Here is a 138411-nt window from a genome sequence, read left to right on the forward strand (position 1 = left end):
ATTGAACACAAACACAACAATGAGAACAAAAGAAACATTGTTTTATCAGACAATTAACTTTTTTGTTTATCAAACGACCTATAAGATGCATGAGTGATTTTTGAAGGCTATTTTATAGTTCATTCAGGTTCATTCAAGAATTTCCTTAGAATATAGCTTTTAAATTTGATTTGAAATACCCTTTGAATTCGGATTTTTTCCACTACTCTACACCTCAAATCAAAACCTTGCTTTTGAAGATCACTTTTCATTGAAATTATACCACCCCTTCGAAAATGTGGCGTTTTAAATCGACTTTTAAGAGTTTGCAAATTTTTTTCCACTTTAGAAATGTTTGATCTTTTTCCATGTCGCGATCAAAAGACCTCGTAATAGTTTATACCGAAAAGATAATTAAATATACTCAACATGATTTTTACGAGAAATTCTTTTGAAAAAGATAACGACAAGATTTTTTTAAAGACGCATCATTCGAAAAAATTAATTGGATTTTTTTTTGGTATTTTTCGTAATTATTTTTTTACAAATCGCCCGTAAATGATACTTGAGTTTGAATTACTTTTCATAACTTTGTTAATGATTTGATTAATGTATTGATTGATTATTGATTTCTATCGATTGGTTTATTTAATTTTTAGGTTTAATTATAAGAAAACGATGGGTATAACCAGCTAATAATTACATAACATCATTGAAAAGCTTCAAGAGGTAATAATAAATTTTGATCTGATCCGAATTTCGCTGCTGCTTTCACTGGCATCATTTGCTTGAAGTTAATTGGAGTCATGAGATCTTGGGATTTTTTGCCATTATATATGGTATTTAGTCTGTTTTTCAAGGGAGCCACAAAATTGATGTTAATTTTTACTGCCAGTTTTTCTTGAAGAGCTTTTTGCCGAATTACTTTAAAACTCATCTGAAAAAGATGCTTTTCACAAGGTTGACTATTAAACTTGACCTCACATAAACTTTCTTTCGTTTCCTTTTGTCTTTCAGTTTGAAGCTTCAAAAGCCTACATTTTGAATTGTTTCTCAGTTTCGTTTTCGTACGAATAGACATGAAAATGAGATTGTGTCAAGATGTCCTTTCACAATTATTCATTTTATTGGTTTTGGTTGAAAGCATCTTGTTAATACCAATTGGTAAGCTTTCATAAAAAATTTCATTTAATCACAAATTCATCTTTTCAACTGAAGTTTTACAACCTGTTTATCGTTTGGAAGAGTCTTTGGAAATGAATAAATTACCCTTTAGCCAATCCCTCCAAGACATTTCTTCTCCTATGTGTTTCATGTGAATAGATGCCTCAATAGTGTGATAAGTGGGAAAATTTCAAAACTTCGGAAAAATCACTGAAATGAAATTTGTTTAGAATTTTCTTTCACATCAAACATGGAAACATTGAAATGATTTAAATCTCGCTAGAAAGCTTGGACAATTTCTTTCTTTTCTACGCAGAAAACCATCACCATCACTCGCATCACCACCACCACCATAGAGACCGACGAACGTTACACCGCCACAAACGAACCACCAAACGTGACAATGTTGTCTTGTTTGGCAAAACCTGTGGAATATGATAACACATTGCCAAGTAAGATGACATTCTTCTAATTTTTGTTCGGGAGATTGTGAATTTATCGTTGAAATACAAGTTTTTGTAACTTCATCATTAGTATCAGCCGTAATCCGTCTTTCAAACATCCATTTTTATCATTTTAAAGATAATTAAATAATTCTTAAGATAACTCGTTTAACGATCCTAACTTTTACTTTTCTTTATAGATCCTGAGCGTTATATCTCCAACAGTTACTACCGTTCTGCTGTCCCTGAAAACACGGGACAACCGGAGAGCTTAGGAGCTTCAGGAAATAGCATTCAACCTGTGGTTCCTATCATACAACAGTATGCAGGCCCCCAGGGACCAACAGCAATGCCTCCTACTTCGCGTCCACCAACCTCGCGTCCACCAACCACTGGTCCTCAAGGTACCACAAGACGTCAAACAACAATGCGAAGAACTACCAGAGCACCTACTACAATGGCTCCATCTGGCCCAACGCCGCCAACCGGTACAGGAGCGCCACAGGGTACCACTGTTCCTCCTGAAGTGAATATAGACAATGAGATGATTTTCGGACGTTTAGCTCCGAACAACAGAACAAGTAGTCGAAATATGACTGGGGAACAAAGCCTAGCATACGTTCCAAATAGTAGTACATCTGAGCAAACCAACCCAGCAACTACTGCTAAACCATTCTGGGATAATGTAGCGGCCAGCCAAGAATACAACCCTTACCTACCAACAGAATCACCGACTTCAAATGCGTCACAACCAACAGAGGTTGCAACGACTGCAGCACCTGACGTACAAACGACTCCAGAGTTCAATCCTTATCTACCAGTAGAGCAACCACAAACATTAAACGCTACAGCTCCACCACTGCAGGAACCAACCCTCTTATACAGTAACCAATCAAATCCAGAACCAGAACCTTACAACCCATACCTTCCACCAGCGGAGCCGCAAAATACAACAGAGGAAGTTCTTCCTCCTTATATTCCTCCACCCGTGTACCAGCCAGACGGCCAACAGCCGGCCACCAACCAACACAATGTTTCTTTGGATAACAAACTTAACACCATTTATAACCAAGTTACATTACCAGCAGAAAAAATCCAACAAAATACAGCTTTCCCAGCTCCTACAGAAGAGTTCCAACAAAATTCAACATTATCACTACCTACAGACTATTATCGAGTCAATGAAACTTCATCACAACCGACAATAATGCCCAATACAGAACCAGCTTCACCAGAACCTCTGGAGATCATCAAATTAAATGAGACAATGCCAATAACTCCTTATGGTATGTTTAATGCTTCAGCTACGACCCCAACAATTGCTCCTGCACCTGCTTCAATGGCTTCTCCGATGTCAAACAATAGCGGTCCGTCACTTGTGATGGTCGGAAGAATTAAACAACAAAACATTCAAGTTTCGGTTGCAGACAAAGCTGTTAATCCTGAGAACTTGGAACAGGAATTCAACAATGGTAACTTTACACCAGACAACACAATGGAGTACAATAAACAACAGAAATTCACATCCATTCAAGGTATGAACCAGTCACCATCTGGTGATAGCACAACGTTTGGACTCTACCAACAACAACACCGTGAGGAGATGAAACAAACTCCAGAACAACCAAACGAAACTGCCGGTCAACCCACATTTGAGACAAATCAACCAGATCACAACCCGTATTTGCCAGCAAACCAAACCTACCAACCCACAGAGACAGCAAGTCAACCAGCTTCTTACCCAACCACATACCAAGCTTATCAACCTCAACAACCCACTTACATTTATAATCCTTATGCGCCAGTAAACCAAACAGCGTCTCAAGATACATCAGCTCAACCGACCAATGAGCAGCCAGCCTACAATCCATATCTACCAACAAACGAAACTTCGCCAGAAGCTTCAACCACGTATTACCCAACCAGCACAAGTACTACTCCTCAAAGTCAAACTCAACCAAGCCCATATGCAGCTTCTACAACCTACAATCTAGCAGATACAACCACCACACAAAATCAACCTCAAGCCAGCTACACACCAGCTGATTCAAGCACTGCTTCCTACCAAACACCAGCACCTTCAAACACAACAGCTTATCAATATCCAAAAACAGAAGGCCAACAAGCTCAACAACCAAGTGCTTATGCTACAGCTTCAACCGTTACCAATCAAACATCATCTAACCTGTATCCAGGACAATCTTCTAGCTCTTCATCGTCAAGCTCTTCGGCATCTTCATCTGCTTCGGCGGGTGCGGGCGCTGGAGCAGGAACAAGCACAGGCTCAATGTCAGGTAAGAATTTTTTATCATATTTAGTTTAAGACATGAAAACCAAATTAGGCACTTATAAAAGGTTTTCTTATTTTTCCTCATAAGAAAATCAATACTAGGGATGAAATAATTGCACAAAACTTTTTAACTGATCAGACTCTATTTCTCATTTATTTTCCATCATTTATTTTTTGAACAGGAATCAGTCTAGACTTCCCATCAATTGATCTTGACAAATACAATCACAGCATGCCTTCAGTTATAATCATTAACACTCATGCTAACGCACAACCAGAGCGTCGCCCAGCCAGCAACCCACAACAATTAGACACAGCCTTATCTGAGATTGGAAAAGTCGCGCGGCCACTCATGATGAATTCGACCGCGAGCACGAACATGACTTTGAGTGATGGCAATTTACCAACAACTGGTGCTTCAAAGAATGGTCCGCATTTGTATGCTGCCAAACCTTCTACTGGTAAGATTTTTAAGGTTGACGTGAAATGATTCTCAAATAAAGGTTGACATGGTAAATTTACTGGCATTTATTGTAAAATCGACTTACAGTTGGCGCTATTAATTCGATTCTCAAAGGTTGAAATTTTTGGATTTGATTTTCATTGAATAAGAAAGAGAGCGTATCGAATAGTAGAGCGTCGTTTAGGAGAGTTTCTTGTTGATGGTGACAATATTATCAAATAATGGAGCGTATCGAAAATTAGAACGTCGAATCGGAAATGTCAACTGTTTGTCCTTCGCTTGATACAAATTCTATGAATTAGTAACAAACCAATCGCCAGATGCCATTTTTCTACTCAAATTTCATCGAGGATGGCAATCAAAAAAACGTTTTTCTTAAAATCTAAAGTTTAATGGCATCAAAATTTCAATGATTAATCTTGTTTTTTTCAGACGCTGACAACATCAGTAACATCAGTAAATGTCAGTACGATCAAATCGTCGCCTCGTCACAACCAGAAGTTGACGACATGTTCACACCAGATTGTATGGAAGACGGTTCATACAAACCAATCCAATGCTACGAAAAACCCGGCGTCGGTAAATGGTGTTGGTGTGTCGACAAGAATGGTCTAGAAGTAATCGGATCTAAAGTCGAAAATACGGCAAATGCCGGTAATCTGACAGCTGAGAAATGCGACGAACATCAACGACAAAATCCGTCGGATGATTATTGGACGGCTTTCTATCGGCATTCGACGTCAACTTCTCCTGGCACCACGACGACAACTCCAAAACCAATTTTAGAAATTGATCAACCATGTAAGAATTGTTTTCCATATTCATTCTCGTAATTCGAAGCAGATTTCAAATGGCTTTTGTATTCGTTGGTTACCTTATTACACGAATATTACTAGTCATTTTATTAACACGAATTGAAGATTTCGTGTTAATAAAAACCCCCTTAATTAAAACCAGCCCATGGCTCGAAATAACGATTTCAACTGGGTCGGACAAAATGTCCGACAGGGGTTGTTTTTGGCTTAGAAATGATCAATTTTGGGTCGGACATGGGGCACATTGGGTCGGACAATGTCCGATGTCTGACCGCTATTTCGAGCCCTGTGCAGCCATGGTGTCCTTAAAAAAGGAATAAAATTCGTGTTAATTTTTGGAGTGTTAATTCCAAGGCCGTTGAATACTTGCGTAGTAATATTCGTGGAATAAGGTAGATCATTTGAAAGCAATACACCTATTGAGCACTGACCAAAGCTTGACTGAACTCAACAATAGGGGTACAGAAAAGCTAACGGTTTTAAACTTCTATGATATAAAAAACTATTTAAATCTTACTTTTTATCTCCTATCGTTTTTTAGTACTTTCACAATGTCAAAAGGAAAAGCGTCTATCAAAATCACCAATGATCAAAGGAGACATTTACACTCCCGACTGCAACAAAGACGGTTCATACAAGAAGAGACAATGTTTTACTCACCTTCTGTATGGGAAACAATGCTGGTGTGTTGACAAAAGAGGTCAAGAAATCTTGGGTACTAGACGAGTAGATGGATCACACCCTGATTGCTCTAAAGGTAAGAGAAATAAAGATATTTACAACTCGGCTTCATGGCTATCATTGTATCAACATTAATCATGAAAGGTTTGATAATCTGAGTGGATATTAGAAATTCTATTATTTACTAGTCTGAAATTAGATTTTATTTATTTCATTTTGAGCCTCCAATTTTAAGCAAGGATTTCTTTAATTATTTTTAATCTTCTTCTTTTTCGTTTAGTTTCCAAAGAACTCTGTGCATACAAACCAAAGAATGGAAAATGTGACTTGCATATCACAAAATTCTTTTTCAACGTTGAAACTAAAGAATGCGAATTCTTTGTCTACTCCGGTTGCGGTGGCAACGCCAATAATTTCATGACTGCTGTTGAGTGCGAGTCCACTTGTAAGAAGGGAGAGGCCGTCAGGATTAGTGAACCGGAAAAAAAACCGACGGCTTCATCTGCGCAAGCCCCTCAACCGGTATCCGTGATAGCACAGAAGCCGTATCCGTCTACAGCAGCTCAAACAACCGCCCCTGTCTCACAACCTCAACCGACTGGCGTCGTTTCACAGCCTGCCGGAGCTGCAGTAACCAGTCCGTCTGTCCCGGCTTCCAACTCAAAGACGTTGTTGCCTCTTCATACGGTAGTTTACACACCGGTAATGCCTTCAGCTGCCAACGTCCCAACAAATACAACGCAATCAAACACTCCTCTATACACTCCACCAAGCCAAACTGCTTCTCTTTTGAATGTAAAGCAACCAAAGACTCCAGCCTCTACGACAACGACTACAGGCGCTAAACGAATGTTACCTGGAACACCGGCTAGTGCACAGCAAAGGGACGTTGTTCGTGAATACCCTACCAAAGGTCAAGCTTGCGTTAACACGACCTACGGTTGTTGCGAAGACGGAAATTCTCCGGCTGCTGGTGAAAACAAAGAAGGATGTCCAGAAAGTAAGTAACTTTCCCTGTCTCCAAAAATTACTGTACCTCAGGTTTGTGAAGTTTTCTGGTTACCTCAAGATTGGTGTCCCTTATATTACCACTGTCTCAAAATCCATTACACAGAGTGACAATTTGCCTCGTCAAATTCTTTTATGACACTGTCTCATAAATTCAGCAAGAAAGTTGCGATACTTTGACTATGCTTCCAAATAATGTTTATAAGAGCAACAGCGTGTCCACCAGTTTCTCACTTAACATTCATCATTTCGTTACAGAGAATTGTCCTTGCACAAAGATTGTTGTGGAATTCGGATCGAAATTTGGATTTACTCCGGAATTATTTGAGCCAGAAAACCCAGCATTCCTAGAATACAAAGAAACACTGCAAAAGGTAAATGCATAATAAATGATAATTTTTTTCATAAAGTAGGTCCTTAGCCACAATGAAAAGCACAAAGTTGTGAAAGTTTGTAAGGATTTAAGGTAAATTTTATTTGACTGAAAACGGTGACAGTCGAAATCTATTCATCATGCCAATCTTAATTAATATTTCTCATTTCATTTTTGTCATTAGCGTTTGTTGGCAAACAGTGCTGGAAACATAACCGAGATCTCATGCAGGTAAAAAGTACTCCCTTTATCAATCTTCACTGCAGTTCATAACAAACCTATTAAATCATCTATTTTGTCATTCTAAACCAAAAAAAAGGCAATACAGTTTAGACTTAAAATTAAAAAACTAATAAACTTTGATTAGTCTCTTTTACTTCTATTCTCACTTAGAAATTTCCTTAAGATTGATTAGTTTTTCGTCTAAAAAAGCAGAAAGTCAAATCCAAAAGACTGTTCACTACCTGATTTAACACCCAATTTTTATTTCCATCTAGCCCTCGAGAAATGTCCCATGGTGCAGCTGCAAGAACTGAAGTTGTCATGGCGATCGAATACAAAGAAGCACAACCAGAACCGATCAAGAAATTGAAAGAGCTTATTGATTCACATCCTACGGTTTACTTTGCTGGATCCTTCATCGCTGCAAGTGCTGAAGGTATTAACTTTGATTCTAGTGCCTGTTTTTGAAACTAAAAAAATTGTCAAACATTTCTATTCAACCGAGACACAGACTTATAAAATTTAAGATTGGTTTTAGAAGTGACGTTTTGCATCATACATTTCATCTTGAAAGTATACTTAACAACAGCTTCATCTGTATTTTTAAGAATATTATTGAATCTGTTGTTGCTTACACTTTATCCCTCTTTATGGTTTTGACCTATCAGCTGAGAATTTGTATTAGGAATAGTTATGACCTATCAACTCTAGTTCTTTTTTCCAAAGCAAAACTGAGGATTTGTTTTGTGAATAGTCATTAAATTTTTTTTTGTTTTTTCGTTTTTTTCCATCAGGCCAAAACAGTAACAGTAAGCAACAAACTTCGAAACCATTAATCGCAATGGTAGGTGGAAACGGTGAAAAAAGTAACCTAGCGCCCGAGCTCAACGAAACACCTTTCAAAATGTTCGCCTCACCTGAAACACAGCTTGAATCTCAAGGTGTTGCACGCGACGAGGTCGACGAAAAAGAGAACGAATCAGAGTCAGGTCAGCCGAAAAAGAAGTTAACTTTAATGCTTGCTCGACCATTGAAATATTTCCAGATGGGAAAATACATGCCTCATATTGATGCAGGAAACCCAGCCCTGGTGCTTCCCGCCAAAGAAGGCGATGGAACATTCGAAGCTCTCAAAGTCTATGCTCCTTATGCTTCCCATTATAATCGAGACATGATTCCAATCTACAACAAGAATGGCAAAAAGATTGCAAACTTCCCTTACAATTCTGGATTAGAAAATTACAAAACTGACTCACACAAACGTAACCATGTACCTCACTCCAGTAACCGAATGTCGGTCACTGCACAACAATCAATGACTTACATGTCAATGCATCTCAGTTTTGAAACTTACCAAGGAAACGAAATCGGCGACGAATCGGACAACCGAAATAATGGTACCATGTGGGGCGCCGCCACTCTAATGGCTACCAACTACTCTTGTGGTATGGCTTGCCGCCTGACGGGTGGTGCCATCCTGTTAGATGGGGACCATTTCAGACAGAAGCCTACTAAAGCTGTGACAGTTGCATCATGGGTCAAGTTACGCTCGGTTCAAGGACGACATATCGTTTTTTCAACTGATTACACTGGGTCCGGTGGTCATTTCCATTTTGAAGTTGTTGATGGTCGAATTCGTTGGTTGTATACTGGTGAAGTCTTTGATGTGTGGACCCAAAATGCAGTAGTCGAGGACAACCAATGGGTCCACTTGGCTGGTACATACGACTCCACTCAAAGTGAGTTTATTTTGAATCATAGTTTCCAAACTATTTCCACAGACGTCTTTCAGTAGAGACACTTCTTTAAATAAACTGTCTTAAATACCCAAATTTTAAACGAATTTTAATGATAACATTTTACATATTTGCAATCAGTTCATTACCTAATGTTCACAATTTTAACTTTTATAACTTCATTTTTAGCTTGAATAATGATTCTTTTTTGATATGTTTCCCTCGAAATTAATCATCATAGGCAATCGTTTTAAAATTTCTCAACCTCTCAACAATAGGAAAAGCATCCGTTTACATCAATGCCCAGCTCTACAATACCACATCAGGATCTGGTGTCAGCATTTCTGAAGATTGGGGTCATAAAGCCGAGATTGGTAGTACTCTTCCCGAGTATGACTTGAATGGTTTCGTGGATGAGTTCTACTTGTTCTCTAAAGCCTTATCAAGGGAAGATATCTTGTCGCTGGTACAAGCTTGCAGTTATGGTATGGATAAATTATTATATATTTTAATTAACTATATTAACTTCATAGAACTCCAGGGACTTTGATATGTTCTTCAGTTCTGATTGTTATTCAAACGAGGTTTGAGTTTTGTCCACTCGATTTTCTAATGAACATTTTACATTTGTTAGTCTTCACTCTCTTTTTCTTCTTTTTCGTCAGGAATTCCATCGCCGATGTTCGGTTTGAAGAAACCATGCAAAGGATGTAACCAGACCACCACTTCAGTACCCACCCTCTCACCCGCCCTCACAACTACCGCCTCCGGAGGGCTTACTACTACAACTTCGGGAGGAAGTGTGACCCCTACCAGGTCAACTCCTACATCAGGAGGTAGTGTGACACCGACTGGTATAACTACTACTACTTCAGGAGGAGCTGTGACACCTACAGGGTCCACTACTTCTACTTACCACTCAGGTTCAACACCTACCTCGCATACAACTACAACCACTGATGGCAGCATTACCCCAACCAGTTCTTCTACCACTACCCACCATGGAGGGTCTACCCCAACAAGTCATACTAGTACCACTACAGGAAGCAGTGTTACACCCACCGGGTCTACCACCACAACCCATCATAGTGGGTCTACACACACTACCACTACAGGAAGCAGTGTGACACCTACAGAGTCTACTACTAGTACCCACCACGGAGGTTCAACTCCTACCTCCCATACAACTACTACCTCAGGAAGCAGTGTGACGCCAACAGGGTCTACCACAACTACCCATCATGGTGGTTCTACACACACTTCCACCAGTACACCAGGAGGAGGTAGCGTGACACCTACTGGGGCCACTACCACAACCTCTGGTCTAGCATCAACAACAACTTCAGTGACAGAAGCAACTAGCAAAGCAACAACAACAGCCGTTCCAACGATCTCTACAACACCTTCTCAATCTACCAACACAAGTACAGGTTAGAAAGACTCTTCTTACTTTTTTACAAGAGACAATTACAAATGTCAAAATACTTTCTTCTTTCGATTATGCCAAAAAATCCACTCCGGAGATTTTTGTTATGGGGGTCCTTAAGAATGGTTCTTAGTTATACTCGATTCATTTTTCAAGGAGAAATATTAAGCGAAATATCAATATCAAGTCGAAAAAAAAATATTCAAAGTTGATATTAATATTAATCTTCTTTTATGCTTGTTTAGTACCACCCATCCGTTCGTGTAGGGAATATTACGATCGTTGCAATCGACGACGTGACGGTGTTTACCGACTCACCACGTCAGGTGGCGATGAAGAATCGTATAAAACGTACTGTGACATGAGCAGAGATCAAGGTCAGTAGAAATTACTATTACTCCATTTCAGTGCACGAAATCCGCTTTTCTACTCTTTATTCGTGTTTTTTATTTTTCATTTTCTGATTTTATTCATATGCGAAAGCTCAACATTAAAGGCGCGCTAAGCTTATAAAAAATCATAAACTTTAGTTCCGTACGTTTTACACTCTAAGCTTGGCAGGGTTTGGGAAACCTTAGATTCTCCAATTCAAAGAAATTATCAATGTAGAAATCCTGAAGTATTTCTTTTGAACATTTAGGTGGATGGACACTCCTGGTTACCAGTAAGATGCCAGGAACCGAATGGAACACAAACACGATCAAGAATCGAAATACAGAGAACCCATCATTACAATCTGATTTCTCCATGTTGTCACGAGGAGATGAAATCACCAGGATCGTTGATGGTGAATTTGAATATCGTCTTGAAGCAGGTGAACCAGGACAGTTTGGTGGTATCTGGAGAGCTCCAGCTGATTACAAGTAAGAAAGTCTTTTTCATTTCATGACGGTTTATTTAATCTCTGTGGTAATAGGCAGAACTTTTATGTTGCGAACTTTGAGTTTTTAAAAAAGAAAGTCATCTTTGCAGTCAACACACAGTCATTACGTCGTTTACGTTTAAGTATATGATATGATAATGTTAAAATTTTGGATATTTGTACAAAAAGGTGACATTTTAATTTAAATCTTTCTAAAAATCTAACACAACTCCATAATTTCTCTGTCTTATTTTTCCTAGAATCTACTCAACCATGTCCAATCAAACAGACATTGTATTAGTCAAGAAATTCAGCCAATGGAATTACGTTTCATCCAGCATTCGCTACCGTATGCCCTACCTAGCTATCAACAGTAAGAACGCCTTGTTGACCACAGCTGAAAACCCTGACCAGGATTTCTATGGTACAATCATTGCCAAGAACAGGACCTACATTCCAGCACCATGGATTGAAGATGTTGCTGAGAATCCTCTTCATATCTGGTACTGGCTACGTGAAGCTAAAGGTTCGATATCCATTGCTGACTCTATTCTTGCTTTGGAGCCACTTATATTTCCCTTAGTGTTTTTGCTACCTAGCAGATCAAAGTTCTTCGTCAGGTTTCTCTTTGCATTTATAACGAAATGGAAAAGTTTCTAAAACTAAGCACATTTTTTTATAGTCTTTCCCTAGAATTTTGAGAAAGGCTCTTAATTGGGGATTTACCTTTGCAAACAGTCTCTTTATCAAAGTCTTTACAGTGGAGTCTCCATTACTCGAACACGCACGGGGAATACAAATTTGTACGAGTTAAGGCAATTTTGAGTTAAGAAGTAAGGTTAAGGTATTGACTACAACTGAATGGTCCATAAAACTTGCTCGAGTTAAGGAGACCTTCGAGTTATAGAGGTTTGAGTTACCTGTATTTTCTGACATTCCATTCTGTATTACTTAGGAGAAACAGAAGCGATCCCAAGCGAATCGGCTACCGGCTCCTCAATTAATATCTTCTTTTACAACGTCGAGGTCGTCAACAATGTCACTCGTATTGTTCTCGAATGGACTCTAGGATCAGAAAAGAAAACACAGATCTTAGAACCAAACAGTGTAACACGCATGGTTAATGAACTCCGCACGACCGTCCCACAACCGCCAGGTGTGACCTTTAAAGTGATGAGACAAGACGACAGGTCTTCTCTTTTGATCAATAACTTGGAAGAAATGGAAGTTTTACCTTCAACATCTCGTGAAGAATTTACAGTTCTTGATGTCGTTGCTTCAAGAGGTAAGAACTATCTTTGGTATCCCAGTAGCTTTCTCTCACGCTTCTTTGTCTTTATTTATTTCAAATTAACCACATTTATTGTTGCCGTTATGTATACATAATTCGAACACACACTTGGAAAATCCATTCGAGTTATGGGAACTGGATTAAAAAAGTTTACTAACTGTTCATGTTCAAGCTAGATCTATAGGGACTCGCTTGTAGCTCAAAATAACAGGCTAACTGTTTCATAAAACATGTTTTTAATTGATTTACCTTATTTCTTACCTTCAGACAACAGTGGTGAAGAGTCACACATGTATTACTTCAACTACCAATTCGTCAACAAGGCAGGAGTACAGATCGAAATCTCCTTCACAGAGTTCGGACGTCCGGAAAAAGTCACTTTAGACATTGATGACGTATTGAACTGGTTACGTATCTTCCGTGCTCGCTCTCCACCGTCCTTCGTTTTGAAAGCCAACATTAAATCCAATGATCAACCCATTAAGATCAACGGAGAAGAGTCATATAAAATGACACCAAATACTCACCGTGATGAAGTGTTTGTTATTGATGTTTCGGCAAACGGTAAGATTTTCATTTGTTTATTCGTCCTCGCACTATGTGCCGAAGTTGAACTTTTGAATAAAGAAGATCTCTCAAGAAAGAAAAACAAAATCGATTTAGCATCTTTCAGTCAGGAGTTTAATTGATTTACAGGCGATTTTCATTGTCAGTGGAACCTCTAATTAGCGGACACCATCGGGGAAAGGGGTTAGTGTCCGCTAATTAGAAGTGTCCGCCTTTTAAAAACTTTTGATCTCGGAGCTCCAATTTTGAAATTAGGCCATCCCTGGGTGTCGAAAATACAAAATTGGGGTCTAAAGTACTTATCTGCAGACACTAGGCCATAGAAGAGCTCGAGTGACTGACAAGAGGTTAAATCGAGGTGGTGGGTACGGACTTGAAGTACCAGTGATTTATGATTTCTTTGGCCCACCTAAATTCGTTGGATGCGTCAAGGGAAAACTGGAAATTTGTAGAAATAATTTGAATAATAAGACCAGTGTTGCAACTTTTCCGTCTGTAGACGGAAATCCGTCCGGTTGAGATTCTTCACAAAGATTTCCGTCCCAATTGTGAGATTTGGAGAAACAGAAATTACGAATTTTTTTTGTCTAATTGTGAATTTTCCGTCAAAATTTACCAAATGTGGTTGCAACACTATATGACTAATACTAAGTGCTTGAAATAAAAATATCTAAAAATTTTCAATTTTGGACGTCTGTGACCCGTTTGATATTCAACGTCCGCTAATTGGAGAGCTAAAATAAGGGTTTTGGCCATTTCGTGCGAAAAAATTTGTCCGCTAATCAGAGGGTCCGCTAATTGAGTGTCCGCCTTTTAGAAACTTTTTTATGAGGATTTGACTAGGAAACGGCCGGGGAAAATGAAATTGTCCGCTAATCAGAGGTGTCCGCCTTTTAGAGTGTCCGTTAATTAGAGGTTTTACTGTATATCATTTTTTATCCCAATTTTCAGGAAACGACGTTCTACAAACACCACAGCATTATTTCATCAACTTTAACATTCAAAACAATGCCGGTACTCGAGTCACGGTAACGTGGCGCGACGGTATCAAAGAAACCGACGTCGACGAAAATGCGAGAGGTGCCGTTTCTTACAACCTGACGTCGTACGTCAAGCAGTTACCGAAATACAACTTGAATGTTGTTAGATACGGAACGAATATTTCGGAATTGATCAATAACCAACAAGTGATTGAGGTCACACCAACATTGACCAATCAGCAAGGATCCACCTTAACTGTCACCTCCTCAGGTACGGTTTCCAAGCGCGCGTAATCTTCAGTAGTTATCCAACTTTTCCGTCTCATCAATATATAAAAACTGACGCAAAATCTCTAAAAAATTGAATAAATAGGTATAAACTTCTCGTGGCATAGATTTTGTAAAATATGTCACCATCTAACATAATGTTATTGTTTTTCTACAGGAATTGTCGGACCTGCTACAGAATATCTTCGTGAAGATCCCGTTTGTCCTCCTTCAAGTAAGTCAAAACACTCTATTGCTTGCTAAATTGCTAGGATTCATTTGGAGCCTTGCGATGATATCGGTGTTTTCTGATTCCAAACAAGTCTTCCAATATGACGTTTTTTAAAGAAATTCTTACATTTTTGCTTCATTATATAGGCTTTAACTAGTGTCTTGATCTTTTTAATAATGATTCATGTTATTTCTTTTCTAGTTGATGGAGATTACACAGAATGGTCTGATTGGACAGTCTGCAGCGCCACATGTGGTCTAGGATACAAAACCAGGACCCGAACGTGCACTGACCCCACACCTGAGAACGGTGGTCGAACCTGCCTTGACCAGGGTCTTGGTGGACCTTTTGAGCATGCGCAATGCTCACTTAACCCATGTGATGGTAAGTTTCGTTGCTCGAAGTAATCACCCTGAAGTTTTCTTTCTACTTTGCAAATTTACATTTAGTTCTTTAACTACTCCTAATTTTAGCTTCTCTCAATTGTTAACGTTTATCCAACTTTAAATGGATGTTAGATGGGGTTATAACCAAGAAAATGACTTTTGCTTTTTGGTTCTTTAGATAAAAACCCATGAAGCTATAAAGCATGTCTCATCTATCTTTGCTTGTTTTGACCAGCTTTGATATAATTATTTTGTTTTTTCTTTTTATCTTTGTAGAAGTTACCGGCAAACGGACATACAAACGTCACATTTTGGTTTACAACTTGGTTGACAGCGAGGTCACACTCATTGGAACACAAAACGGTACCAAACAGTATGAGAAAAGCATCCTCCCAGGACGTCGTACGGAAGATTACAAAGAAATCATCAGTGACGACGTTCCCGATTCGTTTATTTATACTGTAACCAATAGCAACTACGACGTCAAATTCTACATCAACGGCGTCGATACGTACACCGTAGATTGGCAAGAATTTGACGTCTATAATGTTCTTTATATCGTACGTAACCCTGGAGACCACGGCGGTGAGAAACGTCTTTATTACATCAATATCGATTTCATCAATTTGGCTTCTGGCAATGCGTCAGTTCAGTACAAAGAATTTGAGGATGACAGAGAACGTATCGTATTTGTCGGAACTCAATACACCGTTGACGTGGTTGTTATGGCAACACGTCGTCCGGAATTCAACATGATTTCGAGAGAATGGAACCAAGATAAAGTATACTATTTGAACGGACAAACGTCGTGGTTGGTTCAAGGATCAGAATTTAAAGGAGAAAGACACGTGATTAGAATTACAGATCAAGGTTGGTTGAACTTATATCCCTTTTAAGTCTTGGGGTCTTTGCAGTTTTTGTTGTGTACCCACTTTTCTCTGCTAAGTATTTTTTCGAATCTAGATATGTGAAAACTAAAACTTCACATAAAGGGATTTCAAAATAGTTTTTAGCTCTCACGAATAGTATTTTCTTACTATTGGTAGCTGCAAGATGCAGTATATCGTAGTGATATAAGAAATATATTCAAAATACACAGACTTTCAACTGTTATACTATTGATATCAACTTTATTTTGAAGGTATTACAAGCCCGCCACCTGTCATTCGAACCTACTACCTCAACATTGAGCTTGTCAACAACGCAAACACAACAGTCATTATCGAGTTCCAAGGTTACGCGTCACCCATTCGTCTACCTTACCTTGGTGTAGCGCGTATTTATGAGATCATCAACGCGGTCAATCAGCCTGCTGGTATCTCATATCGCGTGTATGAAGAAGGAGGTAATAATGCGACTTTGTTGTATTTGAATGGACAGCAAGAATTGACAGTAACACCTTCCACGAAAGATGAAGCGTACAGGATCATCATCACCGGAGTTGGTAAGAATGTTTGTGTGTTTTTTCTGCCTCTAATCTTTTTTAGTTTTCCCGGTCACTGTTCTTGTTGTTTATGATTCTTGGATGCCTGTCACTGCTTTCATAAATCTTGTCAACAGTTTGGAAATGCGATTGTAAATGTATCTTCCTCGTCAATGGTGGATCTTATAACAGGAACTTAAAGTTTACGACGAAAGGAGTTTCTAATTGTCTATACTCCTTTATGGTGAAACTAACACTTTCCGTTATAAATCTTGAGTCAGCTTAGGCCCGCAACTTCTCTCTATTTCTTTTACACACAGACGGAGGTCAGCCGAACATCAAAGTGTATTACTTAGACCTTGAATTCATCAACGAGTACGGTGAAACAGTTTCTGCTTCATGGACGCAAGATGGACAACAAATCACCCAGCATGTACCTCCCAAAGGTAACTAAAAAATATCAGCAATTTGGAAGTTCCAAGACGATTACCCTGAAAGCAATCACCATTATTACCATCCCGATCATAGATATCATCATAGAATCAATAACACATAAAGTTTTGTAAATCCTCCATAAGTTGTGGATCACGCGCATAACATAATAATTCTCTCTGTCAAAAACATTGAATGACCGCACTTGAAGGTTACCTAATCCTAATTTATATAGGCTGTTGGTGTGCTTTAACAGATTTGTACATAATGAGCTGTGGTTTTGTACAGGTGTGAGACGCATCACTATAATTTCTCAATTTTTCTTCCTTATTCAGGTGAAGCATTTACAGAACACGCGGTGACGGCTTTCCAAGCACCAAGTCCCGTTTACATCGAAGCTAAAATCAACGCCAACAATGAATCGGTCATGGTGAACGGACAATTGATCTTCCCCGTCGTTTATACGGAATATTTAAAAAAGGATGTCATCCGATTCGGAGATGGTAAGTCTAAGATTTGATTCATATCTATCAGCATAACTCAATAAATTCAATGTGATTGGTACTCGAGAATTTGGTACCTAAGCTATTCAACTATTCAACATGTTTTCAAACGAAAATTAAGATATTATTCTAAAAAAAATACATGTGGCGACTTGAATTCCCTTTTTTTTCGTATTAAGCTTTTTGTTGCTAATTTCAAAATACAAAATAACCCAGAATGCTAAGCCAGCTTATTTTTGATGTTTTTCCTCCGTACCCAGGTGTCATCGCTGGTCCATCACAAGTATACTATTTCAATGTTGAAGTTACCAATCTCGGTTCAAACGATGTCGAAATCAAATGGGCCATAGATGGACAGGAACAAAAACAGATTAGCCGCGGTGGTTCTGTAATGGTTATAGCCTCTGCTATGGTGTTGAGTGTGTCTCCAGAGCCTATTTGGTTCACAGGCTACATGAATGGACAAACGGTGTTGTTGAATAACCAACCTTATGTAGAAGTCAAACCAACAACATCTAAAGAAGTCTCCAAAGTTCAAATCGGTAAGATCCCCCTTTCTCCAAATATTTCTACATTAAAGCTATAAAATTGTATTAAACGTTTAGTAGGCTGAAATTTTACCATTTATTCTGGAACCACAAGACCTTTATATAAACTTCTGAGTTAAACCTAAGCCTCTGTTCGTTTGAAATGTTTCAAAATTTATGCATTCCGTTAAATTATATATTCCAATATTTTTAATTTATAGGAAGTTTGGCGCCCTCTACCACCCCAACACCTGGCGGTGGTGGTGGTGGCAGTGGTGAAAGCCGAAACTACTACATAGATGCCACCATTAACAACTATGGATCTGACCCCTTGGACATCAAATACCTCATCGCACAGGGAGGGGAGCAGAAGGTGGAGACAGCTGAAGCAATGACTGCTGTAGGAATCAATCTTACCATCTCAGCTACTTCCCAACCGGCACCCATTTCTTTCCAAGCTTTCAAACAAGGTATAGGATACGATAACTTTGTCTTATACTGTAAAATATCAATGAAACGCAATATTAATGTAATACCTTACAAATTCTTCTTTTTAATATAAAATACTTCTTCAATCGTAATTTGAGTCGTGTAAGTTTCTTATGAAATTATTACATTTTCCCTATATGGACCAAGGGAAATAACGTTTCGCTAATAAAATTTGTCAGAAATATATTTGAACAATGATCCTTCTTTCTTTCCATCCAGGTACCACCGAGATCGTTCCCATGGACGGTTTACAAGAAGTGTTCGTTCAACCGACATTGACCATCTCACGCCGTATCTTGAACATCGGTTCGTCGCAACGTCTCTGGCACTTTATCACGACGCTGGTCAACCAAGAAGAGGAGCCGGTTGTTGTCACTTTCAACAATGGCACGGTCACGAATGTCACGGTAGATCCACTCAGCCAGATGGTTCAATACGTACAAATCCCAAGTGTCAGTCAACCACCTAGCTACACCATAACAGCTTCGAGCTCGACATCTCAGAATTCAGTATTGATCAATGGAAAACCAACTTTCATCGCTGTTGGAAGTCAAAGCCCTACACCGACTACTTTGATTTTAGGTAACTCTTTCTGATATTTTTCGGGAAAAATTATCCACAGATTTTTGCAGGAAATTTGAACAAAGAATATGAAACTCGAGAAAAATTTCTGATCCAATGATAGGCACTTGCGTCTTACATTGGAGTGTTAGTGGTACAGTAAAACCTCTAATTAACGGACACTTTAAAAGGCGGACACCTCTGATTAGCGGACAATTTCATTTTCCCCGGCCGTTTCCTTGTCAAATCCTCATAAAAAAGTTTCTAAAAGGCGGACACTCAATTAGCGGACCCTTTTCAGCACTTATTATAGTCTTATTATTCAAATTATTTCTACAAATTTCCAGTTTTCCCTTGACCCATTCAACAAATTTAGGTGGGCCAAAGAAATCAAAAATCACTGATTTTCTTTTATTTGTTAAAAACTAAATTGTTTCGTTTTAATAACCTTTCTCTTGTTCTTCTATGTGTCTGCAAATAAGTACTTCAGACCCCAATTTTGTATTTTCGACACCCTGGGATGGCCTAATTTCAAAATTGGAGCTCCGAGATCAAAAGTTTCTAAAAGGCGGACACTTCTAATTAGCGGACACTAACCCCTTTCCCCGATGTCCGCTAATTAGAGGTTCCACTGTATTCATTTCTTCAAAGAATCTTATAATTGATAAATCATGTTCATTCGTTCCATTCAGGTGAATTAGACCATCTTCGTACGTACTACATTTCAATGCAAGTCAACAACAATCTGGACAAAAACATCGACATCAAGATTCGTTTACACAATGGTACAGAACAAACCAAAACAGTGGCTGCCAGGACATCAATGATCACAGATTTCCTCATTCAATCACGATATCAACCAGACGATATTTTTGTGTATGGTGTTCTGACTGGTACAACAGACATTGTGTACTTGAACAGTAAACCAGAGTTGACCATACAACCATCAATCGCCAGACATACGCACATCATCAATACGGGTGGCGACGCAGGTTTGTATTAGAGATTTTTCTCAAATAACCAGAAATGAAAGAGTCCTAGTGTTGTTTTTGTTCTATGTACAAATTCATGCGCTTCAAGAATATAACAACAATTTTGAAAATTGAGATTTCGTCTAGAATCTATTATTCGCTTTGAGGGCGCCTTCTTTTTTGCTACCACGAGGAAACCATGCCAGCGTTTTTAGACTAATTTCCTTGATAGTGCTTTCCACATGCGAGCAAAAGCGAGTGCACATTTAATCAGTACGAACTAATATGATTCTTTTTGCTATTTTATGAGTATTAGAGAAATAGTCTGACTAATGAAAACATGATAAATTTAAATTTTAACGTTTTTACGTCTTTCCCACAGGTGAATTGAAAACGTATTATCTTCACTTGAACGTCATCAATGGTGAACCCATCATACCAGATACTCAAACCGTCTACACTTTCACATGGCCTCCTACTAACGGTCAACAACGCGTCTTGTTCCCGGACAACAGTGTCTTTATCACCCACGAAACGCAAGGGACTCGATTACCCGACCCCATAACAACAGTCGTAACAAAATCGGTTGTCAAGATCAACGGTGGTGGTGGAGTGACGTCACAAACATACTTGTTCAACTTCACCGAAGCACAAACAAATCAGACGTTAGTCTTGGGCGGCAATGGGGGCGACAGTGGTGGAGATGGTATGAATTTCTCAGTTTTAGTTGTAGCTATATATTGATTAGTAGATTGATTGTCATTGAATTGAAGCCTTACGAGACCTCGTTGTACATTAATCCATCTCATAAAAGAAAAATAGATAGTGCTACTTTTCTGTCGTGCTAAAATATTGAATTTCTTTCTTTCTCAATCATAGGAGCTAAGCAAACATACCATTTGAATCCAATCATTCAAAACATCGGATCGACTGCGGTAACATTCCGCTTCCCACCTCCAGATGGTCAACAAGTTACTGTCGAACCTGGTCACTCAATCTACATCCCAAGCACCGAAGATTCAACCAGTGTGCCAACCAACATGGAATTGACTTTCAAAGAAGCAGACAAAACCTATAAAATTGTTTTAGAATGGCAACTGAGCCCTGTAAATGTAACTATTAACGTCGGTAGTGGTGAAGCAGTCATCATCCCTGGAGGTACCCCTTCTACCACACAACCACCAACTACCCAAATGGTAACCTACCATGTTGATCCCACCTTTATCAACGTTGGTCAATCCAATGTTAATTTCATCATCAAGGTGGAAAATGGACGATCAGGGACGGTCACACCAAATGGGGTTGTCGGTACCTCCGTCATCCATACTTCATCAAGTCCACCAGAAGATGCTGTCATTGAATTCATCCAAGGCTCCAACTCTTATACCATATCATTGCCATGGCGACAAAATCAACAAACCGTGTATATCAAAATTGGTAATGGCAATGCAGAAATTACCGATGAGAATCCAACTCTTACAACTGCATCGCCAACAACGACCACGACCTATTACTTGAAACCTGTTTTTACAAACATTGGAGTTTCTCAAGTCAGTTTCAAATTCCCAAATATGACAGGACAGCAAGGTCAATCGATTGTATTATCACCTTACAACATAGCCAAGTTCGATCTTCAAATGCCAGCCGCAAGTTTACCGCCGAATATGATGATAACTTTCACCGAAAGCTCAAACACTTATTCTATCAACCTTCCATGGAGCCAATCTTCAATCACAACTAATGTTAACGTAGGCTCCGGTAATGCTCAAATAACCGATGGAAGCTCTACGACAACAACTCAAGCTCCAACAACGACCACGACCTACTATTTGAAACCTGTTTTTACAAACATTGGAGTTTCTCAAGTCAGTTTCAAATTCCCAAATATGACAGGACAGCAAGGTCAATCGATTGTATTATCACCTTACAACAAAGCCCAATTCGATCTTCAAATGCCAGCCGCAAGTTTACCGCCGAATATGATGATAACTTTCACCGAAGGCTCAAATACTTATTCTATCAGCCTTCCATGGAGCCAATCTTCAGTCACAACTAATGTTAACGTAGGCTCCGGTAATGCTCAAATAACCGATGGAAGCTCTACAACAACAACTGCATCGCCAACAACGACTACGACCTATTACTTGAAACCTGTTTTTACAAACATTGGAGTTTCTCAAGTCAGTTTCAAATTCCCAAATATGACAGGACAGCAAGGTCAATCGATTGTATTATCACCTTACAACAAAGCCCAATTCGATCTTCAAATGCCAGCCGCAAGTTTACCGCCGAATATGATGATAACTTTCACCGAAGGCTCAAATACTTATTCTATCAGCCTTCCATGGAGCCAATCTTCAGTCACAACTAATGTTAACGTAGGCTCCGGTAATGCTCAAATAACCGATGGAAGCTCTACAACAACAACTGCATCGCCAACAACGACTACGACCTATTACTTGAAACCTGTTTTTACAAACATTGGAGTTTCTCAAGTCAGTTTCAAATTCCCAAATATGACAGGACAGCAAGGTCAATCGATTGTTTTATCACCTTACAACAAAGCCGAGTTCGATCTTCAAATGCCAGCCGCAAGTTTACCGCCAAATATGATGATAACTTTCACCGAAAGCTCAAACACTTATTCTATCAGCCTTCCATGGAGCCAATCTTCAGTCACAACTAATGTTAACATAGGCTCCGGTAATGCTCAAATAACCGATGGAAGCTCTACAACAACAACTCCAGCTCCAGTGAAGACCTACTACTTGAGACCTGTTTTCAAGAATGTTGGTTCTTCAGTCGTAAACTTTCAGTTCCCGAACATGACAGGAGGGCCACCTCCACAGACTATCGCACTGCAACCCTCAGCAAGTGCATCGCTTCAAACTCAAATGACGTCTTCAGCAACACCCTCCAATATGGTCATTACTTTTACCGAAAGCTCAAACACTTATTCGATCAGCCTTCCATGGAGTCAATCTTCAATCACAACTAATGTTAACGTAGGCTCCGGTAATGCTCAAATAACCGATGGAAGCTCTACAACAACAACTCAAGCTCCAACAACGACTACAACCTATTACTTGAAACCTGTTTTTACAAACATTGGAGTTTCTCAAGTCAGTTTCAAATTCCCAAATATGACAGGACAGCAAGGTCAATCGATTATATTATCACCTTACAACAAAGCCGAGTTCGATCTCCAAATGCCAGCCGCAAGTTTACCGCCAAATATGATGATAACTTTTACCGAAGGCTCGAACACTTATTCTATCAACCTTCCATGGAGTCAATCTTCAATCACAACTAATGTTAACGTAGGCTCCGGTAATGCTCAAATAACCGATGGAAGCTCTACGACAACTACTCAAGCTCCAACAACGACCACGACCTATTACTTGAAACCTGTTTTTACAAACATTGGAGTTTCTCAAGTCAGTTTCAAATTCCCAAATATGACACGACAACAAGGTCAATCGATTGTATTATCACCTTACAACAAAGCCGAGTTCGATCTTCAAATGCCAGCCGCAAGTTTACCGCCAAATATGATGATAACTTTCACCGAAGGCTCAAATACTTATTCTATCAGCCTTCCATGGAGCCAATCTTCAATCACAACTAATGTTAACGTAGGCTCCGGCAAAGCTGAAATTCCGGACGGTTTTTCAACCACTCCAACCCAACCAGCAACACAAGCCACACAAACATATTACCTAAACCCAACTCTCATCAGTGCAGGTTCTCAAAATATCGATTTCACAGTCCAGCTTACTCCAACGCAATCAGGACAGCTTAAACCTGGATACAGAGCAGCTTTGAAACTAGAACTACCAGCGACTTCGCCACCCTCTAACACGGAAATCGAATTCACAGAAGCTGGAAACAAATACAGTATCGCTCTACCATGGACTACATCTAAGACTTCCAACATTTACGTCAATGTTGGCAACGGAAAAGCTGAAATTACCTCTGGAGACACAACCTCTCCACCAACAACCAATACTGGCTCCACATCCACCTACACCATCAAACCTTTGATTCAAAACCAAGGTACCACTGCAGTTACATTTAAATTCCCACCAGGGAACGGACAGACGATCACCGTCCCACCCTTCGGCACCATTAACGGTCTTCAATCAACAGCGACCGCAACAAGCCAACCACCTAACATGGTCCTTGAGTTCAACGAAGGTTCTGGAGCTTCGATGAAAACCTACTCAGCCTCCATACCATATAATAGCCAGACTGTTAGCGTTACCGTGGGCAACGGAGAAGCTGTTATCGGAGATTCTACTCCATCGACGCAACCCTCGGTACCATCAAACAGTCAACCACAATGTAAGGTTTTAATTTAGACTTATATCGTTATAATATTCATTCAAAGTTTTTTCTACCATTTTTATTGATCAAGTTTCAATGGCTCTGTCAAAAACAAACCTGATATTATTTTATTGGTCCTGTAGATTTATCTTGACTTTCGATAACTCAGTAGGAACTATTGAGTTACCCATACATTATAATTTGTTCAATTTCAATAATAGTATACTACATGAACTTGATGATCAAGAATGTGGGTGGCAAAGCCATTGAATTCAACTTTACACCTCAAAACAATCAGCTTGTTCAACTCCCAGCTAACAGTCAAGCTAACCTGACAGCGACAATGACCAGCATCTCAAATCCAAAGCCAGTGCAATTGGAGATCCGCGAGACAAGTGGACAAGTCACAGACACTTTCTTTGTGACAGTAGAATGGTCTTTAAGTGAAGCAGCACAGACATTGAATCTTGGTAACGGGCAAGGATCTGTTTCCACCAGTGGAATGTCTCACAATGGAAATGTGCCAAGTAATGATGCTATCATCAATACCCCAGTCGGTAAGATATTTGCATCCCTCACTTGCAGTAGCACGAGACTCTTAGTTCAAAAAGATCTTGTCTCGTTTCTTTATTTTCTCAATATATACAGCTCTACTTCGAGCACGCTCGGCGCAAAAAAGAACCAAACTTGGCAGATGTTCATATCGATAATCAAAGGATTAAGTTTTTTTCTCTAATCAAGCTCATTCTTCAATCGGGAAAAGGTTGCTCGACATCCAGTGCCGGTTCAAAGACAGATTCAGAAATTCTTGTGGCAATGTCAAAAATCTTGTAGGAAACCTTTATTTTAAACTATGTAACTAACAAATGGTACATCTATTTTTCAGAGTTGAAGACTTTCTACATCAATTTCCAATTCTCAAACTTTGACGGCAAGGGCACAGCCAACGTTGTCATTAAACATGACGATTTTCCTGATAAGTCCGTCGACGTTGCTTTAAATGCCGTCACTGGAAGTATGATCCAACTAACAGCAGATGCACAACCGTCACCCGTCAAAGTGACGGCTAAAGACATCGGCACAGGAAACGTCATTTTGATCAATGGAGACCAAGTACATGAAGTCGAATTTTCCGATGAACCCACTCCTGTTTACATTGCTCTTGGTGATGGCGCTACCGGTAAGACTTGAACAACTTTGTATTTCTATCAGTTAAGAACCCTTATTCCATAAAAAGCCATTTCTTAGGCTTGTTAAAGCGAAAATTTGATACTTTACAACCATTGACTTGAGCTGACTATAAAATATAACTTCTTTACATTTCTTTGATACAAGAGTTTATGTGAAGCTTCGTCACAGACAGACTTTTTGGAAGATTATGATCAATGACTCTCTTCTTTATATTGTTTTACAGAAGTTCCATCTGCACACACTGGAATGGCAGTGACCAAAGACTCACAACCATTACCAGAATCTCCACAACACACTTCAATGCAACAATCGTCAACCTCTTCCTCTTCATCAACAATGCAACAAACTCCACAACAACAAGCCACCGAATCACATCACACGTCATCTTTCCCGCTCTTCACAAGTGGCGTGACGTCACATAATGGTAGCACAGTTGCGCATGAGTCACCTCTAAAAATGTATTACATCAGTCTTGAATTTGACAATCAAGAATCAAATGAATCAGCCATTATCCGTTGGTCATTACCGGATGATTTCAAAGACCGCGATTCGGAAAAAGAGATTCCAGGAATGACCATAGTCACCAATGAATTTGTCTTCGGGGCGGTGGGTGTTCCGGCGCCCATCATGTTCGAAGCACGAGAAAAAGTGACTGGAAGAGCTGTCAAGTTGAACGGAAAATATGTGTTGAGTGTGACACCATCTGTTGCTAAAGATACGATCAAAGTTCAAGTGACAATCCCTGCAGGTAAATGTTTTAGTGATTCCCTAAGGAGCTTTCACATACATATATTCATATTCAAGGCCTCTAAATTCATCATTGATGACAATTTACTATCAATAATTTAATGCTGTAATGTTACCATTATCAAGCCTCTTCAAGGTGTAGTACTTTAGGCGTACAAACTTTCGCGAGCAGAAACTTTCGCGAGGACAAAAAATCACGAAATTCACGACATTTACTTTCGCGTGTTTAACAGAAAATTGAGAATTTTCACATGAAAAAAAGGCTTAGAGGGGCAAATACTTCTTGGATTGGCTTGAAACATTTGCCCTTTGACTTACTAGTCTTTTAGCAGGCTAAAAAGTGACATAAAAGTTACATTTTATTCATAATTTGAAGTTTTACAGATTTTCTATTTTATCAAGATTTTTTCGCGAGCATAAACTTTCGCGAATGGCTCTTCCTAGAATTTTTAAAGACATTTACTTTCGCGAAAAGGGCCAAAATTCGCGAAAATCGCGAAAGTTTGTGTTCGCGAAAGTTTGTACGCCTAAAGTAGTGTGCATGTTAAAGTACACCATCGCTTAACAGTTTAAGATCATTGTAAAGAGATGACAAATGCAATGGTTGCTTTTTCTTGATGGTTAGACTCAAGCACACAAACTTTCTGGTCTATATCAAACCTTCCTCATTTCATTCTATAGAACAAGAGGATTCTGAGAAGATTTATTTTGTTGATGTCCATCTCCATAACAACGAAGATTACGACATCAACGTCCAATGGTCTGAAGCTGATCAACAAAAAGAAGAAAACATACCAGCCGGTGGTAGCATAGCACATAGTGTCGTCCTCAAGGCTAAACGTGTTCCCGACCCGGCTATTTACACGGCATACGATCCACAAACCATGGAGGTTGTGAAATTGAATGGGAAACAGAGGCTGGAAGTTCGACCAACTTTGGGTCATAATTGGGTGACTGCGAATGCCGGCAATGAACAAGGTAGGTTGTGGTGATGCCTGATATTTTCATGAAGAGTTTGTGTATTTTGTCACGAACTAGAAATCCTCGACACTTCCCGCCTAAAGAAGTCATATTTTACAGTTAAATAATTGTGATACTAGATTCTTTCAAATATTTGGAAAAAATATATTTGATTGAAATACACCAGGTATAATACGTCATCAAACTTTTTATTTTCATTAGGTCGTGGAGCACTACGTCACATCAATCTGAACATTGAGAACGATATACCAGATCACAATGTTACCGTTCAATGGGTTGAAAATGGTCAGATGAAAACTATCGAACTGACGCCTGGTCACTCGGCCGTTTATCAGAGCCAGTTGTTGGTCTCCATGTTAGGTTTCATTCGTCTGCAAGCGTTTACTGACCAATACATGCCAGCTTTAGTGAACGGTAATCTCTTCTTTGATCTTGAACCCAGAGATGACGAGGAGTTTATCAATATCAACATCACACCTAAAGAGCTAAAAACATCCGCGCCAGATGAATCTGATTTCGATCAATCTGCATCCAGCTCTAACCAAGGTTCATCCAGCTCTAACCAGGGTTCGTCTAGCTCAAGCCAGGGTTTGTCCAGTTCGCCTAGCTCTAACCAGGGCTCTACAAGCTCGTCTAGCTCTAACCAAGGCTCTTCAAGCTCGTCTAGCTCAAGCCAGGGTTCTTCTAATTCTAACTCAAGTCAAAATTCATCTGGATCAAACCAAGGAACAACGAACACTTCACAAACGTCACCCTCGCAAACTAGCCCTCCCGTAACAAACACTCAGCAACACGTAGAACCACCAGAACAACACGTGGAAAAAGCATATGTTTTGTACACATTGAATCCTGTATTCACAAACGAGGGAACAAAGACGGTTACCTTCAAATTCCCACCTAAAGATGGGCAGACGGTCACCCTCCCTCCTTATGCTCAAGCTCACATGACTATGAGTCAAGGAGGTACCAATCCTCCCGAAGATATGATCATTCAATTCAAAGAAGGAGATTCAACTTTCTACAACGCCACCTTGTCATGGACAACCTCCCCAGTAAATACATCTGTCTTAGTCGGAGCGGGAAAAGCTGTTATCGGTGATAACTCCAATACTGGGTCAAACAGCGGAACTGCCCCAAACACATCCGGAAATCAATCAGGTTCCGGATCAAAAGTCACTGAACCATTCGTTCATGAACAAAATCAACAAAAACCAGAACCAGTCAAGCTTTGGTATTTAGAACCAACTTTCAAGAACGATGGCAAAGAAAAAGTCACCTTCAACTTCCCGCCTGAGAATCCAAAAGCGGTAGAATTGCCACCCGGCGGCATTATGACAGTCACCAACATGCAATCTGCCCCGAAACAACCGGAACCGATGACGGTCAAATTCAAGGAAGCCAACGGTCAAGAATATTCAACCTCTTTGGAATGGTCAGATTCTAAGGATGCCAAAACAGACGTTTCCATTGGTAAAGGTAAAGCCATAATTGAAGGTAATAACGGTGGCCCGGTAACCCCATTACCAAATAGTGGCTCAGATGGCTCATCCAGCAGCGGTCACGCTGGCTCCACAACGACAAACTCAACTGACCCTTGGGGTACCGCACAATCGGGAGTGTACGGCGGTCACGTTTCTGTAACGTTTACAAATGAAATGGAAGTGCCCGTTTACTTGACCAATGATATTCCTAATGGCGTCAACGATACGACCAAATCTCGTTTGATCCAACCTCATTCGTCTGTGGACGTAAGATTAGGCGTACGTATGATGGACATGATCCAACCATTCACCTTCAAAGCATCTGATGTAAATAGAAAAGAACAATTACATCTCAATGGTCGAAAAGAATATCTTGCTTACCCAATGCCTTCTCAAGGTGAACCTGGACAAGTTAAAATCACAAGTCCTACTTCCAAACTTTATCACGTCAATCTTTTCGTTTTAAACAAAGCTGGTCAAAAAGTCACCGTACAGGTAGTCTGGGACGAGCAAGTCGAAACGCTTGAAATCAATGAAGGAGAAGCTAAAAATATCACCAAAGAGATCTACACTTCACCCAACCAATTACCAAACTACGAATTCCAAATCCACGAATATGGCACGGATAAGAATTTATTGATTAACGGGCACCCTAAGTTTACGTTGACGCCGTCAGATGACGCTCACGCCGTAACCATGATTGAGATTACGCCGTCACCGGAAAGTGAGGGTGGAAAACCACAAGGACAAGGTGAGTTTTGATTTTCTTTGGCGGTTAAAGCCGCTCGCTTGATCTAAGTTTGTCGATGTTATAGTGAAAAAATAATAAAACAAAAAAAACCGACACTCCCAAAGTTTAAACTATGTAGCGAATTTTTGTTTTCGTCGGCAAATTTGGGTTTTAGTTTTGTATTCTTGTTGAGATTATATAACAAAAAAAGAATCTTTACATCTGAGCATTTTTAACGATTTTTTGCTTATCAGAATCCATCTTGGGAGAAAATTTGTAACATTATAATTTGGTTTTATTTTATAGTGACGTCAGCTGTGACCACTTGGTTGGTCGTCCTCTTCGACAATCAAATGGATCGAAAAATCAAAATTGTTCCAAGTCGAAGTAGTGTAGGAAGTTACCATGTGGATCCTCACGCATTCCTTCAAGTCAACATCACCATCGACAGTCAAAATCCATTCCTCCCCATCTTCTTCAAAGCCATGGATTCGGAAACTCAAACTAAAGTGTTGTTGAATAACTCACTATCTGCTTCACTTGTACCCACAATCAATGGAACGTTGAAACAGAATTTGACTATTACACCTCAAGGTTGGTACATGAAGATTTCATGTCTCTAAATATATTGTCATCACCTTTTCATCGTTTCCTTTCCTTTGAAAATTATGAAAGTTCTAGAGTTCCACCATCTTATGAAGGCGATTAACCCCGTCCAATCAGAATTTGAAAACGCAAACCAATAGGACTGGGCACGAGTTTGAGAATTGTGCTTTCCATTCTGGTATTTCATCTGATTCCTATTTTCATTTTTTTACAGCATTAAAAGTTGTGCCGACACACTCCTACGCTTTGTTAGACGTTGAAGACGGACTCATCCACGGTAACCCGGTCCTCACAGCAAACGGGGAAATCCGGGAATCGGAATCAAACGGGTTACAACTAAACGGTAACAATGCGTATCTCAGTGGAGAATTTAAATCTGGTGAATGTATCCTTCAACCGTCCAATTGTCCTGATGGTTTCACAATAGCTTTGAAGGTGCAACTCGATTCAGTTCCAAAGACCGAAGCGCGTTACATCGTGGATACAGGAGCTCACATAAGCGCTTCACCAGGTGTTTCCATGTATGTCAAAGGAAACCAATTACATTACCAATTGACTGCTGAAGACAGAACTTGGAGTGTAAGTTTGTCTGATTTTTTAAATATTTTTTAAGGTTGATTTTTTAATTCCCTTATCAATATATAGGTCTTTTTTATTGGAATTATCATAAAGAACCAACATAGCGCTTTGACAGTATTTAATCAAATGCTACCTATAGAATCGTTGCGTTTTTTTAATTTTTGGTATTTTTCATGATTTAATTTTCTCTCGTCTCCAGACATCTTACAACGTGTCCACTGGTGAAATCTATTACATCATTGCAACGTGGAACCAACAAAAGGGCGTCCTCTTGTATTTCAACCATCTCCTTGTTGCCACGGAAACTGAAGGCACGCCCATTTCTCAGGGCGGAAACTTACCTGTCGAAAGGAACCCGAACTTCAATATCGGTCGAAATGTCCGTGGTGAAGCATATGCACCCATATCCATCAGTTCGTTCACAACTTTCAATACCTTCATTGAGAGTGAAAATATAATGAACGTGTTCTTGTTTTTCGTCACGTCAGGTATGCTTTCATTACCCCCATTTAAGAACTATTTTATAAAGGTTTTTGGCTGTTTCATAGCTTTAAGACGGAGGTCAGCTTCATTGTTTTTTAGTGTTATATTTGCTTAATCATATCAAGAGTGAGGACCAAAAAAGTCTCAAACGACACAATTTTCATGATAACTTTATCTAGGTTTTTTATAAAAAATATTTTAGCCAAGGTCATTAAGTTCGCATATGCTGAATTTGAAATGTTGAAATCCAAATGATATTATAACGTTTGTTTATAGAGCCTTTATCACTCATATTCACATATTTTCATTATAGAAATGGCCAAAGGGTATTACGCACGCATGCGTGTCTACAACGATATGAAACGTGACGCCCTCCTCGTCCCCAACAAAGGGAAACCGGACGGGTTTACGGTACGCGCCGGAAAGAAATTAGAGATCACGCTCATTGATCTTTCAACGGATGGCAAAACAGTTTCACCAGTGCTGATGTCAGCATATGATAAAGAGACTGGGATGAGGATTGGGATCAATAACAATGGAAGCGTAATGACTGTTCAACCAACCGCTGAGCAGAATGATTATATTGATCTGGTACTCTTGGCTCCTGGTAAGATTCTGATCAATTTCCTGTTTTCAACAAATCTTTACTAGCGGATAAATAATATACAATATTTCTTATCGAATAAAGAAAATATAAAAGACATTACCAATATACAGGCAAAAAACCTGCTATCAGAAAGGCAGAATCCATTATACTTAGATGCAACTTTGACAATTTCTTAATTTTCTTTTTCACCAATTTTAGCACCGGGACCAAACCCGACCATTATCTGGGATACCAAAACAATGAAGAATAAACACATTAGTGCCAACCCGCCCTTGATCGCATACGGGGGCGTTTCCGCCACAGGCGAAGGTATCCGTATGAATGGAAATGATGGATATTTAGATGCTGGGGATAGCGATGGTAAGATATTCAAAGGTTCTCCTAAAACTAACCTACCATAGTTAGAGTTACAGTTCTTCCATTACTTTTCCACTGGATCTTTTAAGCTGAGGGAGACGTGTGTTTAATCTGAATTCTGTGGTCTCTCTGACAAGACCTATTTCGGGTTATCACTTCAACTTACTCTCTTAAGCGATTAAAGGTTGATTGCCTAAAAAACTTATCTTCACACATTTAACTGATTTTAGTTTCAGGTTAAAGAACTCAGGCCTCCGAACCAAGGCGAGCAATATTCCTGATTCAGTTTAGATATCAACTTTCAATTTTTTTCTTTACAACTCAGGCAACTGTTTCACCAATTTGAATCTGTGTGAGCACGGTTTGACGGTGACAGCCAAAGTCAAGATAGCTGGAAGTTCGTTGAACTCGACCACACCTCGATTCGTCATCGATTCGGGTGCACATGGTGGCCAAGGATTCTCCATTTATTCACAATCAGGACAATTGTATGGTGAAGTGGCCCAGAGTGGAAAAATGTGGAGAGTAAGTTCTTCAATTTAGTTTTTGCCGTTGGTTGCTAAAAATTGATCCCGTTAACTACAATACCTCATTGAGTATTTCGAGAAAATCTTTTTCTGTTGCTGGCTTTCCTGTTTTGAATATCTTTCCTGTATGTTATAATTGTTCAGTTTTTTAAAACATTTATTTATTTCTTTCTTAGGTATCACGTGACATTCCAGCCGACCAATGGGTTCTCGCCACTCTCACGTGGTCCCCTCAGCACGGATTATTCCTTTACTTGAACGAAATGGAACATGTTCAAGCCACGGTAACAACAAACGTCAACAACCATGATCGTAGTAATAGAATTATGATCGGACGGTCAAACACTCAAGATCCGGCAAATTCGTTCGCTGAAATGACGTCGCGCATTTTCGTACTTTTTGATATGTTTGTAACGAAATCGGAAGCTACGGATATTTATGTGTACTATTGGGGCCACGGTAAGTTTTCCGATGAGTAATTTGTTTTTCTTGAAACATAAGAAATTCAAAATTCTATAAAGTATGTATCATAGGAAAATTTCAGCCTCTGATAATTTATATCTGTATTATCCAACCTTTCAAAACAATTCAATCAAGTATCAAACCCAGCCCCCTCCACCACGCTTGTTACTGCTTATTCCAATCCTCCACTCTATTAGACGAATGAGAATAATCTAATATGAATTAAAATGCCTCTTTTCAATCAATTTTCTCTTGGTTTCATTCATTGCAGCCACTACTATTTCAACTGATCGCTTCATCAACGTTAATGTTGAAAACAGCGCTGGAGTGACGGCCAATTTGTACCCTGACAAAGGAGAACATATGTCCACAGGCTATAAAATTCAACCAAACATGATTTTGGAACTCAGGCTAATCGAACAAGGAATGCAGACTGATTTCCCTGTCACTTTCCGTGCGACTAAGGAAGATGGAAGTCCGTTGAAACTGGAAGGAGAAGAAACATTCGTAGCCACTCCATCTGAGAAAGCCAATGATGCTTTCTTGGTCAAAATCACACAATCACGTAAGGCTTCTTATGAGCATGATTTGTATTTCCTTGTTTTTATTCTTTGAAGTTTCTTGACAGAACCACAAATCCCATACTCACTCTTAACACCTCTGAATCGCACAAGTCTTTAGGAGTGGTTGTTTTATAAGCTTAAACGTACCTTGAATCGAAACCCTAGACTGCAAATGTCCCCCTTTCAAATACTTTGATTTCGACTGCTATCAACGTTATTACAAATTTAAAATTTGAAACGAGACCATTATTCATTGATTAATCATCTTCCATTATTTTATTGATCAGTTTCTTGTCCTGAAGAAGATGGTGTTTTCGCTGATCACGCCGATCGCTACTACTTCATCTCGTGTAGCCAAGGGATCGCACAACGTAAGAAGTGTCCTCCAGGAACCATCTTCCGTAAAGAAGGAAAAGAGTGCACCAAAGAAAGTGGAGGTAATGTTCTTTTAGAAACCTTTTTTGAGTTTTTAGAAAATTCTTAACGAACGTTCTGCCCCAAGACATTAAAATGCTATTCCCTTATGAGTAATTTTGAGCATTTGCGCTTAAATCTTTTGGAAACAAGCTAAGTACTCTCTTTTTTCCCTAAAATTCTCCTTGAAATTCCTTATCCATATTTTCGTCTAATGTAAAAAGCTAAAACATTCTCATTAGATTCCACAAAGCCATCCAGCCGTAATTCAGCCAACGTCACATTCCACAATCTAGCTGGGAAGGATATCATCATCTCTGCTAAACCAGACATTGAAAACTCTACTAAAGAGATTGAATTAAAAGCTGGTTCCCGAGCTACCTTGAAAATTGATGAGTCATCAATGGATGAGCCAATCATTTTCACGGCAAAGTGGATGAAGGACGAAAAAGAACTATTCTTGAACGGCAATAAAACGTTCAAAGTTAAACCACAGCCTCAAAGCAGTCAAGTAGAAATCGACGTCACAGATCCAGACTTTTACTACAACGTCACCACGTACACGGCTCACGGCTTAAGCGCTGGCACCGAAGCCAAAATATACATCAAGTTGTTTGGTGTGTATGGTCAAACGGACGAGATTCATTTAGCAGGAAATGATGAGAAATTTAAAGAGGGAGAGTGAGTATATTTCTTTTCCATTGTTGACCTGATTTCTCATGCCTGCAAAGTTTCCTTATTTCCTTATCCCCAAATTGTTTATTCGTTGAGTCGGAACGAGTTGAAAAATTTTAACCTCTCTTCAGTTACAAAATAACATTTTGGCATTCTTGTCAGAGAGAAAAAAATAACACCTTTATTTAATTCTCCTCACAGAACTGATAAATTCCAAGTTCGTGCTGGTAACATTGGTAGCCTGTTGAAAATTAACCTTCGAAACGATGATAGTGGCGAATCTTCGGATTGGCATCTCGATAAAGTCCATGTGGTTGATTCTCTTGGTAATGAATACAAATTTCCTGCAAATGTCTGGATGTCTCATGAAGCTGGAAAACAATTGGAAATCATGCTGACTAAAGGTATTCATTCATTTTTGTTTGAAACCGGGATTTGAAAACGCGTGTCAGATTTAAATTCAGTCCTAGATTCAAAGGTAAACACTGTGGTATCAAAAATACTTTTTATATATCATTTAAAGACGCATCTCACTCCTCAATTGTCTGCATGTGGATGAACCGAGAACTACGGTAATGCTATTTTAGGGTTTTTGAATTTCTTACACCAATTCATTTTCTAGACACTGGCGCAGCAGACAAGGCCGGTGGCTCATTAGGTGCCCAACAAGTCAAAAGTGCCCGTATTGAAATTCATAACAGTGTCTTCAAGAAGATCAATCTTAAAGTCTCCACTATGGAAAAACCTTTCACCATCGGTGATTCAGAGGACGTGACCTTGACCATTACCACGCCGAGCGCCGAAAATGTCAATTTAAGTGCCGTAGACCTTGAAGGAAACCCGTACTATATAAACGGTCAGTTGAATTATCCAGTGCCTGTATCGGAGCACGGAAGTCCAGTCAAAGAGATTTACATCAGTTCAAGTAAGTAATACTTTTTGATACTCGACATAATTCTTTCTATTGGCGTTACTATTTTCAGTGGAATCTGCACTTCTCCTTTTATATAGAGAAAACTTATTGAATTCCAATGTTAAAGGCGTATTTCTCGTTTCCAAATCTCGAAAGTTTATTGAAAATACTTCCTCGTTCAAAGTCATAGTTAAGGTAAGAAGGTGAAATGTCAGTAGGTCTTTTTTGCATGATTTGTAATGTAGTAGTCAGTACCTAGTCAGTAACCATACACATCAAACCATTTGTCATTCAATCATCCGCATATGCACACAAGACCTATGCATTATCCTTGCTACCTTAGCTTGTCTGGGAATCTTCATGAAAGAGACTTTTTTTGATCAGCTCTTCCCCTTTTTTCTCTCTATCAATAGAGCCTGAAACGAACGCCCCGCAACGAAGTTCCATTCCCTATAAGACAAGCCAATCGTTAGCAAGGAAAATGCAAAGTCCAAAATCCATCAAACACAACCTCTCTACTAAGCAACCACATCGACCATGTTTAAACAAAAGATGCGTTCTCAATAAAGTTGTTATGTTGTGGATGGACAATCACTTAGATCAAATGATCGAACTGCGTGAAAGAAAATGTCGCATGCAACCTATCATTCTTAAGGCTGCAGAGTCAGCAAAATTTGGTGTCTCTTTAACATCGAACGGAAGTGATCCGATACAGTTGGAAGCATTTGATTTCGTAGACAAACAGAAAAAGCTTGGTTTAAACGGTGTCAAAACCTTACAAGTTGAATTATCAGATCACCTTGATCAACTTGAACACATCGTTGTGGAAGAGCTGAGTAAGTCCGAAACCGCATTACCGAAACCCGAAACGGAGAAAGGTAGACCCGATACGGGTTCAGATAAACCTGTTACTGACCCAGAAGCTAAAATTAAGGAAGAGGATGAAACTAACTCTCAGCAGAAAGAAGATTCAAATATTGGTGACGAAAATTACATTTTAGTGATCGATAACACGGCAATACATCACAGCGTTCAAATTATTGATTTGTTAGGAAATATAGATTCTTTCACCGCACCTCCCGCTAAAGTGCAAGCCGTGCCTGTACAAATACCGAAAGGAAAATCACTGAAACTTGAAGCAGTTGGCGAGAATGAGCAAGAGAATATTTTGCTAAACGGGCAGGAGAAGTTAGAAGTGTATTTGAACTCGCAGAAAAAAGAATTCAAAATCAAAGTGACTTCTTCGAAAAGTGGTGAAACAGACGAGGGTGGAAAACAGGAGGAAGGCGGACCTAAGGGCGGACAGAAAATTGATGCGAAGCTGGATGGAGGAGAAAATGAAACAAAGAGTTCAGATAAAGAAGAAGGCGAAGGGATTTCACCTGAAATTCAACCGACCACCGTGTCTGAGAATACTATAGGTGGAATGGAAACAAAACCCCCTGGAAAAGGCGATGGTTCGAGTCAAAAGGGTGGTGATGGTGATCATGAGACGGGTGTTAATCTTGAAGGAAAATGCAGTGTAGACGAAGAGGGACGAAACACTATAATGTTAGCTATGAACAATACGCTAGACAAACCGATAGCTGTCGTGGAAACGATCAATAATTTGGAACCTATCATTATCCCGCCACACACGACCTGTAAAGTCGGGTTTGCCATACAGGGCACTGAATTCCTTATCTTAACTGGTATGATCATTGATGAGGGCGGACACAATCAAACCATTTTGTTGAACGGACAGGATAACTTGTCAGTTGAGATTAAAACGAACCCAGATGATTTTAAAGATATTCATGTGACTGGTAAGGATGTCGAACATAATTCGGAACAAATTAACGTGCCCATCGATCACGAGACACTAAACGTATCTAGCTCGGGTTCTGTATCGTCTACCGAAGCTGGACAGAATGGTACTGAAACGGGAACTGAACAGCATGAAAAAGAAGCAAACGGTACTAAGGTTGACAACGGATCCAACATGAAGCCAACTGATAAAGTTGAACAGAAGATTGAAAGTGAAAAACCGAAAAATGAGACAAAGACAACGGAAGATAAGACACAAGGAAAACAAAATGAAAAAGAAGAGTCTAAGAATTCAACTCAGTCGGAAACCAAAGTAGAACAAAAACCAGAGTCTACAAACAATACCAACATCGAGGGAGGCGATGAAACTAAACCAAAAATCGATGACAAGTCCAAAAATGAAACTGGGAAAATTGACAATAAACTGGTTGACTCTTCAAATGGCACAATCGGAGAACAAGAGAAACCGAAAATCGATGAATCTAATTCGAAAAACAAAACCGGTGATTCTTCGGATAAAAAAGTTGACCAAAAGCCTGTCGAATCAGCCAATCAAACGAATTCTGATGGATCGAAAACTGAAACAAAACTTGATGATGAATTAGAATCAAAGAACAAAACAGATTCTGTCAACCAGAAAACTGATCATTCTAATACAGAATCGGGAAATTCTACAAGCTCAAATAGTGGCAACAAAGTTGACGAAACTAAACCAAACATCGACAACTCTGAACCAAGCAATAAGGATGCAAAGGATGATAACAAAAACATAGAAGCATCCACAAATGGAACAAGTCTTCCCTCTGAGAAAGAACATTTGAATACAACTAAAACAACTGAAAATTCCAAAACCCCTTCTCACAAAGAAGGAGGTGGAAATACAACCCAAAGCGAAAAAGCTAATGAAACCTCACCGTCTAAAAACGAAACCGAAGAGATAACGAAAAAGCCCGAAACTATACCCGATTCTTCAATTCAAAGCAATAACAAAACCGAAACGGGAAAAGAAAAACCCAATTCAAACGAAATAGGAAATTCCTCTAAAAACGAAACCGAGGATGTTACAAACAAAACCGAAAATAAACCCGATTCTCCCAATCAAAGCAACAATGAAACCGAAACGGGGAAAGGAAAACCCGATTCGAACGAAGGTGGAAATCCCTCCCAATCTAAGAATACTACAGATGATACGATAACCGACAATAAAAACACAACGCAAACAGACCTAGGAAAGGATGAAAAAGAGTCAACAGCCGAAAAACCTTTGATTGATAATTTTAACCAAACCAAAACAGATAATGGAACATTGGATCAAACAAAAACTCAACCAAAGGTCATTTTAAACAAAGAAGTTGGCGATTGGAATTCGACCACAATTATACCAAAAGCAGACCAAAATGACACTGCAACTGTCAACTCCTCAAATCAACAATCGGGGAAACAAGACCAAGATTCCGAAAACCCGAAAACGAACCCGACTCTTCCAGTTACTCATACTACATCGAAAATCGAGATCAAGAAGAATAATCAAACAGTTACAAAACTGAAAAAAGTTCATTGTAAACAAGGTAATCAAACTCTAGTCAACAAAATCGAATGCATTCAAAATGATGGTGATAATAAAACTACAGACCAGACAGAAGGACAAAAAGTGAAAGTGAAAGTTGAAAATGACATCAAAAATACGAAGAAAGACAAAGACAAGAATGTGGAATCGACTCCAGTGAATTCGACTCAAGGTGATCTGGGAGATATAGTTTCTGAAACATCAAAACCAGGTACATAGCTCATACAATTCGCCTATTCTTTCATGCACTTACTCATTTGTTCATTCGTCTAATTCATTCATTCATGCATTCATTCATTCATTCATTCATTCATTCATTCATTCATTCATTCATTCATTCATTCATTCATTCATTCATTCATTCATTCATTCATTCATTCATTCATTCATTCATTCATTCATTCATTCATTCATTCATTCATTCATTCATTCAAGCCGAAAGACAGTAAGCTAAAATTTAATACTACAAAGAGAATGTACGAGAAGAAAATCTAGTCAAAAATATGAATTTTTAGGCTGCTCAATATCTCATTTCTTCTAAGCTTTATGTGAGCCATTAATTAATATTATGTCATCTCATACCCTTATAACGTGCTTAGAACAACCACGTTAAATTTCTCCTTCTTTTTTCCCACAGAACCTACAAAACCAGAAGGAACCTCATCAACATCCTCCTCAACCACTTCAACCAACACTCATAGTGGTGGTACCAACACTGGTTCTTCATCAACCCAAACTGTCTCCAATGGTGGTACATCAAGTACATCCACTGGCAGTAGTAGTAGTGTAGAGGGTGGACAAGCAACTAGCAATTCATCCAATGCTAGCACAGGAGGACCGGTCGCATCACAGCCTGGTAAGATATTTTAACCCTTTATTCTACAGTGTATTGTTATGTCAAAGAGACGATCGAAAACTCGGAAAACGTTCAACGAGTCCAGGGCCTTACGTTTCCGTACTTTAAAACTTTGTATTAAGTACCAAAGTAAGATAGCGTAGCATCTGAAGAACTTTCGACCTTCACAGGGATGTAGTCAAAAATATCATCTTTATTTTTACAGAAACACATTTCACAGTCATTAACAAAGCAGGAAGCACTATCAAACTGGTCGACAATTCTGGCGCGTGGAGTATGGAATTCCCTCCGGTAGAAAGTACCGAAATGTTACCCCAAGTTGCCGTCACACTAAAAAAACAAGCCGTCTTTAAAGCCTACTTGGTTGGAACAGATGGTAAACAAGGAGATTCTCTTTTGATCAATGGAGAAGGACAATTTGTGATCGAGGCAGGCAAAGCACCTGAAACATCGCTTGTGGTTCATAAAGCAGGTCAGCTTTCTTATTTACACTTTCACCCCTTCGATCAGTGTGTATTATATCTGCTTAGGGGAATCTAACTTATCTGTAGCAAACCAGATGTCTGCATGGATTTCAAATTTTTAAAAACTCATTGCCGTAGAGTTTTATTTTGAGGCATGTGATCAAGTGGTATTCGTTTCGCGTTGTGAAACTTATCCTTGAAAATTTTGCCAGACAATTTTATCATTTTTCATTTCTCCCTCATTTTAGGTTTCGACTGGAAGAGCGCTTTAGTGACAGACAATCAAAAGCAATTTACTTTTAATGCAATCAATCAAGCTGATGGAGGAGCAGAACTGAAAGAAATGTCTGGCACTGGACTCAACATGAACATCCTCAAAGGAGGTAAGTGTTGACGGAAGATCTTGAAACTTCGACACTCCGTCATTTTGAAACTTCACAAAGCCTTGTCAGTGTACAATACAGAAAGAGCGAAGGCTTTTTACCATAACTGCCTGTTTAAACTTAACACACAAACAAAGTGTTCAAAAAAGTTTTTGTTGATTTAAATTTAAAGTCAAGTCTCTGTTTCAATGTTTCTCTTCTCCAGCCAATCATTTTCCAAATCATTAAGTAATCCCTCCTATCATCATTAGGTACTGTTCAAGGCTCTATCTCCACCACTGGATTGAAAGATCCTTTAAAATACAAAGCTGTCGGTTCCAATGGTAACGCACTAAAGATCAACGGTCAAGAAACGTTGACTGTTGAAACGCCAGCGTCGACTGACCCAACTACTCTTGTTATCCACAACGATGGTAAGATTGAGTTTTGCTTTAGAGGGGAGGGAACGCCCAGCAAGTGAAAATCCATGTGTTGCTTCTTGTGCAATTTGTTAACTCTGGAAAATGAATTTTTATGTCCATTAACCAGTGCGGAGTCAGTAGAATCGAACACAACTACCATTCAATCTGTTTGAATTTGTATATGTTGAAATTTTAAATCCTAATTTTACTTCCGTAAGTTTCACAGAAGTCATTTAGCCTGTACTGACTAAAGACAACTGTTATACGGACTTTAATATGTGGATAGTTAATATTTATTTCAAACTATGCCCATAGGTTTCGATTGGAAGAAGAGTGGAACCACAATGGATACCAGTAAAGCATACCAATTCATTGTGCCCAACATTGCTGACAATGATGTGACACTCTCCGAATTTAAAGGGACAAACTCTAGATTCGACATCAGTAAAGGTGACATGCGATTCCAATTCACCATCCCCACAGATGATTCGAAAGATCAGAGGATGTTCCAATTCAAAGCCGTCGATAAATCAACAGCTAAAGACCTCTTGGTCAATGGCCAATCTGCCTTTGTAGCCAATCCATCAATACCGTTAGCACCTACCACGACGCTGGTCATCCACAAGGAAGGTCAGGAATGGGAAAACATCAGAGCATCTTATCTTGGTTCAGGTATCGCTTCCCAAGGAACTGGCAGCTCTACATCATCGACGACAACAAACTCTAACAACTCTGGAGGTTCTAGCACTAGCACCACATCAACTGGATCCACCACATCTGCATCCACTTCCACCGTCAACATGGTCTTCTCAACTCGAAACGTCACCGAAGATAAGGAAGTGACAATCAAAGAAAAGGGAGGAGCTTTTGCCAACATTGACATCCCACAAAAAGCTCTCAAAATTGATATCGGATTCAGCGTCGCCAGCTCTGTACAATCGTTTGATTTAGAAGCCAAAGGTAGCGGTGAAAACACCATGTACTACCTGAACGGCCAACAGAATCTCAAAATCGACGTCAAAGTTCCACCCTCGGCTATCATCGTTCACGAGAGAGGATTTGACTGGCAAAAAGAATTGGCTGAAATCAGAAGAGTTTCGACATCACAAAGGTAACCTGCAAACAACAAATCAAAACAAATTCAAGATTCACGTACGTAACGAAGCGTCGGACGACATTCGCTTCCAACAGAAACAACAGGATGGCTCAAGCACCGGTCCCGTTGTTGACGTTCCTAAAGGCGTCATCGCTAGCGTGGATTACGTCGACAAGGACAACACCGGCAAGTTGACTTTCCAGGCTTTCGGTAAGAAAGACGAGAAACACTATCAATTGAACGGAGAAAATGAATTCGTTGTAGATGAGCAGAATTTGAGCAGTAATGGACAATACGTTGTCGTCCATGATGAAGGTCAAGAATGGAAGACTTCTTTGAATGAATTGATGGCTGGTACATCTTCAGGAGGGACAACGTCCATGGGAGGAAGCACCACCACGTCAGGTACCACTACTCTCGGAGGAAACTCATCAACAACTACCGTCGGTGGAGGTAGCACAACCTCTGGGTCGATGACCTTGGGTGGAGGGAGGTACAACAGGAGGGAGCACCACACTGGGAGGTGGTTCTTCATCAGGATCGACCACTCTTGGAGGAGGCAACATGACAAGCGGTAGTACTACCCTTGGTGGTGGCTCTACAGGTTCAACAACCTTAGGTGGAGGTAGCTCCTCGACAACTACACTTGGAGGAGGCGGCTCTTCTTCAACAGGATCAACAACTCTAGGAGGAGGTAGCGGCTCTAGCACCACCCTTGGAGGTAGCGGAACAAGTGGATCTACGACTCTTGGAGGAGATGGCTCTTCAGGGATGGGAGGTAGCCACGGATCCTCTTCTACCACGACCTTAGGAGGGGGAAGTGGGTCGAGCACAACTACTCTTGGAGGTGGAAACTCATCGATGACTACCCTTGGAGGTGGAAGCACCTCGTCAAGTGGGTCCACTACACTTGGAGGAAATTCTTCATCTACCACTTTAGGTGGAGGTAGCTCGTCAACCTCTACTCTTGGTGGGGGAAGCAGTTCATCATCCACTTTAGGAGGTAACTCATCCATGACAAGCCTTGGAGGCGGTGTCAATTCAACTACCACACTAGGAGGTAATTCATCTATGACAACCCTTGGAGGCGGTGGCAGTTCATCATCCACACTAGGAGGTAACTCATCTATGACAACCCTTGGAGGCGGTGGCAGCTCATCATCCACACTAGGAGGTAACTCATCTATGACAACCCTTGGAGGCGGTGGCAGTTCATCATCCACACTAGGAGGTAACTCATCCATGACAACCCTTGGTGGCGGTGGCAGTTCATCATCCACACTAGGAGGTAACTCATCCATGACAACCCTTGGTGGCGGTGGCAGTTCATCATCCACACTAGGAGGTAACTCATCCATGACAAGCCTTGGTGGCGGTGGCAGTTCATCATCCACACTAGGAGGTAACTCATCCATGACAACCCTTGGAGGCGGTGGCAGTTCATCATCCACACTAGGAGGTAACTCATCCATGACAACCCTTGGAGGCGGTGGCAGCTCATCATCCACACTAGGAGGTAACTCATCTATGACACCCCTTGGAGGCGGTGGCAGCTCATCATCCACACTAGGAGGTAACTCATCTATGACAACCCTTGGAGGTGGTGGCAACAGTATGACTTCACATGGTGGAAACAGCTCATCATCATCTTCGACATCAATGTCACAAGTCGGACATGTTGGAGGGTCAGATGGTACTTCGACTGTTTCCCATAGTGGAAGCTCCACTACCTCTGGGGAGCTAGTCCAAGTCTACGTATCTAGCGTTACTGACGAGCCAGCTTTGTTGCTGGTTAGCGGTAGTGACAACCAAGAAGTTAAAAAAGAATCAATAGTGACTTTTACAGCTTCAGAGAAAACAGAATTGACAGCTCAAACCAAGTCGGGAAAACCTTTATTGTTAAACGGTCAAAGTAAACACGTTTTGGCACCAGGTCCTTCCAAAATCTTTATCATTCATGAAGACGGTCAAGACTGGAAGACGTGGGAAAAGACTGTCAATCAATTTGTTTCCCACAATCCTGGATCAATCGTCAAGCCTGGCGTCACTGTCATCAAACCTAAAGAATTGCCAACACTGTTTGGTAAACTCAACTTCAAAAACCAAGCTCAAAAGGACGTGAAGATTTATGAGATGTCAGGGATAGGTGAACCCACGGTTCTCTCACCTAATTACGTCAGCACATTTTTTGTCAAGTCCAGTCGACCAAGTGCGACTTTTAAAGCTGAGGATCCAACAACTCATGAAGAATATTTATTGAATGGTAAAAATGTCTTCAAAGTTGATTTGAATCAAAACCCAACCACGGAGAATGACGTCACCATAACATCAGATACGTCGTCCAGTAAAAGAGCTCCCGAAAAATCAAGTAAGTTTGATTTATTTAGAAAGTAGTTCAATTCAGATACAGGTCACCTCCAACTCAGTTACATCACTTTGAGACTTTTATTTTATTCCGAAAATTTTGCAAAATGAAGATCCATATTTAGTGTCGTTGGCCAGTTCATTTTAAGGATCTTTTTCATTTTCCCTTTAGATTCTCAATGCACGAAGCAGTCAGCAGACAAGGGACCATGTTTTAGTGCTCTTCAACACGAAGTCCAAATCGAAGCATCCGAGGGAAGCAAATTGAAAAGCTCCTCGTGTAAACGATACCTTGAGGGATTATTGAACAAGTGTAGCTGGAGAAACACCACATACACTGCCAACGATTGTCACAATTATTGCAGTAAGTCAATTTCATTCATTTTGAAAACTTTCCTTGAATATCAGATGCTTTTTACCTCTGATCGATATTCAATCATATCACCAGTTTTGGATGAACGTAGGAAGGAAGAATTTGACTTTCACATAAACCCTGTCCTTAAAAATCTAGCGCTTTCACACTAGCAAATTGACTCCGCCATAGGTCACGGGCAATAGGATTGTATCATAATTTGTTTTAACCTTAAATTCAATTTCTCCCTCTTAGACGATAACGATGATAAAGATGTTTGCACACGTGTTTGGGACTGGGAACCACAGAAATGCACATCCGCCATGACTAGATATTATTACTCACCAACCGCTAATTCCAATTGTATTTCCATGGACTTCGGTGGTTGTCTTGGTAACACCAATAACTTTGCAACACCAGATGCATGTTCAAGAGCTTGTTCTTCTAATGGTGAGTTTGATTTTGTTCCTTTTGATCAACTTTTTATCCATTCACTTTGAGTCAATATCTTTTATCTCGAGATTAAGTTTTTTGGTTTAAACCAAGATGATAATTATTTCTTGAAATTGTCTTGACATTACGTACTTTTACTCCGAAAGCTTTGTCAAAGTTGATTTTTTGACTGAAAATTTGCTTGGACGCACCATGAAACTTGAGTTTGAAATAATAATTTAGTCAAGTCTTATTATAATACTCCGAAAGTTAAAAATGTATTATAACATCTAATATTGTAATATACGTAATGTGATATTTGATCAAAAATACATTTTTTCTAATTTCAGAATCAAACGAAAGTGACGGCAAACGAGTGGTTCGAAACACGTATGAAAGACGAATGAAAAAGGTACTTGACCAATCGAAGCTAATCGAGAATCTATCGAAATTGTATCGATGAAGGGAATGAATGACCCATTTGGAAAGAACGCTTTTTTATATGAACTGAACATTTTTTGTACTCAAACGACATTATTATAATTACAGACTTTGGAAGTTTGAAACATACTTCATGAAAAAGAATGTCTCGAAGACGAAGAAAAATATTTTGAAAGAGAAAATTATATGTTGTGGAAATAGGTATATTTCTAGAAAACTTGGATTCGAAAATATTTTCGTCGAAAATTCCTAAATATTTTGATAAAATTGAGAACGAAATTTCGAAAACAGTTTAATTTGAAGCTCGAAAATTTACTTTTTCAATTAAAAACAAGTTGTTTTATTGACGGCTAATTATTTATTTTATGCTTTATTTTTTGTAGTAATAATTTATTCCATGAACAAAATTGTAAATTTTTATTAATTTATGGAAAATTGTGGACGTAATACGCACGATTCAATTTAAAAATCTATTGTAATATTTTTAGAATAAAGATGTTTATTTTTTTGAAAATGAAATATATTGAATGAACGAATTAAAAGAATTAATTTGACAATGATACAAACGCTTTCTCTGATAAAATATGATAAAATATATCTGTTTAAAAATAAGTTCCAATAAATAATTAGGATTTGTTATATACAATAGGTAAAAAATAATTTTGACCGTCACCCAATAAATGAAAAATAGCTTCCTTTGCTCTACACGCTTAAATATTCTTAACTTTTTGAGGAAAATCATCCTGAAATATTCTTACGGTATTCTTAGGTTTGGATCCAATCCTAGCCAAAATGTAGCATGTAATAAATACCTTGAGCAAAGATTTGGCACTTTTGTGGAACCTTTTAGTATTGCTGGGTAATAATTGGCAATTTAACAGTAACGTGCTCTAAAAATGGCATTCTCAGGTTTCGCTGCCAATAATCCATGATAGTGATATTCTTAGGATATTTTTAATTTTTTGGCTAATTTCATCATAAATATTCTTATAAAGTATATTTTTATAAAAAAAGCGTGCATTCAAAATCAACTCGATAAGATCAATTTAATTACATATCCCTATATAGAGCAGAGTTTGGTATGCGCAGAATGGATGATCTGTTACCTTATTCTAACAAATTCTATCCAACCTCCAGATTCATCTTTCTTTATTTCAATTTTTCAAACTTTATGGCCGGTTGACCCGTCGAACACCTGATCCAATTGATCTCATCCTAAGAGTTAATGTCTCATATGACGTTTAAGCCCAGCAATTCTTAATCAAAAAAGTTTTCTTGTATCTAGCGTATATTTTATGTGAACTTTACGATGATTTTATGGATTCCAAATCACCATGAAAAAAATAATTCTATAAACGTCTCACGTCTATTAATCAGCACAACAAGTGAAAAACGTAACTTGAAAATCTTCAATCAGTGCACCTCATCATATGTATCTTTCCCTTTGTACGCCCCAACATAACCAGACAGTGCGTTTTGAGTTGTGGCGTCAGTGGCGTACCGCCCACCCAATCCTTTACCTGTTCCATCTTCGTCAAAACGTTCGCGATGAGATCCAGTGTATTTTGTGGTATCAGTTAATCGCCCGACGACATCTTTGTTTGTTGATTTCTGAGATAAAAAAAAAGACAAAAATATGCATTACAGTATATGGTCTCCATGCTACACCGAAAATTTTCCTGAAAGATGCCTATATTTTTCTTATTCACACAACATGATTGAAGTTTATTCTATGAAAACGATAACAATGGCTTAAAAAAAACTACTTCATTGAATACTTTTGATTTCAAAATGAATATTTTTAATTTTCCGTACATTTTTAGATAAAATTTGAAGTTTTTATCAATGTTCCAATCATCCCCAGCGCCACTTTGACTTATGACTCCCAAAATAAAGTATTATCATTCATAGACATATGAACAGTAACATGAATCGTTATTTTACCCACAGTTTAGAAATAACATAAAAATCGTATCCCTACAGTGGTTTTGACTTCTTTTGGTCCACAACCTTTCAAAATGACTTGCTGGAGTTTCTGGAACCCTTCTTCGTCACCTGGATATTTCTTGCTTGCCATGTATTGCAATGCCAACATGAACTGTTCATATCGAATTTTTCTTGTTCGTTTACTGAAAGAAATCAATATTTTGGAAATCAATTCAATAATCCTAAAGAGTTTTATTGTTTTACGAGAATCTTTAACAATTTCCATAGAACCATACAGAGAGGTTCTGCATTTCAACAAACAAATAAAAACAATTATCTAAGTTGTTAGAATTACTTTTAGTGTATATCCAAAGCTTGCCTTTATCAAATGTAATCTAGCATTTCTTACTTAGTAATTGATATGTAATTAGCAGTAGTAATTAGTGTGATATATCTATTATGAACGTTTGAACTTTGTCCACGACCTTTGATAGTGCTTTATTAGGAAAATATTCGATGAAATTTGATGCAAAAATCTTTTTTATTCTGCATAAAAATTAGTGATAAAAACTAAACCTAATGATGAAAATTACAAGTGACTGAGAACATTACACCCAAAAATATTCTAAAATTATATTCCATCAATAAGTGTACAATAATATATTAAAACATTTTTCAGATAAAAAACAGAAATCCACACTTTAAAAGAGTTAGTAATATCTAAATTAAGTAAGAATAAAAAATAGTATTGGAATGTTAGAATTATAGACGGCATTTTTTTAACCTGGGCTAGAATGTCAAGCATGAAGTGAGCATCTGTGGAGGAGGTCTTTATTTCAAATAGATATGGTCTAATCTGACCCTGAATAAATAAAGCGAAGAGAAGAGATTATAAAACGATTTTTATCATTCAAAGTAAAGCTAAACTGTCATTAATCATTGATAAAGAAAGTCAATAGAAACAACATATTAGTATTGTAAGCCAGATGATAGCTTAGATTTCATAAAAATAGATAATTCTGAAATCTTTTAAATGTCAAAATGGATTATTCTTTCTTTGTGTTTAAAAATCAAACAAGAAATATATATTAATAAAGAACTTTTTAAAGAAATGATTTATTTGGGGCTTTTATTGCATAAAATTTGAAATGAGAAAAATCTACATTTAGAAGAGAGAGAAGAGAAGCTTGTAAAGAGGAAAGATAACAATAATCTCCCAAGGGAGTATTTGGGCATAATGGGGTACAGGATGTGCCGCTGGTCAGGGTACCTGTTTTCACCTCCATCAGTCCCAGGTGGGGTCCCAAAAACACCCAAATAGAAATGTCAGTCCTTCGTAGGGTACCTTTTTTGGAGATATTGGGAGAAAAGTAGAAAATTTTGAGAAAATTTGCAAGTTTCAGTCCCATTCAGGACCACTTTTTTCAAACTTCAGCAGCACACCCCTGTCGGTCGGCAAGGGTAGCACCGCTCAGGAATAACCTCCAAAACTGATAAAAAAATGCATCTAACAAAATGTAATTTTGATTACTTGAAAAGCAGAACTAAAGAGCTAGTCCATCGCTGAACGAATATTCCATTCCTTTTACATTTAATCAGTGAGATTTATCATAGGTATCCATTCCTTGATAACCACCAACATATCCCTCTGATGCTTTCTTATCCATTTCTCTACGCCCATCAAGGCCTTTGCCCTTTCCTGATTCATCGAAACGTTCTTTGTGACTTCCTGTGTATTTGCTTGTATCTGTTAGTCTATCAACAGCTCCACCTTTTGCTGCTTTCTGAAAATTAAAGATACGATGAGATAATACTATTTTTGTGTGTGATTCTCAAGGCTAGGACAGTATATAGAATTTGATATTTATAAAGCCTCAGTACAGGTGCTTTTTGATTCAAAAACTGATATAGTTCTCTGTACTGAAACACATCTAGATCCAGCCCTTAAAGACAACGAATTTCTTCCAAAAGGCTATGAATCCTTTCGAAATGACCGTGATGACGGATGGGGTGGTGTCATGATTATATATAAAAACAATCTTATTTGTGAAGAGGTGTATAAATCTAAAACAACAGAACTCATCGCAGTAAAAGTTGAAACCTTCCGAAAGCCTATAATACTATGTGCAGCCTATCGACCACCCGAAACTAAACTATCGTACCTACAACAAATGGGAGAAGACTTCAAAACTATCTCGTCCAAGTACAAGAAAAACTCTCTCTGGTTTGGTGGAGATTTTAACCTACCAGATATCGACTGGGACATGAATTTGATAACTACCTACCAAAATGCTAAAATTATCAATGAAACTTTCCTTGAATTAATGAACAACCTCAACCTTGAACAACTCGTCAACTTCCCTACACGAAATGAAAATTGTCTTGACCTTATCCTAACAAACAATCCGTCTTTGGTAACCTGCATTGAAGACCTTCCAGGGATCAGCGACCACACAAGCATCCCATCAATTGACATACTGTGTCACCCCCGTCGTATTAAACCAACACCTAGAACCATCTACTTATGGGGGAGAGCCAACATTCAACATCTAAAAGAAACACTTGTTACAAAAGTAAACTTCTTCTGTGAAAACTTCAAAAACGACACAGTTGAAAACCAATGGTCAGACTTCAAAGGTATCGTAGAATCAACTATGAATGATATCCCATCAAAACTAAGCTCACCACGTTTCAACCAACCTTGGTTCAACAGGACTTGCAACCGTTTACTAAAAAGAACAAAGAGACTTTACAGGAGAGCCAAACGAACTCGAATGTGCACTGATTGGGACAAATACAAAACAGCCTTTAAAGACTACAAGAAAGAATGCAAGGCTGCTCATGACAAATTCTTACAAGAAAAAGTATTTGATGATGATTCTAACCCTAAAAAGTTTTACTCATACATAAAAAGCAAACGTCAAGACAGCATTTCAATATCAGCACTAAAGGACAACAAGGGGGTCTTTATTATTGACGATTCAGGAAAAGCTAATGTCCTCAATCAGCAATACTGTAGTGTATTCTCAGTACCCGACAATAACAACCCAAAAATTGAAACACCAGAGATCAAAGATACAATGCGCGACATAACGATTTCTTCTAATGGCATCAAATCCCTTCTAAATAAACTTCAACCAAATAAAGCCCCTGGTCCAGACAACATTTCTTCACGATTCATGAAAGAGTTTGCTGAGGAACTTACACCTGCTTTAGAACTCATATTCTCAACTTCACTCGAAAAAGGAGAACTTCCAAAAGACTGGCTTCATGCCCACGTATCACCAATCTACAAAGGTGGAAACAAAGACCGCTGCTCGCCAGAGAACTACCGACCAGTCTCACTAACGAGCATTTCATGTAAAACATTAGAACACATTATATATAGCAACATCATTAAACATCTTAACAAACACAATGCCATCACTGAGGTCCAACACGGTTTTAGAGAGAAAAGGTCATGCGAATCGCAACTGCTTATCGCTGTCAATGATTTTGCCAAAGCTCTCAACAACGGGGATCAGATGGACACCATATTGCTAGATTTCAGCAAAGCTTTTGACAAAGTTGATCATCGAAAACTTTGCCTCAAACTCGCCCACTACGGTATCAAGGGTAAATCCCTCGATTGGATCCAATCATTTCTATCAGGACGAACTCAACAAGTAATCTTGAATGGCAAATCTTCAGAGAAATCAAATGTTACCTCAGGAGTCCCACAAGGAACCGTCTTAGGACCTCTATTGTTCCTAGTCTATATTAACGACATGCCATCAGCTGTTCTCTCCTTGCTTCGACTATTCGCAGACGACGCCTACCTATATCGAATTATCAAATCAATTTACGATGCCCTCATCCTTCAGCAAGATCTTAACAGTCTCCAAGCATGGGAAAAAGATTTCAACATGGAATTTCACCCCAAAAAATGCAAGGTCTTGACAATTACAAACAAAACGAAACCCTTGAAAACATCATACAGTATTCACAATGAAACCCTCGATAAAGTTGACTCTGCAAAATACCTTGGAGTCGAAATCCATAAAAAACTAAAATGGAATATTCATGTGGCTAACATATGTAAAAAATCGAACCAAATCATCAACTTCCTACAGAGAAACCTCCGAGGCTGCAACAGAACAATCAAATCCCAGGCATACAAGATCTACGTGAAACCCATTCTTAATTATGCATCCTCCGTCTGGAATCCAGTCAACAACGAAAGCCTCACTAAACAACTGGAGCAAGTCCAACGAAAAGCTGCGCGTTTCGTCTACTCCAACTGGTCCTGGAAATCCAGCCCCACAACTATGATCAACGATCTTGGCTGGGAATCCCTTGAATTCGGTCGTAAGAAAAACAATTTGCTCATGCTTCACAAAATTGTTAATGAAAAGATTTTCCTACCAAAAGACTTCTTGCCCAAACGAGCAAGAATAAGCAACAAGTTCCAACAAGTGCGTGGTAGAGTCCTGGCATATTCCAACTCTTTTATCCCTTCCACCATTGACTGGTGGAACGAACTTCCAAATGAAGTGACCATGAATGATAACTTAACAACATTTTCTGACGAACTTCTAAAACATATTTAAATCTCATTTATCCTAACTATATATTTTTACAGCTATAGCCTTACAATGAATCTTTACTTCCACTTTCAAGTCTTAGCACCTTACCCTAGAACAATCTTTGTGCCAAGTCTTAGCACCTTCTTCTAGAACAATCTTTGTGCCATTAATTCATTCATTCCTGCTTAGCATCTACTAATCTCTTGCATTATTTCTGAGGTTTACTCAATACTAGGAAGGAGTTTTATTTTATTTTATTTTATTTTATTTTATTTTGTATATCAATAAAATTTTTTACTTAGCACATTAATTCATTTTTCATATCACTTTTCTTATTAAGTACTATAGCCTTAGTCTTAGCCTTAGTTAACTTTGTTTAACTCTTGCTCTAGTATTTATATTCTTCCCCTTAATTTTAATAAAACTCGTACATTATAACAATAATATTTATTTTAAACTTTAGATTTTATATGTGGCGAATATGGGCTCACGCCTAATGCTACTTAATTAAATAGATAGATAGATAGACAAACAGGATGATGTTTACTCACAGTTGCTCCTTTAGCAGTTGGTTTGCCTGCAGCAATCAGTTCTTCAAGTTTTGATGCACCGTCAGCATCTCCAGGATATTTCTTCTCTGCCAATAATTTGACAGCAGCTTTGAATTGCTTGAAGTTTATTTTGCGCTCAGTTTTTCTAAAATAGGTTAGTAGAGTGATAAGTAACTTTCCAAAATAAAGGATTAGTTGTGTTAGAATACAAGTTGGATGTAAAAACCACAAATGATGACAGAACCAAAATTCAATCTGTCTTTTGTTAAAATGTGTATGTTGTGGAAAAACGTTTCTGTTGGAACACTGGCAGAAAAAAAATTATCGAGTAAGAAAAAGTATACTAAATCAGTCAGGCACATCCTGGCAAATGAACAGGGTGAGCATTTGCATGGGGTATTTGTCACCCAGTGTAAATGAGATAGGACGTCTCAGGCTAAAAGCGTGAAAATGAATAAAAATGAACTTCAAACTGAAAAAGGGAAAAAAGGAAGAAAACTGGGAACTTTATTTTTTCGTTAAAAGTTTCTTCAATCTTCAAAGACAAAATTGACCCATGGAAAAAAAATTTCATCTATGCAGTTCTTTGAAATGAAGCAAAATATTTCCAACCTGGTTCAATTAAACTGGGTATTCGGCGCTATTACGTCACTTTTGTTTTCGACCCCGTTCATTTGCCAATGGTCGCAAGTGAAAAATACCCCGTTCATTTGCCAGGATGTGCCTGACTGTAAATACATACGGTTTAACTTCAGTTCGATTGAAAATAATATCAACATCTGTTGCAGTGAGCTTTTTATCCAAAAGTTTTAAATCTCGTGCAAGTTTTGCAAATTTGGAATTATCCATGAGAGCTGCTCCATCTTTTCCGGCTCCAAAAGAACAAAACGATTTGAAAACTTCTTCCATCTTGCAAATTATAAATAACTAGATGAACAACTTTTTCAGTGAACGAGTAGAACAGAAGAACAGATTACTTTTTAAAAGTAATAGAAAGGCTGACAAGATGGAAATTCCTCCACAAACTTGTCTATAAAAATGAAAGTAGAGCTTTGTTTACATTTTGCGCCCTGTTGAGATTACGTATTTTGTCTCGCTGACTCAAATAGGAAAACAAAAAATCTAAATAGTCAGATTTGCTAATCGAGACGAAAAGACCTTAAACAACTTTTATAATTCCCGTTGCTAGGACCCTCCTCCTCGGTTGCTATAGTCCCATCCGTGTGTACTCTATATCGTATACCTGATTGAGGCTCGGAAAACACGAGTTAAAAAACACGAGTTAAAAAACACGAGTTACAAAAAACACGAGTTACGTCAAATGTGACGTCAGCAATGGGAAATTATGACGTCATAAGTAGATAATTTAACTCGTCAATTTATGGTGCACCTTAAACTGACGAGTTAATTAACTCGTCAATTTATGGTGCACCTTAGTCTTACGAGTTAATTAACTCGTCAATTTATGGTGCACCTTAAACTGACGAGTTAATTAACTCGTGTATTTATGGTGCACCTTAATCTTACGAGTTAATTAGCTCGTCAATTTATGGTGCACCTTTAACTGACGAGTTAAATTTTCATGAAACCAAGTTGGTCAAAAATTCTAAAATTCAAATTAAAATAGGCATACATTCAATATATCATTGAATTGAAAATTAGATCTCAGAGAAGAAGTCATTGCATTGTTTTTTCGCGCGCGTTCTATTTTGTGCCAATCAAATTGCGTCACGCATTCGAAAGATTCGAAAATGTTGCAATCAAAATCAAAACAAAAAGTTATTTGTGACTTTGGCAGACTTTGGCAGTTTGGCTTTTGAAAAGAACACATTGAGCTTTTCAAATAATAAAACCTATAATTTTTACTCTCATTCTTAAAAATAAAACTTGGGAATGTAGAAAAGTTGTAAAATTATTTAAATTGAGATTCGATTGGAAAGAGGTATGTATGTAGAGAAATGGAATGCTTTGTTTGCTTCAGTTTTCGCTGTAGACTTTCCTACCCTCGAAATTCAGTTTTCGAAGGCAGCCTTTATTTATCTAAACTTTATTCTTATCAAATAGTGATTCAATTTTGGATATCAAAAACTCCCAAGGATGACCAGTAAGTTTTTATTTGATTGAAGATGAAAAATGGCAAAAAAAGAATAAGTAGGAGTAGCTATAGCCCTAGACAACTGTCGGCCATTTGTACGAAAAAGGGATTTCTTTTTCGAAGTTTTTCTGATGCTATTTATGGTCAATTTTGACCAAAGTGTGGCGAAAAGTGGAACTTGCGCATGAAATATCTGGAGTTAGGTAAGAAATCAGCTATAACCGTTTAAAAGTCTTCTATATAGTTTTTCGAGAGCTTTCGAATGGTATACATGATATTGTCTGGAAATGAGTCTGAAATTTTCAAAAAATTTTGACCTTTGGATTTTGCCTGGGGAAAATAGAAATGTCCCAAAAAAGGGATGTTCCACCAGTGGGATTTTAGGGGAATTTTTCCTGAGGTATAAGCATCCTATAGAGAAGGTCTGGAGCAAGTTTCAGCTAGATCTTATTTTTTTCCTACAAACACAGTTCCTGTTATTTTTGTAACACGACCACACTACAACTTCTGTCTCAGTTAAAGACTATAGAATATTATGAGAGAAAATTAACCTTCCAATAGTTTTAAACTAAAAATAGGCGCAAAAAATAATTTAACCACCATTTTAGAATTTTTGCACCATAAATTGACGAGTTAATTAACTCGTAAGATTAAGGTGCACCATAAATTGACGAGTTAATTAACTCGTCAGTTTAAGGTGAACCATAAATTGTCGAGTTAAATTATCTACTTGTGACGTCATAATTTCCCATTGATGACGTCACATTTAACGTAACTCGTGTTTTTTGTAACTCGTGTTTTTTAACTCGTGTTTTCCGAGCCTCTACCTGATTCCTTATCTGGCACCCGATGTAGAAATTTTCTTCCGACACGCTAAAGCTCTGAAGGTCGGGAAAATTTTCAACATCTGGAAGAAATAGGCCATTTCACAGTCGCAAAGCGTAATGGGTAATCAGGACCACTGTGCGCTAATAACGACTTACTATTGGTCCAAAGTTTTGAAAAAAATTGAAGATTTTTGCGTCTAGCCAATGGGAAGCCGTAATGGAGGCGCAATCAGTCCTGATTACCCATGATCCATTTCGACCGTGAAATGGCCTTCGGAATTTCGCCTGACCGCGTAATTTTTTAGAAAGATGGGCCCGAGTGCAATTTGGACAGGGAAGGTGTCATGGCCGACAAAATTTGGGTCAGAAAAAACTTCAAAAGGTTTCACGAAATAAATTCAAATACAAAACTTTTTGGAGAAGGAATCATGCAAAATATTATCATTCTTTTCACAAGGAGGGCATGTAGAAATACTCAAATAAGTATTTTTCCTTCTTTAAACTGATCACAGAAGCAAAAACAAAATAGAAATAACATTGTACACAAAAAGCCTGAAAGAAGAGAAAAGTCAATCATCATCTATAATAACACTAAAAGAAAAACTAAAGCTATAGAAAATGAATACTAACCCTCAATGAACACTTTTGTGAAGTTTGATAAAGATTTTATCCAAAAAACGTCAGTTCTGGAACACTGAAGTCGGTTTGTCGGTTGTCGGCCGGACGTGTCGGCCGGTGGACAACAGTTATATTTGGAGGACGGTCTAAGATAGATAACAACATGGAAGTTACTGATAAAAGCCTAAGCCCATAGGAACATACCTGCTTTAGTTTCTTTGGTCTTTGAATGGTATAAAATTTGAGAAAGTGCAGAAAAAATCAGCCATCAAAACAAACAAAAACAAAAGTTATGATTATCAACTTTTCTGTGGTAGAAACACATTTTTTGGGTTGGTGCACATACAGAAATTACACTGGATACTAAAACTAATATTCAGGGAGTGATAAGTACAGTTAAACTATAAAAAATCCATCAAAATAAACCAAAAACAACCATGCAGCACACATTTTTTGAAAATTACATCAGCCATGTTGTTTGTAATTTTTGCCGACATACTCATGACGTGGTAACTAACGACAGTGATTTGACGGTCTTTTTGAGGCGCCAGATCTCAAAAAAACAATTTTTGAGCGTTCAGCACGGCCCCGAAAATGAGGAGGGCTAAACTTATGTCGGCACATCAATGGATGACTACTATTTCTCTCCGATGGTATATTGGCCCGCTCCTCCATCGGAATATCAGATAACCTGATTCCCTAATAATTTTGTGCTAGTTTTGCACTCGGTTTTGCGCGGGAGGCTCTTCTCGGCCTGTGGAGGCGAGTGTGGCAATGGGCCATCCGATGCAAGATCCGATGGCCCTTATTTCTTATACTTACACGTTTGGATGGACAGTCAAGTCGTCTTGTATCAAGTTATAATAAAACTAGCCGTTCAGCAGACCATTGAGTTTAAAGTCCGAAGGGCTAGAGTTCAATCTCTAACCTTTCTCCGGCAAGAAAAAGTGAAGCCTTGAAAAATGCGCCGCATTTTTGACGACAGATTGAATCTAGCAATTCCTTTGTTTACGATTGATATTTTTTTCGAGATTTAGCGGTAAATTTTAGTTTCAATCTGTCATTTGTGTAAAAACCAGGCGAGCCGCTCAAGGCCGCGCAACTTTGGTAGGATTTGTTGGCTTCAAATCCTACCAAAGAGATTGACTTCTAGCCTTCGGCTTCTACTTCATTGGTTCAGGTTACCGTGAGGGGCGTGAGTATCACAGCTTGAATAAATATCGAGTTAATATTTTCAGGCGTTCAGGCGTAGACGATGCTATCATCCGTTTAGAGGGTCAGTAAACGCGGGAAAAAATATATAACCGCAGAGTCAGGGAGTCAGCAGGGCGGTTTACGGGAAAAGTAGTGGCGTAGAGTTTCGGAACAAAACGCTGTAAACACCTTATTCGCCACTGTTTACTCCTCCCCGAACTGAAGTCCGTTTTCAAATTCATCCCCCCCCCCGAATTATTCCCTTTTTAGCGATAATGTGTAGACGATAGGATCGTCTAGTTCAGACGATACTCTGCTGCAATCAAATTTTTCTCGCTTTCTAATATGTTATCATATCACGAGTTTTAATAAAGTCTTTTCGTGCTGGATGTCTATTGCCTTGCTTCCCAGAAACCCCGATCTTCTATTTGTAAGTCAAGAATAAAAAGTATTCAACAAATAACAGGTTTCAAAATCTGAGCCGAAGTGCTTACAAAGAAAAACTCTCAGGTAAATTGAGTATTTCTCTCCGCATCAAAACAAATAAATGGATACGAAGACGATAAAGTTTAAAGTGTTTTGATTAATCTATGGGTAGTGAAAGTTTATTTGTGGGATTTTAGAGTTGTTTTTTAGATGACCGTGTGTTTACTTTACTCAACGAGTATTTCCTTAACATGAAAGCATATTGAAACAGTTGTTTTTTTATGTAAAGGAGTTACATTTCTATTACTTCTGTGTCTCTCTATGACCGTGTGTTGTCAAATTCAAGTTGAGAAACATGGAGTGATTATGTGAGAAGAAAAAATGGTGGTTGCTAAAAGTTTGTAAACTCTTGGATGGAATTTTATGAGGAAACAAGTCTGAGTAAAAACTGTTTTAAAAGTATAGATCAAGAAAGATTTGGCGCAATGGTGGGTTTCCAATTGAAGGGGCGGGTCACCAATAAGGTGAAATAAAAAGAGGTGAAATGGGCTATTAAAACCCCCTTCTCACAGACCCACTGTGACCCCTTTCCACTGGAAAAATTGATCAAAATATCGTCCCCGGTGGAAAATTATTCTCTAATTTTTGTCGTCACTGAAAATAGTCAAATAAACCAATCCTCACTACAAAATATTATGCTATTTTTCCCATCCACATTGAATTTTCTGACTTGAAAAAAAAAAAATTCTCCAGTCATAAAAAATATTGGAATATCAATTCCCATCAACGAAGTTTCAGTGTGTTATTTCCCCCGGGGGGAGGGGGGGTACTTAGGCAAATGGAGGGTACGTTATGTGCCCTTAAGGGTACCTTTTTTGGACTTCCAAAGTCCCGCTAAGGGTCGGAAACATCAGAAAATCAAATTTCAGTCCCACTAAGGGTCGGAAAAATAGGAAAATTTCAACTTTTTACCCCCTAAAAGATCGAAATTGGTCAAAATTGGTCAAGTTTGTCCCGCTAAGGGTCGTAAAATTCGCAAAATTTTCCTTGGTTTTCTCTTTTTTAGTCCCGGTAAGGGTCCAAAGTTCGAAAGTCGGGCGGCACCCCTCCCCTCGTCAGCTCGCAACCCTAGTACCCCCCCGCGGTTATTTCTATCCCCATTGGCTGAAAAAATCCTACCGGGTCTATGAGAAGGGGGTGTATTAAAGAAAGATTTACAAGGAAATTTCAGGTAAATGCAAGGGGCACCTTAAAATTAACTTTTTTTAAAGATGGGTAGTACGCTGTTAAAAATGATCACTTAGACGATCATGGCCTAATCCAAATCTAAATCATAATAATAAATTTTGATCATGTCTAAAATATTCCAAAGAAACCTAAAGAAAAATGGATGTAATTTAGGATTGTGAAAGGCTTAACAAGAGTAGCAATCTATCAGATTTACACTCGACTTAAAAAGCATGCTAAATCCTACTGATCACTTTATCCCTATATCTCCATTAGTTACAGTTACAAAACTTCAAACAGAATCATCAAAACTTCATGCTTCATAGTCTTTGATGTCACACAGTTAATCATTGAGTATTTGATGCATACAAGAAAAAATTCAAAAATTCAATATGTTGCTGGAGGCTTGTGTTGTACATTGAAATTTGTTTTTTGGATGGTGGTTTTGGGTTGTAGTACAGAGCAAAATAGAGCGAACATTTGATGTAAATGGCAGCTCTGTTAAGTGAAACCAAACGAATCGGTAAATTTTCTTTTTCTATGTAATAATAGGTTCCTTTCCATAAAATTACATGCTTTTGAAGCCTTTAGATGTTCTTAACTTTTTGGACTAAAAAGCCTAAAAATGTTCTTAACTTGTTCTTAAGATTTTGGCCATCGAAGCGTTATGTTCTTATATAGTTTGTTCTCATAAGAAAACGTGTAACTGACAAAAGAGAAGTGGGTTAATGTCCGCCAATCAGGAACATGTTTTTTATTATAAAACCTCCAAAATCTTTGAAGCCTTCGGATGTTCGGAAATTTTTAGTTTTGAGCCTAAAAATGTTCTTGAAATTTCACCATTTTGTGAGTGTTTTTGATGCAATTTCCCTAAGAAAATGGGTGTTTTAGGGTCCATAAATCCATAAAAAGTTCCTAATTTGTTCTTCATGTTTTGGCTATTCTTATATAGTTTGTTGTTATTAAAAACGTGTATCTGGTCTCCATTTCTTAGAAGAGTTTAAACACCATTCTAACGGGTAAGGGGTACACTATGTAACACATTCTTTTGACTTTAACCAACAGTAGGAACCTTGGAGCGCCGCGACCCATGCACCAATTGACATCGCCCATACATGCGGTACAATCGGGCATAGGCTTTCGTGATTGAGTTTTCCTTGGAGTTGCCCTCAAGAATATTCAGTTTTTGTATTTCTAGCCTTTCTGTGATTCGTGTTTTGAAAGCGTGCCAATAAACATTAAGGAAAAACAAACCACTCCACTGCTCTTTAGAAATACTTAAAGACTTAACACTTTTAAAAGCTACCTTAAAGGAAGAAATTTTGGCGGGAATTTAATTTGGTGGAAGGTCGAAAAAAGTTTTTTAGAGGGAAATTAATTTGGCGGATGGATGAAAAAACTAAATTTGGCGGGAATTTAATTTTGCGTTTGCTGAAAAATGTATCCTTAAAATGGCATAAAAACAGCAAAAAAATATATGCAAAAACACCTTAAAAGAGATCATATTTTCAAAAAGTTTAATTTGGCGGGAATTTAATTTGGCGGATGGTGGAAAAAAGAAATTTTGGCAGCAGGAACTTAATTTGGCCAAATCCGCCAAATTTTCTTTCCGCCAAAATTTCCTCCTTTTAGGTAATCAAGATTTTGAGACGTTTTTACCTTAATTATCTCTCTCTTTTCCGTTTTTAGTATGCATTCGCTTGGCAATAGTATTGTTTATTGCCTCCTTTTCGATACTATTTACAAGCTTGGACAGTAACCTATTACTAAATGCCGGTGTTGGATTATGGGCAGCGGGATTTATAACACTCTCAAGCATATTGTTACTGATACCTTTGGCAAGAAGGACGTGTTACGTTTTGTTAGTGCATCTGAACTTATCCATCTTGGGCACGCTGACGGGTATCGTGGTCAATGCATTTACACTGAGGTAAGGAATTTTGTTCACAGAATTTTTATAATATCCCACCACCTATGAGAAGTGGCTTTTTTGCAACATCACCTTCAAATAGGGGGAATTCTGAGATACGATACTTTTTATTAACGGATAGCATATTTTTTTCAAAGATTACAGAACAAATATGATTTTTTGAATTGACTTGACTTTAAGGTAATATTCATTCTACTTCTTCACATAGGAAGTTGTTGTGGGAGAAGGACTATAAGCTATCAATAGAAGCATGTACAATTTTATTAGGTGTCACTCTCGTCCTGATGTGCATCGAGATTTTCATATCAATTTATTTGATATGTTCTTCATTTCAAAAAACGAAAAGTCAAGGTAAATTCTACATGACTTATACATCAAAGTATATGCTTATTTACTTTTTATTCTCACGCGACAATGACCCTTTAGTACCGAAAAAATGTTGACTTACTAGTACTTAGACTTTGGTTTTAACCTATGCAAAAGTGGGTATTCTTGGGTAACTAGCCCAATGTGTATATTGAATATACAGGTAAATACTTGGTCACAAATCAAAATACACTTACATTGATTGACCTTTCAGATATCCAAATTCCTCATCTTTTGATCCAGGGGAGGGGGGGGGGGTGAAGCAGTTAGTACAAGACATCATGCCAGTTAGTACCGTGGGTGGAGTGCCATATGAATTGGATAAAATCACTTAGTACTCAGATGTACTAACTGCAAAAAAGGGTGGTCCCTTGCTAAAAATTTGCCAAATTTTGGTACTAACTGTGTAAAAATAGGATTTTGTGAGAAAATTTAAAAAAAAGACCGTATTTTACCAAAAAGAATTTTTGGGAAGTAGATTTTTTTTTCAAATCTTAAAAACAATTTGCTGGTTGCAATAGAAATTTGATTTTCTAAAATGTTGTTTTTTCCTATTGAAAGCTATGGAAAATTGAATCATTTTTTTTAAGATATTAAATTTTATTTTCTTTGATTTTATTGAATTTATTAAGGTCAAAAGCCTTTTTCAAGGCTATATTCAGTTAGTACTAACTGTACTAAGTGTACCAAGGTGGTGGTGTTACTAACTTCTTCCGAGAAAGCAGTTAGTAGGCATGATGTCTTGTACTAACTGCTTCACCCCCCCCTGTTTGATCTCCAAATTCAAACATATGCCAAAATGTCTTGCAAATTTTAGTTTATTTTTCATCATTTTATACATTTTCACTAAAAATAAAAGAACAATTACTATTTTTTCCATCTTAGGTATTACGTTGTTGGAAAACAAAGGTTCAGAGGCCAAGGAGGGTTTACTGTTACATCAAGACCAAAAATTCAAAGAGACGTAACTGCAAAACTATTTACAAAATATGTAGTATTAGAAACTATAATTGATTTAGATCTATATCAAAACCTGTATTTTGACCATTATTTTTATATTCACCTGTAAATATATTAACTCATATAAAAAGTAGTACAATTGAAGGAACCCATTGACTATCTTTTTTTCCTCGGGACTCAGTGAAGTAGGTAAGAGTAACACAACCCAAATTATAACTCTTTTCATCCTTTGAAAGTTATCCTCAATACCCAAAAAAGCAATCTAGGAAGGAAGAGTGGCGCCCTCCCCTACCATCGGATAGACTTCGAGTCGTCTACAACTGCGAGACGTACTACTATCGATTATTTTCTTGTTAAAAAACTCTTACACTGCAATTCATGATATGTACCATTGCAATGTCTTCCATGGACCCAACAGCTGATTGGTTGAAAGTGACGTATTGACTGGTTTTCACTTACAACCAATCAGTTATTGGGTTCGTGGTGTAATGTCAGAAGACATTGCAATGAATAATGTTGAAAATATGACAACGATGTCAAACATTACAGTATTTTCTTTTGTTTCACTTTCTTCTTTAGAAATTAGAAATACAAGTTGACAAAATTCAGTGGTAGATAATAAATTCTTTAAAACTTTAATAAAGCTCGTCAAAAAACTTAAACTTTAAGCTTCAAACTGTACGAAGGGTAAGATCCAGGAGATGCTTTTTTATCGCATTAAACCTTGGGAATAGAAGTAAGAATTGTAAGAATTTGTTGAGAATGGAAAAAAGTTTAATGTAAAAATTCAAGTCAGGAAGGTTAAACCCTCGTATCATAAAAAATAATCCAAGACATTTTCAATTCTTCCATTAATCTCGTCTCGAAAAGGTTTTGTCACGAGGGCATTTCGTCACGTTCACCTCTATCACTATCGAAGCATCATATCAAAAATAGCCAGTCTTTCATCTTCAATTTAGGTACAGGCAGCACTCATTTACCATCCATAATATATTTTTGTCTAGGTGGAGCCTTTTTTCTCACTTCATGGTTTACTGTGTAGCGCATTGCACACCAGGGCCACCGGGATGACCCCGATGGCCTTCTTCGTCATCAGAGTCATCAGCGTACGTAGCATGTGATGCACCAGGACCTGATGGAAAACATACAGATAAATTACGTTGAATTAACTCCTCAACCGAATCAAAGAGAAGTGAGTACTCGATATCATTCAGGTAAAGTACCTATATAAGTATGAAATCTTTATGAAAGCTTTTCTGTTTCTACAGCGAAAGCTAAAATGAAGATGACTGCTAAATTCCTATTTAAACTAAAAAGCAAGCTATTTTTCAATTGAAGTTCTTAATCAAATAAAAGACTAGAGTAGAAGACGTACCTGCTTCACTTTGGTCCAGTTCGACGAGGTGACATTCTTCAATTTCTTCACCATTCTCACCATCAGGGATATCCATTATCTCTTGGCGTGGCGGCAACAGTTTGATCAACTCCTTCAAAAGAAAATTCATTTAGTACTTATATTACGTACAATACAAAAACCACAACAACCATTCAGTCTTTGACACCACAATCAATATGTCGAACGCTTTTAAAAATGATAATGGTAACTACTGGTTGTTCTAATGGCTGTTAGTTCTGCTATTATTGATCGTTGAATAAATTGAATTCAAAAGGAATTTAAAACATAAAGTAACCAACTGATTCTAGCAAGGAGTCTCTGATCTTTTTCAAATCAGCATTTCCTGCCTATTTCTATTCTGAAAACACATACAAACCATCTTACTGGTAGTTTTTCGTGAGCAAGGAAATCTTTTTCAGGGAAAACCACGTCAAAGTCGATGAAGAGGTTGCCACGATCTGATGGATCTCGGTGTCTTGGCATTCCTTCGTTCATGATGAATTTTGTGCTTCCTGAGGAAAAAAGAATCAGATAAGAAACCGAATAAGATATAATATGATAATGTTTGCTGTTTGCTATTTGCTTTTCGAAATTTTTAAAGGAAGAATCAATAGGATCAGCATTCCGTATTTTAATTATCACAAACGTTTATTCTAAATTCGGATGTATTTGAATTTAAAGTAAAAATCCACTTCTACAAAAGAGTATTTAAACAACCTGAAACAACCATACTAAATTTAAAATGGAGTATTAAAGTTACCTTCGTCCAGAACCTTGGTAAGAAAAAGAAGAATATGAGGTCAGTGTTTCTCAGCAGATTCTCTTTTTCTGACAGTCAAAGCTCTCACCTGGTTCGATGATTTTCCCTTGCGGGTGTGAGATGATCAATTCACGTCCGTCTAAATGTTTGATGGGGATTTTGAAGCCGCAGAGCGCTTCCGTTAGTCCAATGTTGAGTTTCATCATGAGGTTGTCACCTTTACGTGTGTATTGTTCGTGAGGAAGTTGTTGGACGACAATCACCACGTCACCAGTTTCAACGCCAGGCTGCCAAATAAAATTCAAAGTTAAATATATTATTTCTAAGTAACCTCGTTTGATCAGAGTCATCAGAGACATCATTTTTTCGTAGAGTTAACCACCCAAAAGGGCTCTTTGTATGAAAGGCTTAGGTTAGATGATGTCACGCAATCTAATATTGACAATTGATTCTCTAAAACTGGGTACAATACGATGTGGTGAGGAAATCCATCTTATCTAGCTGACTCAGATTGCCTCCAAATGAGTAGCACCTAACCTCAGTCTTGCTATATGCTAATATTTTCAAAAATTAACTGAAACCCTTGGTTTGGTCAGTTTTCAGGGCTACAACGTCAACAAAAAGGTTTGATTAAACTTGGAAATGGAAAGGAAGGATGTATCAAACCTGTTGATCTCCTTCTCCTCTGAAAGTGATTTTTTGACCGTCCATCATTCCTTTGTTGACGCGAACCTACATTAGGGAAAAATGTAAATAGTCTTACAAATTTCTTGTCCCCTCGATAGGAGAATAGCTCGCCAAGAAAAATGTGAGAAATATATGAGAATGTGTTCAATATCAATCTTCGATATATGGTTCAATTGCATGGTTTTTAGCTACAACCCACTGTTAGGGATTTGACAAAGTTTATTATTTCCATACTCTTATTCACTTATTCTTTTGTGATTAAGTCGTAAGTACCTCCAGTATTTTAGTTTCTTCACTGACTTTCTTTCCGAGACATTTCTTACATCTGTTTTTAGGGTCAATTACTTCGCCTGGAAACAAAGAGAATTTAGTTAAATTGACGAGTACTTCAATAAACCAAGAAGTAAGAAACATTTAAATCAGTGGTCAAAGTAGATTTTTTTCGAAAGAGCTGGTATATGGATTCCACACAGCAAATTAGCACATATTCTATGAATTTTGGTGATTTATGCACAATTTTGGAACGGAAAAGCCTTGTTATATACTTTGCTGAGACGGATAACGGAAGAAATTTTGTGGGCGATATAACACTAAAAAAACAAACAGAAAAAAAACAGAAAATTCACAACCAGACTAATTTTTTACTCTAATAAGGGTATCAGAAGTTGTTAGATGCATCATAGGTGTCTGTAAAAAAACCTTAGGAGCAGCTATTTGAGATGATTGATTTGAATATTGAAATGGAATTAGAAGAAAATGAAATCAGCATACCATCTCCTTGACAGTCTGGACACACACGTTGGACTTGTTGAACCATACCAGGACCAATGGATTGTATACTGATTTTGACGCCATTTCCATGACACGAATAACACGTTTGAACTGCATTTCCTTTACCTCCAGTTCTAATGTTAAGGTAATCAAAGGTAAACTTATGATTTCATACTGAATTTTAATATCAAACACCATGCATAAAAACCAACATAGAGACATAGAAAACAAAGAGATGACAATAATAGCAGTAGCAAGAGCAGAAACGATAATAGCTACTTACCCATCACATGATGCGCAGATGATTTTCTTTCGAAGCTTCAATTTGGAAACTTTCCCCATGTAAAGATCCTCTAGTTTCACTCTTAATGGATGCACTGTGTCTTCACCACGTCTTCGTTGATGTCTCCTTCGGCCTCCACCCATACCGCCCATACCTCCAAATGGACTGAAACCTAATAAATTAAGTCATAAATAAAATGTCTATGAGCAATAAAATTTGGAAAATATTTCAATGTCGTCACTAAAAATACAACTTCAGAGAAACTGACAAAACATTAATTCCTTCTTACCAAACATGCTATCAAAGCCGCCCATTCCGCCCATTCCACCCATTCCGCCGCCGCCGCCACCACCGCCTCCAAATATGTGGTTCAAGATATCTTCCATTCCTGAATAAAAAGTGAAATGGAAGGATTAATGTACGACAATGTTTATCAATATTAAGTCATCATTATATAGAGCGAGCAATATAATATTGGGGAATCAATTGCATTTAATTTAGCACAGTTTAGTAATCAACCAAATAGACATGAAATATCTTGACACAACTTCAGTCATATGAGTAACAAATTGTTATTGAACATTCTAAATTTTAAGCAGAGTTCAGGAACATTGTTACTTCAAGCTATGGAAAGAAAAATCATCTTTCTCACCTGCTCCCATACCTCCACCTTCTTGAAGGCCCTTCTCTCCATATCTGTCATACAAGTCACGTTTTTTCTGATCGGTCAAAACTTCATGGGCAACTGAAATTTCTTTGAACTGAAATGGAAATTTGAAGGAATATCATTTAAAAATGGGTCACTGAGCTGCACTGAGTAGAGTTTAAAAAATAATTGGTCTTTAAACTGCACTTACATGACCGAATACAAAGCAACATATTCTTTAAAATTATTAGAATGGTAGAAAAATCTTAGCTCCTAAAGTAAACATTAGCCATACCTTATCTTCAAACTCAGCCCCAGCTTTGTCTGGATGATATTGTCGTGCTAACCTTTTGTATTGCTGAAATTAAAAAAAAAGATTACATTATACACTTTTATCAATAATGTCACTCCAAGGAGTAGAACAGTTCATTCATTTGTGTTTCACTGTACTACACCAAGACCTCACTTCTTATTTTAGTACAGTAAGAATAGACATTTTAACATCTTTTTTTTTAAATAACATTCAACTCAAAAAACAGCCTTTAAAGGGGCCTCTCAACAATGAAAAATGCCCCTAAATAAATTTTTATTCTTTCAGAAATAAAAAAAATCCTTAACTCTATAAACTCACTGTTTCCTAAAAGAATTGTTTAATCGCAAGTTCTAACCATGACCATTAACTTTTTAGTATATTAAAATTGATCTACATGAGCAGAGCTTTGATATAAACCGCCTGGAATGTGAAACTTATCCTATCATAATTAGGGGTTCTACTATTAGATTCTACTTCCCAGACTAAGATTCCACTAAGGCCAAAAAGAAAAATAGTCTTGTTTCTGGAAATGCGGGTGAGTGACCACATATATTTTTTATTACATTTTTAGATTTTCTTTACAGTCTTGATTTTTTCTTTTTGAAACACAAAAATTATATGTGCATGTTTTGCTTTGTAAGAACGTTTGTTGTCTTTTCTGTATAGTATTTACTCTGCTACAAAACTTTTGTTGTGCTTTCTTGAGAAAACGTTTAGCTTTCTTGTCTGAAATATTCAGTTCGTAAGAAAATTATTTTTTTCGACATCTGAAAAAACGAACAATTTTTTGCACCGGGGGGACTCTCACAAAAAAGTTCAACCGGCTGATTTCTGGAAACAAGACATTTTTTTTATTTTGGCCCAACTTTTCTGAAAAATGCTCCACTATTTTTCCTAGGTTAGTCAACATAAAGTTGAAAGGGGTTTTTTTCTAAAGGTATGGGAAATATTAGGTGGATTGATTAAAAGAAACTGCAGAAACTCTTCAAAGCTCATTTTAATTTTCAACTACTCAGAGGTCTTTTGCAATAAGAAAAGTGGCAGTGGAATTTTAGGCAAAAAAATGTCTTGTTTCTGGAAATTGGTCTGGTAAACTTATATTTGAAAGTCACCTAGCCGCTAAATTCTTTTTTGTGCTGTCAAAGAAAATAGAATTTTTTTCAATGTAATATTGTAAGCTAAAAAAAAAGAAAAGCATTTTCTCAAGGTAACAGAGTAAATACTATTTTTTATTTCGTGTGCCTTTGATTGCAAATATTTTATATAACTAAAATGGAAAGAGCCTTTTAAACCATGTACTGTATTGTGGTACACGCTTTTTTATAAGGAACACATTTATAAGGAACTTGAGGCTGAAAAAGGTCCAAAAAATAAGGAAATGTTAAGGAACTGCTCAGGCTGAGAATAAAAAAAACAAGTAATACTTTAATGGACCTACCTATTTATAAAACGAATAATTAGAATTTAATGGGAGTAATGTATAATTTTGGGCATTGCCATTTTACATCATTGTGCGAAAAATCATGAAAATCTGTCGAGTATAAGTTGAAAAAATGAAGGAAAACCGTTTTACGCCGGTTTTCGCCTGTTCCGGCGATTTTTAAGGAGTTCCGGATTTAAAGGATGATTTTTTTGGAAATCAAACAATGCTACGTTTTGGGCATCATCATAAAGAACATTTTTCTGTAAAGAAACAATTAAATAAGTTGAAAAAATGTGACGGAAATGTGAAAAAAACGACGATTTCCGGCACATTTCCGGTTCTACAGACCGGAAAAATTTTTTTTTCGACAAACGGTTTTCGACACCTTTTCGGCAGTACTAATGTGCATCTATGTGCAAAAAATCGCAAAAAACTAATGAGAAAATCTCGAGAAAATCTCAAAAAAACGCTTTTTTCGGGACATTTCCGGTTCTAGCGGCCGGAAAAATTTCTTTTTCGAAAATTGGGCTCATTCACATTTTGGGCATTGCCATTTTACATCATTGTGCAAAAAATCATGAAAATCTGTTGAGTATAAGTTGAAAAAATGAAGGAAAACCGTTTTACGCCGGTTTTCGGCTGTTCCGGCAATTTTTAAGGAGTTCCGGATTCAAAGGATGATTTTTTTGGAAATCAAACGATGCTAAGTTTTGGGCATCATCATAAAGAACATTTTTCTGTAAAGAAACAATCAAATAAGTTGAAAAAATGTGACGGAAATGTGAAAAAATGACGATTTCCGGCACATTTCCGGTTCTACAGACCGGAAAAAATTTTTTATCGGCAAACGGTTTTCGACACCTTTTCGGCAGTACTAATGTCCATCTATGTGCAAAAAATCGCAAAAAACTAATGATAAAATCTCGAGAAAATCTCAAAAAAACGCTTTTTTCGAGACATTTCCGGTTCTACCGGCCGGAAATTTTTTTTTTTCGAAAATTGGGCTCTGTCACATTTTGGGCATTGCCATTTTACATCATGGTGCAAAAAATCATGAAAATCTGTCGAGTATAAGTTGAAAAAATGAAGGAAAACCGTTTTACGCCGGTTTTCGGCTGTTCCGGCGATTTTTAAGGAGTTCCGGATTCAAAGGATGATTTTTTTGGAAATCAAACGATGCTAAGTTTTGGGCATCATCATAAAGAACACTTTTCTGTAAAGAAACAATTAAATAAGTTGAAAAATGTGACGGAAATGTGAAAAAACGACGATTTCCGGCACATTTCCGGTTCTACAGACCGGAAAAATTTTTTTTTCGGCAAACGGTTTTCGACACCTTTTCGGCAGTACTAATGTGCATCTATGTGCAAAAAATCGCAAAAAACTAATGATAAAATCTCGAGAAAATCTCAAAAAACCGCTTTTTTCGGGATATTTCCGGTTCTACCGGCCGGAAAATTTTCGAAAATCGGGCTCCGTCACATTCGAGGGTTTATAGTAATGCACCTTTGTGCAAAAAATCAGAAAAATTGAATGAGCCAATCTCGAGAAAAGTTGGTAACTAACGAACTAACTAACTAACGAACACGGGTTAATTTATAGGACCTCCACCCCACCGGGGTAGGTCCAACAACTTAAGGAACAGAGGGTTTAACTTGAAGTTGCACACATTTACAAAAGCCTAAACAAAAAGATGACAAAATATTGACGAAACAACATTCAATAAACCTTTTTTTCTGTACTGCAGTCCATTGTTATACTTATACATAATAATAAGTCACACACTTTGCAAATCCAATCATAACACTTAAACAGCTCAGTGATCAAAATAGCGGTCGGTTATCAGTTAAAACCAATCAGAAAAAAAAACACTGACCCAAAAATTTTCGGAAAATGTGGAAATAACTTTTTGTGACCTAAACTAATCTTGATGTTTGGTTATTCATGGACTATCTACTTTATGACTAGCTCCTTAGTTGTAACTTTCTTCTCTTATTTGTTGGTTACTTCGCACTATATTCCTCCGTACTAACTTTCTTATTTAACTTCTTCGTTACTTCAAGCACAATTCCATCCAGTTCCATCATAACTTGTTTCTTTAACTTCTTCATTACTTCAAACTTTATTCCTCTTCTTCTCTAATTTCTTTTTACTTCGTTCTAACTCTATTCCTTCGTGACTTTTGTCTCTATTCCTTCGTGACTTTTGTCTCTAATTTATTCGTTACTTTTACTTATTTCTTTGCTAATTTCTATGTTACTTCGAATTCTATTTCTTCGTGACATTCTTCTCTAACTTCTTTGTTACTTAGAGATCTTTTCCTTCGTAACTTTCTTCTTTAATTTCTTTGTTGTAACTTCAAATTATATTCCTTCGTGACTTTCTTCTCTAATTTCGTCATTATTTAGAATTCTATTTTTTTTTTTTATTTATGAAAATTTACAGTCCAGGCACACAAGGGCCTCTAAACCGATCTATTATCTACAATTACAAAGACCTTGATTCGTAGCGCAATGGATGTTCCATCCATGCCTTGGTTAGTTCTTCCTTGAACATTTTGATGCTAGTAGCGTTAACAGTCTCTTTTGGTAGCTGGTTCCATGCTGTCACACATCGATAATAAAACAACTTGGTTTGGACACCTCTGAATCTATCGTCTGCAAAGTTTGGTATCAGTTCGTAATCGTGAATTCGAGATGGACACACCCTGCGAATAAACTTTCCAACTGTGGTGTCCTTATCGCAGAAGTGCAAGTGTTTGTAGATCTGAACCATGTCTCCGAAGTGTCTTCTGAATTTGAGAGATGGCAAGTCAAGTTTTCGTAGGCGCTGCTCGTATGGTAGATTACTTAACCTTCTGACCATCCTAGTGGCACATCTTTGAATGCCTCAATTAAGTTGATGTCCTTATGTAGTTTTGGTGACCATACAGATTGGGCATACTCGAGATGAGGCCAGACAAAGGTTGTGTACAGAGTGAAGAAAGTTTTAAGGCTTAGATCTTCGAAACCTCTTCTGATGACTCCTAGAACGGAATTTGCTTTTTTCACTTGTTTTGATATATGTTCTTCAAAGGATAAGTCAGAGTCTATCAGAACACTGAGATCTTTTTCAACAAAAACATGTTTCAATAAGGGTGCGCGTGGACAATATTCCAATATTTACCGAGAGGGAGAACGTGGCACTTATCTGGGTGAAATCTTGATAGCCAATCATTTGACCACTTTTCAAGTTTGTGTATGTCTTGTTGGATAGGCAATGAGTCCTCAATCGAGTTAACTTCTCTGAAAATCTTTGTGTCGTCGGCAAATAGGAGAATCGAAGACAGCACATTGCCAGGGAGGTCGTTGATGTAGATAACGAAGAGAAGTGGTCCCAAAACACTTCCTTGGGGAATACCACTGATAACATCATCCGTCTTTGATCGAGTTTGGTTAACCTTAACCAATTGTTTTCTGTCAGTCAGAAAAGACTCTACCCATCTCAAGATGTTTCCAGATACTCCATATCCTTTCAGCTTTTTAAGTAGACGGCGATAGGGAACAGTATCAAAAGCTTTCGCAAAATTGAAATAAATAGTGTCAACAACACTTCCGATAGCTATACTTTCACAGCACTTGTCCAAATAATTTAGGAGTTGTGTGACGGTGGAGCGGCGACTAATGAAACCATATTGCTTGTTGGTTAGAAGCTTTTCATCAGTTAGATGCTTCATAATGTGCTTTCTTATAAATGATTCCATTAACTTACAGACTACTGAAGTCAAACTAACAGGTCTATAATTTATCGCAAGGTTTTGGGCACCCTTGTTTTTATAAATTGGAGTCAAATGTGCCATCTTCCAATCTTTTGGTATTGTTCCCTCAGACAAGGTCTTCCTTGTTCATGATGATAGTCAGGGGTTAGGCTAGATGGTCAATCAGTTCAACTAACATTTTCGGGTGTATATCATCCGGACCGAAGGATTTACTCACGTCCAGCAATTTTATCTGTTTTCTCATCATATCTTCTGTTATGATGATGTTCTCAACTTGATTCTCCGTTCGTGTAGGAAAGTCAGGAATCGTTCCTAGGGGCTCATTGGTAAAGACGCTGCAAAACTATTTTTGTAGGATGTAAGCCTTGTCGAGATCGTCGTGTTTAATCAATGATTTGTCATCAGGGTTTTTAAGTAGTGGCTCCGCTTGATGACTTAAGTTTAGCTCTTACATGAGACCAAAATATCTTTGGCTTTTCCTTGGATTTATCACAAATGCTTTTTTCATAAGTCCTGTGGGCCTTTGACATCAAACGATTAACTCTGTTTCTTATATTTACAATAGTGTAATTGACACGATGAGGATCTCTGTCGAGAGGTGCAGATCTTAACCACCTTCTATGGAGCGTTTTCTTTAACTTGATTTCATCTTGAAGATTCTTATTAATTGGAACTTTACCTTTTTTCCTCCAAAAATTGTTTCCAACTTCTTTCAAAGGGACAAATTGATTTCTGAGATCAATGACAACGATTCCCAAAGATCTTCCACTGATTTATTCACGGATGCATTTTTGAAACCTTCTTTCCATTCCCTCAACGTCGGGTCATTTTTCATTAATTTGAAATTGGCCGAAGCATAGATGAACCTTGTTTGTGTAGGTTTGGAGTAGGCGTAGCAAACGAAATTGAAAACCAACGAACTATGGTCACTTTTTCCTAGTGGTCTTAGGTCGGGATTCCTAATTTGGTTTTCTTCGCCTGTTAAGATCAAGTCGATCAGTTCCTCTACATCGAGTTGGTTCATTAACATGTTGATGGAGATATGCATCTCTCAAAGCATTTAAGAATTTATCTTCTTTGCTATCCTCCAGAATATGCGGGGTGGTCCAGTTTTCCTAATTGATTGTTGGAAAGTTGAAATCAATATTTCTTGTTTAATGCAATGGACTTGATCAATAAAAACTTATTGTTATTGGTTGTTGTTGTTTTCGTTAGAGGACGTAGATATAGTAGTTGGGCTTCGATAAATGCATGCAACAGCGAGCAAATCTTTTCTTGATAGTTGTACTTCAATCATGCAAACTTCATTGAAAGTCACTGGAGGCTTGACATTGATTACCAAGTGTTTAATGGAGATAATGACAAATATGACAATGCCACGCCCTTGATCTGTATCTAGGTTAACTTGGCTAGCAATTTTGTAGTCATCAAATTCATATTCATGTAACTCCTTCAAGGCACCTGCTTTTGTCTTAGCTTCCTTCGTGACTTTCTTCTCTAATTTCTTCGTTACTTCAAGCACTATTCCTTCCTAACTTTCCTCTCTAATCTCTTTGTTACTTTAAACCCTACGAAACTTTCTTCTTTAATTACTTCTTTTTATCTGAACTAAACTTAGCATTTTATTACTGATGTCAGTTTGTCTTATGTTTTCCACCTTTAAGTTGAGAGATTTATATATACTAATTGACATGAAAATAAGGGTTTTAAAGCCATCAAAAAAGACAAATTTTCAAAGTGTATGAGACACTAAACATGACTGATGCACTTAAATCACCGATCAGAAGGAAAAACCTTATTTTGACCACTGCAGCTACATATACATGATGATACAAAAGGTATCATCATCACCATCTTTCAACCGCGGTCGAGATGATGGATTCCACCCTCTGGCGCCAAGAATTGCAGTTGTGCATGGCAGTCTCCAGGTCACTATAATGAAGCCCAGTGTCCCTGCTAAGTGCGTCAGTAAAAGTTAACTTTCTCGATCTTTGAACCAGCCGCTTGGGTTTCCAGAGTAAGAGAGAGGAGATGACTTCTGTGGAAGCATGAAGGCAATGGCCAGCAAACTGAACATGCCTAGCCTTTAAGATGTTTGAGATAGGCTTAAGGCTTAATAGATGGTGTTTTTGGTGGGGTGATTGCGCCAGGAAAGACTTTTATAAACTCTTCTTAGAAGGTGTGTGTATGTTCCATCTAGTTGTTTTTCTAATTTACGTGTGAAGGATCACGTTTCCAAACCATAAAGAAGGATAGGTTCTATGGTGGATTTAAAAACTTTGATCTTAAGCTTAGAGTCAAGAAGAAGAGATGTCCAAATTGTGTGTAGTTTCTTACACGCACTCCAGGCAAGTGATTTGCGAATCTTAAAATCTTATTGGAAGTTTATCGTGGCTTGGATCTTCGATCACGAGATTTACGTTTGGCTAGGTTTTGAGAGATTCTTCTCCCATCATCGGGCAATGGGGAGGATGTTCTCCCCACTATTTGTACTAATAGATAACTAACCTTCTGATTACTTTCTGTGTCATAAAACGAGGTCAAATTGATGTTTATAAGTGCACTTTATAGTTATGATCCCAATTGAAAAATCATATTCTGGTTTTCATGTTATTAGATGCTGTCTTCAAGCTTTAGAGCTAGCCTGATATGAAGGTTTACTAAAGGTGATTTAAGGCTGGGACTATTTATTTAAAAGATATAGGCAAAAAAGACACTTTTTTGGGTGATATTTAAGATTTTACTTAGAAACTTTAATTCTGTTACCCCTGTCCCACGCCGTCTTGACATGAGCAAGGGAACTATGTTGGCCACCTCTCCTGAAAATTTCAGATCAAAACAAAAAAGGAACAAATTCCTGCAACTTGATGAAAATTGGAAAAAGCTGGTTTTTGACTGTTTCTGATCCTAAAGTGCTACCGTCAACTGGTAACTCTAACTCTATAATAATAATAATAATAATAATGTTTTACAGATTTCCAGGCCACCGTGCAAGCACATGGGCCTCTATAAATAGCTCATACATTGGTTTGGTTTATTACAAAGGTTAACTTCAAACAGATATGCAACAATAGTGACAATTTCAATCATACTCAAAACATTTTCTCTTTCCAAGCTAGACCAAGGTTTTCTTTAAACTCTTGTATTGTAGATGATTTAACTACTTTTTCAGGTAGGCTATTCCAGTGTTGAATGCCCCGATAGTAAAGGGAGTTGCTCTGGGGTCCACGGACACCATCGTTCCCGAAAATTCTTACCAGTTCAGAATTATACGTGTTCTCATTGGTCTTATTCGTTGGTTAAATTTCTTAGGAACACACGATTTTTTATAGTGATTTAAATGTTTAAAGATCTCAATCTCACTTACCGCACACCTATATTTTAGACTTGGGATTCCAATTCTTTGGAGTCTGCTTTAATAACATAGTCGTCCACATGTTTCAACCGTTTTTGTAGCGCGCCGCTGAACACCTTCTATAAGTTTTTTGTGTTTTTTTAGTTTTGGTGACCAAATGACTTGTGTATATTCTAGGTGGGGCCTGACAAATGTTATGTAAAGTTTACGGAATAATTCAGGAGTGAGATACGTGAAGGTTCTTCTGATTAGACCAGCCATTGAGTTTGCCTTTTTTACTTGGTTTGATATATGTTGGTCGAATGAGAGATTTTGGTCAAAGACAACTCCGAGATCCTTTTCGAATTGTACATGTTTCAGTAAATTTCCTCCGAGTGTGTATTGATGTACATGTTTAATTATATTCGGCTTACCTAACGTTAGTACATGACATTTGTCGGGATGAAATTTTAAAAGCCAAGTATCTGACCATTGCTGTAGTTGATCGATGTCCTCCTGGATTATAAGTGCATCTTCAATTGATTCTACTTTATTGACAAGTTTAGTGTCACGTCAGCAAATAGAAAGAGTTGTGATTTAATTGAATCTGGTAAATCGTTGATGTATAGAACAAAAAGGGTAGGCCCTAGGACACTACCTTGGGGTACTCCACTAAGAACTAATTGTTTTTCGGATTCAGCTCCATTTACTTTAACTATCTGAAATCGATCCTTCAGGAAGTATCTGATCCATTCAAGCAACTTATTTCTTATTCCGTAGGCTTCTAATTTGATTAAGAGCCTTTGGTGGGGAACTGAGTCGAATGTCTTTGCAAAGTCAAAGTATACTGCGTCAACAGCTTTGCCGTTAGCAATGTCTTCGGTACACACATCTAGATAGTTTAGCAGTTGTGTTACTGTTGATCGGCGATTGATAAAACCATGTTGCTTGTTAGAAAGCAGTTTCTCTTGCTCTAGATGTGACATAATATGTGTTTTTAAGAATCTTTTCCATCATTCGGCACACAATGGATGTCAGGCTAATCGGACGGTAGTTTTTCAGCTATATTTTTGTTTCCTTTTTTTGTAAACAGGTGATACATTAGCATGCTTCCAGTCGTTTGGGAGACAACTTTCGTTGAGAGATTTTGTCATTATAAGGAAGAGCGGTTCTGCAATATATCAGCGAGCTCCTTGAGCATCCTTGGGTGAAGTTCATCTGGCCCCATGGATTTGTTTGGATTTAACGCCTTGAGCTCCTTTTTAATAGTTTCAGTTAGTATATTTATCTCTACTTCTTTATCCGTCCTGGAATGGAATTCAGGGAGTTGTTCAAGTGGCTCACGTGTAAAGACACTACAGAATTGGCTCTGGAGTATGTTGGCTTTACTTTTATCATCATATTTGATCGAATTTTTCATTATTAGGGTTTTCGAGGAGAGGATGTATTCCCGTTCTTGCTTTCAGATTGCTGCGTACATATTTCCAGAATCTTTTTGGATTTGTTTTTGATTGTTTGCTGATCTTTTTTTCGAACTCTCTCTTGGGGCGAGTCAGGGCTCTATTAGCGGCGTTGCGCCATCTTACGTACTCCCTTCTACGTCTCTCAGTGTCGTCATTTTGAAGTGAGATGATCCATTTTCTATGCGCCTTACGCTTCTCTTTAATTATCTGACAAATTTTTGGATCTAAGGGATGTTTCCCTTTCCTTCTTTGATTTGACAGGTTGTTCTTATTGTGGGTAAGTGGCACATAGAGGTTTCGGAGCTCGATCATTTGTTTTAGGAATAGGTCCCAGCTCTCATTCACATCTAATTCAATCGACTTTTGGATGAATTCGATAGACCAATTGATATGGCTTAGATGAGATCTCATAAACTGGTAGTTGGCTTTGCTGTATTGATATCTATCAAGCTCATTTTTAATTGTGAAATAACCATAGAATTTAAAGGAGAGGACACTGTGATCACTGAGATGGAGTGGGGCAAGGTATTTTATCTCGGAAATTTGATTTTCTTCCCCTGTAAGGATGAGATCGAGTATTGATGGTTTGTCGGTGCCCTCGTCGCCGTGTCGGCTCAAGGACATGTTGGTATAAAAAACAGTCTCTTAAAGCATCAAGGAATTTCTCCTCGTCGCTATCTTCTTCACAAGGTGAGGACCAATGGACCCAATCGATTTTTATTATAGTTAAAGTCACCTATAAGACATATATGAGTGTATTTCGGATTTAGGCAGAGATCTTTTATGAGCTTATTCATGTTCTTGTTATTTTCATCGAAGATATTTGTTTCAGTTTTTGTCGGGCTTCTATAAAGACATCCGAGTAACATGGTGTCTTTGTTCTCCATTGCAATTTCTAATAGACAAGTCTCTTCAAATTCAACTTTCGTTTGTATTTGTAGGATGAGGTGATCAATAGACTTGTGGACTAGAATGATGATTCCTCTCTTTTTTTGTATTCCTATGTTAGTTTTATATGGTGTAGAATAATTCTCAATTGAGTAGTCTTGATCTTTTCTCTCAGAGATCCGTTTGGTGTTGACTTCGGTGATCGCAATTATATGAGGTTGTTCAGCAGCAACGTGCTTTAAAAGTTCATTTTTCTTCTTAGATGTCATTTGGTCTGCATTTGTGTAGATGATAGTAAGTTCACTAATTGTTGTGGTTGTGTTTTTTTTTGAATCGTTTTTGTTAGGTGGGTTTTCATTCAAGCTGTCGTTATCGTTATCGATCGGTTTTATTGATTGATAGGGTTGTTGTATCGTTTTTTGTGTTTTGTTGTACACCTTCTTTATGTCGAAGCCGTTTTTTGACGATCCTCGAACCCGATAAATAAATTCATCGGTTTCTAGGTCATCATTTAGGTCTTTCGCCTGTTGTGATAGCTCTTTATACTTTTCACGTTGGGACCTACATAGATCTTCTGTGATACTTATGCCTTTATAAGTATCGTTACCTTTAAGTGATGGGAGATTTCCCATGATCTTAAGTTTATCATCTTCACTATCGAGGCAAATTAACAGTGGACGATTTGGTTTCTTACCTATTCTAAATATTTTTTTGATCTTAGAAGAAACATGTAAATCCTTAACTAATTGATCAGCCCATTCACAGTCCCTAGTATGATATTTTTGTCACTATTATCGCATACCTGTTCTTCTTCTTTTATTCCGTGAACGATGATGTTCGTGGCTCTTCTCCTTTTCTCCATCTCAAGAGCGATCTCTTCGTCTCTGGCTTGTTTAATAGCAAGTTTGATTCCGCTCGTGTCACTCGTCGGTTGTTGAGGGAGACCAGATTTTGTGGCTTCTGAATACGATTTCATAGCTTGTTGGCATTCGTTCTTTATTGTTGACAGGATACTGTCCTTGAATTCGTCAAGCTTTCGTTCGAATTTCTTTTCAGCAAACTCGAGTGTATGCAGGCCGGGGTCAGCTTTCAAATCATTTTTCAGGAGTTGGAGATCTGCGTCCTTATCTTCAAGCTGTTTCTTAAGGTGATCCTCAAAGTCACGACTACTTTTTATAATTCCTTCGCATGCGTCGATTTCTCTGCGAAGGCGTTTAATTTCATTTTGGGTTTGAAGCGATGGTTGAGCCTTTTCCTTCATTTTGCTTCAAGTGCAAAGTAGGACAATGATCAGTCACCTTTTTGTGATATAAATTAACCTGTGTTCGTTCGTCCTCCCTCCGTCTGTTCGTCTGTTACCAACTTTTCTTGGGATTGAATCATAGGAATTTTTTTGATTTTTGGTACAAAGGTGCAAAATGGTGGTGGCCAAAATTTGACGGAGCCCGATTTTCGAAAAAAAAAAATTTTTAGGGCCAATTTGGGCCCAAAAATGCCCAAAAAAAGGGTTTTTTAGATTTTCCTGATTTTTTGTACAGAGATGTAGAATAACATTGTTCAAAATATGAATTAGTTCACTTTTCGAAGAAAAAAATTTTTTGGGAGGAGCTGTCAGGCTTGTTTTAAATAATTTTAAATCAAGTTATCAAATGTTTCACACTTTGTACATTATTCAACATTTTTAGTCTACTCTGTTTCAGTACATCTCTTACATCTGTTAACCCACTTATTAAAGCTATCTAGCTAAGCTCTATTGGCTGACCTTCCAGCCTCGGCTGGTTTATCTAAAAGTTAAAATCATAAGCTTTTTCTAAGCCAGTTTTTAAAACTAAGATTGGGATCTGTTGGGATTAAGTTCTTAAAATTATTTGTTCTCAGGTTTTGACCAAATGAGCAAAGGCCTTAAAAAATTTTCCTTTTCAGAAAAAGCATATTAGTTTTACTTGCAATAAAAGTAAATAGGTATAAGGCTATACAAAATTACCCTTTCCAGTTGTATAGTTAACATTGCAACATCATCTTCAAATTTTGTGACGGTCTTATTATGCTCTACCTGAAAAAATACAGAGATATCAAAATTCAATTGCTTTGGTAAGAGCTGACTCAATTAGATTTTAACATGGCATATGCTTGGAACTAAGCCAGTCCGAGCGATTGAGATACTAATATGGAATGTGTTTAGGGTACGATTCTTTTTAAACATTTGAAAAACTAACCACAAGATTTTTTCTTATCAGCTTGAAAAGAAGCTTCCATCTTAGATTTCTTCTCTGTTAAAGTTTGGAACGCTTTGGTAACAACATCTAATTTCTTTTCAGCGCTTTCTCCGCTTTCAGCATCATTGTTTTCAGGTGGTTGTGGTGGCACTACTGGTTGTTTACTGAAAGAAAAAAAACGTAAAAAAAAAAATTCTATAATTAAGTCTGAGCATAAAAATGTAATGATAAAAGCATGACATTTGATAGTGATAACCCTTTGGGGGGTCGATGAATTATGCAAGTTAACACCTAATTGCCCCCGCAACGAGCGCAGCGAGTGAGGAGGCCTTCATAGCTTCACGCAAGGATATTGGACAGGAATCTCGAATTTTTGCGCGCGCGCGTTTGTTCGTATTGTATGTTCCGGCTAATATTATGCTCCGTAAAGTTTGTTGCCCGGTTAGCTTTAATATAGTGGTTCTTTTTTGGCATGCGCGGCGGACATTTTTTCATGTTTTTTGAGAGGATCTTTTACAGCTTTTAGAACGCCATGTAATGACGGTAAAAAATCACTGATCTCTATAATAATTAGGCGAAAATAGCGTGATTTGATTGGTCTCTTAAGGTCTCTTGCAGTCAAATTGCATTACTTTTTTCAAAAATTGACATATAAACCAGTGAATTTGCTGACAGTCAAATTATACAATCTGTCTCCTGTCTTTGACATTCAGATTGACTAATTTTTTGGCCGAACAGTTTGATCGAAGCACGGTCAACTGCCAGCTGTGAGTAAGCACCTCCAGTTGGGTTAAACACTGTCAAACCCAGTTTGAGTAAGCACCTCAAGCTGATTGAAAGTACAAGGAATTAAAGTTAAAGAAATGGAAGAGGAGGACTTTTTAATTGATTTAGACACTGCATTGAATGTTGTGCATTTCCGAAATTCTAGCAGATCAACTGGTGGACGTACTTTTTCTTGTGCTGTTGACTGTTTTCTTGAAATTTGTTATCACTTGTTTCTCCCAGAAATAAAAGCCAAAATATCATTTGAAGAATCAAGTGACTTTTTTAATTTGCTTCAAATAAGTGGATCAATGGAAATTCCATTTGAAAATGACGATGTTAAAAGTAATGCTTTTCGACTGCTGGATGAAATTAGAGAACCATTATGGTCAAGGATCATTGAAAATTGTAGTACGTTTACAAAAAGAAATAGTGACGCAGAGTTTCAAGAGATTTTTGGAAGTAACATTTTCAAGAACTTATCAGAAAGAGAGAAACATGTTTTTTGAAGTGAGCTCCGTAATTCAAGGTACATGTAATAGTTGCGGTTGTGAAAAAGAACGTAGAGAAACAGGTAACATTGTTAGTATCCTTTCAGAAATTATGTATCCAGAGATAATGATTGATGCAAGTTCATGGCCAAACTGTGTATTGAATTCTCTTCTTAATCCAAGTTCAGTAATAAATTGCGATACTTGCTCTGTCAATATACCGGCACAGGTTTAAGCTTTTGATCTTCCAAGTTTTCTCTTGATAGAATTTTCCACTCCATTATGCCTAAACAATTGCAGATTTTTTGAGCAGATTTCAGTGAAAGAAATTAACTATAAATTACATGCCATTGTAAGGAGTTGCGGTTTCCATTTTGCGTGTGCAATTTTTATTGAAAACAAATGGGTTTACATTGATGATTTAAATCCTGACAAAATATTATATCAAAATATAAATGAATTGTTCGCAGAAAATACAGGAGGATGGTTCTTTGCTTTTTACAAAAAACTTAATTCAGAAGAAATTGATTTTGCAATTGATACTGATATTCTTCAATCAGCTAAAACTAATGACAAAAAAGCTGACGCTTCAACGAAAGTCAGTGAGAATATTGAGACCAAAAAAGAATATCCTAGCCGAAAACGAAATATAACCAGTTATGCAGGTCTTTGCGATCAAAGCAATAAAAAAAGCAAACTTGATGATATGTTCAAAAAAATTGACAAAAGGGTAAAAAAATCAAAACGAAAAGAAGAACATAAAAAATATTACGATCCTGTTAAACGAAAAACAAATTATGACTCTAAAAAGCAAAAAGAAAGTTATGATCCTAAAAAGCGAAAAGAAAGGTACGATCCAGAACAGCGAAAAAAAAGGTATGATTCAGAACAGCGAAAAGAAAGATACAATCCAGTATTTACCCCCTAACCTCATTGAAAAGATCCTTCAATTAGGTTTGCATGCCTCCATTTTCGACCCTGTACGTTTATTCGCTACTGTAAGTTTATTAGTTTTCCGAAAATCTGTTTTTTGTTTGATTGGGTGTGGTAGCAAATAGTTTTCTAGTTACATTGAAGACAAAATAGACACAATCTCTATAACAATAATAATGTATGTATGTATTCTGAAATTCTGTGTGACACAAAGTACCTCTTTGTAATGAAATCTTTTGACTTTTGAAGAAATGTTTTATCATCATCTTTGTCTTCTTCACAGCTTTCAATGAGTTTCCAATAACTTCTTTTCTTCTGCCAAATCTTTGTATGCACTGACAAGATCTAGAATAGTGAAATTTTGTACGTAAGCAAAAAAAGTGCTATTCAGTAGAAAAAATATTAACAATAACCTTTTATGGATAATGTTGAGGGATCACGCAAAGTCAAATAAAAAGTGGGAAAGTAAGAATACCAGAGCTTACTGTATACTGTATACAGAGAAAGCATTCAATTTTTGGTTTTATAAGCCAAGCTCATAACCAGTATATTTCAACAAATTGTCAAATTATTATTTCAAGTGAATTTTTGACATAGTTTTGGACTTACTCCAAATAAATTTAGACTTGAAAAAGTTATGGTATTCGAAGTTTGTTCTTCAACTTTACAATGCAAAATAGTATTTGGCAAAAATTCACATTTTTACACATGCAGTTATTAAGCCATCAAATCCTGGTATCAGTAAAATGAGATAAGCAGTGGTAAAAAAGGTTTATACAAACCTGATAATTTCTTTTCATACTTTTTCAATTTCTTTTGTAAACGTTCACAAAAATGGATGATCTCCTCTCGACTGAAATCCTCATACTCATCCATTGTTCCAAATTTATTTTTACTTTTGTTGTTGTTTTTTATTCACTAATTTAAAGGAAGACAAACATGTAATTAGAAGGTTGTTTCGAATGTAACTATGCAAAATCTAATGATCGAGGGTATGAAAACTGGGGCTGGAAGTTAAAGAAAAACAGAAAACAGAACTCTAAAAATCAACATCCAAAAATATTGTTTATTCTATTAGGGTTACAGTTTGATTTGTAACAGAATGACTGAGAAAGGCCCCCTGTATTATCGTAATTGTAAATATCTGATCACTTATTACAACTAAAATAAAAAAATAATATCAGCAAAAAAATATTTTTTCTAATACCTAAAATTTAAAGCTCGTCATAATATATATAGTAGGCAATAAAATGAAAATTTATCATTCATTATCTAAATAAACTTGAACTCAATTACCAGAGCAGAATACTGAAAGTTAATCCTGGCTATGATCATGAGATAATTATGTTTGGCTAATTCTCGTCATCCGAGCCACAATAAACTTCAAACATTTTGCTGCACAGTTTTACGAGTTTAAAAGTTGTTTCATCTTTTAACCATTGAGTGTACCACTAACATCTGTGGATTCACCTGGTTTTCACGGTCCTGTACCAGTAGGTCAAGTTAAGGAGTACCATCACCGAAAAACTCTGACTTTGACTGGCCCAAATAAAATAACAAAGTTGAAAAGGACAAACAACAACATGCATTTCAGATTAAGTACTATTTGGAAATTTGAAGCTAAGAAGCTATAATAGGTTAAGAAAAAAATATTTAGAGTTATAGTGTTTTGATTGCTTCAGAAAAATAATACCCAACCCAGCAAGTCTAAATTTTGAGCCCTTGATATTCACCATTCTAAGAGCAGATTCTGCTTTGATGGTTACGCTGTTCTAGGAAACTAAACCCTGCTTTAAACATAGATACATAACATATTATAACATTGACTAATATTGTTATGAAAGATAATGATAATATAAATTTAGAATGATGTTATGCGTTGTTAGAGAGCTACTTAAAACTTTATAATACCCAATTATTATTATTATTATTTATAATTGTTTCTGAATATTTACAATTCTTTTTAAAAAATAAGTACAAAATACAATAAAAAAACTGAAACTGAATTTATTTCAACTCTAATCATCTCCTTGGGTCTTTGGAAAATAATGGAGTCTGCTTCACTTGAAGAACATCTAAAGAAAAATATTAAATTAAGTATAAAATAATATCACTTAGGTTTTTGTCACAGCAATTATTGGTGAGTGCCGGTAATATATATTTTAAAGTATTCACAATAAATCAAAGGATCTCTGCAAGTTATTGCCAGTTCGATTTGCAATATTCCAAAAATAGGGGGATTGTTACAGAAAGAAATTTCCTTTTTGTAATAGATTTCCCTTTATTTACATAGTACATTATGCTTTTCAAACTTCCATACCTTTTATTATTCTACTCCATGGCAAAGTGACGTATGTAAGATAAGGACTTAGAATCGGTGCTGTTGGTTTTCTAAAAATAAAGGTTTCTTTTAATAATTGTATGTTAATGTTTTTGTATCAATTTGTGGCATCTATGGCATCACTAATTCTTCATGGTCCTATACCAGTAGATGAGGATTAAGGAGTTTAGCCACGTATACGACACTGACTTTGCCCGACCAAAATAAAACAAGGCAGTTGAAAGTAACAGATGCTGGATTATATGTATCAAGGAAATCTAACTATTCAACAAACAACATACTTTGGGTGTATAAACTTTCACACGTAGAACTTTCTCAAGGTTGAAAAATCAAGCAGTCTACTTGCAAACAGAGCTTTATTAAAAAATTCAAAGACATCCACTCTCAAAAAAGAAGCTGAAAATTGCAAAATATGCTCAAGTTTCATTTCAGTTTTGCAAAAGTTTGAAAAATTATTTACAAAGTGTAAAGAGTGGGGCGACGATTTGCACACTTACTTCGGCGCTGCGCGTGGCTTACGCAGTTAGCGCACATATTTTACGTGTGCAAGCTTTTCGCGTGTGATGGGGGCTATTCTAAGTCTGAAATGACCTTCGCGACTTCGGCGCAGCGGCGAAGGATGTTGCGCAGCGGGAGTCTTTCGCATATGGTATAAGTTATTTTATGTCTGGAACAGCTTTCGTGACTGCTTCGGCGCAGCGGTGAAACATATTGCGCAGCGCAAGTCCTTTCGCATATGTTATGATTTATTTTATATCCAGTTCAAATGTTGTCACAGGAAGTGTAATCATGCAAAAACTTGCGCTGCACAATATATTTCGCCGCTGCGCCGAAGTCGCGAAGCAGTATTATCCATGCTAAAATATCATTTTATATGATTAGTTTTACATCAGAAATGGCCTTCACAGCTTCGGCGCTACGGCGAAAGATATTGCGCAGCGCAAGTCTTTCGCGTTTATAAAGAGTTATTTTGTGTCCTGAAATGACCTTCGCGGATTCGGCGCAGCGGCGAAACATATCGCGCAGCACAAATCTTTGTTAACAGCAACTGAAGCTCATACAGAGTTTCTGAGAATGAAAGTGACGTCAGGTCAAATGTCGTCAGAAAAGAAAGTGTAATCAAGCGAAAGGTTGCACTGCGTAATATGTTTCGCCGTTGCGCCGAAGCCGCAAAGGTAGACATTTTAAAGAATAAATAGGTTTATGTCATGCGAAAGGGTGCGCTGCGCGTTGGGTTTTGCCGCTGCGCCGAAGTCGCGAAAGTAAAAATTTTGAATAAGAAAAAACTATATCTTGCGAAAGGCTGCGCAGCGGCGAAGTAATTGTGCAAATCGCCGGCCCTTTGAGTGTAAACCATAATTCAAATTATTTAAAAACTTACTTTTGGAACCATTTAACTGTGCTAGACCAAATTTTTGGTAGACCTAAGAATTACATAAAGGATTATTATTTTAACAATGAATACAATATTTGAGAACAGATTCATAAAAAAGGTACATAGAAAAGAGTATATGTGATTAAGATTCAACGCTCAAAACAAACCATAATTTGATGTTGCTGATTGTCCACATTTAGGACAGGAGTCAGGGTATGCAGTTGTTGGATTGTATATTGATTCATTTGTGAAGCAGTTACAAGGTGGCCTAAAATGAAAATTCCAGCAATAATCAATTTGTAGATAAACTCTCCCAGATGAACCCTGTCATCTCAGTCATTCTCTGATAAAATTATGAAAAAGGCAGCAAAACTCTTTTCAAAACGCTCTGCACCCCCAGTTTGAAAAATTCATTAACACTGGTATTTTCAGAAGATGTTATATGTTTCAGTAAACGTTTTTATTTAATACTAACCTTTGGGGAGGATCTGGTCGTTCATTTGTTTCTTTTAAATCTTTTATTTCTGTTATTCTTCTATTTTTATTGATTTTATTATGCTCTACTAGGTTACTTTTCATAACCCCAATCCGCATTTCAGCATATCCTTTCCCATGAGGCCCACGCATACGGATATACTCAAAATGATCATTTGGTGCTGACATCCAAGACATTTTCTGAGCCATTTTTGTTCCTATTGATGTCTAAACGTTAGGAATAAGATAAATATATTGATACTTTTGGTGGCTCTTTGAGGAAAGAAAAAAGAGTTGTGTATATAATGGATATGTCCAGAAACTCCAAAAACTCAAAAAAATGTCAATCAAATTTGTTAGAGGTCGTAGGGATCCCAAAAATTCAAAAAAGCAAATTCCAGAATTTCAGCTTAAAAAAACTTTTAAAATTAAAAATTCTTGTAAATTTTTATGAACAATCTTATACCTTGGCATCATAGACATTTACCAGTGCTTCATGTTTGACGGATCCAAGAAATATGACAGATTCATTTCCAGACTCCTTCAAAAGAACAGGAATAAAAGCAAGTTTTACTATATGTTGCCTAATAAATGGGGGACCAAACTACCGAACAAGGGTTGGGCATTGAACTATAGGGAAACCAGCAATCAGGCTTTTTAGAGCAAACTAAAAAGTCAATAAACCTAGAGGATCCTAAAAAGGTCCAAATGGTTGGGAAAAATTAACAAATCAGCTAACAGAAATGGTTAAGCTGGGAGCAAACCGTCAAACATCGTTCTTCAAACATTGTGACGTTTCATGTTTGAAATCGATGTTGGACGGTTTGCGGGGTCAAAATTCGTGTCTTTTCAACAAAAAGATCCAAAAATATGTTTGAAACAATGTTTGAACAAGTTCATAATTTTTTTCAAACATTCAACTCGGGGTTTCCCTAGAAGGAAGACATTGCATTGCTAATCTAACATTAAATATGATTTCGAACGCGTGATTTGAAAAGTAAACAAAAGAAAGAAGGCATTGTAATGTAACAAAATAAATGTTTGAGACAATGTTGGAAAATGCTGCGCAAACCATTCAACAACAAAGCTCAAATGTTTGAAGAACCATGTTTGACGGTTTGCTCCCAGCTTTACAATGAGACGTCTATGATATTGGATTGGAGAATAAGTGCGTATTTAAAAAGCATACCTTATTTTTTGCAGTTAGCTCTACACAAACAATTTCATTTTCTTGTAAGCTTAGTGATTCAAATACCTGAAAATGAGTGAGGTTGATAAAACTAAATGAAGTAATAATTTTCACTGAGAAATATTTGAGGTATTCAGTTGGTACTAAGCAATTGATATCAAAAACTAAAGCAATTTAAATAAAAATTCCCTCTATTTGATTGGTTAGGCTTGTAAGAGTTTGAGCATGTAAATTGTGGGACATGGCTATTCCAATCAGTATAATGGAAATAAGAACCAAATCAACATTGTTCAAAAATAACCTGACATGTAAGTCCAATACATAGATATATCACCATTAATTGGGAAAATTATCTAACCTCGTCATAGCTGTCAATAATGAAAAAAATGTTCGGGTAAGATTGATCAGAACTTTCTCCCTTGCTATCCATTCTAAAATAAACAGTACAAAAATTAAGTTTTTAAAAAGTAATGTCAAACTATTTGAAGCATGGCCACACAAAAACAATTTTGATTTTTACAATCAAAAGACGATGTGAGTGCAATTGGTCAAATGGACAATTTTAGGGAGGCAGAAAAAAAGAGGTAAAAAAGCTGTGATTTATAGCTAAAATTTGTCATCATTTTATGAAAATTTGGCAAAAAATAGGAAAACAATATCATAATATATATAATATTATCCCGCATCAGTAAGATTCTCGCGATTTCATTGGTCGAAAGACATCACGTGGAGGTGGGATATAAACCGTATCTGTCTTCCTCGCATTCGATTGAGAAAAAAAAGAAGACATTGCATATTGATGAATGCGCTTTCAAATGTTTTGGTCAAAATTCGAATGTTTTGTTTTGAAAAAACAGAAAAAATAAAAAAAGAGGAAATCAGTGATTGACAATGTTTGTGTCAATAGGATGCAGAAAATCTTTAAGTTATTTTGATTTTTACTTTTCTTTGTTTGGATTGAGCAAGACTTTCTTCAATTGCGATGCTATAAAATGTCACTTTCACATATCCCGCTTTTACAGTTTGCTCTTTATTGTAAGTATCTGCTTGGAGAGTTCTGAAAATTTTTCGTGCTTTTGGAACACATGCAAGGGGACTTCAACGGGATAAATCTCGGCAAGCCTCGCCACCAATACGGTTTTTACTGACCCTGTATATCCCGTATCCCACCTCGAGAAGACCGTGTAACTAATAATATACCTTCTCATATGATGAGATGCATGGACAGTCTACAAATAAAGAAAGTTAAATTCAGCGTTAGGATATCTTTTATCACGTATTGTGCGTTTATCTCAATAAACATTTTAATAATAGTTTGGACTTAGAGCTGGTAGGGCTCTGCACTGGTTTGAACATTTAAATATTTTAATTGACCAATTTTAATTTCCCAATAAGGATAAGCAGGGCAGAAAATCTTTTTTTTAATTTCTTTCTCATGACTGAGGGAGAGAAAGGAAAATAGCCAATTTTGCTTACCCAAATTCAAACTTTGAGAAAACTTATTATTGGAGTTATTTTGCAGAGGATTTATTTAAAATTCCAAATATAGTTAGAATAAGGAAAGCATTATAAATACAAATTTGAGGCAAAGATAGATAAATAGGTTCCAAACATTGGTTGCTTTTATGAAGTATTATGTGGTTAAAAAATATCTATACTTACCAATACGGTTTTACTTAACACTTTTAAGTCTTGACTTGGTAAACGAACACAGATTGCGCAAGTTAATGTAAATTCAAATCCATGCATTATGAGATTCAAGTAAACACTCTCTTCCCAATTTACATGAGGATCGCCAAGACTAAAAAATTCAAATTACAACTTTGAGAATAAGATTATAATTCATTATAAATGCAGTGAAAACTTCAAAATTATATGGAAATCATTTTGCATTGTAAAAGCAAAGCACTATGACTTTTGCTGGTAGATAATAAATCAGAGATTATTCCTACCCTGGGAGATTCTTGGATGTTTTTCTGTAAACTTTAATCTGGAAATGAACAAAAAAAGAAAATTTGACACGCAATGTGTAGTAAGAACCCAGACCTTTCAAAACAATTTAAAGGATATGACATCAAAATGAGTGTGCTGTAAAATGTGTCATCCCAAGCAATTTCCAATACACATAAATTCCTACCGGTACAAGAACTACAGGTAACTGGCACTAAAACTTTTTTGCTATCGGTAGGATATGGCATCAAAATAAGTGTGCTGTAAAATGTTCTTTACAAAGGGTAAAAAAATAATATAAGAAATAATAATAAAAGAATCTTATCAATGTAGTTACCTCATTGTCTGAAGAGTGTGGTTTATTTTGTACATAGAACAACATGTCATCGTCAGAGGTATCTTGAGCTTCACAATTTTCATTTTCTTCCACTGACACTCCCATAAAAAACTCACCAAACAATCCTGGCCAAACACCTTCTTTTGCAACCATTACAAAACCATCTAAAAGATTTAAATGATCAGATTTTCTCAAAAACAAATTGAATAAAAATTTGATTTGCACTGATTTGAGAAGTTTTCACATTTTAAGATTTCAGAGAAAAAGGTAGACTGAGATTTTAGATTGAATTAGACCTTTTTGCCATACTACTTGAGTTGTTCGATTCGAGATAATTTCTAAACTTTTTTGGAAACATTGCCAGAATTAATTAGCTCTGTAGCATACTGTGAGATCGGGTAACTTGCATCAGTGGAGGCTAACATGCATAGCCCTCAAATGAATAACCTGGCTGGTCATTAAAATATAAAGTTAAATCAAAACAAAAATGGTAGAGTAGAGCTGCGAGCGGAGCTGCGTAGTTCATTTGTTTTGAAATTTTGCTGCTTTGATTGGTCAGTCATTTGATGGCTATGCAAGTTTCCCTCCACTGATGCAAGTTACCCGACTTCACGGTAATCAACAGAATCTAGGAACATTTCAAAGAAAGAATCTATTGTCTTCAAACCTCAAGGGCTGTTCATGAAACCCGATAACTTAATTTTGAGATTTGCAAATCCCAAAGACTGGCAAACAACCTTTTTTGATAAACAAACCTTGAACCTTTTGTCCGTCCAAACGTTTGTAGCCGTGTGTAGGCAGCACATAGGACGTAACATATTGGCATTCCCTTTCAATTGTTTTATATTTATTTTTAATTAGGATATCGCTAATTTTGCCAGTCTTCGTATAGTCCCTTGAGCATTGGGTCTCATTATCTCGCGTTTTGGTTTCTTTGTACTTTTGTCTTTTTATTGTCTATCCTATTGATTCCTTAGCATCTCTATTGGTTACGGATCTCTTGGGGAATTAAAGTTTTTTCTGTAGTTTTTTGACAACATTTTAACTTGATGATGAAATCATTTTTGTAAAGTAGCTGCTGTGTGTGCATGTAAACTGACGTGTTGGGTGGTACCGTCTAGTGGTTTTTAGACAGTAATTTTAGTAAGCATTTTTTGGATTTTGGTTTTGTATATAGCCTCTCTATAACTATCACTGTCTGCTCTTAGCCTTTATTTTTCTGCCTACTTATTTCTTGCCTATTTTTTAGGATTTCTACATTTTCAGTTTCTCACCCAGGTGTTTTTGAGATTTTGTTTGGATTTTCGTCTACCACACCAATTGCCTGTATATATTTGCTTAGCTTAGGTTATTTTATGTTAGTGATTGTAACACTTGATTTTTGTGTTTATTCTAGCCGTTTGCCAAAGATCATTCGCATTCGAAATCCTATCCTATCCTATCCTTTTTGGTAACCAGTCTGGTGGGGGCATCAACATAAAGAAAATTAAGCTGTTCTGAAATTAACCAATCGGGCTTTGTATCGGAATTCCTATGGGAGTTCTTTTTTGACATTTGCAAAATAACTAATTTGACAAAATTTCTCCCCAAGGTTTGACAAAAGAACTTTCACTGTGTTTCCTTGCTTGCAAGAATAGTGCAAAGATTTGCCTTGAAAATCTTGAAACTCAATTTAGAATATTAGGTATGTTTTAAAGCTTTTAATGTTGTTTGGGTAAAACCAACAGAAAGAGCACCCAATTCTGATATGAATCCATATATAAAACATTAACTGTCAACTGGCTCCAAATTATTTTCTGTTTTGCCCCGAAAGGTTTGCGATGATGTCATCAAAAAAATTTGAACCCTCATAACTTTTTGATAGGAAAATTTTCAAGGTATGTTGCATGCACACCCAGGGATCAAATTAGCATATCTCATTTTGGAATTTGTGATGCAGTTTGGATTATATACTTACAAGATAAAAATTGAAAATCATGCTTACCAAAAAATTGCGATGCATTTTCTATCCCTTATTTCAATGTCTGCCACCTCAATTTTCAGAATTTCATGCCCTTTCTGATGGAAAATAAAATCTTTTGCCCAACCACCTGATGATGTTATCAAGTACTGGGCCATTCCAGAAAATTTTTGTCACCCTCCATCGGACGACATGTATTTTTTAATTTTTCCTAGCCTCAGAACTAATTTTTCTTTTCCAGTGGTGGTCGGAAATTCCGATAAAAATCCATGTACTTTTGCAAAATGCATCGGAAATTCCACTCTTTTTTGCCTTTTTTAATTCAATTGCCTTGGAAATTTATACATTTTCTTCTCTCCCCTTAGAAATTTCGAATTTTGGTGAAAACTTTTGCCCTCAGAAATCCTGTGTCGTCCCCCCCCCCTGTTACAGACAAATTCTGGAATGGCCCACTGTATATGGTTAATATTTTAAAAGTTTTTAATAACCCTTAACAAGGGTCACTCAAAATTAAGTTGGCAGGTTTCATGAGCTTTTCTATGGTATATATATACTCCCTGAATTGACAAACATGAAGAAATAGATTAAAATCTAAAAATTTGCCCTCTGGAAAATCTTTAGATTGTTTTATTTTGTTATTATTTATATACAAACACTTGTGACAGCACCGAATATTTTGTTATTGATTGTTTTATTTTTTCCAATCAAAAAAATTGCTGTACGATTGTTTAAAAAGTATCCAATCAAATGAAGGGCGCGTTCATCATCCAATAATCACAGAAAAAATAATGCTTCCATCAAATTCCTTCTTTCCTTAGAGAAAACTAATGATAAGAAAAAATTCAACCCTTAGAATTAACGATTGAAACAAATAAAGTTATATGACTTTTCGTTATCCATGATGGTGCCAAAAAATCATTTTTAGTGCCTAAAAATTTTAGGGGGCCAGTCATTAACGGTCATCATACGCCACTGAGAAGATAACCACTTAATGCTTCCTAATCAGTCAGGACCTCCTTTCACTTTATTGATATTACGCGAGCAGCAGTGTGCGCTAAATTATTTTGGTTTCACTTTCGATTTCAACCAAAGGTCTTAGCAACAGGGCGCGCGTACATAGCAACGGGGCTGGGTAGAAAAATCTAAACATACAATTCAAAAAAAATACTGATCATCGTATAGAGCACTAAAAAATACCCCTTTCTATGTTTGTTCTACCTTGGATTATAACTGAAAATATCTTCAAATAACCTTTGTCCGCTATCAGCCCGCACGGTAATCTTTGCCTGTTCCAATTCTTAGATAATTAATAAGAGAGGCGCTTAGCTAAGCCGTGCTCGTGGGGGATAAATTTATGTTTACTTCTCTTGTATATTTTAGTGGTATTTATCCAATGAAAAGGATGTTGACAAAATATGCACGGCATTGATTATGACATCAATAAATATGTCAATGTCGATACAACGCCCGTTAAAGAAAATAATTTGTAAATAGTTATTTTTATCGTGAAATTTAGAAATACGAACAAAAAAAGAATCAAATTTAATATTTGTTTCCTATCTAGAATATATTAGCGTTAGAATACGGTAAATTTTCACGAAAAATATTTCGCAATAGCGGTACGCCCAATCGCGCCCACGGGAAAGTTCCAATTTTTAATTAATTGGGAAATCGGAGAAACTGGTTCACCACGTGGATAAAAAACGTACGGAATGAAACCTGACAGAAGGTTTTCAACCAGATTTATTCAGATAAAGCTATAACAGGTTCATTACTTGTGGATTTTAAAACCTACATAAGCAGTGAGGATATTAACGCGATTCTCAGATTTACAGAAAACACCAGCTTTTTGCTGATTTTTGCCTTGATTTCCCAAAACCCGTAACCTTTTTAGCTTGAGGGAAGAAAAAAATTAGAGTTTTTAAGTTTGCCAAAAAAACGCCTAGTCAAAATTGTTTCATCTTCGCAGGATCCATTCCCAACCTCAAAATACATCATTTTGTCTAGGGTTTATTTTGGCAAGTTCTTCCTTCAAAGAATATCACTTTCGTTTTCCCCTGAAGACCGCAAGAGAAAAATATTAGGGCCCACGCTCTCTAGGCGGGCGGCCTAGACTCACTTTTGTTTTGTATAATTTTATAATGACGTATAAGGTAGCGTAATTCATGCAAAAATAATAATAATCTTTTTTTTTTTATTTTCAGGTATGCCGCCAAACATTGACGTCATCGTGTATGGATTTAGCATGAACAATAGGACCGACAGAGTCGACAAAAGGAACAAACAATAAGGCGACCCGAGAATCTTACGATGAGGGCGTTTTGTCTCCGCCTGATATCACGCCCACAGAAGATGCTGTTTAAAAAGCAGGGGTAAAAATAGTATATAAGTAATAGCTTTTGTAAGTGTTTATTTTGCAAAATATATAACCATTTTCTAATATGGTCTACAAATTAGAATTTTTAGAATTTTGATAATGAAAACTTAAAAATATAATGAAGAAAAAAACAAACCATTTCAATTTTTTTATACGTTTCACCCCCGGAAAAATTATGTATTACCTATTACGTAACTTTACATTTCCCGACTTGCTAACTCCCAGAGGAATTCCGATTGTAAACCCGATTGGTTAATTTCGGAACATCTTCATAATGGCAGATAATTTAGAAGTGTCTAGTGGAAAGGTCGTTTGAATTTTTTGATGTCAGTATTAATTTTGTTGGTTGCACAAGCGTTTCAACCGGTATTCCAACAAAGCCATATTTTGGTTTGTACAGAAATTTCGCCTGCTCAAATCAAAACAACAAAATGGTCAATCTCACTAAAGCAAAACATTGCCGCCACGGCATTTCCCTTGATAAAAATTCTGGTCACGTGACCATCCGTGATTTTAGACCAATGAAAACGCTTCATTTCCCCGGATTAAAGTTGTGTCTACACTAACACGCGGGAAATGGCTAGAAAAAGAGAGAAAAAAACCGGGGGTCAAATTCAAATTTTCTCCCTTCTTGCGGCAAACATAAAAGACTTTAAGAGGCCATTTATTTAAGAAAGGGGTGTTATATCATAAATAAAGTATGTAAGTAAGTGATATTTTAAGTAACAAGTCCATTAACAATTTTATTTTAAAGTTTGTTTTTAAAAACAAAACCCCGTGCTAGATGATAATTTCATTTTCTTAACTTATGGACCCATTTGGAAGTATTTGTAATATATACAGATCATTTGGCAGTGTAGTTGCAGCCTATACAAGAATTAGAGAATCTAAAGTCTGAAGTTGTAACTCTTTGCCAGTGACCCCGCAGAGAAATTTTTAGTTGGCAGACACTGAATTTAGGTTAGTTTGGAAATCGTTTTATTTTGAAATGTAATCTTCACTTTAGATGAATAATTTTATTTATTTGGATTTCAAATTATTTCATTGATTTATTGATCTGCAATAGCTGATTGAAAAATGAAGATTTTTTATAGTTATCAGCGTGGGCTTGGCCGCCATTTTGAATTTTGATTTTTTTTCTCCTGTACTCGGCAATTTAGAGGTTGTTCGTAATACGCGATTTGGCTTACGCGTAACACTTGTGGTTGATGGCTTGTTGAATCTGGCAAGAAAAAAGTAAACAGGTATAGCTTTTTCTAACCAAGGATCTGAATGATTCGAGCCACACTGGTAAACGCAAGACAAGCCATAAGCAAAAAGCTCGTACCCATGTCTATTTTTAGCTGTTAAAGCATAATAATTTGAGTTGAGTTCTTTTTCAGGACATGAAACTTGGATATTCAAAATCTACTCAAAATTCCGCTTCCACTGATATATAACATAGGGTTATTTTCAAGTTAATATTCCGTTTTTTTTGGATTTCGGCCTAAAAATGACCCATTTTTGGCCAAAAAAGTGATGAAACGCTAAAAATCATAAATGAGAAATATGTAATTATTTTCCTGAATTTGTAAGAAATATTATAATTTTAATGTAAAGTTGTCAGAAATACATACTAGAATGAGAAAAATAAACTTAGAAAGTTAAAACATGAGCTAAATCCTAAAAAAAAACCGGGTTTTTCCAAAATTAGTCTACGTACTACGAAACATTTTGATCAAAAATGAGAAAATCCACCTTGCAGGACCTCTAGTTCATTGTAATTCTGCATTTTTGACTCTTTTTTTGCATATTCTGATATACTCTACCTATTTGAAGAATTTTCAAGCAAAGAAATCTCAATTCAAGTACAATTGACGAAAAGATAGGGGAATTTTGACATAGGCCCAAATTTTCCGTCACGGCGTGACAAAAACTAAAAAGGGCTACAGAAAATCTTGTGGGTTGATTTTTGAATTTCTATTTTAGGTTTCTGATTAACACTATATGGTTGATGTTTCATGGAGAAAATTAAGGCCTGATTCCACTCTCATAGATTTTTACAGGCTATTGAAAATTTTCCGTCACGGCGTGACAAAAACTCTGACCTATACCGTAGGATCGTCTAATCTCGACATACGTCTTGCAATCTCGACACCGGATCTGTAAAATAATCAAAACAAACCTTGAATGAAATTCTTGGTATCTTTCTTATCGAACAAGTTCATCCATCAAACTAGAAGTTCAGTAAACATTGCAATCATTCCAATTAAAAAAACAGCCAAATTATAAGCAGTTTTACACAACACACGAAACGCATGCAAACTTCCTCGTAACTTTCTCGTGTCCATCATTAAAATTTTACAACTTTATTACGCTTCGGCAAGTCACGTGATAAAAATAATTCGCGCGCTTAGCCTGGTTTCCCCTTCCTTATATATAAAAACACACGCTCTAGGCGCTAACAGGCTGCACGCCGTGATGGCCAGTATGGCGGTCACATTAAATTCAAAAGGAAACCGGGTTCTTTTTATTATTTTCGGTTCACAGTAAAAATGTCTAGTAAAAAATTCCTTGCGTGCAAAATGTTGTGTTATTGTGATTTGGACATCTTCGTTGAAAGCATGCTAATTAGTTTTTAGCGATTACTACATCGTTAAAGTTTTCTTTTCAAATATAAGTAATAACACTTCACATTTCTCATATTATATTAACAATCTGTGACGTGATAGAGAGAGAGTACATTTTAGTGATTGATTGATAACTTTGGTATTTATTTGTTTATGTTTGATTTTTTATTTCGAAGACCAGCCTACAGCTATGTCGAGATTGCAAGACGTATGTCGAGATTAGATGATCCTACGGTAGTCAGTGAAAAAATGGATTTGAAAGCCTCAAATCATAGATTAACCAGTCCAAGTCCTATAGAAAGTTGACTCAGCTTGCAAAAGAGGCCTTTTGGTAAGTTTTTTGAATCTATACCTGAAAAAAAAACCCTGTAATAAGGACATCATTCCAAAGCAGTTTTTCAGTACCGTGGCGTAGCAGCAGGCTCAGATTTTAGCCTATGTTGATTTTTCGGGAACATATGCATGTTATATATCAAATTGTCGGAAATTTTATGTAGATTTCAAAAATGGTTAAAAGTAGGGGTTAAAAATGAAGTCAATGAGAAGAAAATGCAAAACTTGATGATTTTTTCTCCTATTTTGGCCTGCGATTTTACAAAAACCTAAAAAATGCGATAAAAAATTTCTAAAGCGAGGTTTTAAGCTCTATTTTTTTTGCTTTTTGCTACAAAATACCATAGCTTCCCATAAAAATAGGTTTTAGAGAGATTTGAAGACCTTCATTTTTTGACATTTTTAAAATTTTTGGGTACGAGCTTTTTGCTTATAGCTGACAGAAGAAGGTTTGGTTGTTTTGATCAGCTGTATGTTTCTATTCTATCCGAACTAATATTATTAAAGACCAAGGAGGCCCTGGCTACTAACTAGGAAAGTCAGTGAAATTGTAAAATACTTCCCTGATTAGGCAAAAACTCCTGACTAATTGTGGAAATTTCTCAAATAATGTAAAAAAAAAAATAAATAAGCCTACTACAGTAGCTTGCTTTTACCCACCTTCATCTTGCTTTTTACTGTGATCTTGATTTTTCAAAATCTCTTCAATTTCAGATATCAGAGTATTGTTTAATCCTTCCATTTATTTACCAATGATTCAAATGTAAAACACCCCAATATCTGGCAGAAATGTTGACAATATTTTGGGTTTTTGGTCAAACTTTGCACTTTTTTTGACCGCTCACTGCTCCGGCTGCTCTGTTGTTTCGTAATATTGAGCAAATCAAAGACTTGGCACTTTAATATGACGCTAAAATGATGTAACGACCCAAGGCGTAAGGGCCCGTTGTATGGACCCCCGCCGTAAATGGGGGTTTAGCTTGGTGAGCAAGCCCCGGTAGCCGATTAAAGTCTTAATTCTCTCGTCAAAACTGAGATATACTTCCTATATAGAAACTTTTTTCACTAGAGGATGAGCAAAAGCCTTAGATAAGAGTTAGAACTCTAAATTCAATTCAATTCAATAGCAGTGCCGCATGTGAACTCTCTCTCGAGACATGAGAGCGAGATTCGCATTGATTACCGTGATTTTGAAATAAGCAATCGTCTAAAGATCGGAGCTCCACACTTTCTGCACCGCATTCGCATTCCCTCGTTTCCTTTCGGAGGAAAGCCGACAGGTTCACGGTGAAATTTTTTCCGCGCAAAGCATGGGGAATTCTCGGGGGTCAAATCTGAGTTTTCATGTGAAGCCGATATCGTCTATTTTGGCGTGATGCAAGATAGGGCAAAAACCTGAGGCGTGATATGTACAGTGCCGTAGCAACGGGGGGGGCAAGGGGGGGGCTATGCCCCCCCAATGATTTTTTCAAAAATGGTTATTTTGCAAAATGTTTTTCTTTTTTAATTTGTCATAATTGTCACAATTGAGTGCATTTTCAAGCAATCTAGAGCTCAAATTTTCAAAATTTTCCCCCTCGGGCCAAACCATGGTTGGCCCTCGCGGTGTCACTAAACTTCAGCCCCCTCAATATGAAAATGCTTCCTACGGCGCTGAATGTATGAGTATGATTTATTCTATTTTGTGCTTTTTTACACGTGATCATGTAGAGCAAAAAATTTGGGTGATGTCGTAAATGAGGGTGCCACTGGAATGTTAAAAATACGAGTACAATTTTGATTTCGTTTTATCTTCTATTGTAAAAAATAAACTGTAAACCATCTAATATTTCTCATTTACATAAAATATTCCCCAAATTCTTTTATAAGGGACATGTATAATAAAAGGGCTAAATATCAGCACTTGACATAATAAAACTAGGCATAAATCGTTAACACTTTCAAATTTATATTACAAGACAAAATAATGATATATAATAACGCGACCATAATAACAAATAACAATATATAATACATAATACATCTAATATACTCCATCACAAATTATAACTAACACAAAAAATAAACGCCAATATTTTCATAGTATGACAATAATAGGCTAGATAGATAGATAGAATCGATATTTAAAGTGGATGATAGCCCAGTAATCTAAGACTTTTAGACAGTCTTTCGATTGTTTTCACAGGGTCCACGGCCAGCTACCTACCCTAACGATGAAGTTAGCGGAACATTGAAAGGAGCGGGGATTCTGAACCGCAAACGCCTGGTTTGAGGTGCTGACGCCCGAGACCATCTCTTCAATACATTTTGTTTGAGAAAAATTGAATTGACATTTAGAAAAGCGGTTAAGTCTCTATCAGGAAAAATAGAATCGAAAAACGAAAAATATGATACAAAGACTCACATGTATGGTATCGATAAAGATTACTTTTTGGACAGACAAAAGCTTGCGATTTGCGGTACTCAGAAAAACCAGATCCATACATATCTAGTACCTACAATAACATCATTTCCTCCTTATACGTAATATGGTATACATCCATCTATTATACAAAAATAAAAAAATTTAAAAATTTAAGGCTCTACCACGCATCAAAAACCAACAAATTCCTTTTAAACAATCTCTTTAGGGTAAACTACCACAGTTCCTGTCCCTGACGGAGACTCTATAGTCTCAACACAGCCGAATTTGTTTATACTGAGTGAATTCCCATGGTCTGTAGGCGATCCTCTTGGTGATGATTCTCGATGGTTACCATTATGGTATTTAAAATGCTCTTCTTCAAACTTCGTATTAATAGGACTTGGTACTTTCCAATTTTTACGATAGTTAGATTCAACAACAGGTGTGTTTTCAATATTATTATCAATGCTTTCTTCAGCTTTAATTTCATCTCTTATAGATGTGTTATCGTTAGTTTCCCCGTTGCTACTACTTTGAGGAGAGTTTACTGGATATTTCTGGATATTATCTCCATTAGATTGCACCTCTGTTTGTGTTGAGACACTAATCATGGGTGAATAACGCCTATACATGTAACACGTTGGTTCTTCTGCTTGTTGTTGTTGTTGAGGGCGAGGTGAGACATCACGTTGAGGTGCTTTTGGTAAGTAGTTCGTACTGAGAACGATAGCAGGTGTACGGTGTAGGTCTTTAGTTGACTCGTCACTATGGTGTGAATGTGGTCGAGATGGTGACCCACCTTCCTCATGGTCATAATGAGGCATTCTATTATTTTTATAACTTCTTTGATGTGAAGGAGAGTCCCTGTGATGGTCTTTATGTTTCGAAGATGCGTGACCAGGACTCACTTCGTACCGGTCGTACGGCCCGGGCGAGCCATGACGTCTGAATAAACTTGCATCGCGACCGAAATGAAAACGATCAAGAACTTTCAATCGCTCTTCAGCAAATTTACGTGCATTTTCTTCATACAGTGACAAACGGTTGTCGGCTGTCGGACTTGCTTTCTTATGATGAAAAACTGGATAGTCACTGGTACTACTACGTCGCTCGACTCTGTTAGGCCTATGATTTGGATGATGTGAGCGAGGGAAATTAGGATCAGAGTAGCGATAACGATGGTGTATTTCATCATCAAGTTCATGATCGGAATGTCGTCTTTTACGTTCATGATACATTTCCGGTTCTCGTTTGATTTCACCGACACCTCCACGATAGTAAGTTGATTCTTTAGAATAAGACAATGGTGGTGAATTAGTATGGTTTGCTCTGAATGAATGTTCAAGAACTATAGACCCTGCACGATGTTCAGTTCTTTCCTCTGAATCTGAACGATGTGGACTTCGTGAACGTAGCGGTGGCGAATGATGACTTGGGCGACCGTATTCAAGACGCGGTGACACGCTATTCGGTCGTGAGTGATAGATATATGGTTTGACATCAGCTGATTGTCTTTTGACGTCATCGTGCATTTGTTGGTAGTGTGGGAAAGGCCCGACTGGAATGTGTTTGACTCCCCCACGAAGCATATGTGTTTTGATAGCGTTTACTGCAGCCTGCATTTCAGGTGATGCAACAAATTTGTACACAAAACGTCTACCACTGACCTGCGGAGAAAGATAAAAAGTTTTCAAATAAGATACTGAAAAACATTAACACAGTAGTACTACTCTGTGAATTCTTTAAAAAGAGTATGATTGACTCTCGTTAATTTGCACTCGAACGGGAAATACTGGGACTGGGGTAGTTAGATTTTAAGAAAGGTTCGACTTAAGGTTTTGATTTGGAATAAGTCTGGAATAAGTGTTTTTTATTCACAGAAAATTTTTACAGTAACTTTTCATGGAGGGAAATCAAGCGAGTCTCATTTTTCAGAAACAAAAAGGATTTTATAAACAACGATATCCTGTTTCCAATCTGAACAGGAGATTGTGGTTCGCTTTACTTTTCATCATATATTTTCACAAATGTTTATGAGCATCTAAGGTATCTTCTTAGCTTTAGTAGGGGTTTTAAATGCATCGATGAAACGAAAGTTCATTTTACAGTGGGGCTGAAATTATAGGGTATTTTTGCTAGGGGAAAATTCCAATGACTTTTTTCTTAAACTGTTCTTATTTACAGCATTTTGAATATATTTTTGTGTGATTTTTAAAGAATTTGTACAATGGACTTGAAACCTTTTTGTTCTTATATACTTTGTTCTTATTGAAAAAACGTTTATGCCAATAAAGCGGTTGGATCAGAGAAAACATTTGGAAAAGTACCGCTTCTATAAATCTTGTATGTTGTTTATCTTTGAGTGGGAGAAATCATTTCTGGTTCGTTTCCCTTTTTTAAAAAATCAAGAGGAAAAGGGAGATTTGGAGATCAGTTTCATTTTGTTGTACATGTCTGACTATTCCAAATTTGAATACAGTTGACGCTCTTACGAGTCGATTTTTAAGAGGAATTGATTTTCATCGAACAAAGGAGTGAATCTAACAGAAGAACTTCGGTTTTGAGAGTTTCTTGTTTCGGTGACTTTTAATATTATCGAATAAGGGATCGTATCGAATAGTAGAACATCTCGAATTAGCCATGGCCTCCCCAATATTTTGCAAAGTGTTTTTTTTTTACTTTGAAAAATCTTATATATACCGTTTAGAGGGGTGAAATAAGGGCGAAAAGTCGAAAATTTTCTTCGTCGCCCAACCATGGTGGGCGAAATATTTTTTTGGCCCCCTCAATTCGATGCGCACGCCGGGGGCCATGTCATTTCTGAAAATTTTCACTATTATTTTTCTACAGTAGAATTTCCATAATTCGAACTTTTATAACTCGAATTTTACTTTATGCCTCTTCAAATAAAAAAACCCTCTCGAAAACCTCCGCAACTCCGAAGGGTGTTAGAGAATTAGATGCACAGTAAACTCTCGTAAATTCAAACTTCTTTTATTCGAATTTTTCTAAAATCCGAACTCTTCTTCAGTTCCCGTCAAAGGCAATATACTTTCTATAAGTTTAATTTGAATCTTTCTGTAATTCGAACAACTTAGTACTCGAGTTTGAATTAGCGGGAGTTGGCTGTAACAATATTTCTGCCGATGCAAGGAAAATATAAGTTTATAATTGTGAGTTTGTGTGAGTGAGTTTTCAATGAGAGTGTTTACGTAAAAGATTAGCGTATAAAGTACGGATCAGGCATACGTGATGAAAATGTGCTTAAAAACAGGAAAAGTAAACAAAAATATTTAAAAAAAAAACAGAAAAGAAATATTGAAGAAAAACAAAACGATTAAGAAAATCCAAATAACACTCAATAACTGACTAGTTGAATATTTTGGTTGGTTTATTCCAATCCTATTGACGTCAATGCAAGCTATAAACCGGAAGATCGTCATTTTCGGGAACAACTTAATATTAGAGAGATAATTTTTTGCTGACTTCACTTTTATAAGCATATAAACATAAAATTAAGTTTAATTTTTTTTTGACTAACTTGGCATATTTTATCAAACCTTATCCTAAAATTTGTGCTGTTTGATGAAAAAACTTTTTAAAACACCTCAAGACCCTGTAATGATAAAATTATCTCCATAAACAATTTTCACGCAATTTTTTTATTTAAGGAATAGTAGATGCTTATAAAAAATTTACAGTTTGATGTGTTTTCGTTCTATAAACGCGCGCATGTTATACAACAAAACAATAAAAAACGGGGGCCGGAAATGAAAGGACGTTGATGCCTTCCGTCATTTTTACCGGTAATCGAGTGATTCACAGTCAGGGAGTCAACCGTTGTTTTGAAATTATGTTACATGTATATATGAAACAAATTAGAAATATGTTTTTCAACTATGGCGGAAATTCCCCACAGAGACAAATTTTTAGTTAGCAAATTTCGTTCCTGACAAATTAATATAACAGGTTCCCCGTGTCTATGATAGACATCTTCTTTCAAAAATATCTTTAGGTAGTCACTAATAGACCATGACTAAAACATAGGTGTTTAAAAATGGACTAAATGCTATTTCAAAAAATTCTCTTTCTTAATAAAGAATGAACTGAGCCAAAAAAAAATTCACGTCATTCCACCAATGCTATATCCGACAGAAAAGAGCTTTTTGTTCTGACGTCTTGAAGGCTGGATTAGATCTAGTTGAAATAGACGTTATCAAACTTTTTCGTAGAAATAGTTTGTAGAATCTTTTTAAGTGAATTGTTCAGGTTTGTAATTATCAGTACCTAGTGAGGTTTGAGCCTCACTTATAGATCCCAGAGATCTAGTGAGACCACCAACCACCTCATTGGACGATTTGGCCAAAACTTCGTACCCGGTAGGAAAAATACCCTACGATTTCAGCCCTACTGGGTAATTTCATTTCATATCCCCATTTGAGATGCATTGTAAAAAAATTTCACTTCAAAATTATCCCCACTGGATTTTTTTTAGCTGGGAACAATAAAATTTCTATCTCCATTGGGTTTTGATAAAAATTCTAATCCCCGCTGCGGAAAAAAGTTCCACCAGGGCTGTGAGACAGTGGTGTGGAATATGATGCAGTCTTATTGTTGTTGGTAAAATGATAACCAGTAGCTCAAACAAACAAAATTATTTACCTTTTTGATAATATCTTTGCTGTAGTAATATCGAAGAGCTCGACTCAATTTATCATAATTCATTCCATCTTTGTGTTTACGTTGGCCCCATTTCTTTGCTACATCTTCACTGTTTTTCAATTTGAATTCTCCATTTCGTTCATCTGTCCATTCGATCATTGGTGCATTGTTTTCATCCATTAGTAGTTCTAACAGGAATTCCCATAGATGTACTGAGCGTCGAGGACCTTAAAAAAGGAATATATTGAATTTGAGGCACAGTCAACTATTTTTATTTCGAACCTCTGTAGTTTGAATCTTTCTGTCATCTTAGAGAGGTTCAACTGCACCTATAAAGGAACGTTTGAATGTTCTTTTATCGTTAGAGTATTTTTTAGAGATCTTTTGTCCTTGAAGAAGGAGGCTGAGTAGGTAATACCTTTCCCAATACTTTCTACAAAAGAGCCCTATCCGCTTTAAATTTCTTGTCAGCAACATGAAATCATGAAAAGTGTTGAATTTCGGTACAATCAAAAAGGTTCTTTTTGCCAGTAAAAATAAAGGAAGAATTCTGAAAAAAAATCTCAGTGCACAAAACATACCGTAATCCATCATTTTTCAATTGTTAGAAAAAACTATCCACCAAATAATCAAAATCAAAAAGAAAACAAAACAACACTTTTGGAAAATCTGATTTTACAAGAAGAAAACGAAAAATATTTTTCTTGTTCCTTGAAGAAGTATTCACAACTAACTAAAACTTCTGATTAAGTGTTTGTTAAGCAAGGCACAACACTTCCCATATGTTTTTGTGTTACTTAATAGGAATGATTGAGAAAGAACGCAACAACTTGTCGGCATCTGATATTACGGGCAATGATGTCAGAACGAATCCGGTCTCACGTCCGGTAGCATGCCATCAAAATCAATTTATTTTTTATTTCAGTTAGTGGATCCAGCGATAATTGCTACATGTGATCTTATATCTCTTTAGTGTGTCCAGCGACGAAGAGAGTTAAGGGAGGAGATTATAAAAAATCATCATGTTCAACAAAACGGAATTTTAAACCGTTTCTTGTTGAAAATATGGAAAAGCCGGAACATTTTCTTGACAAGTTAGATCCGTCATTTGAACAACAGATATGACAAAATTCCAATTCCGATATCTCGTTTCTACCGCGCGGGGAAATCAATTAACAAAAATCATTATCTGTTTATTATTCGACAAAAGACTTGCATTTTTTTTATTAGAACATCAAAATTTTTGGAGCGTTTGATATTGGGTGAAGGATCACGGTCGATGGAGGAGTGGAGTTGGTTTTTATCCCTCCTAAGCCGTTGTAAATTTTGGATTGTGAGCTTAAAATTCCTTTTAAAATTTACTCATTTTCGGTAGTATTCTGGTTTTTCCTGGTTGGTTTTTCCCAGAAACTATATTCTTCACTATCTCGACCCCCGAAATCTTGCTTGTGTTCTTATATTTTTTGTTCTTATACAAAAACATGCATGATAGGACATGGCGGACAAGGATGCAGAGTTTTGAGTTATGAGAAGCAGAGTTTTCGGATATCCTATACTATTAATACAAAATGTTATACAGATGTATTTTTGGCTTTATTATTGAAAAAAAAAAGATTTCAGTTGCTTCCCGGCTTTTCAAATTTAACAAAAATGTCAAAATTCCGTTACTAACTATTTTCTATTATGTACGAAAAAAAAATGTCGACAAATTTTTGTTGATGAAACGTGGGCTTATGAAATCAGGAAAAAGGATAGACAGTCTTACTGTTAAAACGGGTAAAGAGACAACGAAGTGATATTACTTAATCTAGGAAACGATTAATCGTTAATTAACTCGGTAGAGTAGAAAGATCGCGCGTACGCCTATTACGGAACAGCTTACTTCCTCGGTGTGTCACTTTGGTGATTAATTGAGTGAGATGATTGGGTAAAACAAGCCTGAGATTTGGCTTACAAAACATTGATTTCAAAGCTCCAAAGAGGCTAGGTCCGAAACTCTTGGATGGGAAATGAAGCATCCAAAACGCTTGACCCGCGCTGTTTTCACACAAACGCTGGCGTTTGAAAGTAAAATTTATGGCTAGATTTTATGGAAAAGTATACCGCGCGAAAAGAAAGACACTGCTAGATTCAATCCGTCATTCGAAAGGCTTTGCCTAGTTTCTTGTTTGAGAAAGGTGAGAGATTCCTCTCTAGCCCTTCGGGGCTTTAAACTCAATGTTAAAAAAGGTGTAATACTGGATCAGGGAGTTTGTCTTATGCGACCCTAAGAATGAACGTGTGAAAAATGCATAGAGTTTACAATCCATAATGGCGGTATAAGAAGTAAATCTTGCGGCGGTAGAGTTTAGAACAAATGACAGCTCTAAACTCCAGTGTAAACTTGATTCGAAAATAAAGTCCTTTTGTGAATTTTCTTTTAGCTTGGAGTTTATTTCTAAGATACCTGATTCACCTATATATCATTATTGACCCGACCTTAAGAAAGTTAAGTACATTTTCTAACGACATCTTTTCTCAAATGCATCTTGCAACAGAAAATAGAGCGTCTATAGAGAGATGGCACCCTGGCAAGACGTGTTTTGAGTGGTATCATAAAAGGTATTGAATCGATTTGTCTAGAACGGCGTCACATCGGCATGAAGTCTTATTTTGAAAAGTGAATAATCGATCGGAAGTAGACTTAAGTGCTTCTACAATAACAGGAATAGCATTCAAATTATAATGAAAAGTGTTGTGCAGCTAGATGATATGCATGGAAACAGGCAATGACCAAAGTAATCTGACTCTATCATGTCTAGAACTTTTTCGTTAGACGATGAGCAGAAGCTTAGTGGAATACACAGTTAACTCTAATTCAATCTTTAAGGGACCAAGAATTTTCTTCGAATTAGAGAGAGATTCGTATAATAAAAGTATTTTAAACTAACATCTAGCTGAGGGGACCATTATTATAGTTCGAATGAGAGACAGTTTCGAATAGTAGGTTCGAATTAGAGAGAGTTGACTGTGTTGATAGGAATTGATAGAGGCTTTTAAAGCAGCAAGTCATTTTCCTCTTGTAACCAAACTGGAAGACTTTCACCCCGAACCTCTGAACGATAAGAAAATATCATCAAATTATCAAACGTTTTAGATGTTTAGCTGTTGAGCGCGGAAATCGTTATAAATGGAAAAGCCTCAGAGAGGATCTGATGCGTTTTTTTCTGATCTTATCAGCATTTTATATGATTTCTTTATAATAAGCACTTATGTGAAAAGTTACAAATTGGTTTAGTTTAATAAGGTTATGTTAACCCCCGGAAATTAAAATTTTTGTCCAAATCGGATATAGAAGATCTAATTTGAGGTGAAAATTATGTCATAAAAATGGGAAGAGGTAAAATAGGGGCTTTTTATCCTTTTTACCCTTAAGTAGATGGTCATTAATGAGGATATCCTGGAGTTCCTACGAATCCTACGAATTTCTAAAAGTTGGTTTAGGAGAGAATAGAATTTTTGATGAGTTTGGATTCAAAGAATTTTGTATCAAAACAATAAGTCACCAAAATGATGATTTTATAACGTCAATTCACTTCCGACAAACGTCAGAAAGAATCTCAAAATGACGTGGATCAACAGATAATATGCAAGGAAGTTTTGTGAAATTTTCGGATCTTCTCAACTCTGGGTTTTTTTAGCCAAAAAAATTCTTAGTTCTTATTTCAACCCTTTTGTATTTGTGCAATTTTCTAAGAAATACCATGTTAATGACTAAGTAAAGCCTTAAATGTGCTTAATTTTTCTCCCTTGAAGGCTTTGACAATCGTGTTTGGCCAATGCCTCGACCATATAACCACGAGGGCTACAACTTTTTATAAGTCATACATTTCCTGCATCATCCTTGCTAAAGATTCTAGAGTCTGAACTCGATGACCCTACCTCAAATATATGAAAATGTCCCATGACAACATGTTTCAAAAGGAACTATCTACGTATGCAATTTTTACAATATGAATATTTCATCATATTTGAAGCTACAACTTCCTTTAAAAATCTTCATTTTCAAATAGCTCAGGTTTATTTTAAGGCAAAGATTAGACAGAGGGGAGGAAAAGGAAATGTTATCTACAGGAGAGAGAGGAGATGGTTGAATTACGTAAGCAAAAGGTGAATTTACAGGAAGAAATAATTCTTATCGAGGAAAGAGGAAAACCGATGGTTAAGTGTGGTGAAATTTCCTCTCAAAAAAATTATTAAGTTTGAGCAAAGAAAACCAACCCTTTACTTGATTTTCTTACAGTATGGAAAATTGGAAATCCTCCACGTCAGTAAAACCGAAAAACTGACAAATTAATAGGTTTTTGAGATTTAAATATTAAGTATACAAGTCAAAAGGTCAAAAATTTTGCATAAACTTTACTGATATAAAAATGTGTCCACTTTTTTTGGGACACACTGTAATGTCCGAAGGAGAACAAAAACGTAGTCTCATTCGCACGTCACTATCTTTAAGAAACATCTTTGCTTGTGGATGCGTAGACAGGCTGACGAAAACGGCGAAAAAATAAATGGGCTTTTCCAGAAAAAAAACGTATACCCCCTGTTGAGGAGGTCCATTTCCGTTCCAAGGGGGTAAGGTTTGATATGTGGCAGAATTCCATAGGGAGATACAAAATTCTGTCAAAAATAACTGGAATTCCATGGGGGTATCCTTTTAACACCTATTAAAATTCAAAATTCCAGAGGGGCTTAAACCTGAAATTGCCTGGAATTCCAGGGGGTTACAGCATTTCCAGCCACAAAATTTTTTTCTGGAAAAGCCCAATCTTCGTCCTACAAGGTTTTCTGACCTACGTCACACTCTCAAGCATTTTAATTTTTTGTGCGTTTAAAAGCTTAATTTTCCCGTCAATATGTATATTTTGCTTGTATGGAAAATTTATTCGAGAAACAGCGACATTTCGACAACGCAAAACTAATTGGATTTTGAGCATGTGAAAACTGTCATAAGATGAGACAGCACTCCTCGAATTTCCTGTCTGCTGAGCAGACGGAAATACAGTTAAAATATAATCTATCAATAGAAAAATGGCTTAAAATTAGATTTAAAACATTTAATTGGTATAAGCATCAAAAGAAAGAATTGAAAAATTCGGTATAACAAGCTTGATTCGGCCTGTTGTGTTTTGAACTAACTCTAAAATGATTTAGTGAGAATCTAAAAACTGATTTAATTTCATAAAGACGTAGATTGATTTTCAATGTCAACTTCCTATACGCATCTGTCACTGGGCGATAAGCCTTCCTTAAGAATTTTAATTGAGTTTCATATGCTTATCGAATTTGATGTAAGATTTAAGAAATCTCAAACATTCAGTAATTGAGAGGAAAAATGTTCTGGTGTTGTTAAGACAAATGCTTATCGTCCAATTAACAATTCAAAATGGTAGAATATTTTTATAAATCACCATATATAGGTTGGCTAAACTTTGTTATTCCCTGGGAAACATTCCTGGTGCATTTCCGGAATCTTTTCGCTTTTATTTCTATAACGGCCCTGATACTGGCTGTTTTAACAAGTTGAAGCTACTTTTGTATATGAGAGCCTCACCACAAACGGTTTCAACCGTGCAGATCACTGGTGGACCGCTCGGGTCACTTGATTCCCACACTAAACCAGACCCCAGTGAGACTAAGGCAGTTCACGCGCGACTCCAAGGGAAGAAGGACGTTTTTGATGGCACTTATATGATGACAATGAAAGATACTGTTTAAATCATTATACTATTGTGTTCGACTTTATTTATTCTATTTACTACCCCTTTGAGTCCTCTTTTAACATGTACCTACCCAGAGTGTTAGCGGTCTTCTTCCCTTGTGGTAATAGGAAATTTTTCACGGTAATAAGAAAGTTTGTCCATCCTAGGGTACTCTATGTATCGTATCCCGTACTACTAAAAGTACTGCAAAAAATAGTGAGCGGTGTGTCTGCAATGCTCATTTTACTAAGTGAAATAATTATTTTATCCGACTTTTATCCTTTTTCTTAAGAGTTTCCCTTTAAAAAAATATCGAATTCTTTGTAGGTAATTGATACTAAAAATAACTTGTGACTTGTCAAAAGAATTCGACCGCAACTTCGAACCAGTTTCAAGTTTCCTTAGTTTTCTTATATATTATAACACTATAATGGATTTAACGGTCAAATAGCATGTTTTTCCATATTACAAGAGCTAAAGATCCCTAAAATGAATCCATCCGGGAGTGGCGCTTAAAAATCATGATGACAGCTAGAGACAGTCAAAAAAAATGGGGGAGCAGCAGTGAGCAGATGGTGTAAATAGACATCGCAATTTAAAAAGGAAATCTTTAGATTTTTTTAAGGAAAAAGGTAAACACTCCAACCTTCCTTGTCAATCGATGAGTGATTTACTTACCAGCGAAGGGGTAGTATTTCAAGCCAATCATATAATATAAAGTGTATCAAATATCAAACAGAGGTTTTTTCTCTTGAAATTTGATGATGTCAACAAGTTTAAAATCCTTAATGATAAAACATTTCCGCTTTTTTTAAGAACTTCGATTATTGATAGAGTTGCTGAATCTTCCAGATTTAAGCTTGGAGAATTTACGGATAAAATAAGAACTTGTGAATGTGATACGCAAAGGGTTTAGTATTATTAATGATTTGGGTAATTAAAAAGATGTAAAGAGCATTGAAAACTAACTAAAGAAAGAGTGAGCGATTTGTTATTAACTTTTCTTGTAATAAAATGTCAGATATCTTGATTCCTTTTACGCGCATGCGTTTCTAAGTTGACAAAAAGAATAACAAACAGAAAGGTTATAAGCTAACCACGAAACTAATCATTTAACAGTTTAAACAACTTCCGGCGGAAGTCGATAGGTTTATTCGGGTGGACGATAGTACGGACATCTTGGTCATAAAGCAAAAATCATTACGTAATACAAAGTCAAGTTTCACAGTGAATATGACGGGCATACTAAGTCCAATACCATCAAACTATAATTGTAACAGGGGGGATTGAGTTAAAATAAAGACCGAAGATGTCTATGTGTGTCCTATGTATCATCTGCTGTGCGAGAAATGACTTACACATTTTTTGTCAGAACAAACTTTATAAGAACATTAGGTTTCGAAGATAAAAGGTTGACAATGTGTCAAAAACATTTATAGGCTTTGCAGACTCCGAATAAATACAATTTTATGACATTGCACCAAAATTCTCAAAAAAGACACTAAAAATTAGGAACTTTTAGGCTTGAAAAAAGTAAGAACTCCCAAACACTTTCAAAATTGTTGATGTTCTCATAAAAAAGTGTAACTAGTGTCATACACAGTACTGTTGCTGCTCCAAAGCACATAATGTGAACTTGAGAGAGAAAGGCTTATCTCATCTATAACTTCCGGCCCAGCGTGACATTAAAGAAGACTGAGTCTGTTTTAGGAATTTTGATTGCAAAATCGTCAAAACACTGCAAGCTTATAGTGAATGTATTTTCTTTCAATATATGACCGTATTTCCGTATTACAAGCACTGCTGCTCTTGAAAGGTACATGGGTTTTTTTGTAAAGGAAAAGGTGATTATTTTTCCCCGAGACATCGATTAAATTTTAGTAGATTCAGGTAAAAAAAGTCGAAAAACATTAAAACGTTGCATTATTTTACGCTTTTGAACCAATTTTGAGCTACTGACAATTGTTCTTAAAAAATGATTTTGAGATTTTGAGGTTTTGATTTTTATCACAAAAATTCTTACAAATAACGATCGTAAACAATTTTAAAGGAAATTGAAATAGTTGACATAGTTTTGTTCAAAGTCCTCTAAAAGGCAGTTTTTTCAAAAACTTGGATTTCAAACAATTTACAGAGGTAAGCCATGATAAATTTGTCGCCCTTAAGGTAGGAAAATATAATACGCAAGCTTAAACATTTTTTAGCGATATGTACTTCCAACAAAAAGTTTTCTTGGACCAAATTACTGTATAAACACGATTTTATGCCTTCTTTAAAGTGTTCAGAGTCGAAAATCTTCTGGAAACAAATTATTACGTGGTATGCACAAATAGGAAAACCACTAATGCTTGTAATTGCTGCGGTTAATTGGAAAAGTCATTAAAAAGTTTTGGATGATTTTCATCATTAATTATCCTTGAAAACTACTAATTTTGATAGAGATGCTAACAACCTGAGAAAACAAAACTTGAATCAGCAGTAGGATTGGTATCAAATGTCTAAAGTTGTGTTCACTCTATACGGTTCAAAGCGTAACTTAAACGCCCATCTAACGTCCAGGTAACGTTACACGAATAATGTTAAGAAGACGCTCTGTATAGAGTAATAGCAAAGGAATCAATCTCCCCTAAATATTGTCGACGAGTGAGGCTCAAAAATCTAAATCAGAAATAGAAATCGGATTGGCTCTTTAACATCCTTTGGTTTATCGAATGAGTTTAAAAGTATCCGCAACCAATTTTGCTTAAACTTGTCATAGGGGTCTCTACATAGGAAGTTACTATCATACAAGAATGACAAAATTGATAAAAACGGGATTTCCACTAGGTAAAACTAGTCATCCGCGCGGCACCAAACAAAAGAACAAAAACGCGTGCTTCTATATAGGAAAAACAAAACTTTTCTTTGTATAATTTCGTACTTCCTACCCTCATTCCTGTTTACTTTCGTAAATTATTGATTAAGCCCCATGGAGATTAAATGATTCATTGTCTTAATTATGAAGTGGTATCATTCCAATGCCGTCAATGAACTTGCTGCAACGGAAGTTCAGAGACTTGGAGCGAGATTGTCCCGTTTGCGTACGTTGTTTCGTGCAAAGAATACTTTTAGAAAACAAAGCATGTTTTCTTATAAGAACATTTTTTAAGAACTAGAGGCTCAACCTCGCTTTACACCTTAGAACATATTAAAGAACAATCTTAATCAGCCTTCAAAACACCCCTGTCTCACAGCAAATTCAAGTGGGTAGGGGGTCCCACCGGGTCTGTGACACAGGGTTGTTTGAAATCACGATGACAATAAGAACAGTCAAGCCTCAGTTAAAACAAGGAATTGGGTCAACTTATTGTACTGGCTCTTAAAAAACTGAAAGGAAAGGATGTATTGCTGGACATAAATACGTTAAATCAATGTTACATTTACACATCTGTATAAGGTCAATAAAACAACTTTTAAATTTTACGAAAATGACACCCCTGTCACAGTGTTGTTTTCAAGGATACAGGATACTGTGTAGCCCCCAAGGATAGCTAACACATTGGTAATACTCAAGATTGTTGAAAAAAAAAACTAAAAAATTAACTCACCGCCATTTATATTAATTTCTGTTAAATTGATATCTTGAGCAACTACTGTATGGTCAAGTTCTTCATCCGATAATTCTCTCATCTTCATTGATTGATGTGGTTGTGTGGGTGACACCGACGGCTCCGCAACTCCACCACCAAGTTGTATAAACTCACGATGTAAAATAGTTGTATCCACGAGACTCCTCATCAAATAAAATTTTGTGCAAAATTCAAGATTTGGTTCTTCTTGTCAGATATGTTGTTGATATGTTTTGATAAATTTCTTATCTTTTAATAAACAATTTAACTCTAAAATTTTCAACATTACAGAACATTAATTTAAAGAGGATGCTAAAAGTGTAGACAAGTTTCCAATCCAAAACTGATATGAAAGAGGCAATAAACAGCTCTCCAATATAAACAAAAGCAACAAATATAAGCCCCCAAGGATGCTATTCAAGAGGGTTATAATTCTCTCTTCCGAACTCCTTTTTTCTCAAAAGTTTTTCCCGTTTATAGAAAGCAACTTCCTGCCAGCACTCCAAGACCAAAGCAATACTTCGTTCCTCTATTCTGACAATTTTTTTTGTATGTTAACATACAAATTGTTCTTTTATCTTTTAATTTCTCTTTTTTTTTTTTGATTAATCAGAGAAATTTTCTTTTGTTTATTAATCTAAAACAACAAACAAACATAAATAAAATCTTAATGAAATCTTTTCAAACGTGGAAATCCGTCTATTATAGAGGTCTCAACAGGGGAGCAAACAGTTGAAACGGTACGAAATTGCTCAGCTACTCACACACAAGACCAGCAAATAAATCGACCAAAAATATCAAATGAAAATCGTAAAACTAATATGGCCTAATATTCAAGCTGCAAAATACGGCTGTATAGGTAGAAAAACCTTCTGGTATCGTTTAAAGTCTTTGAACGTCCATCAAAGTTAAGAACGCCCATATAATTTTATATGAACATCAATATAACGTTGATGAACGCCTAACGTTAGATGAACGCCTAGAAAACGTTAGATGAACATACATACAACGTTAGATGAACGCCCAACGTTAGATGAACATCCATATAACGTTAGATGAACGCTCATATAACGTTAGACACGAACATCCATATAGCGTTAGATAAACGTAGAATTATTCTTCTTATTATTCTTATTCAAACCCAAAATATATCATCCACTCGAAGTACTCGATGCTAGTGAAGTGAAGTCTCTTTGTAATTGCAATACTCTATTTCTCTAATTCGAATAAGAATTCATCCTCCTTTTTGAAATCGAAATAGAGAGATTCAACTGTAGTCAGGATACCCTCAGGATATTCAGAAGATTATTTCCAAATCTAAAAACACATACGGTACGAAACTCCATAAAGATTTCTAACGAGCCATTTACTAAAAAATCCACAACCACCTCAACCGTACGTGTCCAAAATCTCTCTTTTAATATTTTTTACATTTCCTTCAAAAACTCCCTTCCAATCTTATCTTTTCTATTACATTTCATAGATAACTATATTATATTACATTTCTCAACAAAAAAAGAAATACACTTAGCTTCCTTCCGCCATTATTGTCGGAATTTCGACAAAATCTATTCTTTCAGGTCGCTTCCTACTTATTCTTTAACAAAAGCTTGATAACTTTCCCTTTTTCCTGATATATATATTCATGTAACGTTTATATTGTAAGAAACTCTGTTAGCAAACAGCAATATGAAAAAAATAGTAGATGCGAAAAAAAAAACTTCAAACAATAAAAAAGTATATGATATATTTATTCTGGAACTTTAGGGAGAAACTGAGGTTTTTTCTTGTGAAAAAAATTATTCCTCTTTTTTTCCGTTTGAGTGTGTGAGGTAAATAGATCAAACTGTCTAAATTCAACAGTTAGTACACATAGAAAACTGATATTTTAATGATTATCAGAATTTCGAGAAAACAATAAAATGAAAACTTATCCACTCTGCTCCTTCCTCTTTGAAGGTTTAAAATACAGACCGGAATTGAACAAATACTTCCATTTCTAAAGAACGACTAACTTCCCTTTTAACTTCCTTCTCTTCCTTCAAAAAAACATTCAGCATGAATTACATCATTTGAAGAGGCGTCAAATTGACGTTCATCTAACGTCCACGACGTCCATATAACGTTAAATGTACGTTGACACAATGTTGTATGTCAAAGCGGGTTCCAGTTTCATCCACAATACCATGTTATTTGACCCAATATATCCTTAAAGCCCAACACAGATCCTGTCCTTATGATCTAGTCGATGTTTAGAATCGCGAAAGATGCCGATCAGTACTATCATCTACGCAGATTATGATCCAATTTTCATTACGGCTTTAAGGAAATGCACATCCATCTTACGTCCATCTAACACCCATCTAACGTTGGTATACCTTAACACATAATCTACAGAGTGCAAAGGCTCAATCTTCCTATGTTTCCACTGAAACGCTGTTAACGAGATATTTCCATACAACAAATTTATTAAGATTTGTCCAAAATAAAGTACTCAAGTAGTCCAAACATGACTGAACAAAAAGTGGAGAGCAAAAACGACTTGACTTTGCTACATATATAGAGTAATTGTCCTTAATATCTTTGAATAGCTCTCTATCATAACATTCAAGTCAAAAGAGGAAAAGAACTTACTGTGGCTATTTTGATTTAAAACTTCCGTTTTGCGTAAACTATAGTCAGAGACCGATTTCAATTTGCCGGTAAAAAAAATAAAGAGAGAAAAGCTAAAAAAACTTTAGGGTAAAAGAGTTATAAAAACTTTCCATACCACAGTCACACGGTTTCTGTTTTTGAAGCTAATCACTTCCGGCTGTAAATTCTGTTTCTACTCACGCATAAAATTGTTATGTTTATGGTATATATGAGTGAATATATATCTTATTGGACTTTAAGATTCCAAGTCTTTATTATAGTTTCACAACGTTTTATCTCCGTATATAAGGTAACGGGTTATACCAGTAAAAGCGGTAAAATCAGACTGAAAATTAGGTGACCGCCGTACCAATTCAAAATAAAAAAAAATAACATAAAATCTTAGTTGGCACCAAAAGTCAAATCAACATCGATGCCATGTGAACCACCATGACAACAAATTCCTTGCTTTCTAAAGCCGTGAATGAAAAATATCTTCGCTAAAAGATTTAAAACAAGTCAAAAACCTTTACTGGAAAACGCAGGAGGAAAACATAACTCTAAAAATTCATCAAAAAAAACACAGCCATCATATGCAAAAACGAACACAAAAAAACGCCTCTTATTTTCCCATGTTATCCAATTCAAAAAAAAATCAAATTTGATGATGATAGTATTACTCCTGAGATTGATATATCTTTTTTGTGACGCACAAACAGATATACACAGTATATACATAACATTTAATTTTTTTGAACAGCGATAGAATCAATCATTTCCGCTTATTGAGATTATTCTCCGTCAACTTTTTTAACAGGCGGTAATTAATTTATTTTCTAAGTCAGGGGGTAAAGTAAATGAGAGAAATGGAATGGTATTGCATCTTCAAAATGAAAAAGGTTTGCTGCAAATTAGACTATGTTCAAAACACAAAATAGATTTGTGATAATACTAGAATGTTTACAGAAGCTCAATTTCATTTGTTTTATCTTTTCTACTTTTGAATGTTCTTGTAGATATACCATTGTTATGGTGGCAATTAACTTTTAATTGGCAGAAGGTCGTAGCACATTTAAAACCCATTAGTAGAGGAATTAATTAATTAAGACCATGTCTAACGGAGCTAAATATATACTTGACTCTCATTATTATCTCCCTAATACTAGGCTTCTATGTCCACAAAGAAACGTCAAGGTCAATACTCGTAAGAAATACCTCTCTATCAGAAAGTACACTCTGGCTCTGCGTCTTCTAGGTCTCTTATAGAGGTTTAAAAGATATCATTTTACATTACTTCTATAACAGCATTAAAACTAATTTTACGCCCTAGTGCACCACCCGAGTTCAAATCTAATTTTAATTTTTGCTTTGTCAGCATTCAGCAGTCAATTTGAACTTGTTTGTGTACCTGATTTAACTAACTTCTTGTCACTGTTGACCGCAAAGTAGAAAGTTATAGCTTATATTCTAGAAATTTCTTATAAGTTCTACTAATACGACATTACTTCTATAACAGCATTAAAACTAATTTTACGCCCTCGGCAGATTCAAGACAATAGAGCAAGAACGTCGGAAACATACGAAGGAGTGCAACACTCGCAAAAAAACAATAAAATTATAATTATAAATCTCTTCATCTGATAAGTTCGACAAGGTCTAAAGCTGCCCATGCTCGTGCACCACCCGAGTTCAAAACAAATTTTAATTTTTGCTTTGTCAGCATTCAGCAGTCAATTTGAACCTGCTTTGTGTGTATAACTAATAGCTTTAATTAAGTATGATTTAATTTAGAAAACTATAGCTTATATTCCAGAAAATTCTTAAAAGTTCTACTATACTAATAAGCAAACACTGCCTTTATGGTCCCTTATAATTATAGGTTCCTTGTACTTGATAGGGGCGGATCCAAATTGTAACCTTATCACCCCTGAATCTGAATAAAAAAAGTTCAAAGCATCCAATTTGTTAAAAGGAATACACACAAATAGATTGGAAAGGAACTAAAGAGAAAAGCGTGAAAGCTCAAAACGGAAAACCTTTAGGGAAGTCTCTGACCTTCCTTTTTAATCTATATGATATTGCTTTAATCCGTCACTATTATACATTGCTTTCCTCTAAACCATCAATAGAGACATTTTCTTAATGAAATACTGTCAGTGATATGTTCGGTCCGACCGGATTTCCCTTTGACCGACTTTTCTTTTTCCGTTGATTCTTTCTATATATTGTTACAAAATGTTGCTTTTCGAAAATATAACTGTTTCATATAAGAACACGATTGGTAAATAGGTAGTAAATTTGCAACCGCAGTCGAGAGGGTGAACTGAAGGGTGAAAACTAGTTTCAATCAGCAATTCCGCCACTTCAATTTTTTTCGTTCTTTCTAGTTCGTGATAATTTTCCTCGGGTCAGAGAGTTAGACTCGAAAGTTATAACATAGGGCTGAAGGCCCTCTTAGAGGCACTCGTACCCTATGTGACTAAACACAGGGCGGTACCGGTAGGGCTGGGAGTTTATATTATATAGGTTCTGTAATTTACACACTATAAGTTTGCGAATTTCGTTTATTGCCGTGTCATGTTAGCTCAAGTGCTATGGCGTCGGGTTGGCTATCTTCATGCTACGGCCACTTCTAATACAATGAAATCATCAATGAAATGCACTCTTGAAAATGTCATTTAAAGTGTACCAGGTGTACGTCATCGAAGTGTACGTTCAAGATAAAAAAGATATTTTAAGCATCCAATGTAATTATAGAGATTGTTCTACAAGGTTTCTCCTTGAGAGAACTGAGAATTAGTATGACTTAGAAAGATTCGATTATAGAAGTTCGAATTGACGAGATTCCGCTGTAAGTAAAAGGTCTTAAATGTTCTTATAAAAGTGTTATCGAGTTATCGTTACATGCTATCTCGTACGCAGGAAGACATGCATCTAATCAAAATACCTACGCGCAACGGAGAGCATTTAACCTCTTTAAAAAGTTAGTTGAGCACTCAACCGTCTTTTAAATATCTTATAGGAAGCCACTTTGTGATCAATTGCTTTTGATAGTCCACCTTTTTCATTTAACGGGATAAGTTACAGGAACTTAATGCCATCCTCCCAAAGTTCCTTAAAGGATTATATCACGATATTGGTGCTGATTTTGAAAAAGTATACAAATAGTATCATTTATATCTGCCACGTGACTTGTATCTGACACTCTAGATGTAGAAATTGCCATGTAACCTTGGTTATACAGATTTTAACCTGGATGCTATTGTTATACACCTTTTCGACCGTAGCCGCTGATTGCCGCGCGGGCATTTTTTTGTCCGCTTTATCCCACTAAAACCGTCCCAGTCCTTTTTTCGTACCTATAGACAATAGAAAAAAGTGTCAAAAAAGGATTACATCGAGTTTAGGGGGATAATTAAATAATTAAGTGGCACGCGCCTTGACCGTGCGACTACGGTCGAAAGAGTGTATTTTCAAAGTCCTAAAGATACGGAACAGGAGCTTGTGCAAAACTATGTCGGTACTATGTCAAAGGACAGCCATCCCTCTCTGACCGTATTTTGGCTCGCACCTTTAAGGCTTTTGAGTGGGTCACTAATACTCAACTGGTTTCACTGACCTATAAGATATAAGCTATATCCACCATCTTTAATCGGAGTTTAATTGAAAGTGGTACCACAAATCTATAAAGCCTGAAGGATTAGATAGAGTACTTTTGGCTGAGAATTGTGCCTTGGTTGGATAGGAAAATTTCAGCACTTGACCAGTCAGAGGCTTCGCGGGTTTTCGAAAACAATAGCAACAATATTTTTTGCTTGGAAAAGCTAAAAGCACTCCGTCTAGCCCTTCGGGTTTTGCAGAAATCTGTGAGTGGTGCCCGCAATTTACAAAAGATTACCCATTCTGCAAGGACTGCACTCCGCTCTAAAGGCATGAAATATGAAAGATAATAAAAATAAAAACAAAGCTTTACCACAATCTCGCCTGAAAAACATCCGGGAGTTATCATCAACACATGCAGATTTTATTACAGGATCCACTCAGCCGCGTTCAAACTTCAAAGTCACCCAAATCAATGTCCGAGTTGAAAGTACAGATGTCTTTTCTCCATGGTATTACAAATGAAAGCCCTCCATAAACTCTTTTAATAATTCTATGTTATAACTACTGAATGTATTGAAAGCATTCTTCACCGAAACCCATGATGAATGCGACAAACCTATGACCATGCAAAGTATATTCACTTACAATTCTGCCGTTGCCAACAATACCTTTTCAAATGTACGAAAACACTTTGTATCAATGTATCTAAACTTGAAAGAGTACATAGACCAAAAATAGTTTGACAGTTCACTCTTAAAATAGGGTTTTTTCGACAATGATGGTGACTTTGTTTTTCATTGGCTGAACAAACAAATGTTTGAAAGCAGTCTGTTTAGGGGTGGTCTGTGGCAGGTCTTCCGTTGGCACTACTCAAAAGGCACACTATGGTTCTACAGTGGTCGTCTCTATATCTCGAACACGCACAAGTTATCTGTAATTGTTCGAGTTATAATTACACCCCCTTCTCACAGACCCGGTTGGATTTTATCAGCCAGTTGGTAATAACGGACCAAAAACTTGATGGAGATTGATATTCCTATGTGCTTTATGGCCGGGGATTTGAATTCCATTGTTATCGAGCCAGAAAATTCATGCAGGGAGGGTTATGGTTTATTTGATTATTTTCAGGGGTCCCAGTGGGTCTGTGAGAAAGGGGTGTATATTATAGAATGGGTAAAGAAATTATAGGTTATGATACCAAACTCCAAACTGGATAAAAGATTTGTTAACTGAACGCGGCCAAATATCCTGCTCACTGCATATATTTCAAAAGGACTTCGAGACAAGTAAATAAGGAAAACAAAAGTATATGTTTAAGACAAAGTGATACCTAAAGTCATTTAGTTCAAAATACCCTAAAATCTACTTCTTACCTAAATAATTCCGTAATTCATTATGTGAGAATTTAGAATGTAAACATCGATAGACAGACAGTAGTTTCAAAGATAGTTTGTTTTATAACAGTCAGTGCTATTTTAGAATCTAAACATTCCTGATGTTTTATAAGTAGAATAGTAAGAAAGTCAACATGGTTGACAGATAGCTAGGATCATGGTATTTAGGAAAATGGGGGAACGGGTATGTGCCACTCTTATAATGGTACCTTTTTGGACCTTCAAAGACCCTCTAAGGGTTGTAGATCATAATATCTAATTTCACTACCCCCAGGGTTACAAAAAAGCAAAAACTCTAATATTCTAACCCCAAAAAAGACTTGACTTTAGGAAAAAAGTCCCGGTAAGGCTCCCAAAATTCACAAAATTTCGGTTTTTTCCTCAATTTTAGACCATTAGATTTACAATTTTCGAAAACCTTGAAAATACCTCCATCATTTCGCAAACTTATAACCTCCACCCCCAGCGGTATGATCCAAGCCTTCTAATCCTGATGTTGAGAAATATTTCCAACTTTCAGCCTTTATTTTGTCGAAGCATAAGATTTAGCCAGATGAATTAACGATAATGTCCGTGTAAAGGCTCAAGCTCTTTTTGTACTAAGAAATCAAAGCTGCAGTCTAGATTCCAACCAGAATAAACCATACACGTCCTAAATAATTATTATATTTTTCCAGCAATAGTTTGGATTCAATCTCAAAGAAGTAATAAAATTTAGTGCGTAGCTTAACAGAGTTCTTTAAACCCACATACAAGAAAAGAACATATGCATTTTCATTCAAAAACACGCCGATAAATTATAAGTCAGAAACTGATCGAACCATATTCCTAGAAAAAATAGTCTCGATGATTCTACCTAGTATAGCAGACAGTAGGCTAGAATTGTGAGGTCATCGAGGCAAAATAATGAAAACTTAACTGTAATCATATCAATTGTCTTGCCTACACATATCGCTACTTCCTCTTGGAAATTCGTGCGGAACTAGTGTCCGGATACAGGCTAAATTTCATCAATTAATTTGAAATCAATTTTTAATTATTTTAGACTGTGTCCGGATGAAAATCCGGATGTCCAAAATACTTCAGGACATACCAATTTTGAGGCGTGCTTTTGAAGTAGCGATAATTAGAGAAGGGGTTTAAAAATAAAGCATGGCAGTTTGGTGAGCTGAATATTATGATTTAGCCAGGTCTAACTGCGAACGAGCTAATTGTTTATGGTGAAAATTAGTTCATCTAATGTTTCCAGCTCACCCAAATAGAAACTTATACGCTAGTCATTAAACAGCGTAAAGCTCAAAGAGTAAATATCGTTCTTTGTTAGGGTTAGGGTCAAGAGCAGCCGCCGGCAGAATTTTTTGACATATCTGTTCTTTTTTTCCAGGAGAGTAAATTTTATGGATAAATCTATGAAAGACTTTTCTCAAAACACCCAGGTAAAATCCAGGGGTCACCTTAAAGACGTCTGTTCTTAAAATCCAGGAGCACATTTTAAGGAAAAACACATACAATTTTCCAGCGGACAATCTGTTCAAAAAATCTAGGAGCTAAATTGTGAAAAACACAACCAGATGCCAGATTATTTTTCCAGGGAGCTTAATAATTTTCATAAAAGGTCTCATTTTATAGGAGCATTGTAACTTTCTTAGAGAATAGCTGTTATATTTTTCCAGGAGCATAATATTTCTAGAGAACAGATATACATTTTCCAGGAGTCCCATTTTTCCCAGAACAGATAATATAATCCAGGAGAGCCCAGGATACGGAACAAATAGTTTTTTTCCAGGAGAAAGGGACCTCAAGAACAGATATTTCATACTTCCTAGCCGGCTCTTGTAGGGTTAGGGTTGTTTTTGTCGCTTTCAATAGTTATTTGTCGTTCTTTTTACATGGTCTTGAAACGTTTACATGAACAGTCCCATGAAGAATCTGTTTATTTTCATTAATTAGATGGTTCTATTGCTCGAAATGACCAGCAAGGATTCTAAAAATGTCAGCACGTTGCCTTTTCTACAACAAGTATATACTTATACGGCGCGTTTCACCATTTCGCAACCTCCTATAAAATATTTCTAATTTTAGCCTCTTCTTTCTTCTTATCATAACTAACTCTTGCGGTCAAGTTAGCAGAAAAATGCTTTCAAAGGAAACGAAAAACAACCAATACTTAACGAGAACTCCAAAAATACACATAGGATGCTTCTACCATCAGTATGCCAGCAATGTCTCACTACATTTTTGACACAAAACATACCAATGTCAAAATGATAGTAATACTTATGTAAAACAATGGTATAACCAAACAAAATTGACACAAACTAATACGAATTCAATGTTTTTTGGCGTACAGTAATTGTCTTTTGGTTAAAATAAAACCACAATGCTAATAAGACATTTTAATCAACCTCATGAGGAACGAGTGAGTGTCAGTCCTTTCAGCGGCATCTTGCTTTTTCTTAAGAAGGGAGAGGAAAACTACTTTTTCTGAATCGCAGACCTCTACAAAACCCCAGGTACACGTTTTTTGTAAGAACAACCAAAATTTTTGAAGCCTTCAGATGCTCTTAACTTTTTTGAATTTTAAGTCTAAAAATGTTCTTAACATTTTCCTACCTAAGAAATCGAGTGTTTTAGAGTCTGCAAAGCCTTAAAATGTTCTTAACTTGTTCTTAATATTTTAGCCATCGAAGCCTTATAAAGTTGTTCTTATACAAAAAAAACATGTAGTATAAGGAGCACGAATCCATTAGTGGATGCCAGCAGCCTAGGGATTACCATAATCTCGTACCTAAAACCTTATTGGACCACTTTTTGTTTCTACTGATGGAGTTTGGTATACCTTTCAATACCATTACAAAGTGGACTGAGGGACTGGGTTCGAGTCTGGGAAATCCATGGTATTAACGAGTTACCCACAATCCCATTGATTTTTCCATATGACAGTTGTTTCAGTTATTACATTTTGAAATTAAATTTATTGACTAATTTATACTAATTCCGCGATAATCGACTGAATATTTATTAAATTTCGCAAAGAAAAAAGCTTCTTTACGAGTTAAACTTTCAACAAATATTAGTCTTTCTATAGATCGTCAGTTCGGCTCGCAAATACACTTTCTTTTATAAGAACAATTTATATATAGGAACATACGGCTTTGTCAAATTAAGAATATCCGGAGCCTTCAATAGTTTTAGATGCCCTTGTAAAAAGACGTCTCCTCCATATAATTTATACACCCTCTGAGACTCAAACCCATGCCACACTATTTACGGAAAAGATGAAGTGTAAGGACTACTACCACGATTCAATTTCTTTTTTTGCAAGATGAATATTCTCAAACTTTAAACTACACCCCCTTCTCACAGACCCACTGGGACCCCTTCCCACTGGAAAAAATGGCTAAAATATCGTCCCCGTTGGAAAATTGTCCTCTAACTGTTAGCCTCACTGAAAATAATCAAATAAATCAATCCTCACTGCAAAATGTTATGCTATTTTTTTCCCTTGAAAAATCGAAATCCCGAGCCATAAAAAATATGGGAATATCAATCACCATCGAGTTTCAGTCCGTTATTTTTATCCCACTGGCTGGTGTTAAACTCCAGCTACCATTTGGAAAAAGAGTGCAATATGTTTCAAGTAAAATTACTCGACGTAAAATTAGGCTGAAATTACCTTCGAACCACAAACAGGAGATAAAAGTAAAACCTGGTCGAAATCAGATACATTTTACAAGTTTTTAGGATTTGTTTATACCACTAACGACAGCAATAGATGAGTCAAAGGATATTGGGGAAACCACCTTTCGCAAACCATGTTAATGGTTTTATGGGTTAAGCAGGAATACGATATGATAAAGTTAGCCTACATATTCATTTCCCTGGGGTTAAGTAACAAATTTGATTTTGAAAGAAGTGAAGGTAGCATATTGAAGTTTCTGGAGATCCGTAAAAAATGGTGAATGAAAAATCATCTTAAATACCAGCTTGTTCAGGGGGGGGGGTACCAAGTCAGTGTACTGGACCATAGGGTACTAACTTGATTTTTGGATTTTTTTCCAAAAAATTAGACCACCACCCTTTTTTAGTACACTGTACTAACTTTTTTTCACGGTCGGGGCTTTGACACCACCCTTTTAGTACACTGTACTAACTTGTTTTCACGGTCGGGGCTTTGACACCACCCTTTTAGTACACTGTACTAACTTTCTTCCCACAGCCGGCTTTTTACACCTTTTTAGTACACTGTACTGACGTTTTTTTTTCCACAACTAGATTTATTACCACCCTTTCAGTACACTGTACTGACTTCTCCATGACCGGATTTTTGATACCACCCTTTTAGTACACTGTACTAGCTGTTTTTTCGATCAGATAAGTTTAGAAACCACCCCTTATAGTGCACTGTTCTAATTTCTTCTTGGCCAGATAAGTTTAATTGCCACCATATACAAAGGTTTTGAAGCATTTTGGGGGGGGGGGGGTGGGGGGGCACTCCAGGTAAGTGACCTGCGGCCCTTAAGGGTAGGTTTTTTGGACTTTGGAAAGTGCACTGTAAGGGTTGATTTGTGAGCAAGTGGGAAAAAGTGCACTGTAATGGTGTAAAATTTTATAAAATACCAAATTTTGAGGTAAAATTTGAGAAATTTCAAAAAAATTTCCCCTGAAAAGGGCAAAAAAATTCGAAAAATTACACTACATAAGGGACCGATTTTAGAGACCTGATTTTTGGCCAAACGTACGGTAGTTTTCACCCCCTCCCCCCGGTGATTTCACTTATATACAGATTTTTTTTCAATTAACAATCCAACAAGGTTACTAAAAAACGTAAAACAATAGAGTGGATTTGTTTTTATAAAACCTGAAAGCTTCGATTCGAACGTTTACACATTCAAATTCTTGTTGTTGCCATAATGTAGATAGGGCCTTAAAGAAAACGTAAACAGAATTGGACTTAAGGCCGGTCTCCACTTGCGCATGCTGCGACTCTGAAACAAATCCAATCAAGTAAACAGGAAACATTGGGAGAAAATCAGTGTACCAATTTGTATAGCTTAACCAGCCTTGACTTGAAGGTCTCGGACCAGCTTGGACCTGGCAAGTCAGGGCAAATATTCACTAGGTTTGTGTGTTTTTACCACTGAAATTAGTACAATGTACTAACTTCTCAGTGTGTATCAATTCAGAACACCACCCTTTTTAGTACAGTGTACTAACTTTTTAATTGTATTTTTCTCAGAGGACCACCCTTTTAGTACGCTGTACTAACTTTTTCATTGTATTTTTCTCAGAGGACCGCCCTTTTAGTACACTGTACTTACTCAATTTAACCTAAAAAATACACCACCCCACCAGCTATGGGCCAGTACACTGACTCGATACCCCCCTGGCTTGTTCGCGGCGTTTAACGGAAATAAATCATCCCTAAACAGAGGATGAAAGAAATATTACAAAACTTGCTCTCCGATTCTTTATATTTTTCCTCAACAACACAAAGGATTTATAGAGTTTACTACGTGGTCAAAAAATATAACTTCCCTTTTTTCCTGCTCAGGATGTAACAAAATTCGTGAAACCAATAGTTCCTGTATAGTATCATTTACGACGTTTTAAGGATATTTGAAACACGTCCCTTCTGAAAAAACTTCAAAGAAAAAACAGAAAAACTATTAACATTGTACAACCAATTGAAGAAACAAAACACATCACAAAACGTTCTTTGGTAACCCTGCTTATAAAAAAAGAGCGTTCATCAAAGATTTTATGAGGACAGCGGATCAATTGAATCGATTTGAAATATCCCGCAGTTTTGATCCACAATATCAAAAACGATAAAAGGCGCTGATTCATCGTTATGCTCAGTCAGTCAGGATCTAGGCAAGTCAACAAATGGCTTTTTTGGTCATAACGTCTTTAACAAAATATCAAAAATCGTTGTTCAAGTCTTATACGGATGCAGCTTACATCTCCCTGGTTTCTGTTTAAAATCATACACAAACTCAGGAAACATAGGGGTTGTTTCGAAACTTATTGGAAAGTGAAAAAGTTAATAACACCCCTGTGTCTGTGTCACAAAACCGCTGGGATCCCTGCTCCACTGGAAAATTTGGCAAAAATTTTGTCCCCGGTAGAAAAATATCCGGGAATTTTATTAGCCCCAATTGAAAATTGACTTTGAAAAATCAATGTTTCAAAATTGCACTCCAAAACCATCCTCACTGGATTTTTTAACCTTAGACAACCTTTAACAATAGAATTTATATCCCCATTTGAGGAATTTTTATCCCCACTGAGGGAAAAAGTTCCACCGAGGCTGTGAGACAGGGATGTTTAATAGGTAGCAAAAATTGAAGAGGGTAGAAATGGGTAGAGATTTCACACTCTTTCCCTTGCACATTCAAAAAGAAAATCCAATTTCAGACCATCCAAATATCATCAAATAATCAAGAGCTAGGAAAGGGCAAAGCACGTCTACACTTGAATCAAAATCATGGGTTTTTTAACTGAAGTGGAACCCTTTTTAACAAAAGAAACGGATTTCCGTCTAGCAAAAGAACAGCGTCTAGTCTCACTAATAGAAAAGGCCCAATTTCCCCCCACTATCTATTTTTAGGCTGAAACAGGAATCAAAAAAAAATAGTTATACTCTTGCAACAATCATGTGGGTGTTTATAGCTTAATAGATAAACTGGAAAATGAACCAGGATAAGATCAAATCCTTACGCCCACATCCAAAATATCACCCGTGGGTAGGGCGCCTAGGTTAAGAAATATGGAGGTGTATAGGACTATAGATCAGAATATTTGACCGGGCATTGTTTCATAAGTAGCTTGCTGATCTTAGAATTATTTTTCAGCCACACCTAACAGCTGTCGTCTCTCACTCTCGCTAACGCTTTTTTCATAAGATAAGTAATTTTGGCTCAGGCTGGACTGTTCTTAATTTCTTGAAATTTTCAGGCTTATATGTTCTTACGATGTTCTTACAAAATATTAAATAGATTTAAAATGTGTTGAAATCAATACTGTCTTTCTGAGATCGACCCAAAAACAATTTTACCCCACTTTCAACACAATTGTTCCAATGCCTCTTTTTGAAACTATTTGAGATTGCATTGAGCAACAATTTACGCCTGCGGTAGAAAATTCGTCGGTGATAAAATTCGTCGTTAAGCTATTTACTGATAGATCGGAATATCAGTTTTGTTAACTGCCAACTCTGTAACCATATTTACCAGTATTTACTAAATTTTCGAGCAGGGCCAGGGTCCCAACGGGTCTGTGACACAGGGGTGTTTTTAATAGGACAAAACTTCACGGGGATTGAGTTTCGCTGATTTGAATGTTATTTGCGAAATTAAGTCCCAATGGAAGTTTGGAAAGGCCTAATCCACGAAATATTTCCAAACAAAACTCAAATGTAGACCATACTGGTACCATAGCAGCGCTAATAATGCATTATCAACTAACATCTATGAGTTGGCAATGAAAGGTACAAAATCGTGAAAATATTGTCTCCCAAAAGAGATGAGCTTCACTACGAAATTTAATTCCACTATAAGGGTTTATCCCAATAAATTAGTATCAAGAAGTCTGTCACATTTATTTTCTTTCCGATTTTCAAATTTCAGTACCACCCTGGCTAATACTAGGGAAACAAAATTGTATATACACCCCCTTCTCACAGACCCACTGGGATCCCTTCCCACTGGAAAAATTGGCCAAAATATCGTCCCCAGCGGAAAATTACACTCCAACTTTTGTCTCCACTGAAAATAATCAAATAAACCAATCCTCACTGCAAAATAAAATGCTATTTTTTTCGTCCCATCTGAATTTTCTGACTTGAAAACAAAATAATTTAAATCTCCAGCCATAAAAAATATGGGATTTTCAATCCCCATCGAGTTTTAGCCCGTTATTATTACCCCCACTGGCTGAAAAAATACTACTGGGTCTGTGAGAAGGGGGTGTAAGAAGTATCAAGAGGTTTGTCTCATTTCTTTCCTTCCGATTTTCAAACTTCGGTACCAACCCGGCTAGTACTAGGAATACAAATTTGTAAGACTTTTAGGAAAACTTTCAGAACTAACTAGGTTTGGCAAAAAACTTTCAGACACATGTGCAAAAGAAGATACACTACTTACTATATATGCAAAGAAATAAAATTAAGAAAACTCCGGGAGAAAACTGAGAACCACACAAAACTTTTAGTTCCCTTTTCTTAATAATTCTTCCGGTTTTCAAAAAAAAGGAAAGACACACCAACGTAGAAAAATTCTCAATTTTATTGTGATTTATATCTCTAAATCCAAAAAAATCCAAAATTTTGGTTTTGAAGGTCTTCTTTCATTTCCTCTTTCTTTATTCAATGTTGGTCCTTTTTGACAGATTTCCAAAAAAACTTTCCCAAATATTTTTTTGCCTCTCACCTTTCTTCTTCCTGTTAAAAAAAATCCAAGGGCATCTGGATTCAAATATTCCAGATACAATTTTTCCTCAGACGGACGGGTGTTTACTTAAGAGAAAGGAAGTATAAAGAAAAGGGAAAGTGAAATTTATAAGAAATATCTGTATAGGAAATATTCAAGAAATAAGGGTTAAGCTGAGCCCCAGATGGGGGATACTACTCTTGCCGGCCAACGGAGATATGCCGTAGAAGTTCAAAAAATGGACCTTTTATCAAAAAAGTGTCCCTGAACGGGATTGAAATTCCAAAATTTTCTCAAAATGTTCCATATTTTTTCCAAATTCCCCTAATTATCCCCCGGGTTTGTAAGCCACACCCTCGAAAGTCCTTCATTGGATACGAAAGCAATAAAAAAGCAAGTCAGTATTTTCAAGCGTTCAAAGTCTGCGAAAATTTCAACCAAAACCTGTAGGGTGATGGAAAACGGGCTGAAGTATCAACTTTACAACCAAACCTGGAAAAAAAGGTAAGTTCTTATAGAAAATATATGTAATTTAACTGATTAAACTTTGCGAAAATTTTGAAAAACAGGAATTCCTATGAAAATGAAAAGAGGAACTGAAGAGAGGGAAAAGGGAAAAACAAAAAGACGTTATTATTGAACAAGCTACACAAAAAAATATAATGTATGTATGCAGCTATACTGATATTAAACCCTAACGTAAAATGAATCAAATTAAATAGAAGGAGTCCCCAGGAAGAACATAGAAAGAGAATGAAAACTTTTGAATTTCTTTATTTTGAGCGGTAAACTTTTCAAGTTCCGTTTCAGACTAAAGAAATCAGCGATTTTTATTTTGTCGCGGCTGTTCTTAAATGACAATGAAAGATCTTAGCATGATACCATGTACTTTATCACAAAAAATCTCAAAAAATCAGCATGAGAGATTCCAAAAAAATCAATAATAATGATGATGACAATAATATAAGGAAATCCGCCAATTTGAAAATTCGGAAAAGGTTTTGTCCTTCTTCTTCAAAAGGGTTAAAGATAATTTAAAACTTGATAGAGTCGATAAGATGACCTAAAGAATCATCAAAAAAAACATCAAAACTCTAAAAATCTATTGCATTCAACATTCAAACTTCATAAAGTTATTGATCATAAAAAGCAAACAAAATACGTCAATGTGTTTTATGATTTTATGATTTCCTTATTTTTCAGATTCCAAAAACAAAGTTTGACCCGGAAAACTTCAAAGAAAGTCGTCTTATTCTATGAAAACTCCAGGAAGTCTTTAAAATCAACAACAATCATGTTGAATATCATATAGATAAAAAGTTTGTGGAACCCAAGAGCCTGGGTTCATGACGAAAAAAAAAACCACACACAATTTTCTCAAGCATGAATTAAACTTAAAACTGGAACAATGTTATTTTAATCTTGTGACTTTTGCTTGCGACGTCATTTATTGACAAATACACGCTTTTTTATAAGAACAATTTTATAAGAACACGAGGCTGAAAATTTGCCAAAACCTTTAAGAACAAATTAAGAACAATCCTAAGCCTCAGATTTCAAGCATGAATCAAGAATAGCCACCAAAATCTATTGGTTCTTCTTAAGAAAAAAAGGTGTATTCTCGAAAGCGCCCTGGTAAAAATTTTGACAAAGGCAGAGTAGAGTTTTTTGGCCTAGCAGGTCCATACGCTTACAAAGACAACTCGGAGTTTACTCGGAGTTTACCCCAAATTCACCCAGGTATCAGATCATGTCGCTAGCTCCCATAGCTGGCACACAACATTGGTTCAACGTTCATCTAACGTTATATGGACGTTATATGGAACATTAGATTAACGTTGTGAAATTTCATGTGTGAAACAACGTTGTGTGCCAGATGGGCTACAATAAACAGATTAAGAAAGTTATCTTTCATTCAACGCACACTCAGTGATTGCAAAAGTAGCCATAACAATCATCCAGGATCTTGGATGAAGCCGTCCCCAATCAAATCACAAGTAAGGAGTGTAATCTCAGAATATAACATACAGAAAACAAAATTATGATAGCCGCATCCTTTTTCACCGTTCAACATATATACATATTTTTATATAAAAAGGATGTAATTAAAATGTTCTTAGATTTTTAAGCTCTTATAGATAAAAACGAATATTTATGTACCTGGAGTCCCATAGAGCCCCCCATATAGATGCCATTCATTATAATTCGCCTCATTGCCAATGTAACCAAACGTCTAGAAAACAGCTTTCAATTCCGGTTAGTACCCACATTATGTACAATTCTAAAATTTTAGACATAAACACAGCACGGAAGAATCGACAAAAAACCAAAAAGGAAATGTCCAGAAGTCTACTTACCGTTTACTAAACAAAAAAATGAGTAAAATATAGTCTTGTTTTGTACCGTATCGTACGTCGGGAGTATCACAGTTTATAAATTTACACTGTGACGACAAACGACAACGATTCTATAATTCCGCGCACATTCAATGAGAACAAAAGTAAACAAAAGTAAACAAAAAAAATTCGCTAAATCGAAATTAATAATTATGCAATTGGAGCGATAAAATTATTTTTGATTGTCCGTCTCCACAGGTTAAATTTTCAGAGAAAGCTAAACTGTGGGGACCACGGTAACTGTTTTGATGGCGTGAATCGACGATATTTTCTAATCCTTTTTGGCGTGATCCTCTGTCCTGATATACAATAATATTTTTTTGGTCAAATCTTTCTATATATACAGTTAGTCGAACCTATTCCCAGTTCCTGTCAAGGAGGAGCCCCCTTAATATCAATTCTATAACTCAAGTCTCTCTGTAAATTGAACAGAGCTAACAAATAATATTTCCCGTTTGAGCTCAAATTGAGCATCTTCTTCCTTCTTTTTTCTCGAGGGGTGTGGCTCGAATGTTATAACATTGAAATTTTGACCATTGGTTTGGTAGATTATGGAAAATTGATGACGGCAAAGAAAATCTTGGTTCACCACCCGGGGGGGGGGGGGGGACTTAGGCAAAAATAGGTGCTGGGTATGTGTGGACGGTAAGGGTCGGGTTTTTCACCTTTCAAAGTCTCTCTTAAGGGTTACAAAAATCAGGAAATTTCAAAGTAGTATCTCTAAGGGTGGGAAAAATCACGATTTTTAGAAAAAAAATTTGATTTTGAGAGAAAAAATTACAAAAAAGTCTCACTAAGGGTAGGAAATTTTTGAAAATCAGGGAAAATTTTTCGAAAAAGTCTCTCTAGTCTAAGGGTCACTTTTTCACTAAAATTTGGTCTCTCTAAGGGTCGGTTTTCGCACATACCCCTCATTCACCAACCCTAGTACCCCCCACCCCCCCCCCCCCCGGGTTCACCATTTGACTGTAGACCGGTCATGTCGTTATTTTATGGTCCTACTCCTTACTACTCCTGGAAAATTAGATTTTTGCAATTGAAATAATGAAATAACGAACTATGGAGTACCAGTCGAGTGATCACGTGATATTTTCTATGTGTGCGCATAAATTTATGGTAAAAATGCAAATATAAGCTAAACAAAATGTTAGGCTACGTTATATCTTCCTTCGTTTCGAGCGTAAAACTCCTAAAGGCATATAAAAGCTACACAGTGCAACCGTGCAACGGATTTATCCCATTGAAGTCCCTTTACCATGTTTTCCAAAACCTCAAAAAACTTTCAGAACTCCTCCAAGTACATACTTACATCAAAGAGCTACAAAGTAAATCAAACTGTGAAAGTGGGATATCCATGAAAGTGACATTTCATAACATTTCACGCAATTAAAAGTCTTGCTGTATCCATAAAGAAAAGTAAAAATCAAAATAACATTAAAGATTTTATGTTTGTTGACTTTCTCAACCCCGACTATTTCAATTTTCGCAATTTCGATTTCAAGTCTTTTCAAAACGGGAGAGGATAATTACAAGGTCTCAAAAGAAGGTTGTCTATTGCTCATTCCGACATCGACTTATAACCTGACTGAAATTCGAGCCGTTACTAGCAACCCTGCGGGGCCCAAGGCGCCGAGTATGCACCCGGCACAGTGACAAGCCGTTACTAGCAACCCTGACCCTACCTAACTGTTAGTTAATCAATTCCAAACAACAAAACCCCCGGAAAATTTAAAATGTCGGAATGAGCAATAGACAACCTTCTTTTGAGACCTTGTAATTATCCTTTTCCTTTCAAAACAGAACATTCGAATTTGATCAAAACATTCGAAAGCGCATTCATCAATATGCAATGTCTTTTTTTTTCTCAATCGAACGCGAAGGAGACTTTTCCATGTGATGTCTTTTGACCAATGAAATCGCTAGAATATTACGGGGCCCTCCCAGCGGTTTGCGTGAATGGGGCATTTTCGGTTGCGTGAATGCGTGAAAATTGGGAAAACTAGTGTATATGTATAAGAATTGCGAAGCGATCCAGGCAAGTCACTCGATTCGCAAGTTGCAAGCAAAATATTTTAGGGTCACGCACTAGAAATTGCGATTTTAAAATAGATTCGTAATCAATTCGTAAATACAAACCCCGCGAAACCCTAGGCTGCTGGCATCCACTAACGGATTCGTGCTCCTTATAGAGGATGCTTAATAAGCTATATTTCCTTTGTCCAGAGAAATGCCGCCTTTAGCCGATATACGGCTAAAGACATGTTTAGCTGGCGAGTGTCTACAAATATAACATTACGTAATGTTTAAGTTTTCTGTGAGGCACCAAATCGTAGATTGGAAAATATATTGGGATTTCGAAAAAAAAGTAGGCGGAAGGAAGTTTGCTTGTTTTTCTTCCTTCTTTCTTGTTTAATGTGGAGATTTTGTAAAAGATGAGAAATTAGATTTATTGAATTTAAGTGCCCTGGTGTATCTTCTGTGTGCACCAACAAAATTTTGCTTCATAAAACTACATTTTGATGCTTGAATTTGGACTTGTATGAGTGTATAACTTTTTACCACACTGGATTCGTTGATCACTTTGGCTCCAGATAATTGTTTTGTCAGTTCTAACAGATAGTTACAGATTATTTCAAGGTATTCTAGTTATGTATATACAGTAGATTTTGGGGTCATATTGAATATTTCTGACATTAGTTCTTTATGATTCTACAAAAGGGAGTGTTGTTGTTCCTTCAACAAGGGCCTTTAAATGTTAAAACAAATAAAGAACTTTTCTTCATTTCACTTTTTAGTACTGTGTGGCCTTTGTATCTTTCAGGTACTTAGCTTCAATTCTTTGAAGAGATTGGAGTGTTTCTGGTTGTTTTCTATCACTTTTGTGTTCATATTTGTATTTTTTGAGCTTCGACCGAAGAGCTGATGGAAAAGTTTTGATAAATTTACAGACCAGATATCTTATAAAAGCAAAAGTCGAAAATAAATCTACAGACTGTACATAATGCGCGCATCAGATTGTTTTTTATCTTTTTTTCTGTTTCGTTTTTCTGGTCTGTGATTCGAATTTCGAACGTAAACATTCCATTGAAACGTTCGAAATGATCGTTTTTGCGTACGCATCAATGTCAATCAAATTATTAGCTCGCCAAGATTTCCTTTGCGAACCGGAAAGCGGTTGGTAGATCATTAAGCAGACCTATACTACCTGGGGTTTTGTAGAGGTCTGCGATTCAGACTAGCGAAACCCCGACAACTGCTAGGGTCCAGGAAGACTTTAGAGATTTACTCAAACACTTCAGGCGTACAAGCTTGCGACATTCACTTCTAGTTCTACGGATTTGAGGGAAATTTACAAATTTTTTTATGAATCGTTGGAAATTGAGCCCTTTCAAATGAATGTGACTTATAGTTTAAAAATTTTCCCTTAATCCATTATGCTCTTACTCTACTCTCTAAGAATATTCAATAAAAAGGAAAAGTTTGTCTGCCTTAAAAGCATTAAGTATTTTTAGTTATCATTTTTTGTTTTGAACTTGTTTTACTTCCGGTTTCAAATTCCTTGCGTTCAAAATCGAACTTTCGAATCTTTGATTTCGAACGTTCGAATTATAAAAAGTAAAACTCTTTTTCCAAAATGCAACTTTTTGACAAACCCCTTAACCCTATTCGGCCTAGGGGGGGGCTCTTTCTGTTTGGAGGTCAAACTATTGCTAATAGCTCCTGAAATAATAGAGCCTTTGCCGTGAAATTTCTGTAAATTCCTAACTTTTATTTAGCTTCAAAATAAATAAAAAATTTGACACCTAAATATTTTCACACATTGAGCATGATGAAATTTCTGACAGTAAGGTGTCACAAAAATTGACACTTTTCCAATACAAATTTATTTTCAATGACAAATATATCGTTTAAACCGTAATATTTAGGATAAAATAAGCATTTTAAACTCAAGCAACTTTTTCCTAAAGCCTTTGTTAGAATACAATAGCTATTTATAAGAACAAAGGAAATTTTCGGTTTTTGGTCACTTTGGGCATGATGAGTGACGTCATCAAAAAATTATTGTGTCAAAAGTTACCTTACGTCACAAGGATTTTGTGTGCAAAATTTCATCCAGAAAGACCCACTAGATCAAAAGTAAGGGGTGGAATAAATTCTTCCAGGTTAGCCATATCCAAAATATTTTTCTTCCAATTTCAAAGCATACGAAAAGTTAGTCTGAATGGCAGACCTCTACAAAACCCCAGGTAGTATAGGAGCACTCTATAAGGAGCACGAATCCGTTGGTATGCCAGTAGCCTAACGAAAAGTCCAAATTCGTGTTGTGCTCACTTCATATCTATCTAAAAGGAATGGTTTTCCAACCATATGTATACAGTTCATTTTTCAGCTTTGATACTCTTCTTGCAATGAAGCAACAATAAAAATTCCATCTTCTTTCTTCTCATTCCGCAAGTTCATGGTTCAGCTGCTTTCTTCGTTTTTTTTCAGGCATCACCGCCTCTTTTTTTGTTTTTCTTTTCAAAACACAAACGTCTCTTTTCAAAACAACAATGTTTTTGTAACATTCGAATTTGGAAAGTTCGAAAGACTTTGCTCGAGTCAATGCAATGACTTCTTAAAAATTGAGCGTTTTGAACGCTTCTTGAACGCTTCCAGTCCGCGCTGATTTTCCGACCTCTTCTTTAGATTTCCTAATTTAAACCTTAGGGAGATAAAAACAAGGCTTATCTAGTACCGGCGACAGGGTGTATTATCTCCGTAGCTTTTAAGAATTGGTACATCTAAACGCACGAGACGACACTTTTTGAAAAAAACGAATTTAACCATCCGTAATTCCAGGTCTCTCCGCCGCGATTCTACGTTTGATCTAAGGCAGGGCGGACGACTTTCTCAATTTTTTCTGCGTTTGAAAGATTGGATGTATATAGTAATTTTTCATTTGCGCTTCCCAGCGTAGGTGAGATTTAAAGGTATATATACACGATAGCAAAACTGCTTCGCTCATGTATATTCGCTTCGCAAAAATACGTGAATGCGTGAATTCAAAAACTTGCGTGAACGTGAAAATTCACTTTTTGATTGCGTGAATCTGGGTAGTCTACACAATAGACAGATCCAGGCTTTTAGGCCTTACTCTTGGTCTATAGGCACTGCTATAGGCGGCCACTAGTGACCCCCACCGGGAATTGCTTATTAATAGGTTTAAACATAATAGACAACATTCCCAAAAGATGTTTATCAATAGAGATTTTAAATAAAAGAATGTTTAAAACACAGCTCATTGGCTTAGGTTTCGAAACTCTCTATTGTTTCATTAAAACCTCAGTGCGCATGCGATTTATCTGGAGAATTTCAATATTCAAAACAAGAGCAGTGCTCATAGCCCGAAGAGTAGGAGTTTTACGCTCGAAACAAAGGAAGATATGACGTAGCCTAGAATCTGGGCTATTGTGTGCGTGGTGAATACGTGAATTTTCCCTTTTTTCTACCGATCATGTGCAGTTTTTCCGATTTTCCAATGTTTCCCCGATTTTTCCCGAAAATTTTCCAATTTCCTGTAAAATCGGGTTATTGTGTGAAACTCGAGGAAAATTTGCGTGAATGCGTGAATTTCGAAAAAAAATTGCGTGATTGCGTGAATTGAGGGTCCACTACACTGGGGGGCCTCTATTAATAGATATTACTGACACTGATGCAGGGATAAAGATATGGATATTCTTAACTTTTTGAAAAATCATCCAAAATATTCTTACACGGTATTCTCTTGTTAGATTAGGATCGACATTTAACCTAAATGTAACATTAAGACATACCTGAAAATGGCATTTTTAGGTTCTTTTGCCGAGTTCCACGATGGTGATATTCTTTAGTATATTCTTCCCG

The 138411-nt window shown here is 36.7% G+C and overlaps 8 protein-coding genes across 9 annotated transcripts; 3 read left to right on the forward strand and 5 right to left on the reverse strand.

The window, feature by feature from the left end:
- The first annotated feature begins 636 nt into the window (after positions 1 to 636).
- Positions 637 to 43433, forward strand: LOC136804875 (mucin-12-like). The gene is made up of 54 exons (XM_067061389.1): positions 637 to 708; positions 997 to 1143; positions 1460 to 1595; positions 1787 to 3880; positions 4059 to 4337; positions 4772 to 5140; positions 5696 to 5911; positions 6116 to 6835; positions 7102 to 7217; positions 7401 to 7447; positions 7714 to 7874; positions 8233 to 9177; positions 9453 to 9659; positions 9840 to 10604; positions 10846 to 10977; positions 11241 to 11463; positions 11723 to 11988; positions 12418 to 12747; positions 13021 to 13317; positions 14272 to 14571; positions 14746 to 14802; positions 15001 to 15183; positions 15462 to 16055; positions 16327 to 16629; positions 16929 to 17054; positions 17376 to 17543; positions 17804 to 18085; positions 18292 to 18540; positions 18779 to 19141; positions 19813 to 20112; positions 20474 to 20797; positions 20971 to 24435; positions 24639 to 24974; positions 25304 to 25597; positions 25832 to 26356; positions 27037 to 27333; positions 27538 to 29568; positions 29854 to 30141; positions 30368 to 30732; positions 30932 to 31220; positions 31529 to 31822; positions 32021 to 32182; positions 32505 to 32704; positions 32883 to 33165; positions 33440 to 33733; positions 34019 to 34168; positions 34388 to 34826; positions 35022 to 35224; positions 35443 to 35745; positions 39744 to 39962; positions 40168 to 40434; positions 40675 to 40809; positions 41061 to 41222; positions 41526 to 43433. Exons 3-54 carry the CDS (start codon positions 1547 to 1549, stop codon positions 42323 to 42325), a joined length of 22266 nt encoding a protein of 7421 aa, XP_066917490.1. The 5' UTR covers positions 637 to 708; positions 997 to 1143; positions 1460 to 1546; the 3' UTR covers positions 42326 to 43433.
- Positions 41888 to 52410, forward strand: LOC136804108 (uncharacterized). The gene is made up of 5 exons (XM_067060855.1): positions 41888 to 44674; positions 44843 to 45034; positions 45278 to 45472; positions 45805 to 45915; positions 49757 to 52410. The coding sequence occupies exons 1-5, from the start codon at positions 42871 to 42873 to the stop codon at positions 52408 to 52410; spliced, it is 4956 nt and encodes a 1651-aa protein (XP_066916956.1). The 5' UTR covers positions 41888 to 42870.
- Positions 52411 to 52889: 479 nt separating this feature from the next.
- Positions 52890 to 53846, reverse strand: LOC136804118 (tubulin polymerization-promoting protein family member 2-like). Its single transcript, XM_067060865.1, has 2 exons — positions 53680 to 53846; positions 52890 to 53082 (listed from the first exon to the last, which is right to left on the reverse strand). The coding sequence occupies exons 1-2, from the start codon at positions 53844 to 53846 to the stop codon at positions 52890 to 52892; spliced, it is 360 nt and encodes a 119-aa protein (XP_066916966.1).
- A 5727-nt stretch (positions 53847 to 59573) lies between these two features.
- Positions 59574 to 62724, forward strand: LOC136804905 (uncharacterized). The gene is made up of 4 exons (XM_067061421.1): positions 59574 to 59847; positions 61014 to 61254; positions 61463 to 61605; positions 62506 to 62724. The coding sequence occupies exons 1-4, from the start codon at positions 59814 to 59816 to the stop codon at positions 62586 to 62588; spliced, it is 501 nt and encodes a 166-aa protein (XP_066917522.1). The 5' UTR covers positions 59574 to 59813; the 3' UTR covers positions 62589 to 62724.
- Positions 62725 to 63116: 392 nt separating this feature from the next.
- On the reverse strand, positions 63117 to 67499 carry LOC136804895 (dnaJ homolog subfamily A member 2-like). Its single transcript, XM_067061409.1, has 11 exons — positions 67419 to 67499; positions 67130 to 67238; positions 66767 to 66865; positions 66478 to 66649; positions 66195 to 66328; positions 65697 to 65773; positions 65403 to 65468; positions 64825 to 65023; positions 64361 to 64488; positions 63956 to 64067; positions 63117 to 63712 (listed from the first exon to the last, which is right to left on the reverse strand). The coding sequence occupies exons 2-11, from the start codon at positions 67137 to 67139 to the stop codon at positions 63612 to 63614; spliced, it is 1098 nt and encodes a 365-aa protein (XP_066917510.1). The 5' UTR covers positions 67140 to 67238; positions 67419 to 67499; the 3' UTR covers positions 63117 to 63611.
- A 3847-nt stretch (positions 67500 to 71346) lies between these two features.
- LOC136804133 (uncharacterized) lies at positions 71347 to 71724 on the reverse strand. Its single transcript, XM_067060872.1, has one exon. The coding sequence runs from the start codon at positions 71722 to 71724 to the stop codon at positions 71347 to 71349; it is 378 nt and encodes a 125-aa protein (XP_066916973.1).
- Positions 71725 to 83752: 12028 nt separating this feature from the next.
- On the reverse strand, positions 83753 to 98506 carry LOC136804909 (uncharacterized protein KIAA0930 homolog). Its single transcript, XM_067061434.1, has 13 exons — positions 98312 to 98506; positions 90373 to 90536; positions 90038 to 90075; positions 89748 to 89886; positions 89286 to 89314; positions 88444 to 88516; positions 88086 to 88151; positions 87363 to 87437; positions 86898 to 87124; positions 86590 to 86690; positions 86429 to 86471; positions 85027 to 85097; positions 83753 to 84781 (listed from the first exon to the last, which is right to left on the reverse strand). Exons 1-13 carry the CDS (start codon positions 98391 to 98393, stop codon positions 84729 to 84731), a joined length of 1161 nt encoding a protein of 386 aa, XP_066917535.1. The 5' UTR covers positions 98394 to 98506; the 3' UTR covers positions 83753 to 84728.
- A 919-nt stretch (positions 98507 to 99425) lies between these two features.
- Positions 99426 to 114338, reverse strand: LOC136804918 (uncharacterized). Of its 2 annotated transcripts, none has more exons than XM_067061447.1 (3): positions 114046 to 114338; positions 104718 to 104944; positions 99426 to 101722 (listed from the first exon to the last, which is right to left on the reverse strand). In XM_067061447.1, the coding sequence occupies exons 1-3, from the start codon at positions 114233 to 114235 to the stop codon at positions 100265 to 100267; spliced, it is 1875 nt and encodes a 624-aa protein (XP_066917548.1). In that variant the 5' UTR covers positions 114236 to 114338; the 3' UTR covers positions 99426 to 100264. The 2 variants fall into 2 exon arrangements, with proteins under 2 accessions (XP_066917548.1, XP_066917556.1); XM_067061455.1 differs by lacking the exon at positions 114046 to 114338 and adding an exon at positions 105299 to 105476.
- Between the last annotated feature and the right edge of the window lie 24073 nt (positions 114339 to 138411).

The sequence above is a fragment of the Clytia hemisphaerica genome, unplaced genomic scaffold, assembly GCF_902728285.1.
Source record: "Clytia hemisphaerica strain Z4C2 unplaced genomic scaffold, Clytia hemisphaerica genome assembly, whole genome shotgun sequence".
Lineage (NCBI taxonomy): Eukaryota > Metazoa > Cnidaria > Hydrozoa > Leptothecata > Clytiidae > Clytia > Clytia hemisphaerica.

Coding starts and splice junctions, on each gene's coding strand:
- LOC136804909 (XM_067061434.1), bottom strand. CDS start 98,393: ATGGAAGGATTAAACAATACTCTGATATCTGAAATTGAAGAGATTTTG. Junction 87,438..88,085: donor AGCTAACTGCAAAAAATAAG/GTATGCTTTTTA, acceptor GTTCTTTTGAAG/GAGTCTGGAAATGAATCTGT. Junction 86,472..86,589: donor ATCAGCAACATCAAATTATG/GTTTGTTTTGAG, acceptor TGTAATTCTTAG/GTCTACCAAAAATTTGGTCT.
- LOC136804905 (XM_067061421.1), top strand. CDS start 59,814: ATGGCAGCTCTGTTAAGTGAAACCAAACGAATCG. Junction 61,255..61,462: donor GTCAATGCATTTACACTGAG/GTAAGGAATTTT, acceptor TTCTTCACATAG/GAAGTTGTTGTGGGAGAAGG. Junction 61,606..62,505: donor TCAAAAAACGAAAAGTCAAG/GTAAATTCTACA, acceptor TTTCCATCTTAG/GTATTACGTTGTTGGAAAAC.
- LOC136804895 (XM_067061409.1), bottom strand. Junction 66,329..66,477: donor ATCTGCGCATCATGTGATGG/GTAAGTAGCTAT, acceptor CCTTAACATTAG/AACTGGAGGTAAAGGAAATG. Junction 65,774..66,194: donor TCCAGACTGTCAAGGAGATG/GTATGCTGATTT, acceptor CTTTGTTTCCAG/GCGAAGTAATTGACCCTAAA.
- LOC136804118 (XM_067060865.1), bottom strand. CDS start 53,846: ATGGAAGAAGTTTTCAAATCGTTTTGTTCTTTTGGAGCCGGAAAAGAT. Junction 53,083..53,679: donor AATCGAACTGAAGTTAAACC/GTATGTATTTAC, acceptor AACCTATTTTAG/AAAAACTGAGCGCAAAATAA.
- LOC136804108 (XM_067060855.1), top strand. CDS start 42,871: ATGACAAGCGGTAGTACTACCCTTGGTGGTGGCTCTACAGGTTCAACA. Junction 45,035..45,277: donor CGATTGTCACAATTATTGCA/GTAAGTCAATTT, acceptor TCTCCCTCTTAG/ACGATAACGATGATAAAGAT. Junction 45,473..45,804: donor AAGAGCTTGTTCTTCTAATG/GTGAGTTTGATT, acceptor TTCTAATTTCAG/AATCAAACGAAAGTGACGGC.
- LOC136804875 (XM_067061389.1), top strand. CDS start 1,547: ATGTTGTCTTGTTTGGCAAAACCTGTGGAATATGATAACACATTGCCA. Junction 3,881..4,058: donor AAGCACAGGCTCAATGTCAG/GTAAGAATTTTT, acceptor TTTTTTGAACAG/GAATCAGTCTAGACTTCCCA. Junction 4,338..4,771: donor TGCTGCCAAACCTTCTACTG/GTAAGATTTTTA, acceptor TGTTTTTTTCAG/ACGCTGACAACATCAGTAAC.
- LOC136804918 (XM_067061447.1), bottom strand. CDS start 114,235: ATGAGGAGTCTCGTGGATACAACTATTTTACATCGTGAGTTTATACAA. Junction 104,945..114,045: donor AGAAATTAATATAAATGGCG/GTGAGTTAATTT, acceptor TCCTTTTTTAAG/GTCCTCGACGCTCAGTACAT. Junction 101,723..104,717: donor GCAAAGATATTATCAAAAAG/GTAAATAATTTT, acceptor CTTTCTCCGCAG/GTCAGTGGTAGACGTTTTGT.
- LOC136804133 (XM_067060872.1), bottom strand. CDS start 71,724: ATGGTCAGAAGGTTAAGTAATCTACCATACGAGCAGCGCCTACGAAAA.